General features: G+C 46.8%; 1 protein-coding gene across 1 annotated transcript; it reads left to right on the top strand.

The window, feature by feature from the left end:
• The first annotated feature begins 56,225 nt into the window (after positions 1-56,225).
• LOC146857486 (gap junction beta-5 protein-like) lies at positions 56,226-97,591 on the top strand. Its single transcript, XM_085648023.1, has 2 exons — positions 56,226-56,385; positions 93,260-97,591. The coding sequence occupies exon 2, from the start codon at positions 93,292-93,294 to the stop codon at positions 94,090-94,092; it is 801 nt and encodes a 266-aa protein (XP_085504149.1). The 5' UTR covers positions 56,226-56,385; positions 93,260-93,291; the 3' UTR covers positions 94,093-97,591.
• The last annotated feature ends 46,588 nt before the right edge of the window (positions 97,592-144,179 follow it).

Below are 144,179 nucleotides of genomic sequence, written 5' to 3'. Positions count from 1 at the left end.
TTGGACGGCATATTTGAGTCAATGCCGTATTTCGAACACAGATTCAATCATAATCACAATATTTACAATTCGGAATGATGCCATATAGAAACAATCACAGTGCAAAATGTACTGTTGACGATATTGGCCAGAGATGTTGAGTCGACGTTTCGACCCCTTGAGTGTTGTAGGTATTGGATGAAACCTTACGAAGTGGGGTCTTCATCAGGACTGGGATAGACAACGAGGGAGGGTGGGCACCTAAAGAAACAAAAGTTTAAATGAGTAGGGACTCATCAATCTTTTAAGTTTAGGGGAGCTAAAATATATTAAATACTCAACAAGAGTTACCATGTCCGTTGGAGGACAGGCCTCTAAGACGTCCGCAGGTCGTCAGAGAGAGAGGGAATCAAAACTCCTCGGCGGTAACTGACAGGCGTGGAGAGTGGTAGACACCTAAAATAATAAGGTGAGTCAAAAAAGGTGAACCAGACTGGTTAGTTCAATGAATGGTCGCTCCCAAAGTTTAGCGGGAAATAATTTACCATCGACCACAGCTCGTGGGGGTTAAGTCTTGAGGTTAATGAAAAAGCATTGCCTGGAGATCAATCCAGGTGTTGTGAATGGTCGAACTGCTGGAGTCAAATCACTGCTAGTTCACCAAAGGAAAGAATCTAAACAGAGAAAAAGACAAATCGGTTGGTGTGAGAGGGGGAGGACCTGCTAATGGAAAAGTGCTGGAGAAATCACTATTATAGGGAGATATACTATAGGACTTGTCGTTCTTGTAAGTGAGTCCCGTAGGATCACGAGGACAGTGGAATTGATATAAGAGCATGGCTGGTGCTCGGAAGTACATAAAATACAAAGGCAGAGGAAGTGTCGGGAGCCGACACGGCATGTCAAATAATACATGCGGAGAAATCTAAACCATAATTGGTAGAGCAGGGTGTCTCAGACAAAGTACAAAAACCAAGGAGCCAGCATTAAAGTTGGAGATACCTTACCCTAAGTCTCAGCGTCTACTGCATCAATGATTGGGAAGTGCTTGCCCAGGGCGCATCATTAAATAGGGAGACGCGCGGTGAACGCGTGGTCTCCGTTAACGTGCTGGCGCTAGATGCCGGTTTTGCAACCGTAATGAAGAAAAGACTATGATCGGTAGCGTCACGGGGTAGAAAGCGTATTGGAAAGTTGCAGACACGGAAGAAATGTAACGCGTGAGTTTGAACAGAACAACTAAAAGGTGTTGATTACCCAACCTGCAACATTGTGATTTGTATAAACAATGTATAACAATACGGTTAGACAATTTTCAGTACAAAATCAGAGAACGACAAAACACGATGATAATCCTGTTGGGAAGAAAACACGTATCCATATGCAAAATGTCCACATAATCAAAGTGTTTAGCAGCACTTAAGCATGATAAATAAGTAAGCATTATAGTGTATAATAATGTGTCTAATGAATGGTGGCCAGCAGCTCCTGGCACAACCAACCCAACTCATAGAACAAAATATGTTGTCATATGTAAACCTGTGGTTAGAGAGAGAAGTAACAGATGGGCTCCTCATATTAGTGGTAGACATAATGACTCATATCCCTCGGGAGAGGAGAGAAACAGATATATCGAAACCAGATATAGATCACATTGATTAAACACGGAGGACTGCTAATTGGGCATTACTGCCATCAAGTTCATTAAGCCCATTAGCCACCGTGTCCATCATAGACATCCATTTGGATTCTCTCACATTGAGGATGGCTGTTAGATTACCGCCTCTGGGGCCCAGCTTGACCTTCTCGAGAACCAGCCATTTGAGATCATCTGGTTTATGATTTTTTGAGGTACAGTGTTCAACGAGGGGGGCTCCCGCCACGTTGCACCGGATTCTGCTATGGTGCTGCAGAATTCTAGCTTTCACCTTTTGTTGTGTCTGCCCAATGTAGAGTAAATCGCAGGGGCAACTGATGCAATAAATCACATTGGAGGAGTTGCAGTTCGTAAAAGAACTGAGAGTTATCGTGTGTCCTCTATAGGTAAAGTTCTTCGTCGAGTCAGTGGAATCACAGGCCTTACAGTGGCCACACTTAAAGTGTCCGATCACTGGTGGTAGACTCCAAAGTTCTTGGATGGTCTGTGTTGTCGCTGTTTCAAGAGACGAGTAGACTACATAGTCCTTCACATTCCTCGCTTTCTTGAAGGAGTGCATCGGCGGGTTCGGTTGGTTGATGTCATCAGCTACTAATTTCCAATGTTTGTTGATCACTTTCTTAATTTCATTACTCCGTGTTGAGAACGTAGTGACACAAATCAGTCTCTGCAATGCTGTATCTTGTTTAGCCTTAGGTGTTAGGAGGGTCTCACGGGGATTGAACCATGCCCTCTTACGAGCCTTCTTAACCAATCTCCTGGGGTATCCCCTTGATAGTAGACGGTTGCTCAGGTCCTCAGATTCCACAAGGTAATCTTCCTTTTTGGTACAATTTCTGCGGATCCTTAAAAACTGTCCAAAAGGTAAGTTATCCCTAAGACCACGTGGGTGGTGGCTACTGTATCTAAGTAGGGAGTTACGTTCTGTGGGTTTCCGATACAACGTTGTGTGCAATTTATTGTCCTCACAATAAATTTTGATGTCAAGGAAGGCAAGTTCTTTGGCATCCGAGTGTATCGTGAACTGGATGTTGTCATTGCGTAAATTGAGCCATTCATGGAAAACTGCCAATTCATTGGCATCACCATTCCAAATCAGGAGAATATCGTCGATGTAGCGTCTCCATAAATTGATCTTGCCAGAAAAAGGATTGTTGCTGAAGATAAATTGACGTTCAAAGTGATCCATGAAGATTATTGCTAGATCTGGAGCAAAGGCAGCTCCCATGGCAACACCTTTAGTTTGAAAGTAGAATTCTCCTTGGAAGATAAAAAAATTTTTTTGCATAGCAATAGTCAAGAGTTGAATTATAAACTCTGTTGGAACTCTCATAGGTGCTGGTCTAGTATTAAGGACTTCGGTCATCACCTCCAGTGCCGGTATCTGGGGAATGCTGGTATACAGGGACACGATGTCGCAGGTCACCAGTAGCTGGGTATTAGGATCGAAGGGTAGTTGGTCGACCAGGTTGATCGTCTGCATCGTATCCCTAAGGTAGGCCTCAGTTTCCTCTGCCAGTGGTTTCAGGAAGAAATCGACATATTTACATAATGGTTCCAGTAAGGAGCCGCATCCCGAAACAATCGGGCGTCCAGGCGGTTGCTGGAGATCCTTATGAATTTTGGGTAGGGTGTATATAGTAGGTAAACGAGGGTATTTCTGATTGAGATACTCAAACTCAAGTTTACTAAGTATACCTTGTCCATATGCCTCGGAGGTAATTTGTACAATTTCTTCTGCCAGTTCTTTAGTTGGATCGGATCGTAGTTTGGAATAGCTCACGCCATCCTGAAGTTGCCTCAGGATCTCATCCTTATATGCCGTTGTGTCTTGAATGACGATCGCACCACCCTTGTCAGCAGCCTTTATTACAATGTCTCTATTGTTCTTCAATTTTGTTAGCGCTGTTCGTTCCAATTTCCTGGTGTTGGGGATGGTATGTTTGTAGTTGCTCAATAGCTTGTTTACGTCAGTTAATACCATGTTCTCATAAGCCAAGATCTTGTTGGACATCGCACTCGTGGGTGGGACAAAAGTGGAGGGGGGCCTCAGCCCAGTGGCCGACTGTATCGCATCAGAAGTAGAGTGTTTAAAAAAATATCTTAGACAAATCTTTCTAAAGAAGGCATGTAATTCGACCCTAGTATCAAAGCTGTTAGGATGAGATGTCGGTATGAAGGAGAGCCCCTTAGAAAGAATACGTTCTTCATCTTCAGTTAATGTGTATGATGAAATATTCACCAATGGGTTATCCTTTTCTACCATCTGTAGACCTTGCGTCTGGTTGATATCTCTCCATGGTTCTCCGTCTGAAACCGCACCTGCTTGCCCGCAGATGCCCTGCCTCTCTCCCAGTTGGTTGTGTTGGATTGTGGACCTCTCTGAGGGCCCCTTTGCCAAGGGCCCCGTCCTCTGGGGGGTCTCCATTGGCCCTCGTCTAAAAAAGAGGGAGGGTAATAGCCTTGCGGTGGATACCAATTATCACGGTAACTTTGATCAGAGCTGGTAGATGGTTGCTCGTTGTCACTTCCAGAGCTACCTGAAGATTCAGAGAAGTTGGTAAAATTCCTTCTGCCTCTGTAAGGGCCTCTACCCCTAACGGTGAATCTGCCTTGATTGTCCTGCTTGTAATAATCCTCTGATAGGTAAGGATAAGTGTTCTTTTTCTCATAAAAGCGAATGTCTTTCGCAAGTTTGTCCAATTTCTTGTTCTGAGTTGTGAGCTCAAAGTCTTTCAAAGATTTAGCCAAATTTGCCAAGGCCTCCTTGGCGTTAGCTAGGGTAGAATCACCGGCAATTTCCTGTTTGAGGGAGGAAATTTCTCTGGACAATGATTGTACTTGCTCCGCTGCCGTCTCAACTCCCAACACCATCCAGTGTCGTGAGGCGTTGTTAGCCACAAAGCTAAAGCCTTCTTTAAATTTTGGTATATCAACAAAAATCGCTGGTTCGTTCTTAATTTGTAGACCGACTGGTATTACATTTGCCTGTAAATATTTCGTGAGTAAGTGGCCATGAAGGCGAGTACGTATTAACTTCTTCTCAAGGCGTTCTAGACGTGCCACTTTATCGTTCAGTGTAAAGTCAATATTGGGGGTATCTGACGATAAAAATTGATTAGCAGGGTCCTGTAACAACCGATTAATATAATCCTCTGTGTAAGAAAGAGTCTCACTCTCTGCCATCTTCTAGAGAGTGATTAATCACTGAAGGACCTCGCAGGTGTGCACCTGCTCTGAAGTAGAGAACATAAAGGGTCGACCCATATGAAGTCGCTGGGACCTGGGTAGGGAACAGTATAAAGAAGGGTGGTCCCAGCATACAGTTCATTGAAAACAAAACATTCACATTAATGGGACATAATATAGACGGATGACTCAAAAAAGTTCGAATGTTATTTAATCACATCGAACATGTTACATTATTTCAAATAGAATCAAGAGGATTTTTTTAAGCAACAATTTGAAAAAGTAAAACATGTGCCCAAGGGAAGGATGGGGGGTGAGTGAAATAGTGCAGAATTTGGAAGGAAGTGAACACAGTGATAAACGTTACTGAATTACACTCAAATTGGACGGCATATTTGAGTCAATGCCGTATTTCGAACACAGATTCAATCATAATCACAATATTTACAATTCGGAATGATGCCATATAGAAACAATCACAGTGCAAAATGTACTGTTGACGATATTGGCCAGAGATGTTGAGTCGACGTTTCGACCCCTTGAGTGTTGTAGGTATTGGATGAAACCTTACGAAGTGGGGTCTTCATCAGGACTGGGATAGACAACGAGGGAGGGTGGGCACCTAAAGAAACAAAAGTTTAAATGAGTAGGGACTCATCAATCTTTTAAGTTTAGGGGAGCTAAAATATATTAAATACTCAACAATACTCAACAAGAGTTACCATGTCCGTTGGAGGACAGGCCTCTAAGACGTCCGCAGGTCCTCCCCCTCTCACACCAACCGATTTGTCTTTTTCTCTGTTTAGATTCTTTCCTTTGGTGAACTAGCAGTGATTTGACTCCAGCAGTTCGACCATTCACAACACCTGGATTGATCTCCAGGCAATGCTTTTTCATTAACCTCAAGACTTAACCCCCACGAGCTGTGGTCGATGGTAAATTATTTCCCGCTAAACTTTGGGAGCGACCATTCATTGAACTAACCAGTCTGGTTCACCTTTTTTGACTCACCTTATTATTTTAGGTGTCTACCACTCTCCACGCCTGTCAGTTACCGCCGAGGAGTTTTGATTCCCTCTCTCTCTGACGACCTGCGGACGTCTTAGAGGCCTGTCCTCCAACGGACATGGTAACTCTTGTTGAGTATTTAATATATTTTAGCTCCACTAAACTTAAAAGATTGATGAGTCCCTACTCATTTAAACTTTTGTTTCTTTAGGTGCCCACCCTCCCTCGTTGTCTATCCCAGTCCTGATGAAGACCCCACTTCGTAAGGTTTCATCCAATACCTACAACACTCAAGGGGTCGAAACGTCGACTCAACATCTCTGGCCAATATCGTCAACAGTACATTTTGCACTGTGATTGTTTCTATATGGCATCATTCCGAATTGTAAATATTGTGATTATGATTGAATCTGTGTTCGAAATACGGCATTGACTCAAATATGCCGTCCAATTTGAGTGTAATTCAGTAACGTTTATCACTGTGTTCACTTCCTTCCAAATTCTGCACTATTTCACTCACCCCCCATCCTTCCCTTGGGCACATGTTTTACTTTTTCAAATTGTTGCTTAAAAAAATCCTCTTGATTCTATTTGAAATAATGTAACATGTTCGATGTGATTAAATAACATTCGAACTTTTTTGAGTCATCCGTCTATATTATGTCCCATTAATGTGAATGTTTTGTTTTCAATGAACTGTATGCTGGGACCACCCTTCTTTATACTGTAGCACAGATTCTGGCTTTCTTTAATTTACTGATTAAAAGCCTACGTTGCTTGTCTATTCAACCCGCTTTTGTTTCTTACTGGCCCACCCATTTTTAGGCAGACCCTCAGAGCTGGTTTTAACGGTCTCAGGAGTATTTGCTGAAGAAGCCCTGCCTAATTCCTCGGCTTCAGCCTTTACTTACATACAGTTTTTGTGTTCGGTGTATTCATCACTCTCAGCTTTGCCCCGTGAACGCTTAAAACACCTACGGCACTCTCTTAAATTTGTGTTTGGGGGTCTAATACGTGCTATTTTAGGATGCGCTGTCATGGTATTTAGAACTTTTAGGCCCTGTCTGAGGGGTTCTAACTTCTATTTGGGCATGCGGACTCATAAGAACCATTGCACTTTAGTAATGATGTCTTGTACTTTCTTTTCATATTTGGAACTTTGAAGTGACTTATTAATAAAGCTGATCCCTCGCACTTTATGGAGGGCAGCATACCTCGTCAAGATATAATAACCTCTACGTCTGCAATGGCTGAATCGCAAGATTGTAACACCTCTCTTCTACACCTTTGTCCCTCTGTATTATTGTTATAAAAGCCTGTGTCGTAGTTAAGTGAAAAGAAAGAAACAGCAAACAGAATACAGGACATTGGCTTTATTGGTAGTCTCCACTGCTCCACAGCCGTTACAGCCTGCTAGCCTCCAAGGATCTCCTGAACATTCTAAGGCAAGCTTCAGATCCAACTGTGGGAACATACTAAAGGGACAGGGATGGCGGAAAGTACCAAGTTGAAAGGATCTAAATTACAACACATCTTTCCCCGCAAAAATGAAAAAGAAGGAGGAACAAAAGAGACTCCAAGTACAGAAGAGGGGTGGAGGAAGGAGGGAGAAAGAGAAGGGGCAAAAACTGGGGCAGAGATCGAAACACGAAGAATAGCACCGGATACTGTAAATTCAAATGTGCATAGCGTAGTCTTAGTGCCAAACAGGAGCATTGCTTAGCCTTCCAGTAGTTACGGTTCTCCCATATTGACAGGACACCGTTCCACCTGAAGAACGCCCACTGGAAGGCAAAGAATGAGAGTTGAGGTGAATCAGTCTGTCCATACTCCAACATTGTCCATTGTCTATTATGGCAATGTTAAGTTTTGTAGAAGGATGCGCATGGGTTGAAAGAACCTAGGCTCGGAACCCTCGCCTCCCCCCCCGGTTTTTTAACACTCACCCAGTCCCTAACATTCCACTGTGGACATTTGGTGCCCTGTTTGACGTTGTATTGGCTCTTATACTTAGCTTGGTGAAGTGCAATTTTGTCTTTAACAATGACTGAATCATGTTCAATTTTGTCGCCCCCACCCAACCAAGCTGGAAAGGGATTGGTACTAGGTTACCTACCCTTAAGGGCAGAGAAAGGAGAGATACCCATTACTAAACTGGGAGTGGTATGGTATGCCCACAACATTTCTTGCATTCTCCACTTCCAAGTGACTTACACAGGCCAGCTGGATGCATTCCATAACCAATACGATTCATTCTCTCCAATAACCCATTGGCACAGGGACAGTACAGAGCAGTTTTGAGGTGAGTAATGTTGAAATGGGATAGAAAATCCACCATAGATATTGACGTAAATTGCACTCCATTATCAGTTACAATTGTTGCAGGGATGCCTTCACCACAAAAAAATCCCTAAAAAATGTTATGATGTGCTAGGTGGTGATTTGATTAACCATCCTGGTACCATCCAATGCGAATGGTAATCTACCATTACTAGAACAAAACATTTGGTCACCCAGATGGATTGATAGGGCCAATGATGTCCAAAGCAACTTTCTCCCATGGTTTTTCGGGAACAAGGGGCTTCATGGACAATCTTGGATTCCTCATTGTTGGCACAAACCAGACAATCCTTTACCTTGGCCTCAACCATGGCATCCACAAGAGGAAACCAAAAACTTTCCCTAACTCAAGACTTGGTGCGGCTCCTACCCAAATGACCCTCATGGGCAAGGTCAATAACAAGGTCCCTCAACTTCATGAGGGGGTATGATCTTCTCATTCCAGAAGACAAAGATATTATTTTCATTAATTTCGTGCCTCACCATCCAATACGCTTTTACCTTATCGTCCACCTCATTCCTACTGGACGGCCACCCATGAAGAGCGTAAGACCTGATTTCAGTAAGTATATCATCCTCAAAACTAGCTGCACCCCAATTGTCACTGGTGAGAGCAGGAAGATTGATCAATAAGACAGGATGTTCACATGTGTCATATTCTTCCTTTACATCTAATGGAGCCCTGGACAAAAAATCTGCTGCAGTGTTCTGGTTACTCTAACGTGTAGGAAAAACTTTCCACGTCCAACACCCATCTGGCTATTCCGGGGCCACTGTTGTAAGATCCCTTAGTAGAAAACATGAAGACAAGAGGTTTGTGGTACGTACGAATGTCAAACTGGATGTCCCACAGGTAAAACTTGAAATGTTTGACTGCCCAATAGCAGAAGTCTGAAAAAAAGGAAGCCAAAAGAACAGGACTGTACATCCAAACTGCTGACGCTGAAGACAACGGCGTCTGTTGAACTGCGTAGCTGGCAAAAGAGCAAACTAGCAAACTTCCTACCAGTTAACTTTCTTCTCACTGGGCAGGGTTAAATGGTGAGGAGACGTGGAGGCACCCAATCCGCTGTCTGCATGTGGGGAAAGCTGGAGTAAGAGTGCGGCACCTTCGCTCAGCAGCACCAGAGCTCAGCTGACTTCCAGAAGCTGAGTGCATCGACCAGAGAGGCAGGCAGAGGAGCTGACCAGCGGCTCTCCTCCCAACTCATGAGGAGGTAGGTTGTGAGAATGACCTGGAACACCAGGGGTAACCACTGAACAGCAAAGAATAGCAGGACTCTCACAGCAAAGGGTGGAAACAAAATGAGAATAAATATTCGGCAGATGGGAGATCTCCCAGCGGGAGGTTCAAGGTGAGGTGATTCACAAATTAAATGTGAAGTGATATATAGAAAAAGTACCTTAAAGCTTAGTCATTTGTACCAGGTGACCAGTGGAGAACAGAAAAGGGAAGAAGACTGCAAATGCCCCCTTTCACAAGACAAATCATCGCCAGTGTTATAAAAAATGGTGTCATAGGTGGGTGAAAAGAAAGAAACACCAAACAGGATACAGGAGATTAGCATTATTGGTCATCTCCACTGCTCCACAGCTGTCACAGCCTGCTCGCCTTCAAAGATCTCCTGAACATTCTAAAGCAAGCTTCAGATCCAACTGTGGGGACATTCTAAAGTACTAAAGGGAGAGGGGTGGGGGAAAGTACCAAGTGGAAAGAATCTAAATTGCAACAATTATCTCCCTCTGTACATCCCGCAATGGTCGGTTCTCAGTTTCTGTCTCCGGCAGTTTTATGGCCTTAAAGTTCAGATTGGAGTTTAGTTTTCTGACAATTTAGTGCATGTCTTTCATATATGACCCTAAAAACCCATATTCCGGGGCATATCTGTGATAGTATGGGTGGGGTGATATTACCCTGAATCTCCCGCGAGCACAGCTCTCTGGCTACCCCCTTTAACACCGTTCTGAAGGTCTGGAATTGGGAGGATCAATAAAAGCTGTTCCCATTCTGAACACCCAGCGGTGTATGGGTGATTATCTCACACCGTGTCACTACGGATCCAGTTTTCAGGCATGCACCTTTGTTTGCCAGCCTAATGCAGTCTGGGAACTGTAATTTAGCTTCCATTTAACTAATTAGACTGATACAGCTGATAACAATAATTTGCAGGTGAAAAGTTCAAGTCTAGAAACAGTGTTAGTGATGTCCGGGAGTGAGGTGGGTACCCTAGCCATCAACCACTCTGTCCCTTGCCGCTTGCCTTTTATTACAGACACGCGGTAGACGGGAGATTTCACTCCATGGTGGATGTGGTCCTGTTATAGCCAGGGCCTGCCTGGCACCTTCATGTTAATTGTCTTATTGCCAGTGCCGTGCCAACACACCAAAGGGAGGGACAGGTAAGGCCCAGAGGTAGGTGAGGGACGTGGATGGATGCCAGGAATGTTAAGTATTTATGGGAAGTGAAAACACTGAAGAGAAAAAGGAGGAAGGTTAGACGTCAGGTTTTTCAATTTTTAAAAAAGTGTTAAAGAAAGGAATGAGTGATGAGCACAGGAAGATGAGAGAGGCATATTTAATATAATAAAGCCCTTTTGCTCTACTCTAATAAACAAAGAAACATAAATTCTACTAAAAGAAAAATACATTACAAAACTTGTGAACACTTTGGGGCATATGTATCAAGCCCTTTTCCTGTTCGCAAACGGGCCGATTCTCAGAATCGGCCCGTTTGCGAATGGGAAAAGGCCTTTTGGGATGTATCATCCCGAAAGGGCATCGGAAATTAGAGAATCGCAAATTTGCGATTCTCTATTTTGCAATTGCATTTAAGGAATTGCAAATTGCGATTCCTTAAATGCGATGTAACAAGCACCCAAGTTGTGCGATTTCTCCTTAAGAAATCGCAAATTACCACCAACTTCGAGTTGGTGGTAATTTGCGATTTCTTTAAAAGATGCACTTTTTGGCATTTTTCAAATTGCCATGTGGTGCACATACATGTCCTTAGGGCATGTATGTGCGCCACATGCACACACATGCTCATTTCAGGGGTGCAATAGGGTGTCCTTATGACACCCTTGCACCTTTGAAATTATTCTCAATTTGCGATTCTCTAATTGCGAATCGCTAATTGAGAATGCCTTCCCATTCATTCCTATGAGCCTCCTGGCCCATAGGAATGAATGGGAAGGTATTCCTTAATTGCGATTCGCAATTTGCTAATCGCAATTAAGGAATGCCAAGGAATCGCTAGCAATTTGCGAACTTTTACTTACATCTCGTTTGCGATTCCCAAATAGCGATTCTCAAAAAATCACTATTTGAGAATCGCAAATAGAGAATTTGATACATATGCCCCTTAGCAACTAAAAGGCTGCTTCTCACATCAATTAAAACAAACATGTAATACTCCATTTACAAACATTGCCCTATGTTTTTATCCTCGAAAGCAAAATGCATGTTATTGATAACTGCTAGACAGCTCTTTTGTTTTTTACCTATGCAGTCATTGAGGCTTGTTGACCAGGACTCAGGCACTCGTGTTCTGTTTGAAATGGTAGATTTTGTGCTTTAGTCCTATTACCTGAAACTCTGGTAAGTTCAATATGGAGGTGTAAACGTCTTAGAAAATGCAGATTTAGAGTGTCAGAGTAAACAATAACATTTCCCACTGGCACCTAAAATGTAACATAGGCTTTAAGAAGTGCAAGGTTTCTGCTGCAAAGCTTAACAGCATTTCCAATTCAAAACCTATATTGAGTTTCATTCTAGAATATTTGATTGGAAACTCCCAGGGCCTCATTTACAAGGCGATTGTGCCGCCGGTGCATCACTTCTTTAGACGCACCAGCGGCACAGTATGCCTGCCCATATTTCGAAGGCCACATAAAGTAACCCTATGTGACTTTTCATGGCATTGTAAATATGGGCCATTTTCACACATTACTCTTCGTGAAAGGGGTGTTTCATGGGTGTTGCTGTGGGGTGTTCCCACGCAATATCAATGGAACCTGACACATTCTCACATTTACAAAGTTTTGTAAAGTTGTGAATGTGTCAGAACACTAAGCCTCCTCAGCGGGGGGCATAGGAGTGCCACAACGAGTACAAATACTTTTATTTCTCCTCATTTTCTCCTCTTTTCGCGTGTGCTGCATTCTGCAGCACACATAGAAAAAGGAAAATGCCATCAATTGTTTTTGTGCATGAAGGTGTCCCTTTCTGCACAAAAACAATCATACCCGCAACACAGGCACCCTTGCAACATTACGCAAGGGTGCCTGCTTTGGCGTATGGTAGCCAATTGTGCGCCAGCATGGGGAAAGCACACGGATGCATCATATTGTTGCTAATACAACATATCCCTGTGCTTTTAAAATAACACACCTCAGTTCAGCAAAATGGCTTGCAGCGCCACACTGCATCATTTGTTTTGTAAATGAGGCCTCTAGTTTCCAGTGCATATACAATCAAGTACGAAAAGAAAATTGCACCAATCAGTTTTGAATTACCTATAGTCCTGATACCAATTTAGAAATATCTATAGCCAGAAAACCTTAGTTGCTGTGCTGGTCTCCTTTCATTCACACTCGTGTTTTACACATGGTCTGCAGGAGCCAGCATCTGCTTGTTAAAAGGAATCGCATACAATGGCCAAGGTGGGGAGAGAAAATAAATTCAGTCTTCCAAGTCACATCATCTTGGGTGACTAGTCAATATCAGACTCTTCTTTTCACATGGGAGACCAGCTCCAGACTTTTGAAACCAAAAGGAGACGTGGGAACTTTAAAGAGATGGGACCTTTGAGCTGAATAATTAATTTACTGCCTAATGAGAGTAGCTCAGGCCATTACAACGCAGCTGTTACTACGTGGTACATTTACAAGGCACTTACAACTCAACTACTGTTACCACGCATAGCCTTTACCACGCATGATTCTACAATGACTATGACTTTATCACGCATGCCTTTGCAACAAATTACATTGTAAAAGAATGAATTGTAATGGCATGTGTGCGGTACGGGTGGCAAAGGCATATATTTGGTAAAGATATTCAGTGTCCTTACCTCATTCAGCTGCAACCTGGAAGAAACCGACGAATGGATACATTTCAGTCTTCTGCTTCTGCTTAAAACAAAAAAAAGGAATTGTGCGTCAGTATGACCTCGTCCCTTAACACCTGCACGTCAGTATGGCTTAGTCCCTCCTTTTCCTGCCATAGGTATGGGGTAATGCACACGACTGTCTTTTAGGGTCCAGGGCCATGATTGGGATCGAGAGTAGCTTTAAAGTCTCTTTAAAAGCTTTTTTAGGGCCGGTGCCACACAGGTTCCAGCTTTAAGGCTCTGGGCTGGGAGTGGGTTTTTTAAGGGCTGCGGGCCACGGGGAAGGTGGAGTTGGGCCAGGGGCCAGTTTTAGGTCTCAGGGCCGGGATTGGGATCAGGAGCAGGTTTGTGGATGCTGACTAGGTGTAGGACTGGGTTTAGGCACTGCAACCTGAAGCTGGGCAGTGCCAGGGTCTGGGTTTAGGCAGGGCTCAGGGCAGGTTTTTTTAAGGGCTGGGGGTTGAGAGGTTGCACCAGGAGCTGGTTTTAGGGCACAGGGCTGGGAGAGAGGTTTTTCAGTATTGGGAAGGAATCCTTTACCATGCATTTGCCTTTACCATGTATGCCCTTACACCAAAATTTGTTGTAAAGGTATGCGTGGTGAAGGCATAATCGTTGTATCATCCTGAGTGGTAAAGGTAACACATGGTAATGGTACCCGCATTGTAACCACATCATTGTAAAGGCTTGCATCCTAACTGCGGGCCCGATTCACAAAACTAACTTACGACAAAATCCTAAACTTACTACCATTTTGGTATTCACAGAAGGCACTTACTCATTAATGAGTAAGTGCCTTCTATGAATACCAAAATGAGTAAATGCACTTACTCATTTTGGTATTCACAGAAGGCACTTACTCATCAATGAGTAAGTGCCTTCTGTGAATACCAAAATGAGTAAATGGTGGTAAATTTAGGATTTTGTCTTAAGTTAGTTCTGTGAATCGGGCCCACCATGCGTGGGTCTCCCACCTGGTGGCCTCAGAATATGGGACCCTTGCCTACTCCAGTCCATAAAGGAAGAAACTTGGGAGTCATTTTTGATGATAAGCTCTTTTTTGCTCATCAAGTAAAAGCTTTATCTTCCTCAGTATTTTACACACTGAAACTGATAAGGAAAATCAGACCTTTTATCCCAAATTAACTTCAAAGATTGGTTGTCACCGCTCTTGTCCTGACCAAGCTGGATTATAGAAATTCGCTATTTATTGGTATCCGCAAGAAATCTCTACAGAAACTACAAACATGACAAAATGCAGTAGCAAGACTTCTCACTGGAATTCCCAAACATAAGTCTGCGTCTCAAACTTTGATCAACCTTCACTGGCTACCCATAGCAAAACGTCTAGATTTTAAAACACTATGCATAACTTTTAAGGCACTGCATAATTCTGGACCTAGCTAATTATGTAGTAAATTAGTCTGGTACTCACCAAGCAGAAAGCTTAGATCTTCAGAAGCGAGACTACTATCTATCCCAAGATCAAAGCTCATGGCCTGGGGTGGCCGGAGTTTCTTGTTGAATGCAGCCACACTGTGGAATGCTCTACCTTTATCCATCAAACGGTGTCCTGACTTCCTGACTTTTCGGAAGCAAGTTAAAACCTGGCTGTTCTCTCACTGATAATTAAGAATTACCTCCGTACAGTCAAAACATCTCCTGTCTGCTTCAGCACCAAGATGCCCCTGGGTATTCGAGCGCTATATGAACCCTAAAACCAAATCAAATCATACAACCCTTGATTGCACCTCTTGCCTCTTTCATGCAGCACCACACCAGACACTCCCTGGACTGTTAACGCACTCTTTCGGGTTCTTTTTCATTCCAGCTTTCTTTTTTTGACATTGTATTTCCATTTTCTCTTCTCTTTAATTACCTCTTTTATGTTTTTCTCTCTCTGGCCCTGGGTCACTTTAACTTTTAAGTGAATTTCTGAGTCATTTAAAACAATTTAATGTCTTATGAGCAGAAAAAAGACAACTCACACTTAACAAAAAGATTTTTGTGAATTCTTTGGGTTTTTAACTGACCACAGAAATTCACCAGTTATAGTTTTCTCAAATAACTATCACTTGTGACATAAGGTAACTATAACTCATGCCTTCGCCATTTACTGCAAATAACCCCACATATTACATCACTCATGACATCTTCTGTGACATCATTGATAATATCATTGCAACATCTGAAATTACATTATTGATAAGAAAACTGTATGGTTGGGCCCAAGCTATATTTACCTTAGGTCATGAGTTATAGTTCCTTGAGATAACTATAACTGGTGAATTTCTGTGTTTCTGAGTTTAAACATTATGGGGCTGATTAGGATGCAGGCGCACTTTAGTCCACCAGCCACCCTAGCGGTGCTGGGACCGGCCGCCAGTGGTGTGGCGGTCCCGCACCTGCAATTAGGATGCCACCGTGGCAGTGGCATCCTCCATTCCCAGCATTGTGGCGGGCGGTGCTCACAGCACCGCCCGCCACAATGCTGGAAATGCACTGTGTGCATTGTCATGCACAAGGTGACAGGCACCACGCGGTGCCTGCCATCTTGTCCATGACAATGCCCCCATGTGCCCCCCCACCCCCCCAATACCCTGGGAGCCCGCTACGGGCCCCCGTATGCAAAATCTGCATGCCTTTCCGTGGTGGCAACGCCGCCACGGAAAGGCTGCTTCACGCTGCCTTTCTAATATGGATGGCGGTGTCTAGCAGACACCGCCACCATATCAGGCCCCTTTTCCACCCGGTCACCTGTGTGACTGGTGGAAAACCGGCGGACTTTCCGTCTGCCAGGCCCCCCCGCCATACTAATATGGCGGGGGAAATGGGTGGCAGGCGGGGTGTGTTGTAGGGCGGATCACCACCGCCATGCGGGCTGTGGGGATCCGCCCTACATCCTAATAGACCCCTATGTTCTCACTGAAAATTTCCCCTATCAGTAACGTTACTTTAACTATTGTTTCAATTAATTATAAATGTAAACAATGGCAAAAGGCTTTAACACTCTCTCCAGAGTTTCCTGCTTCTTTTTTTCATAATTTATGCTGCACTCAAAGCCTGAAAGGGTATTTTATTGACTTAAACTGGGTGCTCCCTTGTTTCTGGACAAAGCTCTACCTCTCTGAAGAGCTCTGTCTAGAGTGAAGCACATGTGTCAGGGGTTGCTTTTATTCATTCCAGATTGGCTTAGATGGTTCTTTACCAGTTCAAAGCAGTATTACTGTGCCGAGAGTCCAAAAAGGGTTTTGTCATGTTTCAGCTCTGCATGGAAGGCACTTGTTAATCCATTGCTTAAAGACTTTGCTGTAAACATGGAAAAGGCTTTGTCACGTTTGTCACTGTCTAGCTCAGAGTGGAGGGCACTGTGCTACTCATGCGCTTAAAGAAATATATATATATTCTCTGAAAAAAAGAAAGGTTACCAGGGGCATTATAGTTAGAAATTAGAATTTAAAAAAGCCTTAGAAATTCACCAAAAAAACAAAGGTTACAGGGGCGTTATAGTGAGGTTCAGATTTTACACACATAAAACCATTGAAATTCATCAGTTATAGTTACCTCAGGAAACTATAACTCGTGCTGAAAGGTAACTATATTTCGTGCCCCCACCATGTACAGTTTTCTCATAAATAATTGTATTGCAAATGTCCTTTAAAACAACAACTGTCGGACAAAGTGGAGAAAGGCGGTATAAAAGAACAGGCAAAATTGTTGGAAGCTGTTTCACTTGAGAAATATCTGGACATTGAGCGGATCCCAAGAGGGCTGAGAATTTTCACAGTGCCAACTTATCAGGAACCAGTCCAAGCAATGATGGAAGCCACCATTGAGGAATTTAATGCACAAATATATATGTATATATATGTATGGTGCTCCCTACATACATCTTTGGGCAAGGACATCATAAAACATACACCACATGGTCACTTCTACAGTTCTATGCAATATATATTTTAAGCGGAGCTTTTAGTAATGGCAACATGACTTCCGTGTGTTCAAACCTTGCTTGCATACCTTACATTTATGGCACTTTCAGAACCCAGGGTTGACCCTAAGCCAGGTATCTGATTGCTGTACCTCCGGGCTGCTCACTACCAATACCTGGCTCATAGATTTTGCATGCCTGAATGTTAATAGGGGCTTTTTAGAAACTATCTGGCCAATCACAGGGTCACTCTTGATAAGCTACCAATGCCTAGTTAAAATGTTTCTCACTTTCTGATGGTAAATATGGTACCCTGTGATCATCCTGAGTTCATTGTTACCAGCTTTTTTCTTCCTTTTTACCTCACCTTGCACAAACAATAGAGACTCTCTTGGTACTTTCTCTGCTTTATTATTTGCTTGACTCAAAACCTGTTGACTGTAGCCTCTTTCAAAGAATCTGTTTTGGAGTTCCGCCTGCGCCTCCCTCCGAGGTGCATCTGCACTGTAGTTTCCCTTCATCCGAAGAAGTTCTGCATATGGGATGCTGTGTTTTAATTTGTTAGGGTGAAAACATTTTTAATGCAATATTGAGTTTACAGCCGTAGGCTTTCTGTGGGTTCTGGTGTGTATTTTTTTATCTTTTACAAACACCACCAGATCCAGAAAACATACCTCGGTGGTGCTTATACTAGAAGTAAAATGCTAATTTACATTATTGTCATTCAGTTTCAATACAAATGCGTGCTGAATCAAAGGTGCCGTTCCACAGGACAAATAGGCTGTTTATGAAACAGGTCCGTAGGACCACGTTCTCACCCCACTAATTGGCCCATTGCATCATGAGCACCTGCTCCTCTCACTATGCCATATGTAAATTGCCATAACTGAGGGTGAAGCAGGTGCCATAGCTGTACCATTGATTTGTTTGTATGTGTCTTTAAGAAACATACAAAAGTTATTCTCTAAGCACCACTTTGTCATTTCCAAGAACATGGCTGTTTTCTGATGTAACTGTATTGGCCTAAAGCACAAAAAGCGTGACATGGTTCGGAGCCCATTCTGGTGGGAGATACTCTTATAAAGGGAAGTGACATAGCATGTCAATTAGACATAGGTGTCTTCCCATGTAATGTCATAGATCCTTTTAAGGAAATCTCCTGTGTCTTGCAAATAAGAGGGCACGTTTCGGACATGCTCTTGCAAAAAGTAATCTATATGCTGAGACGTGGTCTTAAATAAACCTCCTACAGCAGAGATTATTGACATGCGAGGGGAATCTGCTGGAGTCTCGGAATTAGACATTAGATTTGCGTTACTGGTGTGTCAACCTTCAGGTATGAATATTCTTCTTGCATAATTAAACCTGCCCCTCTCCATCGAGATAACTCAGAGAAATATTTTTCTTGTAAATTTAACATGTTTGTGTGTGACACTTTACAATAACAGTTATTATCTCTCAACTGGTGTTTGGCTTCCGCCACATAGATATCAAAGGGCCGCAAAACAATATTTCCTCCTTTGTCTGATTTTCGGATGACAAGATCCCTTCTTGTCTTAACCTTGTTTATTACTTGCTAGTATTTGGCCATTTGAATATCACTGGCAGAAAAAACTTCCTCACTGGACACCACAGACAGAACCATTAAATTAGAAATTACCAGCTCTGGAAAGATATCCAATGTGTCCCTGATTTTGGCTTAAATGGGGTGTGTGTACACTTCCATAAATGTCTATTCCACGGGCATCTGCAGTCTCCCTGGTGGAGGATAATACATTTCAGCCTTCATTGGCTCTCTCTAGTTCTTCTAGATCAAATATAAGTTCCATATCAGTGACAGCCAGATGTGTTTCCGATGTTACTCCACTTAGTCCACGACCCACTTTTTTGTTTCCTTTAATTGCGAAAATATTTGCAATATTAATCTCATTAAAAATTGAAAGAAATCTATACGGGTCTGTCCATAATTAAAATGTGTTTGAATACAATAAGACAGTCCTAAAGAAAGGATATTTTCTTCTTCCTCTGACAGTTCCATATGTAAGAGATTCACTATAGGTCTGAGTATTTTCCATCTCCATCATTTGCGCTGTCGTGACTGCTTGAATTTGGCTCCTGACCTTAGCTGCATATGTTCGCTCTCTTCTTTGATGCCTCCATAGGTTGTCTTTCCTCTTCTTTGGGGATGAGGTCTTGTATTTAACGTGCAGTCTAATCTTTAAAAAAAAAAGAAGCTCGTCGGTGATTGTAGGAGGTTCTCTCACATTTTGCACACTTCCTGAGGCCCCCTCCTCTGGGTCCATTTCCACCTCAGAGCTTAACTCAGAGCTAGTTTCTGTTGTCATCAATCTGGTTTGGTTTGCTTGATTTGGTGTTGTATCTGAAAGTGACTGTCTTTGTAGGCTATCAAACCTACACAGAATTGTATAAATCTGCCCTCTTTGGTAATCAATCTTATCTCTCAAAAATGTCACTGCCTTGCGATACTTTATTGCTCGTTCATGCTTTTTCAGCCTGATCTCCATATCTTTTATATCCTTTAGAATCTCTTACTGATTAGTTTGCTGACTCAGTTCTTGTTGCAATTTTTTTATTTCCTCTAATATTTTTTCACAATCTGTTTTGCGTATTTCACCAAAATGTTCTTCATTGTTTTAGATGATTATGCACTATTGTCTGCCCACTCCTGTAACATCTTCGGGGCTGGGTTTTTATACGTGGGAGCTATTAGCACAAGCAGGCCCCTTGGACCTCTGCTTACTTCCAGATATTTTTGGAGTGACTTGCACTTCCACCATTTTTTTATCTCATTCCTACTCAATTTTTACAACCTCCGTAAGTTTGGGCACAAGTCCATTTCTGGATTTACTGTGTTCAAGTTCTTCAACAGTGCATCATTTGTTGTAATTCTGTTCTCATCAAACGTTAGCTCTGCACCCTCTTCACGTTCCTTTAACCAGTTTGAAGCCATATTTACCCTGGATCCTTTCCGTACTTATTTACTCGTGAGATTCCAGCTCCACTGTATTTCTCTTATGACTTCCTCCCCCAAATGCCCCTCTAATATCTGCAAAGTACCAGGGGGTCGCCTACCTGCCTTCTGGGTGCCTTTTGACACTCCGGTAGCTGATCACTGCATTCCTCTGCACATCTGAAATTTGTACCACTTCCAAGAAGGGTGGCTCCACGTTATTGAGTTATAACAATTCTACTGACTGCTGGAATCCACGTCGCACCAGATCGAGGTTGTGTCAGTTCAACCAAGACCAGCACACTCTGCATTACATTCTTCCACCTCCTACTTACACGAAAAAAAATATATATATATATATTCACTGAAAAAACCATAGGTTTTACACATGTTATAGTTAGCTGGACATTTTACTGATAAAAAACCATTGAAATTCCCCCCGTTATAGTTAGTGCAGGCAACTATAACTCACGCGACCGCAATCCTCTGCTGATGACATATGTGTCTTTATGAAAAAAAAATATTTGTAATATATGTATAGCTAAAATTTAATGGAAGAAGACATGGGCAAATAAGTGTCTAAATACAGTATTAGCATCAGCAGAGGATTGCGGTCGCGTGAGTTATAGTTGCCTGCACTAACTATAACGGGGGAATTTCAATGGTTTTTTATCAGTAAAATGTCCAGCTAACTATAACATGTGTAAAACCTATGGTTTTTTCAGTGAATTTGCAAGGTTTTTTAAATGCTAATTCCTAACTATAACGTGTGTGAAACCTATGGTTTTTTCAGTGAATTTGTACGTTTTTTTAAATGCTAAGTTACTTTACGCCGTTCGTGGCGTGCGCGCCCACTTAACGCAGTTCGTTCGCACCGCGCACCCACTTTACGCAGTTAGTGCCGTGCACGCACGGTGGGCACCCGGTGCACTACGCGCGCCGCATGCCCACGTTACGCTGGATGGGCCATGTACGCACGATGCGCTACGAGCACCGTCCGCACACGGAGGACATATTATGCGCTTCGTTGTGAAAGGTAATCTATTAATTGTTCCTTGTATGTTATATGCCATGCAAAAAAGGAGCCCTGCGGGCACCTTTTGCACACGGGGGTGGGAAAGTGTGGATAGATTTTATATTATATTAATTATTCCTTGCTTGTAATATTCCATGCACAAAAGGTTCCCTGAGGGCAACATTTGCACATGGGGGAGGGAAAGTGTGGATAGATTTTTTTTTATATTAAATTTTTACCGTACGCGTACGGTAAGCGTAATCGGCGTTTTTTCCAAAAAAATTAAAATTGCATTTTTTGCCTTGGGGGTTCTATTAGGACACCTTGATCAAGGCTAAGTGGTTTGGAGCTGTCAAACATGCCCCTTTACATGTTTTCAACCTTTGTTTTTCCTCCCCCCCTCAGAGTGCGAGAGAGAAAATGGCGGCCGCCGCTTCCTGGTTTCGACCGATTCGAATGTTTACTAAGCTGTAACAGCCAATCAGAATCGCGCTCGCGCACGGCACCGTACGCGTACGGTAAGCTTACCGTAAGCGCACGGAGCGCTCTTACAGATATATATATTGATTTAAATGCTATTTTCTCAGGAACTACTGAACAGATTTACACCAGACCTACAAAAGGCACTTCCTTGACCTGTAGACTACCTCTCTGCCAAATTTCAAGTAACTCTGTTCAGCCGTTCGGGCTGTAGCTGTGTCTAAAGGTCCTATGGAAAAATGCATGGGAAAAACGCGTTTTGGGACCCCCCTTTTTTCTCAGCCCCTGCTTGACAAATCCCCCCGAGACTTTCAGGGTAGGAGCGGAGCGTAGCGCCCCATTAGTTTTGAAAATTTCGCGAGGATTCGTCGACCGGCGCCAAAGTTATTCCAAATAGAATGTTGCGGTTTTCCTATGGAAACAGGGTCCTAACTATAACTACCTACTGGCGACCGCCAGTAGGTAATATATATTTATACATCAAATTTCATATGGGTATTCTACCAATCCACTCCTTTACTGCTTCATGGAAACACGATGACCCTGACTCCAAAAGGTTCTGCCCATTCTGCCCCAAGCTGGTGCAAACGGCTGAGCATGTTGTATTTTTGGATCACTGATAGAATATTGATGCCCAAAATATCCACATACACAAATATCAAGTCATAAATATTGATGTCAAATATATGGACATCCTATATTTATAATGGTAAGGATAAAAATATGAAAAAACAAATATCGATGTAAAAAATATTGATGTACAAAATATCGATTTTTTTATATATGTAAACATAATGTTAAATAATAATAAAATGAACTTTAAAAAAATTATTTGGATTTAGTATACATTTTAACAAATATAAGAAATACATTTAAATTTAAAAAAATTAACATACATATATAAAATGTACTATATATATATTTACTTTAAAACAAATAAACTATTTTAATTTAGTTTTAAATTCTATAAATATATAAAAATTTACAAATAAATATATATTGATATATATATTTCCTCCCAGACAGTTCAAAGTTGTCGGGTTATGGGAGCGCTCCTCATGGATGCCGGACCCCGCGGCAAAACCACGCCACTTTTTTCTTTTTTAATTCCTCATTCTCATAAGCAGGGAAACAGGCGACAGACCACCGCGTTTTGGTATTCCACAATAACTTGATCACGATCCTAACATAACGCTTGTGAATGCAAATGAAATTAATTCAAAGTTCATTACATCATTTCCTGTCTGATGTTACAAGCGCCCCCGAGGATTCTGTAAGATGTAGTGTCCTTCAAATTTGTTACATTTTTATATATATATATATAGTGAGATAAAGTGACTTTATTTAATTTTACAAATATATAGAAGAATTATAAAGTGACCTACAGTGAATATAATTCCCACCCAACTTTTTAAATAAATCCAAGCCTATGGGTCCATTCAAATTTCTCTCTGTTTCATTTTGTATTTTCTTTATAGACACCTGTATTGTACCCTCCAGTGGGTCAAGTATATTTTATTTCATTGTCCTTTGTTCTCGATCCCTCCAGTGGCGTGGTCTTTTCACAACTTTTTCTGGACCCATTCCAACCTTATTAAGTAATCCTTATTAATTTTTTTAGATTTTTCTCTTAATTACTTTTTTCTGTTTTTCATAATGGAAGTTGATTCATGAGTTTGAGATGAATGTCCAATGTCTCTGATTGGTTTCTGTTCATTCAATTTATAAAGGAAGTTGGCTCATAAGTTAGAGATGAATATATAATTCTTCTGATTGGTTAAGACCATGAGGTGTCAATGGTCGCAAATTATGTCGTGATTCTTTTTGATGCAGAGTTTTCTCTCTGTTTCCATCACGTTCATTGTTTGGCATTGTTTGGATCCCATAAAATTTGAGCACCTTCCAATCACTTTGATGATACTGCTCATCTTGAATGTATTACATTAGTGTTCACAAGCGATATGTTAGGATTGTGATGAAGGTATTGTGGAATACCGAAACGCGTTGGTCTGTCGACTGTTTCCCCTGCTTATGAGAATGAGGAATTAAAAAAGAAAAATTGCAAAATCTATGGCAGTGCGACCCATTTGTCTTTTGTCGGTGAAGGTTTGTGTGCTAAATAAATAAATAAATATATATATATATATATATATATATATATATGCACCTATAACATAAAATCTAATAACAAAACATTATGTTATAAATTAAAACATTAAGATATTTAATAGTCTTTAAACTTAAATTTTGCACTCCATTGAGTGCAACAGTAGGGAAAGTGTTGGATAGTGGAGGGGTAAAAATAACTATTCCTACTCCAGTGAGTGCAACAGTAGGGAAAATGTTGGATAGCGAAGGGGTAAAAATTACTATTCGCAATCCAGTGAGTGCAACAGTAGGGAAAGTGTTGGATATCGGAGGGGTAAAAATTAATATTACCATTAGAGTCAGTTCAAAAATAATTTACAAATGCCTATTTTTAATACAAAATCATTTATAATCAAAAACATTAATTATTATTAGATAAATGTATTTTTTTTTATTTCCTACCCTATAACACCACACAATTCACAACACAAATCTAAATTTTAAAAAATGTACATCCATAATTAACATCATTAATCGTCAATTAAAGAAATATAATTAATTAAAAAACAAATTAAAACAGAAAAAATGTATTTACTCCCCAAACGTTGCCCCGATAAAACCGAAACCCACACACAAAATAAAAATAAACAATTACCATATATATTTATGAATTGATGAAGTAATATTAATGATCAACTAATTAATACTTGCTGGGCCGTAAAACGCTGCTTACATACGTACAGACGTCGTGTACAGGCTGTTCCGGATCAGATTTGTAGGGTTTTTTACCCATACGGTCTTTTGTACGATTCGTACGAAAATAAGCTTTCTGTACGAATCGTACTTCCTAGGTTGTACGGACAGTTTACCGGGTACGAGTTGTACGGAGAAAACGCTCCGTACGACGATTCGTAGGGCCTTTTTACAGGATCGGAATCTGCACCTATATAATGTAAATTAAATAAATATTAATAAATAGAAAATATTAATAAATGTATTATAATTAAATTACTTCACACCCTATTCCCCTATAAACCAACAACCCGTTCCTAAAACAATGTCACAATTAAAATAATTACCAATTAATCATTTAATAATAATTAACAAGCAATTAATAAATAATGAATAATAAATTAGTTCCCACAATTACCACTATATAATGTAGATTCAATAAATATTAATAAATAAATAATGTGAATAAATGTATTATATTTGAATGACTTCCTACCCTCTCCCCCTATAAACCCACAACCCGCTCCTAAACAAATTACACAATTAACATAATTACCAATTGATAATTAATTTATAATAAATTAATTACCACAACTGACACTATAAAATCTAAATTTAATAAAGACTAATTAATAATAATTAATTTATTCTAATTAAATTTCTTCCCACCCTATCCCCCTATAAACCCACATCCCGCTACAGAACTAAAAAACGCAAAATGTTATTAATATATGTTGGACCCGGCCTCGTGGCGTGGCCCATTCAGACCCGTAGCGACACCAGGCTACCCCCTACACCCCACACTACACTGACTAGAGTAGCCTCCCCGACCCGGAACACGGGGTTACCCCTGTCCTCCCTCCATCTTCCCGACACCAGGCACCCTTCCCATTCCCTCGGCCTCGCGGCCTCCAGTACCCGGACCAGCCCACCGATGGCCGCCTCGACCCCAGCGCAACCCCGGCCTAGTCGCGCCATGCCGGCTGGGGGGGAGAGAGAGCTCCTGGTGAGCAGGAGAGGGAGGAGTAGTTTTCATTCACACCTGGCCTCCTCCCAAGAGATGGTTTCGATCGCCTTCCGGCCACCCTGAGGGCTGGCTCCACGCCTGCTGCGTGTCTGGGATCCCTCCCGACCCCGCTTTGAAAGGATCAAAGGGCCGCGTGGCAGGAACCCCCAACAAACGATCCCCAGGCGCTAAGACCCCTGCCCGTGAGGACTCCGGACATCAAAGAGGAGTCGACCTATAACAAGGGGCGCCCTGGGACCCTCGGCAGTTGAATCCTGGAACGAACGAGCCCTGCTGACGTGGTCGTGGCTGAAGAACATCCCCACATCATCCTACGGAATTCTTGGAACCTTGGTGAGCCCTGCAGACAGCGTCGCGGCTCTACCTGGCAGAGACGGACTTCTGCCTTACGACATCCGAGCCCTGCTGACGTGGTCGCGGCTCACCTTGCACCCTGGAGAACTCTGAGCCCTGCTGAGTGACTCGCGGCTCCTGGAAGATTGTCCGACCTCCGACACCCGGACTCGAGTCCTGCAGAGCGGACACACTCAAGAGACATTCTGGTCCGGCTGGACCCCAAAGATCATCTCGTATCCCCCGGCTCGAGGATTGAGAGCTGTGCGCCGGATACGCTTCTGCATTGACTCAGATCCTAAGACTGTCCCGCTACCCCTACCCCAACCGAGACTTTGTGAGCCCTTGCTCTACTTGTACATACTCCTGTGGATCAAAAAGATCCTGATATTGCTAGATAAAGCATACGCATTCCAGAATCTACTGTGTGGTGTCTCTGTGTTACCTGGTGCTGAAGCAGCGTGTACGATCCTAGGTGTGAGACCCAGTCCTGAAGAGGGTCTCCGACCGGTGCTCGGCTATTTCTCCCGGAAGGGTGGGCGCAGGGTGGTCAGGCACATATTCTGTCCTTCCCTGGGGCTAGCCCTTCTAACACTGGTGGCAAGCGACGGGATCCGAGCCTGCAATCTAGAGATCGTATAACAAACGGCTGACGCACTACCGAACAAAGACGACAGAAGAAGCCACCATGAGCACCACGGAAACCGACGCGAGCGCTATGTTTTGTGTACAGCAGCTAGAAAAATATACACACAAGGAGCTGAAACAATTTTGCAAACAACGGAAGATCGCTACCACTGGTCTAAACACCAAGGAAGACATGCAACAAGCCCTGAAAGCCTGGGTGGAGTCCGGGGCCTCCCTTCCCCGAGTGGACGAACTCGGTGAGGAGACAGAGCGGCCGGACGAGCGCAGGAGCTTCCTGAGAACAAGCAATAACCCCCAAACGCAAGGCAATGCAGCGGGTGGGGGCTGGTCCCCGGAAGACGCCACAGACAGAGAAAGGGACCGAAGTCATGAACTAGAAATGGCCAAACTGAAAATAGAGGGCGAGATAAGGCTAGCCGAAAAAAAGCTAGCGGTAGAACAACTCCGAGTACAAGGAGAGCTAGAGGAAAAGAAGTTACAACGAGAACACGAGGAAAAGAAACTTCGGCTGGAGCACGAGCGCAGTTTGAAGGAAATAGAGTTCAGAGCACGGAGCGAGGGATCTCGACCCTCGGGGGGCCAAGAACCCACACCCCTGGGGGAACCGAAAGTCCACATCCCTAAGGACGTGGTCAAAGAGTACTATCGGAATGATGACATTCAGCAATGGTTCAAAGCCTACGAGGTAGCCATGACCTCCCACCCCGTTCCGCAGAAAGACTGGGGGGCGGGGTTGTGGGGGCGATTCCTGAGCGAAGGACGAGACACCCTCCTCGACCTACCGGCCTCCATGCAAACATCCTACAGCCACATGAAGGAGGCCCTCCTCACGAAATACGGCCTCACCCCCGAAATGTATCGGCAGCGGTTCCGAGGCTGCCGAAAGATCCCAGGCACCACCTGGGTGGAATACGTAAACTTTTACAGCCGAGCGCTGGAAGGGTGGATCAAGGGCAGCAAGGTAACCACCTTTGAAGAATTGACCAACCTCATTGCCTGGGAACACTTGTCCACCAACTGTTTTGTAGAACTACGCCAGCACCTGCTCGACAGCAAACTCACAGACCCGAGGAAGCTGGCCGTCGAAGCAGATCGCTGGGTAAACCCCCGGTAGGAGACTACACCCGCAGCCAGCAAGGACCTCCCCGTCAGAGAGGGGGGCGAATCAAGGGAAACCGAGGGAGTTCCCATCCGGGCCCCCGCGTAGTCCCCCGAGGAACCCACCCCTGAGGTTCCCAGCTTTCCGCCAGGCAGTGCTGCCACTCCCGGCAGACAAGGGCCCAGGATGAATATCACATGTTTCCGCTGTCAACGGCTAGGGCATTACGCCAGCGACCCTCAGTGCCCCATGGCCCCGAAACCCCCCACGACAACTCTCCCAGCCCGACACATGGCCACCGTGACCCTAGGGGAGGAGTTTGAGGACCCCGAGGGATGGGAACCTGCCGCCATGGCCCTAGTCTCTCTAGGAGATCGAGATATGATTCCCGGAGCCCCCCTACCCGCAAACACCAAGAAGTACCGCCAGATTGTAAAGGTCATCCCCACATCATCCTACGGAATTCTTGGAACCTTGGTGAGCCCTGCAGACAGCGTCGCGGCTCTACCTGGCAGAGACGGACTTCTGCCTTACGACATCCGAGCCCTGCTGACGTGGTCGTGGCTCACCTTGCACCCTGGAGAACTCTGAGCCCTGCTGAGTGACTCGCAGCTCCTGGAAGATTTTCCGACCTCCGACACCCGGACTCGAGTCCTGCAGAGCGGACACACTCAAGAGACATTCCGGTCCGGCTGGACCCCAAAGATCATCTCGTATCCCCCGGCTCGAGGATTGAGAGCTGTGCGCCGGATACGCTTCCGCATTAACTCAGATCCTAAGACTGTCCTGCTACCCTTACCCCAACCGAGACTTTGTGAGCCCTTGCTCTACTTGTACATACTCCTGAGGATCATAAAGATCCTGATATTGCTAGATAAAGCATACGTATTCCAGAATCTACGGTGTGGTGTCTCTGTGTTACCTGGTGCTGAAGCAGCGTGTACGATCCTAGGTGTGAGACCCAGTCCTGAAGAGGGTCTCCGACCGGTGCTCGGCTATTTCTCCCGGAAGGGTGGGCGCAGGGTGGTCAGGCACATATTCTGTCCTTCCCTGGGGCTAGCCCTTCTAACAATATAAAATTAATAACTACTAAAAATGTAACACATATATTAAAAAAACAAAAGCAATACAATAGTTCACATTCTTTTAAAATACATACTAAAATACATAACACTAATTAAAAAATCGATATTTTAAACAGCTATATTTTTGCAAACGATATTAATGATTTTGATATTTTTGACCAAAATATTCTTGCAGTCGATATTTCTGCATGACGATATTTTCAACTCGATATTTGTGTATGTCGACATTTAAAACTTGATATTCTGTCTGTGCACCTGTATTTTTTTCCGCCCAACATATCAAGGTGTTAGAAAGATGAGAATTGTAACTGCTTGCCGCACCATGGCTTTCAGGGATTGCAGGACTGCGTATTCAATTTTAAGAAGCAATACTAGTCAATGTATTGTATTTGCTGTCTCTCAGTTCCTGATATACATGTGGAGAGTTAGGGAGAAAAGGTTGCTTGGCTGATGGCTTGGTTTTATTTCTCTTGCTATTTGAAATTCAAATCAGTGATTTTATCTTGTTAATGTTTTAATTGTACAGTCTGGATTTTTATGTGATGCATTAGTCCAGAATTGTTGGTTTATATGAATTGAAATTCATCTTGAAGTTGTTTTAAATGATCTTATTGTTCTATTTCTTCATTTCAATGTGTATTGTGTTTTTATATGCACTTTTATGGCCACTGAGCCCAAATAAAGTTTTTGATGATGATAATATATACACACACATATATCCTTCTGAAATAGTGGCGTACTGCCTGCGGGTTCCTCCCTGTAGTGCAGCGCTATGCCAAGCTCTGTAATTATTCTTAGAACAGCTCTCAAGACTTTCTCATACCAGGAGAGAGCTTTCCTAAGCCATATATATAAATTATGGGCCCTATTTATGAGAAACTAACGCAGTGTGGTGCCGCAAGTAATTTTGCTGCACCGAGCTGCGTTAGTTTCAAAGTTTAGGGATGCAGCATATTTACAACAATGGGGCTGATTTCGATCCGGGTCGGAAGGGCACCGAACGCGATCCGTCCAGAAAAAGTTCGAGCCGTATGCTTGTTTTCCGCCCCACTCGTACAGCTGTACGAGCGAGCCAGTACGATGCGAGCTACATGAAAATCACCGACCGAGTCATTTCCGGGTCCGAACCGCCCCGTACGTCTCGATCGTAAGCTAACCGTGGCAGGCAATGGATGCGATTCACGACCGAGCCAGTACGATGCACGTGTCGGACAGCCTGTGTGAGCCGGAGTGTCCGGCTCGCAAAAGCTCCTGGAGTCGGACTTCAGGGCTGCGTCGGACCCCCCGACACCTGCAGCTGTACGACTCGCACACAGGGGGAGACCCATGGGTCTCCCCCACACAGGCATGTACGGCGTGGATGGCACCGACCCGTACCCACTGTAGGGGGCGCACTTGTTCGAGACGTACCCATTCAGTCAATGGGAGCACATGTACACGTCGTACAACTGGCTCCCATTGACTTCTATGGGAGTCCGACCGAACCGAGTCCGGCAGAATACGTGCGCATCGTACTCGCTCTGTCAGACTGTAGGGGTCCGGTTCGGTCAGTAAACAGTGAAACACTCCAGATCCGACTCAGTCGGAGTGCTTTCCGACCCAGATCGGAATCGGCCCCAATATGTTGAATCTCTGTGCTTTTCCCTGCGTTGGCGCACTAACTGCTGCCATGCGCCAGCGCAGGCACCCTTGCACCATGGTGCCAGGATGCCTGTGTCGCAGGGAGATTGTTTTTGTGCAGGAAGAGGCACCTTCCTGCACAACAACAAACAATTGAGGTGATTTCCTCTTCCAATGCATGCTGTAGAATGCAGCACGCATTGAAAGAGGAAAAAATTAGGAGAAATTAAAACAGTGCTCCTCATTGCGTCTTGCTACGCCACTCCTAGGGTGGCATAGCATGCTCACGCATTTCCAGGTTTACCATTGCTCATAAATCTGAAAATGCATGTGGAAATGGGTGTTGCTTGGGAACACCCACAGCAACACCCATGTCACGCCCTTAACACGCAAAGTGTTGCATGATATGGTGCGCAATTTACAAGCACAGATTAGGCCACGCAGGGTGGATTTACATGTGCTTATAAATATCACGCAGCAGGTTGCACCCCAGAGCAATTCCTTTGCGCGCGCTGCATCGTAAAATGCGATGCAGCGCGCTCAACGAAATGCGTTTTATTTATTTAAATGTGTACTTACCTCCGTTCATCCATATTCCGGTGTTTACATTTCCCCACCCTGCCCCTCCCCCTCCCCGCCTCACTGCCCCACCAAACTCGTCACTGACTGCAGCAGTGGATCTCCAGCAGCGCTCCGTCCCCCCCCTACCCCTGCACCATCCACACTTCCCACTCCCATGCCTGTCCCACGCACACACAGACGCCCCCATGCACGCACCCCACCAGACACAGGCAGCACACCGCCAGGGAAGGCCAAGCGCACACCTCCTGTCACGCACACACAGGGGGAAGTAGGCACAGCCACTGGGTCGGGGGGCAAACCGCTGCCACGCAGCCACAGTGGGAGTGCGCAGTCCTCACAACCCACTTCCTCCAAAACCACTCCCCTTAGCTCTCCTGGCCAACTGTCAGATAAGGAGTCCTTCGTGGCCAGTGTGTCCCTCAGCCCCAGTGTGGCACCACCCCGCAAGCGGTGGAGGCAGTGCCCGGCAAGGGTAGTTGAGTCCCCCCCCTGTCCACACCCTCCCCCAGTAGCGCTGCAACCCATCCCTCCGACCCCGCCCCTTCCTTGGGGCCTGTATTTCATTTGGGTGCAGGGGAGACACTGGAAGACCTTGCGACCGTGTGCAGCGCCATCCTAAACACCACCTTCGGCGCTGCCCCACCCCCTGTGGTGGAGTCGTCCGTCCCTGCACCCACAACACCTACCCTTGCCCCTCCTGTCCCTGCGGTGCCTGGTCCTTCCCCCCCACATGATGCCCCCCCTTCTGTGGATGATATGGAAGTGTGAACTGTGCAGGCAAGCTAGGGGAGACGCGTCCCCAAGTGTCCCCCACCAGGACTTCAAACATGGCCTGGCCTATGGGCCCTGTATATAGTTGACATTTCTTTAGCTATGATTTTTCATGCTGAATAAAGCATTTTGTTTTTCATTTGCACACAAATGCTTTACTGGTCTTGCTGTTGGTGGTGCTGCTCCATAATTTGGGGTGGTGATAATGTGTTAGGTGTCTGGGAAATGTTGTAGTGTGCTGCTCATGGGGTGTACCCTGGTATCTGTGTGCCATCACAAGGTATCTGCAAAAAATCTTTGGTCATGTAAGCTCTTACTGTATGGTGACATTGTCCCAATGTGTGTTCCTTCCTGTGTGGACCCTGACATCTTCCCTGCAGGGTGTTTCCCAATTGTTGTTCTGAGCTCTGTCTACATTGCCTGGGTGTGTGACGGATCCCTTCAACTTTGGACATGCATGCTCGGCAATGTCTCCACCTGCATCATTTGTGGCATCCTTGGTGGTCACTGTACTTGTGTATGGAGTATATTGACATGACTTCATGTGGACATGTTCCCTTTACGCACTATGCATGTGTGTACTCCCAGCCTCGCACACATGTGTTACGTGTTCTGCAGGGTCTTTGGGCACCTGTCTGACAATTGTGGGCTTTGTATCTGTGGGTACCCCGCCCTTTTCCTTCCATGGGAGGCACCAACTTGTTGGCTGCCCCAGAACCTGTACATTCCCATCAGTCCTGGAATGTGCGTGACAGTGTGTGTTCCCTTTGGGTCTCTTAGTTTAGTAGGGTGGCACATGAATATACAGTCTTGTTGCATGCTCTCAGTGTGTGTATTGTGCTGCCAGTGCCAGGGGTGGGCAAGCATGTGTCATATGTCATCACATCCACATGTGGTGTGTCATGCAGTGGGGGATGGACATCCACCCTCATGGGAGTAGGACACTGCTGTCAGTGATGTGTTGGCATGCCACTCTCAATATAGTCGCACTTTGTGTATGCCTTCATGCACCCATGGAGTCTTGTTACTTGTAGGATGGTGTACACACCACCATGTCTCTGTCCACTCCTGGGAGGACTCTGCACCCACCCCTCCTGTGTCTGGGCACTGCTGGGAGTGATAGGCACCCACCCCTCATATGTCTGGGCACTGCTGGGAGGACTCTGCACCCACCCCTCCTGTGTCTGGGCACTGCTGGGAGTGATAGGCACCCACCCCTCATATGTCTGGACACTGCTGGGAGGACTCTGCACCCACCCCTCCTGTGTCTGGGCACTGCTGGGAGGACTCTGCACCCACCCCTCGTGTGTCTGGGCACTGCTGGGAGGACTCTGCATCCACCCCTCCTGTGTCTGGGCACTGCTGGGAGTGATAGGCACCCACCCCTCATATGTCTGGGCACTACTGGGAGGACTGTGCACCCACCTCTCCTGTGTCTGGGCACTGCTGGGAGGACTCTGCACCCACCCCTCCTGTGTCTGGGCACTGCTGGAGGACTCTGCACCCACCCCTCCAGTGTCTGGGCACATATGGGAGTGATAGGCACCCACCCCTCATATGTCTGGGCACTGCTGGGAGGACTCTGCACCCACCCCTCCTGTGTCTGGGCACTGCTGGGAGTGATAGGCACCCACCCCTCATATGTCTGGGCACTGCTGGGAGGACTCTGCACCCACCCCTCCTGTGTCTGGGCACTGCTGGGAGGACTCTGCACCCGCCCCTCCTGTGTCTGGGAACTGCTGGGAGGACTCTGCACCCACCCCTCCTGTGTCTGGGCACTGCTGGGAGTGATAGGCACCCACCCCTCATATGTCTGGGCACTGCTGGGAGGACTGTGCACCCACCTCTCCTGTGTCTGGGCACTGCTGGGAGGACTCTGCACCCACCCCTCCTGTGTCTGGGCACTGCTGGGAGGACTCTGCACCCACCCCTCCTGTGTCTTGGCACTGCTGGGAGGACTCTGCACCCCCCCTCCTGTGTCTGGGCACTGCTGGGAGTGACAGGGACATAACTCTGCCCTGCAAGTACTAAGCGCCTCATAAAGCTACCTACTTCTCTTCCTAAATTACGCTGCTATTTTATTGCTATTGCTATTTTGCACATCACTAGGTTCCTCGCACCTTCGTTAGAAGCTGGGAACTTGGGGGACGGTTTTGATTGGGGTCACGCACAGCATCTTTTATTGTAATTTATGGCATTTTTATTACGTTTTAAACTGTGTTTTTAACCAGTATTGTACTCACTGTTTACTGATTCTGTTGCTGGTGTTGGGGCCACCCCGTTCCGTCACGGCTGCTGTGCCGATTGAGCGGAGGGCGGACCCTGCAACACTCAGCCATACCGCCTCCCTCTTTCCGCTTCCGGTGGCTCGCGATTTGGCGCTCACCGGAAGGGTTCATAAACACCTATGGGGCGGACGCGCAGCGGACATAACTCTGCCCTGCAAGTACTAAGCGCCTCATAAAGCTACCTACTTCTCTTCCTAAATTACGCTGCTATTTTATTGCTATTGCTATTTTGCACATCACTAGGTTCCTCGCACCTTCGTTAGAAGCTGGGAACTTGGGGGACGGTTTTGATTGGGGTCACGCACAGCATCTTTTATTGTAATTTATGGCATTTTTATTACGTTTTAAACTGTGTTTTTAACCAGTATTGTACTCACTGTTTACTGATTCTGTTGCTGGTGTTGGGGCCACCCCGTTCCGTCACGGCTGCTGTGCCGATTGAGCGGAGGGCGGACCCTGCAACACTCAGCCATACCGCCTCCCTCTTTCCGCTTCCGGTGGCTCGCGATTTGGCGCTCACCGGAAGGGTTCATAAACACCTATGGGGCGGACGCGCAGCGGACATAACTCTGCCCTGCAAGTACTAAGCGCCTCATAAAGCTACCTACTTCTCTTCCTAAATTACGCTGCTATTTTATTGCTATTGCTATTTTGCACATCACTAGGTTCCTCGCACCTTCGTTAGAAGCTGGGAACTTGGGGGACGGTTTTGATTGGGGTCACGCACAGCATCTTTTATTGTAATTTGTGGCATTTTTATTACGTTTTAAACTGTGTTTTTAACCAGTATTGTACTCACTGTTTACTGCTTCTGTTGCTGGTGTTGGGGCCGCCCCGTTCCGTCACGGCTGCTGTGCTGATTGAGCGGAGGGCGGACCCTGCAACACTCAGCCATACCGCCTCCCTCTTTACGCTTCCGTTGGCTCGCGATTTGGCGCTCACCGGAAGGGTTCATAAACACCTATGGGGCGGACGCGCGCAGCGGGCGCGCCGCTGGCGCGCCAAAGGCGCGCCTAAGGCAAGCCCGTCTGCGCCCGTCCACGCCAAGTCCGTGCCCAGGGCCCCGTATAGTTCATCCTCACCAGCGAAATATACGAGCAGTGCTTTACACGCCCTGCGACTTCCTAGGTAGTCGACTTGCTGTATCTTACATCCCGGGGAAATGGTAACTAAATGCGCCTGTGGATTCGCTCTCCCCCCCCCCTTACCAGTGAGGGCATTTCGTGCCTATGAGCAGTCAGAGGAGACCCTGCCACAGGTCCAGCCTGTTTTCCAAAGCGGACTCATCAATGCTAGGTCCTTGGGCAAACACAAGTACGAAATTGCTCATATGATAGAACACCTGGCTCTAGACATATTATTCATAACAGAGACTTGGGCAGATGCAGCATCTGACCCCGATTTTATCACGGCCATACCCACGGGATATAAAGTGATCAGGGAAGATAGGCCTGTTAAGCGTGGGGGTGGAGTCGCTATTATCTTTAGGGACCAGTTTCCGTCAGCTCATTATTCCATCTCCTCCTCCCTCTATGAAGGCCTCCACTTCTCGCTTACACTTCATCCCAAATTAACGCTTAAGGGAATTCTTCTCTACCGCCCACCTGGCCTCGCACTATGTTTTTAACCAACTTGGGTAGTCTATTTGAATCAACTATTTTAAATTCCGATTTTATTATCCTTGGGGATTTTAACTTTTATTTGGAGGATGCAGGGAACAAAGATACGGCAGAGCTATTGGATAGTTTTGGTACCTTTGGACTCTCACAATTGGTGCAATCCCCCACACATACTGCTGGGCACACACTAGATGGTGTGTTCTCCTCAGTTCCGGGTCTTATGATCAAGGATACACTTCCTTTAATTTGGTCAGACCACTCCCTAATTAAATTCACGCTTCCCATGCCCAGTGAACCCAAGGAGGTTGCCAGTAAACACTCTGCCTCTGTTGGGCCAGCATGGAACAAAGCAGAATTACCATCCTTTAAGGCTCTGCTAGAATCCTCCTATCCTTCCATACAGGACCAGGTAGACCCGGCTGTGGACAGCTACACTAATTGGTTACAGGATGCAGCGAATGCTTCAGTCCCCCGAAGAAAGCTCTCAGCTAACAGGTCTACACCTTCCGCCCCCTGGTTCACCGACTGTCTTCGTCTTGAAAAACAGCACTGTCGTTGCTTAGAAAGACGATGGCGGATAAACTATGATGAGTTACAGAAATTAGCATATAAGACTGCATTATCCAACTACAAAAAACTCCTCATATCTGAAAAAAAAGATATTTTACCTCCCAGATCGAGTCTGCTACCAACTCCTCTAAAGAATTGTTTGCAGTGATCAATAAGCTCTCGACACCTATTAATTCAGGCAGGAGAGTCAACCAGGAATTCTGCAACGAGGTGGCCGAGGTTTTTAAATCTAAGGTTTTAGATATTTTTAATGCTTTTAGGGAAGTTTCTGACCCCAGCCCAGTTTTATTCCCAAACAGCCCAAGCACCAACAAGCATCCACCATTTGTGTTCTCCGCTGTCTCGATAGACATAGTGAGAGACTTTGTCCTTCAAGCCAAGTCGGGCTCACCTTTAGACCCCTGCCCCCCAAGGGTCTATCAAGAACTGGCACATTCAGTGAGTCCTCCACTCACCGATATTTACAACCTGATGTTCTCCTCTGGTGCTTTCCCGACTAGCTGGAAGCAGACTTCCATTTTACCTTTATTAAAAAAAAACACTCTTGATGCGACTAACCCCACCAACTATCGGCCCATTGCCAGACTGCCGCTGCCAGCAAAGATAGTGGACAAAATAATGAACAACCAATTGTCCCTATTTATCAATGCCAATGGCCTCTTGGATCATACCCAATTTGGCTTCCGTAAGGATCATAGTACAGAGTTGGCATTGATTAAAGCCTCCGAGGAGATCAGGGCAGTTATGGATGGCGGAGGTGCAGCAGCTCTGGTGCTCCTCGACCTCTCTGCGGCATTTGATACGGTGGATCATCGCCTTCTGCAGAGATGTTTGGAGAAGCTAGGATTAGGAGATTCAGCACGAGCACTTATAGACTCCTTTCTTGCCGATCGAACCTCCACTGTATCCATGGATGGTTTTAATTCAGATTTCTACACACTTCCCTGCGGTGTCCCACAAGGGAGCTCTTTAAGCCCTACACTATTCAACATATATGTTTCTGAGCTAGCACCCCTTATTCGGGACTTTGGTTTCAGTCTGACCACCTATGCCGATGACACTCAGATTGTGGTGGCAGCTTCCAAATACCAACAGTCTCCGGCCCCGCAGTTCAGGAGTTGCATGAGCGCAATTAATAAGTGGATGGCAGCACATTGCCTGAGACTCAACTCCAGTAAAACAGAAGTCCTAATTTTCGGCAGCATTCAGCCCCCTTGGAATGATCTGTGGTGGCCCGTCGAGTTGGGTTCCCCGCCCAACCCGGTGGTTAAGGCAAAGAACCTGGGCGTGCTTATGGATGCCAAACTCACTTTCCATCACCACATAAATGCGGTAGTATCGGCATCGCACTTTCTTATCAAAAAAATCAGGAAAATCTTTCCTTACATTCCTAATCACACCAAGAGAACAGTAGTCTCCTGCCTTATCTCTTCTAGGCTTGACTACTGCAACGTTCTTTTCCTGAACGCCCAGAAGCAACATCTGCATAAACTGCAGATGATCCAGAACTCAGCAGCTCGTCTCATACTGGATGTTCCTAAATATCACTCTGTCTCCAAGGAAATCCGCTATCTTCACTGGCTTCCTATTAAGGGTGGGCGTAGTTCGCGAAGTAGCACTTCGTGAAGCTACGCAAAGTGAAGTTCGCACTACGCGAGCTACGCGTAGCACTTCGCGAACTGCAAAGTAACATGTTCGCACTGTGCAAGATGTTGTTTTCAATGATTGCACAGTGCGGACAAGCAACCGGCACTGTGCAATCATTGAAAATGGCATCTTGCACAGTGCGAGCTGTAGTTTTCTGCTGCTCGAGTAGATTTTTACTCGAGCTGCAGCTTTCTCAATGCGAACTGGCAGTTTCTCATCGCGAGCGGTCGCGAGCATACGCGACCCCTCGCAATGAGAAACCTGACCTTCTCGCGTTGGGAATCTCGCCGGGAGGTTTATTTTCCATGCTCGCGATCGCGAACAAGGAAAAAGTCTCGCCAGGATGTCATTTTGCTTGCTCGCGGTCGCCAACTTGACGTTGAGGACCGCGAGCAAGCAAAAAATGACCGCAGCACTACGCAACACTACGCTACGCGTGTTCGCACTGTGCTACGTGCAGTTCGCGTAGTGCGAAGTAGCGCGAACTTCGCAAACTACGCGAGCGTAGCGTAGTGCTTCGCCCAGGCCTACTTCCTATACCTCAGCGTATTGATTTCAAAGCCCTGTGTATTGTCTTTAAGGCTTTGCATGGTATCGGTCCTTCTTTCTTGCAGGATCATTTTTCTTGGTATTGTCCCACCAGACAGCTGCGGTCCACTGGAGCTCGATTACTTGTTGTTCCAAGAACTTTCAAAGCCCACTGGGGTGGACGCAGTTTCTTTTACGGAGCGTCTAAATTGTGGAACACTCTTTCCTTTTACCTCAGAAATGCTAGCTCCCTGACTACTTTCAGGAAACAATTGAAAACTTGGCTCTTCCAGCATTAGGGGCAAAGTAGTCTTGTATCTCTGTTATGTCTAGCGCCAAGACACCCCCGGGTATACGTGCGCTCTATAAGTTCCTGTAACATAACATAACATAACATAGGCACCCACCCCTCATATGTCTGGGCACTGCTGGGAGGACTCTGCACCCACCCCTCCTGTGTCTGGGCACTGCTGGGAGGACTCTGCACCCACCCCTCCTGTGTCTGGGCACTGCTGGGAGTGATAGGCACCCACCCCTCATATGTCTGGGCACTGCTGGGAGGACTCTGCACCCACCCCTCCTGTGTCTGGGCACTGCTGGGAGTGATAGGCACCTACCCCTCATATGTCTGGGCACTGCTGGGAGGACTCTGCACCCACCCCTCTTGTGTCTGGGCACTGCTGGGAGGACTCTGCACCCACCCCTCCTGTGTCTGGGCACTGCTGGGAGGACTCTGCACCCACCCCTCCTGTGTCTGGGCACTGCTGGGAGTGATAGGCACCCACCCCTCATATGTCTGGGCACTGCTGGGAGGACTCTGCACCCATCCCTCCTGTGTCTGGGCACTGCTGGGAGGACTCTGCACCCACCCCTCCGGTGTCTGGGCACTGCTGGGAGGACTCTGCACCCACCCCTCCTGTGTCTGGGCACTGCTGGGAGTGATAGGCACCCACCCCTCATATGTCTGGGCACTGCTGGGAGGACTCTGCACCCACCCCTCCTGTGTCTGGGCACTGCTGGGAGTGATAGGCACCCACCCCTCAAATGTCTGGGCACTGCTGGGAGAACTCTGCACCCACCCCTCCTGTGTCTGGGCACTACTGAGAGGACTCTGCACCCGACCCTCCTGTGTTTGGGAACTGCTGGGAGGACTCTGCACCCACCCCTCCTGTGTCTGGGCACTGCTGGGAGTGATAGGCACCCACCCCTAATATGTCTGGGCACTACTGGGAGGACTGTGCACCCACCTCTCCTGTGTCTGGGCACTGCTGGGAGGACTCTGCACCCACCCCTCCTGTGTCTGGGCACTGCTGGGAGGACTCTGCACCCACCCCTCCTGTGTCTGGGCACTGCTGGGAGTGATAGGCACCCACCCCTCATATGTCTGGGCACTGCTGGGAGGACTCTGCACCCACCCCTCCTGTGTCTGGGCACTGCTGGGAGTGATAGGCACCTACCCCTCATATGTCTGGGCACTGCTGGGAGGACTCTGCACCCACCCCTCCTGTGTCTGGGCACTGCTGGGAGTGATAGGCACCCACCCCTCATATGTCTGGGCACAGCTGTGAGGACTCTGCACCCACCCCTCCTGTGTCTGGGCACTGCTGGGAGGACTTTGCACCCACCCCTCCTGTGTCTGGGCACTGCTGGGAGGACTCTGCATCTACCCCTCCTGTGTCAGGGCACTGCTGGGAGGACTCTGCCCCCTCCTGTGTCTGGGCACTGCTGGGAGGACTCTGCACACACCCCTCCTGTGTCTGGGCACTGCTGGGAGGACTATGCACCCACCTCTCCTGTGTCTGGGCACTGCTGGGAGTGATAGGCACCCACCCCTCAGATGTCTGGGCACTTCTGGGAGGACTCTGCACCCACCCCTCCTGTGTCTGGGCACTGCTGGGAGGACTCTGCACCCACCCCTCCTGTGTCTGGGCACTGCTGGGAGTGATAGGCACCCACCCCTCATATGTATGGGCACTGCTGAGAGGACTCTGCACCCACCCCTCCTGTGTCTGGGCGCTGCTGGGAGGACTCTGCACCCACCCCTCCTGTGTCTGGGCACTGCTGGGAGTGATAGGCACCCACCCCTCATATGTCTGGGCACTGCTGGGAGGACTCTGCACCCACCACTCCTGTGTCTGGGCACTGCTGGGAGGACTCTGCACCCACCCCTCCTGTGTCTGGGCACTGCTGGGAGTGATAGGCACCCACCCCTCATATGTCTGGGCACTGCTGGGAGGACTCTGCACCCACCCCTCCTGTGTCTGGGCACTGCTGGGAGAGATAGGCACCCACCCCTCATATGTCTGGGCACTGCTGGGAGGACTCTGCACCCACCCCTCCTGTGTCTGGGCACTGCTGGGAGGACTCTGCACCCACCCCTCCTGTGTCTGGACACTGCTGGGAGTGATAGGCACCCACCCCTCATATGTCTGGGCACTGCTGGGAGGACTCTGCTCCCACCCATCCTGTGTCTGGGCACTGCTGGGAGGACACTGCACCCACCCCCCCAGTGTCTGGGCACATATGGGAGTGATAGGCACCCAACCCTCATATGTCTGGGCACTGCTGGATGGACTCTGCTCCCACCCCTCCTGTGTCTGGGCACTGCTGGGAGTGATAGGCACCCACCCCTTATATGTCTGGGCACTGCTGGGAGGACTCTGCACCCACCCCTCCTGTGTCTGGGCACTGCTGGGAGGACTCTGCACCCGCCCCTCCTGTGTCTGGGAACTGCTGGGAGGACTCTGCACCCACCCCTCCTGTGTCTGGGCACTGCTGGGAGTGATAGGCACCCACCCCTCATATGTCTGGGCACTGCTGGGAGGACTGTGCACCCACCTCTCCTGTGTCTGGGCACTGCTGGGTGGACTCTGCACCCACCCCTCCTGTGTCTTGGCACTGCTGGGAGGACTCTGCACCCACCCCTCCTGTGTCTGGGCACTGCTGGGAGTGATAGGCACCCACCCCTCATATGTCTGGGCACTGCTGGGAGGACTCTGCACCCACTCCTCCTGTGTCTGGGCACTGCTGGGAGGACTCTGCACCCACCCCTCCTGTGTCTGGGCGCTGCTGGGAGGACTCTGCACCCACCCCTCCTGTGTCTGGGCACTGCTGGGAGTGATAGGCACCCACCCCTCATATGTCTGGGCACTGCTGGGAGGACTCTGCACCCACCCCTCCTGTGTCTGGGCACTGCTGGGAATGATAGGCACCCACCCCTCATATGTCTGGGCACTGCTGAGAGGACTCTGCACCCACCCCTCCTGTGTCTGGGCGCTGCTGGGAGGACTCTGCACCCACCCCTCCTGTGTCTGGGCACTGCTGGGAGGACTCTGCACCCACCCCTCCTGTGTCTGGGCACTGCTGGGAGTGATAGGCACCCACCCCTCATATGTCTGGGCACTGCTGGGAGGATTCTGCACCCACCCCTCCTGTGTCTGGGCACTGCTGGGAGAGATAGGCACCCACCCCTCATATGTCTGGGCACTGCTGGGAGGACTCTGCACCCACCCCTCCTGTGTCTGGGCACTGCTGGGAGGACTCTGCACCCACCCTCCCTGTGTCTGGACACTGCTGGGAGTGATAGGCACCCACCCCTCATATGTCTGGGCACTGCTGGGAGGACTGTGCACCCACCTCTCCTGTGTCTGGGCACTACTGGAAGGACTCTGCACCCACCCCTCCTGTGTCTGGGCACTGCTGGGTGGACTATGCACCCACCCCTCCTGTGTCTGGGCACTGCTGGGAGTGATAGGCACCCACCCCTCATATGTCTGGGCACTGCTGGGAGGACTCTGCACCCACCCCTCCTGTTTCTGGGCACTGCTGCGAGTGATAGGCACCTACCCCTCATATGTCTGGGCACTGCTGGGAGGACTCTGCACCCACCCCTCCTGTGTCTGGGCACTGCTGGGAGGACTCTGCACCCACCCCTCCTGTGTCTGGGCACTGCTGGGAGGACTCTGCACTAGGCCTGGGCGAAGCACTACGCTACGCTCGCGTAGTTTGCGAAGTTCGCGCTACTTCGCACTACGCGAACTGCACGTAGCACAGTGCGAACACGCGTAGCGTAGTGTTGCGTAGTGCTGCGGTCATTTTTTGCTTGCTCGCGGTCCTCAACGTCAAGTTGGCGACCGCGAGCAAGCAAAATGACATCCTGGCGAGACTTTTTCCTTGTTCGTGATCGCGAGCATGGAAAATAAACCTCCCGGCGAGATTCCCAACGCGAGAAGGTCAGGTTTCTCATTGCGAGGGGTCGCGTATGCTCGCGACCGCTCGCGATGAGAAACTACCAGTTCGCGTTGAGAAAGCTGCAGCTCGAGTAAAAATCTACTCGAGCAGCAGAAAACTACAGCTCGCACTGTGCAAGATGCCATTTTCAATGATTGCACAGTGCCGGTTGCTTGTCCGCACTGTGCAATCATTGAAAACAACATCTGGCACAGTGCGAACATGTTACTTCGCAGTTCGCGAAGTGCTACGCGTAGCTCGCGTAGTGCGAACTTCACTTTGCGTAACTTCGCGAAGTGCTACTTCGCGAACTACGCCCACCCTTACTTTGCACCCACCCCTCCTGTGGCTGGGCACTGCTGGGAGTGATAGGCACCCGCCCCTCATATGTCTGGGCACTGCTGGGAGGACTCTGCACCCACCCCTCCTGTGTCTGGGCACTGCTGGGAGGACTCCGCACCCACCCCTCCTGTGTCTGGGCACTGCTGGGAGGACTCTGCATCCACCCCTCCTGTGTCTGGGCACTGCTGGGAGGACTCTGCACCCTCCTGTGTCTGGGCACTGCTGGGAGGACTCTGCACCCACCCCTCCTGTGTCTGGGCACTGCTGGGAGGACTCTGCATCCACCCCTCCTGTGTCTGGGCACTACTGGGAGGACTCTGCACCCACCCCTCCTGTGTCTGGGCACTGCTGGGAGCACTCTGCACCCACCCCTCCTGAGTCTGGGCACTGCTGGAAGGACTCTGCACCCACCCCTCCTGTGTCTGGGCACTGCTGGGAGTGATAGGCACCCACCCCTCATATGTCTGGGCACTGCTGGGAGGACTCTGCACCCACCCCTCCTGTGTCTGGGCACTGCTGGGAGGACTCTGCACCCACCCCTCCTATGTCTGGGCACTGCTGGGAGTGATAGGCACCCACCCCTCATATGTCTGGGCACTGCTGGGAGGACTCTGCACTCACCCCTCCTTGTCTGGGCACTGCTGGGAGGACTATGCACCCACCCCTCCTGTGTCTGGGCACTGCTGGGAGTGATAGGCACCCACCCCTCCTGTGTCTGGGCACTACTGAGAGGACTCTGCACCCACCCCTCCTGTGTCTGGGCACTGCTGGGAGTGATAGGCACCCACCCCTCATATGTCTGGGCACTGCTGGGAGGACTCTGCACCCACCTCTCCTGTGTCTGGGCACTGCTGGGAGGACTCTGCACCCACCCCTCCTGTGTCTGGGCACTGCTGGGGCTGATGGCCACACACCCCTATGTGTCTGTCCACTGGCGTGGTGCGACCCATACCCACTCTCTTAAGGCGTGGGTACGTGCCGTACCACCATTGTTGGGGTGACGTAGGGGTACGGCCCATACCCACGCCTTAAGAGCGGGGGTATGGGTCATACCACGCACACCCCTACGTCACCCAAACAATGGCGGTACGGCCCGTACCCACGTCCCAAAGGCATGGGTACGAGCCGTACCGCCATTGTTGGGGTGCCGTAGGGGTACGGCCCGTACCCACGCCTTAAGAGCGTGGGTGCGGGTCGTACCACGCCCACCCCTACGTCACCCCAACAATGGTGGTACGGCTGGTACCCACATCCCAAAGGCATCGGTACGAGCCGTACCGCCATTGTTGGGGTGCCGTAGGGGTACGGCCCGTACCCACGCCTTAAGAGCGTGGGTACGGGTCGTACCAAGCCCACCCCTACGTCACCCCAACAATGGCGGTACGGCCCATACCCATGTCCCAAAGGCATGGGTACGGGTCGTACCACGCCCACCCCTACGTCACCCCAACAATGGCAGTACGGCCCGTACCCACGTCCCAAAGGCATGGGTACGGGTCGTACCACGCCCACCCCTACGTCACCCCAACAATGGCGGTACAGCCCATACCCACGTCCCCAAGGCATGGGTACGGGCCGTACCGCCATTGTTGGGGTGACGTAGTGGTGGGCGTGGTACGACCCGTACCCACGCTCTTAAGGCGTGGGTACGGTGCGTACCACAATTGTTGTGTTGCCGGTTCGCATCCATGTCGACTTCTGTTGTGTGGGACGCAGGCCTTGGTGGAGACGCCCCCACCCCCCGAAGTGACCATGCCCTGGGGGTCAGGTATGTACAGGGCATATATGAATTTTGACTTGGGTGGGGGTTATGTTTCCTGCCCCTGCCCCCCCCCTTTGCCCCTGGGTGTTGTTCTGACCTTCTGCGGCATCTTCGTCCGTTCCTGTACACCAGGTGGACTGCTATGAGGGCCGGGATGACACGTAGGTTGGGGTCCATGGCTGTCCGACGCGTACAGGTGCTCCTTCTGCGCGTCGTCCTGATTTCCCGGCAGTTTTTGGCTGCCGTAAAATATTATCCGTGCGGAGTGACGTGGGCACAAATCGTACTTGCTGGTTCGTGAAACGCTGCCTGACTCCGTCCGGACGTCACGCCCGCGGTGTCCCGGATCCGATTTGTATGTTACTTTTTTGCCGGTTGGTGTTTTGTACGAATCGTACGGAAACGGTGTTTCTGTACGAATCGTACTTGCGGGTTTGTAAGGTTTTTTTCCCGGGTACGGGTCGGACGGAGAAAACGCTCCGTCCGACGATTCGTACCCGGTTTTTCCAGGATCGGGATCGACACCAAAATGTGCCATTTCTGTGCCTGAAAAATTACGGAGTCTATTCGTTTTCAAACTGGTATTTGAACCAAATGCTTTGGTTTTCACTAACGAGGTGAAATTAGCTTTTGAATTCTGCACCCTACACCTTATCTGTGACAAGGCCAGAATTTTATTTCTTTCAGAATTCTCGAGAAATGTGTGAAGTTCTCGCTTCCGAGATTTCTGCATTACAAGAATTTCAAGAAATTCCACACGATTTGTGAAACATTGCATGCTCTTCAATCACAGATGAAAGATTGACATATGTCCCGCAGCAGTAAAACCATGACCAGAGAGAAATATTCTCTTGGAACCAGTCTTCTGCAGACATGTCATGTGAACTTTGAACAAAAGGTTTGTCCTCACACTCTGGTTTCACTCTAGATACCAGAAAGTGCAATTAACAAAATCTCACATTATTCCAAGCATTTTTCTCAGGGCCGGACTGACCGTAGCGGCCCCGGGCAATATCCCGGTGCGCCGTACGGGTGGGGCCGGTTTTGGGCCCCGGGGGGCCGTATTTGGTATTTGCAAAATCGGCCCTGTAACAAAATCGGCAGAAAACCGGCCCTGGCAAAGAGGGGTGGGGGGGGCGGCCGAGCACTTTGTCAGGGCCGGTTTTGGTTTCCAGTCCAGCCCTGATTTTTCTATAAATTTTCACTCGATTTTGAAAAAAATCGAATTTCGCAATCTTGCCCACCCCTACGAGTTTGATGCATAACCCCACATCTCACTGAGGCATATGACAAGTTGCACTCAAAGATTTTGGGGGCTTCTTTTACACTATTGTTTGTAATGGTGTTTATGAATACGTTATTTCTATGAGCCATTTTCTGAGATAACTTACTTTCCTGTGGCCTTCTGACACAATGCTGCCCAACAGGTGACCAAAACGCTTTCTGGTATTGCATAATGAGGGACCCCCTCTGGAGAATTATACTTTCAGGCCATGGAGAAGAGGGGGAAAAAGACAAAAAGTACTAGCTGCACTCCCTCATGGCCTATCTAATGATTCCACTAAGGATTTAATCACCAATGGGCTCAATGACACATTAAATCATATCCTTAACACTCAGGTAAAATTCAATTCTCATTTCTTTTATTATTTCATTTCTTTATATACTTCATAACTTTTTATATTTTTTCTTCTCTTTTTTTCAATTTTTTTAAAAATTTCATTTTCCAAAAACAGACACATAACAGACAGAAACATCAATCCTGTTAGTACATCAAATATATATAATACACATTTTCATGTATAAAATTACTTAACAAAACAAAGCCCTGGAAAACACATAAGTACATCAATTTCACACAAACCAATCAAACACATTCAGACTCACACAGACTCCATACAAATTGCATCTGAATAAGGGGGAGATTGCAGATGGTGAAAGGATCTCCACCACCAGATTGGATCTTATACTCAAAAAAGGGGGGAAGGCTAATCTGAACAAACGGTCGACGCGCGTTTCGGTGGTGTAGGGAGAATAATTAAAGCACCTTCATCAGGACCTTTCCAGATACCCACATAACTCTCATAACACCCAGGGAACAACACACAAAAAGGGAAAAGTGTATAAGGCCAGTGGCCGTAAATCAGTTTTTGCGCTTACAAGTATGAATACTTGTCTGTTTATTTTCCCTAAAAAAACTCTTGACTTCACTGTATATCTGAATTAGAACTAGTGCTACAGGCATTTGCTTCTGGTAGACTGGTATTGTTGGGATAGAGTTTGTCAAATTTCGTGGGTAAGGTGTGGCTGTGGGCAGGGTTAGTCACATCTGCACTTGCATGTATCTGCACTAGTGTGTTCTTCAAGCTGCACACTAGTCACGCTACCATACCCATCTTCACTCTATGCCACTGTGGTGCAGAATAGAGTGGTGTAGAGTGAAATGGGTTACAGTAATGTAGGGTGGTAAATAAGAGTTCACTCCAGACATCTCCTCTGTAAGGCGAGTGACATACCATGAGTAGCAATGAAAGAATGAAGACCAGAAGGAGACTGTAGGCAAACCGGTGGGCTTTTGTGATGAAAACAGGCCATATTCACTTCACAAACACAGGCAGGTTAAGTAAATTATTTGTAAGTGGATAAGAACTAGCCAACACAGGATAAAAGAGGGTAAATAGAGCTAGAATAGTGCCAACTTAATTGAAAATCACCTTTTTGGGACTGTGTGGTGACCCATTGACGTGTCTGCATGCCATATGAGGCCCAAATATTTAAGGATCTGTGGGTTCTGGTTAGACTTGAGAGCAAATTGGATGTCTGAAGGAATGATGCTGTTAGTGGGAGGTGGGATCTGATGGTTTTGCAGAGACTGCCACTGTACTATGCCACCCACAGTCTTTCAGGGCCCGCAGAGCCCAAAAAAGGCACCTGATGGATAGATGAGGGTGTCTAGATGTGGATCAATTGCTGAATGAGGTACCTGATAATCACTTGGGGGAAGTCTGAGGTCAACTGTGCTCTACGATCTCTGAGGTTATGCATAGGATCTCTGATGGATGGTCTGGGATGTCAATAAATTTAGGAGTGGGCATCCCAAGAGTCTCTGTGGCTTGGCCAAGGCTCTCTGAGGGCCAAAGGGAGACATTTAAGGGCATTCCAATGGTATCTGAGAGACATTAGGGTTTTGAATGATGAGGCAAGATGTCTGATAGACAGCTAAAGCGGGTGAGATGATCATTGTTGAAGGCAAGATGTAAGTGGTTTATGCCAGGTGATTCTCTGAAGAAAGCCATGGAGGTATTTAAAAATCATGTCTAATTGATAAGGGCCGGCTGAGTGTCATTGAGAGCTATCTGACTGTATCTGAAGGCAAGACACAATCCTTTATAAGTTGGCCTTCGCATTTACCATGTTTTGTTCAATCAACTGTGCTTAAACGTCTATAACTTGTCATTACATTTGTCACCAGTTCCTCCTGATCATTTCCACAAGGCATCAGGACCAGCCACATGAATAAAGGCGCCATGGCATTTTAAACAATCCCCTCATACCAGTAATATTGGCTACATCTCTACAATACAATTGGGAATGCCTCCTGTGTGCTGCTGTAGAAACAGCTCCCCTGTGCCCGGATAGTTCAGAAGATCATGTCGGCAAATATAGCTGGTGCTGCTGCAAAAAAATCCCTGGTACCAGTTGGAAATTTAGAAATGTTTTTTTTTGTTGAGGGCCTGAACTGAAGTTGCTGGGAGCCCTCCTACAACTTGAATGTGTGGGTTGATGTATGAGGAGCCAGTGTGGAGGATCTGGAGTCTTCGAGCTTCATGAAATGGACGAAATTGACCTCCTAAAACAGGATCCCATGAGGTAGTAGATGTCAATTATACTTAAAACAGATGGGACCTTAGTGGCTTAATAGAAGTGTTTTTCCCTCTGTGAGCTTTTTAGCATGAATGTCAAGGCTGCAACAAGAAGGCATAATTGGCAGATCTGACTTCCTAGGGCCATTAAGTCTTACCCTCCTCGTGAGTGGTGCACATCACTGCTACCATTTAGACTTGTTTCTTTTATTTATTATATAGTCATTTATTTGGATGTTTTTCATGGCACAAATTAAATCCAATATGTCTCAACTTATGTTGTCATGCCAGCGTTCCTAAAGAAGGTCTCTCATTGGCCAATGTTACCTGAAAACAAGAGCTTGGAGCCATGTTGGTGGGTGTTTCTCAAGAACTTACCAACTAACTCCTTGTGTCATTTCTGAGCGAGGTTTCTCGGCTCCTGAGCCTCTGCCCTGTATTGGATGGCATTTCTCATGCCCGCCAAGAGCACAGGTGCCAATGATCCCAGATGGTTAGTGCAGACAAAGGTTACCAAAGAGGTGTCAAATAAAAGAAATGGCCCAAACGTGGTTGATCAGTGCCTTGGTGAGTATATCTAGTAATGTTTGCTTCTGTACGAGGACAGGGCCGACAAACTGCATTCCAGGCGCCATTGCTAAGTGATGACATGAGAAGCGTGACACTTCCAAAAAAGGCTGGCATCTCCGCAGGCAGGAAGGGCGGCTCTTCTCTTTCGAGCTGTGATTTGCCTCCCTGACAAATCCTGACTCACAATGCAATGTAAAAATAATATTTAACCATTACGTGACATTTATGTTTTGCGGTAAGAAACAAGGTTATGTATTTTGAATATGTTTTGCTTGAAAGCCCAGTTTAACTTTGCCTCCTGCATGCTTTCTCATTCTTTCTGATGCACTATTGGTCAGAGAAGACCTCGTTTCAAAAATGACAACCATAATTAACAAAATCGTGGCATCGGAATGTAATAATATTTGTTTTTATTTGCAGGAACAGAGCATGTTGGGGCATATTAGCAAGGTTTTTTTTATCGCCGGCTATCGCTGGATTTTATCGCAGAGATAACGCGTTATCATCAACGTTTATCTCAAAGGCGATATTAAATCCAGCGACAGCGGCGAGTCCCAACAATAACATGAGATATCCAGCGATAAAAATCCCATCGCTAATGGAAATCTTGCTAATAGGCAGGTGAGGACTTAACCGTAGAATCCACCTCCCATTGACTATAACGCGTAAGTCAGGTTTCTACCAGGTGTAAAATCTAAGCGATAAACGTGGTTAGCGTGCGGTTTTTTATCGCTTCGCGGGCCTTGGTATTAGGCGGAAGGTGTGTTTGCGACTGCTTTCAGGCTCTTTCAAGTTGGGAACGCCTCCATTGCATGTCATTAGCGATAAATATCGCTGACATGCAAAGCGGCACCCAAAACGGTTGCTTTCGCCATAAAGCTGTCACTAACAGTTGTTAGAGACAGCTTGCTGATAGGGCGATAAAAATATTGCTGCTTTAGCGGGAAACAGTGCCACTAAAGCGGCGATACTGTCCTTGCTAATATGCCCCGCTGTTCTTTAGCACATCTCACAGACTTTGAAACGTTTCCTAGACAGCAGTAGATACACAGGACCAGACTCGATACCAAAAGCAGCCCGTGCAAAATGTGTCCTCCCAGATTCTTAATTGTGTGGAGAGAGGATTTGGGAGTGGGGTTATTTCTTCTCAAGAAACCTTTGAAAAAAGTGTGAAAATAATGCATTCTACAACATATTTTTCTTCATATGCAACGTTTTCCCATCTCTCCTATTTTCTCCCCACTCCTCATTTCTTCTCTCATGATTCTCATGCTTTTTTCCCAATCCCTCCTCTTCCGTCTTTAACCTGCATGACTGTCAGGGGTTTACAGGAATGCATGATTAGTGACATACATGGAGAGGACCATTGTCCCTGCATAAAGCGTATTCACGCATCCTTTAGGTCAAGAGAAGTCAGGAGTGAAGCTTATGGACGGTAATTAAACGTCAGTGCACAAGAAAGAGATAAAAAAGGAAATCACTTCATAAGTCTTGAGGGGAACTTCTGGGGCAATGTTGGAAGTGGCAATATAACATCTTCTGCACTAGTTTAGATGCCTGGCAACATTCCTAGTTGTTCTGGCTTCGTTTGTTGCCCCGTAGTTTATCACAGACTGTGTCCCTGTGTGTTTGGCGTGTTTCCCCTGGTTGGTTCCCTCTACCTTTCCTCTGACCCCACCATGAATCTCTGTCATATGGGCTTATGCTAAACCTTATAATTTACCTAATTGAGACTACTTTGAGCTCGGTTACCCTCTCTCGGTGTTCCAGGACTTCTGCACAGGTTCCTGGTCAGATGGAGCTCAATAGCGCTCGTCTGCACGAAGAAGGGGGTAAGTTTACTATTGAACTTCACAAAATATTTGTATGGCATTTACCGTGAGAGAGTACTGGTTACATTGGCTGCATTTCCTTGTAGAGTTTCAAGCAATGGTTTTGTGAAAGGCTTGAGCTGGTATCCGGTACCTGTCCTTAACCAGGGTCTCTGATATCTCCCCCTTCCCTCTTTTTTTCTCTAATTCATAATTGGGAGATGTTTTTCTCATACCATACTCCAGTTGTAACAGATGGATGAGTGGGATTTTTAGGCTACATTTTGGCAAGCTAGATATTTTCCTCACATCATGACAAGGACTTCCACCTCAGCCCCTTTTCTCTGCCCCCTTCCTTCATTCTCTTACTCTCACTCTCTCCTTCTCCCCTCATTTTAGTTGTTTTCTTCCTTCCTCCTATTTTGTCTGTTCTCATCTCCTCTCTCATCCTGCTCCTCCCTTTTCTTCCACCTTTTTTCTTTGCATCCTCCTTCTCTCTTTCATATTTCCCTTTCCTCCTTCCAGTGACCCCTTTTTAAATTGTCAACTCTTTGTCTCGCTTCCCCTTTCTGTCCGCGTCTCTTTTCTCGCCTTTCATCTTTGTCTCACCCATTTATATGTTGAAAGGCGCAGGCAGATACAAGCCATTGAACAACAAGCAGACAAATGAGATGACTCTCAAGCCAACAAATGGGCGGGCTGCAAGACCCTCTATGTTCTTTATGAGCTCACAATATGTCTTTTGCAACCAGACATCTGTGCAGTCTGGTATGTTTGGCCTAAAAATGTGCAATGACCCACACTCACTTTAAGAAATATCCTAGATTGTGTAGAACATTTGTTTTACTTTTCCAAAGAAAGACCACCGATTTGCAGAGCTCTCTTCTGCAAGGTAGCTGCTGACATGAAGATGGGAGCTACCTCTGCACAAACAAACTTGATGACCTGGAGAGTAGCCCTAGATGCTGTGGCTCAGCCAAGGCTGCGTTGACAGATGTTTTGTGAATATGGGCACAGGCTGGCCATATGCTAATTGAGGTCTTTAGTTGGGTATAAAGGTAGCACTGTGAACCTAATGTAGAAGACCCTAGAATAATGCTAATAAGATAACCGGTGGAGCAATGTTTTTATATGAGTCCTCACTAGCACACTTTGCAACCTCTATCCACTCTGTATCACCCATGAGTATTAAAATGATGAAGGTGTTCAACTGGCTCTGCTGACACAAATTCCAAAAAGAACAATCATGACTGAGTGGCACGTTTCTACGGTGCAATGCATACTCATTCCTTAAGCGGGTGTGATGTAGAATTAGTCACAAGGCAAACCCCAAATCTGATTCCATATTTCTGCTGTGTCCACATGACACAGGAGACCAGGAGATGATCAAACATAAAACACCCTTTGTCTTTTTCTATATATTTCCCTACTTCATTATTTGTCCTTTTCACGTTGAAAAGCAATATACAAAAGGGAGTGCTTAGAAAGTCCAATGTTTCACTGAAAGTTCACTTAATCACACTCCTGCGTTATATTGGATCTATAGGAATTCCTACGTTTGAATAATCTGGATTAATATATGATTACGTGAACTTTCAGTTAAAACATTGGACTTCCTAAGCACTCTCTTTTGTATATTGTTTTTTACTTTGATTTATGGTTTCAGAGCTGTAGGGCCATTAGAAGGTTTAGTGCCTGTGCATATTTATTACCAATACAGAACGCCCGTGCGGCCATTGAGAGCCAATGCTGCTATTTTCTGGAATGACCTTCTCACGCTGATTCTGTCATTTCTTGCCCTTGTTTTTACCAAAACTGATTTTTCCCTTATGTATACATTTACTTCATTAATTAGTCACATTGTTTGCTCACTTATGTGTCCTAGATTCCTTCATTAATAATCCTGGTCACATTGTTTGTTCGCTTATGTGTCCTCGATTCCTCCATTCCATTAACTGTCCTTCTCACATCCTTTCATCACTTTCTTGACCTTATTTTCTTAATTATTCATTCTAGTCACATTGATCTCGTCACCATTTCTCCTTCTTACTTTGTTATCTTTATTACTCTTTATTTAAACGAAGGAAAAGGAGAACAAAAAGTGAAAGAAAAATATACATATATATGACAGGCTGGAAACAGGAAGGTACAACTGTTACTCTTCTAGATTCTTTAATTGTCCGAATCTAACAACTGTTCATCTCATCTTCTTGCAACGTTGTTACAATTGTTACAGGCCATTTTTGCTTGGTTTCCTCATTTCCTTTTTCACCTCACATTTTTGCTTTCAGTACATTGCTTCACAGGTGATAAAAGATTGTTGACATTTAGTTCCCTTGTGACATTGTTCCCAACCCTACTTATTGTTGAGTTCATTATTTTTCTTCATCAAACAGTTGTTGTTTTTCCTTATCCTTATCTCACTCTTTATCTTTGTAATTATCCGTCTTTTGGGAGACATAACCCACATCTAGGGATTTAAGTGGGGGTGGGAGGGTCTCTAAAAGCGGCATGGCCTACGTAGTTATAGGTTTGGCTTAACCGTGTAAACTACATTTTTGATTTTCATAGTGTGCCAACTGAATGGTATTTTGGTGTCTCTTTGAGCTTTCTGTTATTGCATCCAGATATAATAACGCAGCAACTGACGTAAACCTAAAAGCACCCAGGACTATTAGCTTCGTCAATGGTTGTCTATGTGAGCTCCAGGGAAAAGGCAAGGATTGGATGACCTGTATACTGAACACCTTTTTAACCCTCTGACATGCACTGTGAAAAACTTGCACTGCCTTCAGCCTCAGCTCTAGATCTCTTAATCGTGACCGTTGTAAAGACCTGGAGACGGCTCATTTCAAAGCATGCACCCTACAAGAGTAATACGCTCAAAGAACAAAACAACAAAAAAAATACAAAAACACAAAGTCTTGGCGATAGCTAACACTTTAAGAGATTGCAAGATCCAGTCACACATGTGAAGTATAAACGGAAACTAAATCACTGCCATGGTTTACCTCAACATTTATTACATTAGTCGTCCAGAAATCGTCAAAGTTTTTCCCATTAAAGTTAAGAACATGAATATAAAGCCCAATAGGGACCCGTTTCAATGTCTGTTTTAAAATACTACTGGGCCTGAGACCCGGAGGGCCCAGGTCCACTTTAAGCCCTGTGCACATCACAAAGTATCAAGGATTTGATTAATATAATACAATGATACAAGGATAAATCAGCCCAAAGAACTGTTGAATGCAGTGATAGTCCAGTCTAAAATTCCCACTACCGGGATGGACTGCCAGCAGCCACTGCTTACCTTGTTTTTGATATCTCCTTGTTCATTTTCCATTCCCTTCTCCAAGAAGTCCCAGGGCCTGTGGTAGCGAGGACACAGCATGCAGCTGCTCAGCTGGGTCACCTCTTGGCCTGGGTCCATAGAGTCCCAATCTTGGAATACTGGGATCAGGGTATGGAATATTACCCTGACACTGCTAAATTAAATCACTGCAGCCTGGTTTCCAATCCATGATGATAATATATGCAGCTGCAGGCACCGAATATATTTTAATTGCACAGGCGGTGCATATACTGAAGTATGAAATTTCATGAATCCCTAGACTATGTGGGCATAATTATAAATCTACACGAGCTATTTTCATAAGTCTCAGGCACTCTGCAAGCTAATACATATGCACCCTCAGTACATTTTATTTTAAATCAGTCCAATACAGTGGCGTAACAAAATTTGAGGGGGCCCAGTCAAGAGCTCTCGGGCCATGGGCCCGACACCTGTGCCCAGTGCCCAGGGTCGTTCCCCTGGAGCTCGGGGGGCCCCCGCACCACAGAGCCACGGGGGCTAATGTTACGCCACTGATCCAGCACAAATTACAGGAACCTGGTTTGTGGATGGACATGTGAGTAAGACACCAATGCAATGAGTTCAAATTCAAATACATGGTCTTGGATCCATCAAAGATATCCTACATGTAATATTTCCAAGGCTTGGACTTCACCAGGAAAGTGGCATAGGTGAATCTGGGTATGTGACTTGGCATGAAATGTTTGTCAAGGCAGTTTGAGCTGGTCTGCACTGTTGCCTTCCGGGTTGAAGAAATGCAATTAAAGCTAAATACATTATTAATTGGAAAGGCAAGTAGTATATTCCTCATTGGAATTCGTCGGTTACTGACAGCCCAACTAACAGCACTAAATACTGTGTAATGAGTGGATGACTGAGCATACAGGGGAAACCTTCAATTAACTAGCCAAACGTCTATTGGGGATGGTTTAGTATGCTTTATCCCTTGATTTGGTTTTATGACCCGCTTAGAATTTGTGGGGGATATGTAAAAGCATCATAATTGGCCATTTTTTGTACTAATGGCTATTTCTTTAATGGTGGAGTTATTTTAGTAAGGAGTTATTGAAATCTAGTTGTCTAATCACGTGACCTCCTGTAGCCATCATTGATCATGAGACCTGTTAATGCATTAACCAGAATCCCTTGCCTCGCTGCAAAACGGTAGTTGTTCTTGGCACCATAGCCATGATTTTCAATAATTGCTGTGTATGTAAAATAGTGGAAGCACTGACCTTACTGCTTCTCATGATCTCCTTCCTGAACCTGCCACTTAGAGTAAAAGAACATTAAAAGAGTGCCCAGATTCTATAAGCTTTTGAGAAACGTGTGTGCTACTTTTCCTGGGTAGCTCCCTTCACTGGAAACCGTCTGGGAAGCCCCATATCAATTTTTGTGATGTCATATTTTAATAGATACATTTTACAGGAGTCACTCTAAATGCAGAAATGTGGAGGTTTCTTCTACATAAGTTACAAAAAAAGCTACAATCAGCTTCACAACGCTTTTCTAATCAAATTTTACATTTATTTAAACCCCGATATTACTTTAATGAGTCCACAAACTATTGGTTTTGTTTATATGAAACTTCTTAATAAGTTAACGGTTGTACATTTTGAAAAAGTTGAAATTCATATATTTTCACTGTTTGTAACTTTTTCCTCTTCTGGAAAACATGATCACACATTCCATTCTGGCGGAAGACGAAGATGCAAAGTTCAGTGTGAATACCATAAAAAAAAAGCGGCAAGGCAGTGGAGAACAAAAAGTTGAGACTGCTGCATTTGCAGAGTTTGCAAGAATGCAGAATTTGCAGAACTATGAGTACCTTATGCGTATACTCTTCACAGAAATGCCCGTTTCAGGTCAGTAAAGGGCGCAGACCAGATTGGGGACCGTCGACGAGCAGTGTGTGCTGTTCAGCTTCCACCTTAAGTTTCAGCACACGCCCAGGAATGTGTTTTGCTGCCAGAGTTAGTCAGTCTCGGAGCCGGAGCGCCAAAGAGCAGCAATGCGCGAGCTTGCCCAGTCCATCTTCGATCGCGCGCACATGGAGTCATGTGGCCGGAGCCGCGGTGGCATGTCCAGGTGACCTGTCCACACAAGGACGCGACAGGAGGAGCGGGCAACTGAACAGGTAAGGCGCTTTTACAAGAGTCAATGGGCGATGTCGCTCTTCTTCAGCCTCGAACTCTGCAGATCGCATTTCAAGCAGAGCGCTGCACCCTATGGACCCACTTTTCTACATTGCCTGGCACCCATGAGAGCAGTGTCAGTGTCTTATAGATCACATGCTATGCTGCGTTCCACTATGGCACGTTCTTTTTCATTGTTAAAACTCAAGCGGACCAGCAAAGTGCTTTGTTTTTGGTTGAGAGCTTGTGGGCACTTTATAAAACAATTAATCTTTTCAAAGGAGGCAAATCTCATTGAGTGTTATCAATATTCATCAGAGTTCAAGACGGGTCTGACTCTGAAGCCAGAAGAAGGTGGTCTGCTAGCCGTCCATCAGGCTGGGCACAGCATGTAACTTTACCGGACAGAGTTTACTTGTCAAGTGTGGGAATTACTTTTAATTTGAGTGCTACTGAGATAGCTGAGTGGGTTAATCCACCCGCTCCTGAAGTCCCTGAGTAACTCGTCAGAAGTTTAATTCTCAATGGAGTGGACTCGGTCTTTAATCATTGGATAGTCAGATTAGACATTAATGATATTAGCAGATACCTGGGCAAGCCTCACTTTACATGTGATTGACTCAGCCCAGCCCTTCCAGCATTTCAGAGTTAGTGACCTGTCCGGTTGTACAACAGAAACTTTCGAATCTTCTGCAAAGTCAATAAAAAGAGTACCAGTCACTGGGCCACAACCAGCACATCTCATCATGGCCAGGAGACTTTTCAGTTTGTAACTTATGTTCTGTGCACAGTAAAGATGGCACCATGAGAGACTGCGGGTGTAAAAGGAATGTCAACTAATTCTTGCTTTAGTGTGTGTTAATGGCTGCCTCCGCCATCTATTGCTGTCTGGCATTTCAAGTTAAGCCGAGGGAACCGAAGGCCAGTCCTGCCGATAACCTCCCACGAGGATTATTAGAGAAGGTATTGCTCAGCTCATGTCAGAAAGAATGGCCCCAGGTCCAACTAGAGTGCGAGGGTTTATCACTAGCTCGGGTGCGGCTGGCTTCTGCCTCAATGGGGAGAAGAATTCTGTGGTCACTGCAGAGCACTGGACTTCCAGCAGTGTGGCACTGGGCAGCCAGAGAGGCAGCACTTGGCAGACAGCAGTGCGGTACAGAACTGCCAACATCAGTGCAACAGCCATACAGCAATGTGTAACTGGGCCGCCAGCAGCCAGACGTGTAGCACCTGGAAGCCAGCAGTATAGCACTGGAGATTCCGAGAGGTTGCCATGGACAGATTGCAGTGCAACATTTAGCAGCCCAGAGTGTGGCACCGGCAGCCAGCAGTATGTATCTGGTGTTTGTAAAGCATGAACCTAGCTAAAAGCCAGCGGATCGCTGCACAGGGTCAAAGGCAAGAATACCGCCAGAAAGTGATAGGGAGGTGGCTCGTTTCTGGATCCAGAAGTGGACTGGTATTGCATTGTGACGGAGTGTTCCTTGAACTGGTGCCTTTTCAACAATTTCCTAAACGGGAGCAGCACTGGGTGGCCACAGTGGTGGCACTACAGATCCTGGCCTCATAGATCGATAAGGGCCGCTGCCTTGTGTGGCACTACCCAGCCAGCACTACCACCCTGGCCAGCCAGAAGCATGGCACCTTGTAGCCATGAGACTTGCTTTGAGCAGCCCTCCATGCATTGGGGAGGACCAGCGGTGAGCCACTGGGCGACGGCACCTTGAACGTTTGCAATGTCAGATATTTCTAACTAATATTAATGAGTTATATAGCACACATCATGCGCCGTATCCCCTTGAGGTGTTTATTGTATATAACAGGTGTTTCTATAAATATTGAATGGTACAAACTGTGTCCCCTGTAAGTGGTTTATTGAAAGCATGGCTAATCGCGGAGTGTTGTCAGCACATGGCAATTGTGCAACAGAGGAGGAATTTGAGATGTCATGGTAGGCATCACAACTTCACCAAGAAGATGAATCATAAACAACATTTCCTTGTTCACTGCCAATATTACAATGGAGAAAGAACATCACAATGGGCACTTACAGCACCACTTGGCACTTACAACATAACTGTGGATGATAACACAACCCACAGTGGATTTTAAAGTCATCAAAATGGGATTTACAACATTGTAGCAGCGACTTACATCATTCAAAATTAACAACATTGTAGTGGTTAGTTGCAGCCTCACAATGTACCTCCAGATCAACACAGAGGGCTCTAATAACCCTATAAGGGCTCCAAAGTGCAAAATTATTTCTTTCGGCACTCAGAACACCACCACAATAGGGACTGACAACATCAGAAAGGACAGGAACATTGTCATAAATAACCCTAACAAGATTATAATGTGCACTATTGGACAAGAGCACTTTGGATATCTCCAGCGTTACCAAAGCAGTGACAAAGCAAGAAGACATTACAAAGTCACATACTGCGACTACACAATAATAAACACAAAATGCATCACAGTTGGCACATACAGCATTAAAATGAACACCAACAGCATTACGAGGGACATTTGAAACATCTACACTTGGACTAGGCATTACCATTACTACAACAGGCAATGGCAAAATCACAGAGCGCACATACCTAAATCAATATAGTGGGCACCAGCAGCATCACAATGGGCCCTATCAGCAATATATCAAGCACTATGAATGCCATGTTGGGCAAAATGAGCTGTAATCGCCTAGGCAATAAAGACACCACAACAAGCAATGTTTTCCCAACCGACACCAAGCCTCACAACCGTTACCTACAAAATAACAGGCACTTACAACTTGACAATATGCACAGCCAACACAAATGATTTTTCGTAATTCATGGAAAGAGGTAAATCTGCATTTTCTAGGATTCATGACTGGGCACACGAAAGAGCATCCTACAGCAATCGACACACTGCTATTAGAGAGATGCAGGCAATCTGTACAAGGGCTATTCTGCGGTGCCACCAGCAGCCAATCCAAATGATGCTTGAAAAGCACCCTGTTACATATAAAACTGAAAAATAAGTAAATACTGAGACAGAAGTCTCCCCTGGCCTGAGTGCACAAGCTGCATCGACTCTGCATTTCTGGTACTGAATTTTTGTCATTGGCGAGCACGGATCATGCGTGTGCGCCATGATCTAGGACTATCTATGTAAAGTTCTGTTGCTATGTACTTAACTCACCCTTGGCATGAATGGAGTGTGTGGCACTTATGTATGCATGCTGAGTAGTGCATGTGTGCCTGTGGATGATATTTAGAATGGAGGCCTGTGGGTTCCATTTCAGAAGACCTGGGTCGCGATAGTCTGTGAGGACTGCAACCCCAGACAGGAGATGCGAATTGCTGACGTTCCTGAGGGCTGTAGTGGGATACACTAAAAGAAGCAGAGCATCCTCTGTGCACATCAAAGTGCTCTTCGAATCCAGGAAGAGTTAATGGTCAATGGGGCCTGGGCTCATTGTCAATGAGATGGTGGGACTGATGAAATTGGCACTACCAGGGAATCTGATAGAGAGGAAGGCTTAGTCCCTTGAACCTCTACATGAGATATGTCAGCCAGTTGTGATCCCTGATTACTCCCTTGGCTCGTGTTGTGGATCATTCAGAATTGGAGTCTGAATTGGCAGTTTGTCTCTTTGACAAAGGGCACTATAGAAGAGAACACATTTTTTAAAAGTCGGCACTCTGAACACAAATTTTAAAGCAGATACAAGGAGATGATGGATGGAGTACTGAAACTTTTCAGACATTCATCCCCAGTCACAGATCTGGGTTGAATCCATCATCATTCTTTAGCTCACTTCACCACCCCAGTTCAGACCACCTATATGCAAATCAGTCTTGACCCTGTGTCTCAGGGGAACAGTCGAGCCCGAACTGCCAAGCCAGGTCTTCATTGGACTGGAAACAAGCATCCTGGTACCGGTTTCCGTCCAGGGAAGACCTGGCTTGGCAGTTCTTGATGGACTGTTCCCATAAGGAACAGGGTGAAGACTGATTTGCATATGGCTGTGTTTGAACTGACGTGACGGAGTGAGCTAAAGAACTATGATGGATTCAACCCAGATCTATGACTGGGGGTGAGTGTCTGAAAAGTTTCAGTGCTCCTTCTATCACCACCTTGTGTTTGCTATCTTCACCCTAAAATGGCAGGGTATGGCCAGACATGGGCCCTTAGCTCACTTTGCCACTGGATTCAAGCTAGCCTGACTGATGAGGGGTGTTACCCCAAAACCAGTCCCAGGAGGCTTGTTTCCAGTCCAGGGAAGGCCTGGCTTGGTAGTTCGAGCTGGACTGGTCCCATTGGGTGCAGGGTCAAGACTGATTTGCATATGGCGGGCTCATACTGGAATGGCATGGGAAGCAAAAAATGATGGATTGCCGCCCAGATCTCAGCACTGGGGTCAATGTATGACATTGTTCTGCATTCTGTCCATCAATTGTTCTTTTTGGAAAACAAACTAACAGGATCACAACGAACACTTAAACCATCAAAATGGGTATTTGCAACAATTCACTGGAACACCATAAGGGCACCAACAGCGTGGCAGTGAGAATAAGAACATTACCCATTAATGCTTCAGTATTAGTTTACCTGTTGACTCCAGTCTGTCTTGGCATAGTCTGGCAGCCACCAGGTATTTGTCAAGGTTAGCAGTTTGTTGTGCCTCTTTTTATGAATATATCTTCAGACTGGGGGTACTTATTCTTACCCAAGAGGTGTTCCTGTCCAGTGTGGTTAGGGGTGGGGTGTAGGGAGTGCAGAGTGGAATGATGTGCCTGCTCTCGTCACTCTTCCAATTTCTGTATCAGGCTTTGCAGGAGCACTAGGCACAAATGCCTGTTGGCGTATGAAGCAGTGTAAACCCCCACTACAAGGAAGAGTGCTCTAAGGGATCATAGTTGTAATGAGTGCAAGGGCACCGGGATCCTTGGGTGTGGAAGCCCAGGCAGATACTTATTTTTAATATCCCTGACATTTGCAAGTTGTTTTTCAGAAACAGCCCACATTTTGGGGGTTTATTTCTGAAAAACAAAAAAATTGCTGACTAGGATGCAATGATATGGTTGCCTGGGTGACATTATATTTTTAGGTCTTGGCTAGACAGCGCATGCCCCTTCTTGACATATTATGTTCTGTCTGTGGGCTTACAGGCTGCCCATCTCCGACCATTGGCAAACAATAGCGTCGGTCTCATTTTCTTTGATGCTGATCGTGGCATGCAGACATCATACCCTCTTCTTGTATTTGGCCCTCCCATAGTGCATGGACTAAGTACATGTCACCTTACACTTAGAGCAATATTTTGCTTTGTTTTCAAGCACTTTATAGGAGTACTTGTGTTTTCAGGCAATTTCCCTTACACAAATACCACTAAAACACATGTGCATGTACATAAACAAATGCATTGCTTAAAAGGTTGGTAAAACATGAACAGCACTTGTTCCTTTTTTTTCTTTGCACGATCTGATGGTATTGGAGCGCTTGCTCCATCGTCCATCTTGCCATAGTGCAAACACAAACCAACAGTTACATTACACAATGGCACATTAATGTTTTTCTTACGATCCTGTTTCAATGAAGGTTTTTTTTCTGTTGTTGTATGCACATCTCCCCATTCCCTCCTGCTTCCCTGTTTGACCCGTCCCCCACTACGTCCCACGTCACTGCTTTTTTTTTTTTTGCACAATCCAATGGTGTTGGAGCGCTTGTTCCATCCTTCATCTTTCCATAGTGCTAACACCAACCAATGATTTTAGGGTGCCTTCCTTGCTCAGCATTACACAATGACACATTCATTGTCGTAGCAGGCAAGGGGAAGCATAAGTGATTTTCCCCAAATCACAAATTGTTTAGCTGACCCCGAGATTCTAACCTGGTTACCCAGTTCCTCTGTCAGCAGCTCTGGTCATTACACCACTTCCTCGCTTCACTTCAAAGCTCCCCAACTGTTTCTTACAATCACTTCCACATTTGTTCAGCAAGACCCAGACAGCATCAATAAGCAATTGGCAAAGCCAATAGATCTTGGCAATAACCAAGCTATTGTCTTTGTCAATGTGAATGTCTTTTACAGCCATGTTGTCTAGCAGCACATTTTCTGTTCAGCATGGCTGAAAGTCACATAAAAAAGCACTGTGATGCAGTATGAGCAGGCCAGACCATAGTGCTTTTTTGTGCTAGGCGGGGAAGGGCACTAAACTCCGCATGGGGTGTGAAGAGACTCGGGAGGCTCAACATCCCATGATTCTGGCCTTTAAGTAATTTTCAGCCATGCAGAGCAGCAGATTCGCTGCTCGACAACATGGCTAAAAGGCATTCACATTGACAAGGCCCATAGCTCAGGCATTGCCAAGACCTATTGGCTTTGCCAATGCTTGTTCTTACTTGCTTTAGGATCCATGATATCTGTACTTTGCTGCTGCAGCATCTGTTGTATGACTTGACGAATCACGGGGAGCAAAGGGAAACTCCTGGTAAAGGGAGAACGAGTGACTGCTTTTAAAGGGTGGGAGGTCGGATGAATCACTGGCTTTAAGGCCTGGCAAACAGTTCTCAGTGCATACGCACACTTTTCATGTAGATACCAGGGTTGTGCCGAGACATAAAATAGGCCCGAGCAGCAAAAAACAGTGGCCCCCTTAGCAAATCAGATAGCTAAATAAGTGGCCAACATTTGCAAATCAGTTCAGTTTTGAACTTGCAATAACACGCTATATAGGTGTTTTGCAACTCATAGGAGAATGCCTGCATGTTTATGGCAAGATCAGGTAAATCAATAGTAAAATCCCACCCAGCAGATTTTAAAATCGGCCCACAAACTGACCCACACACTGACCCACACACTGATCTGTCAGACCAACCCTTCTGGCACTGCTTGACTGGCCAGTCTGACCCTGGGAGGTACAATTATGATTTGTTCGCTTCCCACACAATCCTCCAGAAGAGAGCTGGACCCACTCATTACACTCACTCTGTGCACTATCGAATAGGTCATAATACTTTTTCCTGGACTCCTTTTGGCACCCAGTGAGCCGCTGCTCTCTTGCTTCTTTGAGGGCGATGAGATCCTAGACTACACACTTGGTGGTGGGTCTTGTGGAGATCTGGTGCTTGCAGTGTCCTGCCAGACACGTTCTAGTGTTCAGGCATGTACCAGTTCACCAGCCACTCTTTTAAGGGCTGGCCTTTTCACCCACCCCACCAGGGCACAAGTCGTAAAAAACAGAAGTGAGGGGGACGCTGACATCACAACAGGAAGTGACATCACAAAAGGTTGCTTGCACCATCAGACTCATTGCCTCCCCTCGCCCACCCCTTAGATGCGATTGCATCAGAGAAGCCAGCGTGTGAGCAGCGTTCTGAATGAGCTCTGATCTCGCCCCAGAGAGGCCAAAGAGTGAATGTGTGGCTCCATTTGCTCCAGTTATTGAGCTCCCGGTAAAATGAGTGGGGGGATGCCGTCCACCCGCGTGGTACCCCGACTCGAGCCCTGCACCCCACACCCATCCATTACAGGTGTCACAGGTCAGGTGATCCTGTCAGTAAAGGAGCCCGAGTACATGTGCTTGAGGTCAGCTCTGAACAGTTACACAAGGTGTCTGTGTCGTTACTTCATCCATCATGTGGGCCAAGGGTCCACGATATTACATTGGTGACGAGGGTGTCTGACCCCATGCAGGGCCGCCTCACAGTTGTCTGTGATTGAGAGGGACATCAGGATCTGCATTGTCACTTTAGCCTGCCCGGAGACGTGGGCCTGTCGCCCCTAGATGGGGGTGAAACCGTTCCTCGCGGGGAAGGATGAAAGAGAACAGACTGGTCATTATCAATGCCTCACCACACCTGCTGCCGCCTGCCTGCACTGAGAAACTATGAATCAGCAGGCAGTGTAGTATTGTAGAGCAGCTAGGTGGACAGGACGCTGATGTCCGTGGTGCCCTGCTCCAGGATAGAGTGATGGGGCTTACACCAGGTCATAACCTTACCCCGAGAGGCACCAGCAAGCTGCCCCCGCCTGCCTCCACCTGCTATAGCGAGAAAAGAAGGGAGAAGCACCCTCCCACTGAAAGGCACTGCATGCAGTGTGCAGCGACAGCACACCATGCCGGAGCAACCACAATAACTTACCGGCAGCTGTAGCAGAGAATGCCTGCCGTCTTAGTCCCGGTGAACGAAAACAGAGGGAAGAGGGTGCTGCAACCAGCACCGTGCGCCCTCAATACTATAGGTGCCTACACGTTACTACCTGCACCGTGAGATGCAAAGCCGCGGCCACAACTGCAGTACTCTGCCAGCAGGGGAGAAGATTGAGGTGGCACCTCAGTGGTGCAACGCCGCACACCGGCAGGTGAGCAGAGACCTAGCGAGTGGCAGCCACTCCGCATGCTGACTGATCATGGCACCCTGCCAGCACAAGTCAAAGAGCCCACAGTTCCCTTCTCACCTCGCTGTTGCCCGCAGTACGGGGGCAGCATCCCTCTTCATGCCCCAGGTTTGAAACCCAGAAGCACGGATGTCATGACACTAGAAAGAAAGATGGACACGCTTGACGTGCCCCATGGCCCTCACACGGAGCGGGGGAAGCGCCAGCGGCCCTGCCACCCCTTCTGCACGCATCTCATCAGTGTGGTCAGGGACTGTAGAAGAGCTGCCACACCCTCCCAATGTGGCCATAGCATCCCTTAGCGATGCCCCGCTGAGTGCAGGCCTCGACAAGCTGGCTGAGACACAAAGAGGGACCCCCTGCAAAGCACAATAAATCCGAGGGCAGGGAAAATATAGGTTTGAGACAAAAACCTAGGCAATTACCTGGTCATGAAGCGACCTACAACAAGCTCAGTGATATGTTTATAGACTACAGTGCACTGAACATTTAATAAAATATTTCCATTTTTATTTGTATTAATTCATGTTAAAAAATGTATAGATCAAAATGTGTGGGATGTACATAATAACAAAAGATCAGAATACAGACAATAGTTTTTGTCTCAGGCCTCGACAAGCTAACATGTATGGAAGTAGCAGGCCGCCCTGCCACCCGGCCTAAATGCAAAGCTAACACTTACCCCAGCACCTGAACCTCCAGTACAGTTGAGGCCAACAAAGAGGGGCTGCGGCACCACCCAGCTGTGGCTCGTTGCAGTGCACATCAGCCCTGGCCCTGTGAATAAAGAGACTGGCCAACAGAGCACCACAAAAAGCCCCCATGAGGACCCAAAGCTGCCCATCCCAGAAAGCAGCCAAGACTCCTGCTACATCCAAAGGTGTGAAACCACAAGGGACCAAGAAAAGTCTAGCTGATGCAGTAAAGCCAAAGGCAGTTAAGCCCAACATAGCTGACTATGTAGTATGCCTGGCAGCAGCAGAATCGGGCACAAACCCAAGTGGACAGCCACTTTGCCCCCCATGAACTGTACTGCTCTCCGTGAACCTGAAAGAGAGATGCGTGTGCCCCTGGTGGTAAGGGGCCATCACTGCACGTAAGAATAGCAAACACATAGGGAGGCAGCTGGTGTCACCATATAGAGACATTGCCAGTCATAGAAAGAGCCTGGTTGCCTGCGAAGGTCACACTGCTGTTGATGCAATGAGGAGGAAGACTGGCACTTCTCCCCTCAACAAGACAAGGAAAGAGCTGCCTTCTATCTACCCCACACACATACACAGCACCATCAGCCCTCCCCAGAGACAAGAGGGGAGGAATAGCTGAGCGCGGCCTGAGTGCATGAAGGATAGCATCTACACCCTAACTGCACTAGCACTGCCCTGCAGCAGGCCAGAGTCTTTTCAGGGAGAGTCCTCCCCTTCACTACCTTAAGACTGAGCTGCTCACCGACCCATTACAGGCATGAGGAGAGTCGCACGTCCCTTAGTGGCTAGCTGCCACCACCACAAAGGAAAGGAGACCCTCGTCTCACACGGAGATCCTGAGTTGCACCCAGAATACCTTGTCCGGAAGAGAGAAAAGGTTGTGACTAGATCTATCACACTGAAGGACCAGACAGTCACAGATGAGCAAGAGCAAAAGTTCAGAGGGTGAAAAGTACAAGGACTCGTACCAGTATTGAAGAGTGCACCTGCATACACATGCCAGCCACCGAGGTGGAGCGATATCCCTGATGACAGCTCAGCAGGAGAACTAAATGTAAGCTGCCAGCAAGAGCAAACCACGTCTCTACCCCATGCTTCCCAGGGTGACTGTCAGTTCCCAGGTGTTGGATGCTTGTGAGAGATGGCATCCCTGCTTGCAACTGCACATGCCAAGGGAGAAGAATGGCACAAGCAATATTAACAAGCTACGTGGCTGCAAAGTCCCTCAGTCACCCTCACCCCATGCAAATCATTTCCAACTGTTAACGAGGCTGTCAAATGGTAACAATGTCATCATTACCACGTTCATCACCATTACCACGAAGGAGCATCTCCTCACCAGAGTGGAGCCTTACACCAGGGAGACCCTCAGAGACCAATGAGGCACGCCTGACATTGCGACGGCCCAATGACCATCTGCTAGCCCACCCGCACCTTAGTCCAGTTGGTAAGCACACTTACCATGTATCATCCACCCTTGCGGTTTGCACAAATAACACTGTGTCACTGTCAATGATCATGCAGCAGCCCGAGGTGGCCCACACGCATCCCTGCACAGTCCACGTGGTCTTGAGGCAACGCGCAAAAGGGCCTTAAGGACATTCTTGCACAAAGGTATCCTGGTACAAGAGATGGTCTGGAAGCTGCTCCAATAACATGATACTGGGAGGCACTGGGGCTTCAGAGGAAGGAGTGCCAAGTTTCATCAATGCCATCCTAGTCCTGACAAGGCTTGCCTTCAGAGTCAGGACACCTAAACGAGAAAGCTCCACAGCAGAATCCACAGATGCACTTGATGCACCAAGTTTGAACTTTTAACACCAACTGCATCACAGCATGAGCACCCCAAACTGATCAACATCACATAGGTGGGCTGCCATCCAACTGATATGCTGTCCGGACCACATCTACACAGTGTTTGTTCCCAGTGGCGGCTGGTTAAACTATGGATGTGTGCTGAGATGTCTGAATGCTCCCAGCTGCAACCGTCCACTGCTGTCCTGTGAAATGCCTCTCGAGGCTAAGACACTATGTTGGTGTCTTGAACAGTGGCAGCCACCACAAAGAAAAAGCGGTGGGGTAGGAGGTGCAGGCAGGGAGCACTGGGGGCAAGCAGGGGGGAGTTAAATAATAATTTTAAAAAAAGGAAAACATACCTGCAGCCACCTCCCACGTTGCGCCTCAGTCTTCCTGGTCCCAGAAGACTCAGGGGACTGAAATACGCTCCGCTCAGGGCAGTGAGTCTGTGGGGTTTCTCCAACCCGACTGTTCAATGCAGCCAGGTCGCAGAAATGTAAGTTCACATGTGTGCTTGGCCGGCCTGAGACAGCCGACAAACACACATATGCACTTAAAAGTGCTCATAGAACTCCTCATCCCCCCTCCTAGTCCCCAGCCCTACCCCTCTATACTGCACGCTGGCTCAGCCACTAACTGAAAAATAAAAAAATGAAAATATGCTGCTGGACACGTTCTAGTGTTCACGCATGTACCAGCTCACTAGCCACTCCTTTGAGGGCTGGCCTTTACACCCACCCAACTCAGGCATCAGGTGACCCTGCCAATAAAAGAGCCCATGTGCATGTGCTTGTGGCCAGTTCTTTACAGTTATGCACCGTGTCTGTGTTGTTACTTTATCCATCATGTGGGCCAAGGGCTCATAACATACCAGCGCAGACCTACACACCCAAGAGTTTGGCCTAAGGTTGAGATGTATGAAGCAGAGATTAAATATAAAATTGGCGTTAATTGGGGTCACATCGACATATGTGTCCTTGCAAAGTATACAGCAAAAGGGTATGCACAAGGTCAGTGGCTCATCCTGGAACACCACCACGGGCTCTGCTCCTCCTCTCCCATGGCAATATGCTTCCGGAAAATATTGTTTTTATATTTTCACTGCACACGAGCACATGAGTCTATACGTGCTTTTACAGATTCTGAAAAAAGTGATTGCAAAATATGGAAAAAAATGCCTGTTGATCTCTCGTGCCCAATTGTTAATGCAGTACATAGTCCAAAACTGGCACTAGTCAGCACGAAAAGCTGTGGAAAGTGCCTGAAGATGCCTCGATGGCTGAAGTCTGGTGCAGGTAAAGGGCAGATTGCTGTGCAAGCAGACCAGCAACATTCCAGTCCTCAGATCAAACAACATCTTCTTGGCTCAGTTTGCTGCTCAAGCAAAACCTGTGCATCTTAGAATATGTCCACATTGATTGCACAGTCCAAAAGTTTTAATTCTGGCTTAGAGCCCCCATCGAAGTTACTTCTGTCTTCAGCCTACCCTGCCATACCTTCTAGGGATGTTGCAAGTCACCAAGGAGTTCCTTAACCATATATTAAAAATGGGGCCAAGGCTGAGTTCCTTTATAAGGTCATGGAACTACTTGCAATATCATTCTAATATACTTCTGCAGGTACTGTATTCCTTATAATACATGGAAATACATGATTACCCTTCATACAACCCAAAGGAAGAGGATTTTTGCAGACATTAACAATAAGAGAAAACTCTCATAGTGTAAAATTAGCACACCACAAAGGATTTTATTTTAAAAAGATAGAATCAGTTTAATGTAAGTTTGATTAAAAAATGTTGTAGCTCAGTAAGTTTAGAAACATGCATGTACCAATCAGGTGTAGGCCTATTTTACCACGATGTCAAGGGAGAGACATGGATGTCATTTAGGGGTCACCAGGGGTGCCAGCTGCGACCCTTGCATGCCCCATGGGACCCCTGGCACTGCCTTTACAGCCACTGGCCTTAGTGGTAGCAAAGGCAATGTCAAGAGCAAAGCAGAAGGTAAGCAGTGCTGTGTTCACTGTTTTCTTTCTGCAGCTCCAGCTGTGAATCACAAATAAGTATACAGCAGTCCAAAGGATACTCTGTTGAATTCAAATTTAAAATGAAATAAAAAATACACATACTGAAACTAGATGTTGGAGATATTTATCATTGTAAACATATAGAAAATAATTTGTTCGAATACATCCTCACATGTGTGCTGTAGTGAGTGACAATGCCTTTTAAGTGATGCTAATCAAAATGCACTTACAGTACTTAGGAACAATTTATGTCAATACCATTATTCATATTGTTCTACTTAAAGAAATAATGGTGGACATATTGTTCTACTAAAAGAAATAAAGGTGGACATATTGTTCTACTAAGGTGGACAAAACCAATAATGTTTTTTTACATTTTTTTGTCTCTTTATATTTTTATCACTACATTTTACGGTTGAGGTATATACTGGGGAAACTATTAGATTGCAAGTTAGCGGTATAAATATTTTGCCTTTGCAGTGTCATTTTGTGTTTTAGTGCCACTATATTTTCTTCCTCCAAAAAACATACTTTTTCGTACAATTAAAAAAAATAGAACTGTATAATGTTCTTATCTTATTAGTACCCTATTGCCATGTAGATGGTATATAAATTGGACATTTAACTCTGTTAGTGACTTGTGTCATTATATAATTGCACATTTAGGAGTCTCTTGATATCAGCATCGTCAGTTATTGTGATGTCATCAGGGTTAAGGTATTGTGACATCACTTCCTGAGATGATTCTGTGTCAGAGCATATGGTGTCACTTCCTGTGATGTAATTGAGACAAAGGGAAGTTTTGTGATATCACTTCTGCTACCCCTAGCATTTTAATGAATTGATCCCCATGGAGAGAGCACAAGCACTTCACCACTGTTTAGCAGGGAAAGAACGCACAGTCAAAAAGTCAACAAAAAGGGGTTCAGTCAAGGAAAGCAAAAATCTGGGGGTGACACTGCAGAGATGTTAGTTCACTGTTTGATATAAGCAGCAGTCCAAGGCTCCTTAGTTACAGGCTGGGCACTCTGCTGTTTCGCTGTAGATAAGCCACATGGCCAATGGCAGTTAACATTTGCTAATGGTTATTGATGTTTAGGACTACACTGCCAGACTAAGGGCTCACCAGAACTTGATAATTTGTTTCAATGTCATGAAGATGTACTGAGTATCAGTCAGTCACCTACCTCGCCCACTTACTCTTGCCTGTGAAAGCAATACAGAAGGTACAATTAACTTAGTGTTCTTCACCTTGTCACCTTCCAGCATCACTGCAGCCACACCTCTATTGTTAAAAATGAAGTAGAGTGACCACCTTCCTCCGGGTCACTATGGACACATTTTCCAGTCCAATGCATTGTGGGTGTTACTGTCTTGTTTTATTCTCATTGAACTGATCGCCAGTGGTGGCTCTACTGCTCTGCAAGCAGTAGTTAAAGGAAAACTAAAATGATAATAACCAGTGTAATCATTGTTTTAGTTTTCCATTTCCTGGTGTTTGGCGGGGCTGGAATGCCAGAGCAGGAAGCAGGAGAAGAAGTGGTTGCTCCACTCTAAAGTGTGCATAACTGTTTGGCCGTCTCTCATGGGCCAGCCAAACAGTCATGCGCATTTTTCATATCCTGCACCCAGGCTGCATTACAGCCTGTGTGCAGAACATGCTCAGGCCCCCATTCCCCGTCTGTTAGCCGAACCATGGTGCTCAGACTAAACACAACGGTGCATGAAGCGTTGTGATTGGCTAGGGGAGTCAGGAGCCTGGGTGGTTCCTGCTTCCGAGTAGCAAGAGATGGCCACGGTAGGGTGGCCTGCCTGAAGGTAAGTATTTTTTGTTATTATTTATTTTAGTTGACAACTCTCTCTCCCACCTATTCCCCCCGCCACCCCTGGAAAATAGCAGCCACCACTACTGTTCACATTCATACACCTGAAACCAATGACTTCTAGGTAAATCTTTCAGGAGACAGTGTCCACAACCATTTTAACTAAGGTGGTATCTCTATTCTGAATGTTTTGCCCACTCCACTCCAAATCTTGTGGTTTAAGTATAGCGCTATTTTTTCTCCCTGTTAATTCTACAACCTTCATTTGCAAAAATGTGGTTTAGTACTGCTCACCTGAAACTCATATGAACATGAGAAAAGGAGTGAAATTGTGGTTGGGGGGCGCAGAATGTGGGCAAGGACATGTATTTTGCAGCTGAGGGTGTTCAGGGTATCAACGAGATGATCTTGCAGAACGTCAGGGGCAAAGTGTCATTTCTGTCACACCTACAGCAGTGAGATGGAGGAGCATAAATCTATGTGAGAACAAGTAAAACAATAATTGGACCTGATTTTAGGATGAGAACACTGAAGATGGAGATGCATAGGAAAGGTCTTCCAAACTTGAGCTAATGGGGGTGTAAATTTGTGAAGTTATACAACTAGCAATTTAGCATTCTTTTCAAATGAGCCTCTTCAGTGACCCTTTTTGGAAGTGGGAAAGATTTTCATTGTAGGGAGGGGTCGCTCAGACCAATGGGTGGACTGACTACACTTGGCAGGTGGTCCGTTTTCCAACGTGTAACAACGTCCTGAGTCACAGACTCTCGCCCTCCTCCCTCCCCTGCAAGCCATTTGGGCCTGGCCCAGGAGTGCTCCTGGCCCCATGAAGTTCTTATCCCTGTGCTCTTGCTGCCATCTTGTACCATCCTCTTCAGCACTTCTTTCTTGATGACCAAAGAATAACAGACCATGTGCATCTCCTACCTCAGGATATCCCACTCTTGGGTCATCCTAGAGCAGGAAACAAACAGCAGGGAAACAGAATGGGAGATTTAAAAAGGCCACAGCAGATCAGGCACAGTCCCTAACTTTGTTCAACTTCCCAAAAGCAACAAAAACTTTACCCACTTCTGCTTTGGACAAACATAGTAAGTCATCAGGGCCCGACCTATGCTACAGGCACACTTTTTCATCTTTTTCTTTTGCAGACGAGATACGTGGTCTATGTACACTGAAAAACGTGCTGTCCTCAGGGCAGGAACGAACTCTGACTCTTTGGGCCTGTGCAGAGGAGGGCACTTTAGTGAAAGACAGAGCAGCCGTTTGAAACCATGGCTCTGTCCTTCATTGCAGATGGACCTTTCTCTATATGAAGAGGGGGAAGGCCAGTACTCCTCTACAATCATTCAGTCAGTGTGTCTCCTGACAGCTTCCTTGGCTCTGCACCCACGTGTGTAATAAGGCTTGGGCACCACAGCAAAATGTTCCTTGTCTGCATTGGTACGCGTCCCAGTGCACATTAGCTAGCATCTATTGTGGTAGCACTGGTAAATGTGCGTCAACATGATATTTATTATGGAGGGGTTCTTCAAGCAGATGCACACCCTTCAACAATACCAAAGCAGTGGCGTAGCCAGGCCTTTTGCCGCCCGTGGCCGTCTCTGCCTTTACCGCCTCGTTGCTGCCGCAAGAGGGGGGGTGCTGGCAATCAATTCCTGCTTTTGCTACCTGTGTGGCTACAGGTAACAGCAGGGGGAGGCCGCTGGCCTTATAACTCATGCCACCGGGGATGGACTGCCCCGCCACCCACCCTTTGCTATGCCACTGTACCAAAGTGCCCTGGGGAAGCAGAAGCAGGCATAAACACCTGTTATGCCAACAGGGCACTTTCTGTAAAAAGGAACATGTTGTCAAAACTTCATAGCTAACTGCATGCCATAATCAAAAATGCCTGGGTCTAAAAAACGGGGGAGGAGGGCGGGGTATGTTCAAGGAAGTGGCAGAGCGCAGACATCCGCCACTTCTGAAACGCAAGGCTACCTCATATTTACAAGAATGTAGTGCAGCCTTGCGTTTCCCCTGCAATGGAGCTAAGTTTACCAACTTAGCGCCAACGCTGTCACCCTTACACCAGACTGCAAGGGTGTCTGCATGCAGGGAAGGATTGTTTATCTGTAGGAAGGTGTCTCTTCCTGCACATAAACAATCCTAAAATGCCATTCTGTCACTTTCATGTGTGCTGCTTCACGCAGCACACATGAAAGTGAGAAAATGGCAATTTTAAAGGTTTTGTAAAGGTTTGGTTATGTACAGGAAGGGACACCTTCCTGTACATAAACAAACCATTTTTCCATGTGTGCTGCACAAGGCAGCCCAATGGAAAAAGCAAAAACGAGGAGAAATAATGAATTTCTACTTGTTTCGCCCACTTAAGACCAGGACTTACCTCCTATGTACACCACCCTTGTACATAGCGGGCAGCATCAAAATAATTAGGTGTTGCGTTGGAACGCCCACCTCAACACCCACCCCATAGCATGTAAATGGGCCTTGTTTACAGAGCAGTGTTAAGCCACGTTAAGTGGCTTAATGCTGCTTGTACATAAGGCAAGGCCCCTATCACCACCCCAATATCGGTAAAAGTGACGTTGTGGTGACGATAGGGGCTTGTACATATGCCCCTGGGACTTATAATAGGTTGTCATTTTATAATTTTATGTCGAAGGTAGGAATGTATGGGTTTGGAGAGTCTAGAGCAGCGCTGTGTGAAAACCAAGGCTATGACCCAATTTATCACACTGGAACCCGGGCTCATATCTTTGTATTACCAGTTCTAGAAAGATCTTTCACGTAAGTCATGAAGCAGGATTCTTCACTAAAGGCATCTTCTCCCATTAACCAACCCGGGACGTGCTCCATCAGCCTCACCTCTCAGTTTGCCTGATCAGTTCACTTTTCACTATGGTGTATCAATTTTTCTAGCTTTTATCTCATGGTCCATCCAGAGTTGCTTTGTGTCCTGAATGCCCTGCTTCTGTGTTTCTGTGGCATGGGTATGCAGCATGCGTCCAAGTGGGCTGAATCCACGTCACATTTGCTGTACATGCACGCAAGTTACATATTTATACAGTTAGTCTAAAAGGAACTCTTTTACGTAGGTTGTGGGTATCTTAAAAATCTGGTACAGATCGGGCACTCCTGAGTGGAACATGGGACACCCCTGGTCTAAGGGGCTGTAGTGAGGTCACGGTGTAGTGGTGGGTGAGGCAGCTCATGAATTTTTAGGCTCACGGAAATCTGTGGAGGCCTGATAGTCCTTTTTCTGGGTGTTCACAGGGACAGAGGACTCTGTTTGAAGTGGTTTGAACATCATATGATAAATGCCAAAGGACATGTAGCATGTATAAATCCTCAAAGCAAGAAGTAGCCTAAAATACATATTTGTATACAGCGCCCACCTTCAATTTCCTTTGCTCCCAATGGTGAAAATCACAGGTACTATCCTCCTATTCAATGGCCCTCCTTGATGACCTTGGACGGTTGACCTTCCGGGATACAGCCCTATGGCTTGCTGTTTACGCTCAAATCTCTTTGCAAGTGAGTTAGGCCAGTATATGCTACCTTATCCGCTTACCATCACAACGAGCATGAGCGTTTTGTAAGCCAAGGCCGCCGCATGGCCTCTGTGAAGAAGGAGCCAGGCCTCTCTTCATTGCTTGACTCCACTTCAGCTCCACTTGTACTCCTTTGATCACCATAGCTGACCTCCCTCTCTCCACGTGCAAAACTGCCTTTGAAGCACAGGCCTGCAAACTAGTCGTGCCAACTTTACTTTATACCTTAACATGCCTCCCAATGCCCAGTGTTAGAAAAAAAAATCATATTTTTCGCGACAGCAATTGAATGCATAGAAGTCTTCTGAATTATGTATATGTAGATGAAGAGGCCCATCTCTAGTTATTAACTGGTAAACAGCTTAGTCATCACAGAAAATGACGGGGGCCCTCATTTGCCACCCCCGGATCCCTCGGGTCGTTATGTGACTGTAACATGAACTCGTAGCCCACCTTTTCCGCCTTTAAGCGCGTGCGTCTCAGGGAAGCCTCCCCTAGAAGGGAACTTCCAAGCTCCTCTGAACTGCAGTGCCTGCTCTTAATTAAGCCTCCTGGACTTTTTCTAATTTTACCACAGCTCGGGAGTCTTACACGTTTTCGTTTGATTTTATGACGCTGATTCAGTGAGCTGGATTTGATGTCTGGACGCCTTTTTCTGTTTCTATTCTTGGGGGAGTAAAAGGAAAGTTCACTCGCTGGGGGAATCCAGAGCTTGAGCAGGGATCTTTTATGTTGTACTTAGGAGTTTTGGCAAATAATACCGTTATAAGTGCAACTTTGTTTTTTTTTTCCGATTAAGTAAGCACATTAGCAAAGGGGATGTTATTATGGGTCTTGTGGCTTGCGGAGTAATGCACCCACTGCAGGGGTCTGTGTTTGATCTCATGCTGACAGTTTTGAATCCCTGTGGGTTCACTCTGCCTTTCATCCTTCCGATGTCGGTTAAATAACAATGAGTTGCGTAACAATAAACATCTGTTATTTGAGTACCAAGATACCCTTCTGGATCAATTTATTTTTTCACAAATACACATTGGGTCTCATTTATGAGGCCCTACCGGCCCTTTTGCGTGGCGGAAAAACAGTTTTTTGATGTTCCAGTGGCGCAATGTGACACTGGCATATTTAGAAAGCCACATAAAGCCACGTCACGTGGCTTTTCATGGCCTTATAAATATGTGCCTCTTTCACTCAGAAATCTGCGTGCAAGGGGCGATCCATGGGTGTCGCTGGGGGCGTTCCCAGCAACATCCATGGCTTTTTGACACTGCCCCAGAATTACGAGAAATCGTAGGTCTAAGGCAGCGCCAAAAACGTATGCCTCCCCAGTGGAGACATAAGGGAGACACAATGAGGAGAAATATCTTTATTTCTCCTCATTTTTCCTCTTTCTATGTGTGCTGCATTCTTCAGCACACAGAGAAAGAGGAAAAAGCCTCTTGTGATTGTTTTTGTGCAGGAAGGTTCCCTTCCTGCACAAAAATAATCATCCCCGCAAAGCAGGCACCCTTGCACCATGGTGCAAAGTTGCCTGCATTGGCGCACAGCAGCCCATTGTGTGCCGGCACAGGGGAAAAGGACAGGAATGCGCCGTACCTAATAGATACAGGGCATTCCTGCACATTTCTTTTGCCGTAAGGCATTGTTGCCCTACAGCAAAAAACACATAAATGTGACCTTTTGTGATTAGACCGGTGGGATAGACATGGTCTGGGGATAAGGCCAGCTCGTTGTACAGTAGACACTTTGGCTTTGATTGTGGATACCCCAACTGGGGCATGTAATATTTATTACACCCATAAAAAATTCGATCACTCTAGGGATTGGAATCTAAGGGTGAAAAAAATATAAATTCTACAAGTTTAGCTTTAAAAGATGGACCATAACAGGCAGAGTTTGATGCTTCCTACGCAAAGATCCACCTATCTTAGTATTTACCGTTTTGCCCCGGGAAATATTAGCAGATTTGACCTGCTGAAATATTGTATGTAGACTTTATCACACTTGGTAATTACCCAGGTGCTATAGCTCCATACCTCTTGTAATTGTGATCTTTGCACAAAGGGATACATGCCACACTGAGTCCCCTCCAAAGCATGGGAGTGGTGGCGGGCAAAGGTTGAGGGTAGAGGAGGATGATGGAAGGCGGGAACATCAGTAGCGGCTGGTGTCAAGTCAAAGTAGAGGGGTGAGGGGTGGACGGCAAACAGGAAAAACAACTTACCTGCTGCCTGCCACATCGCCACTCTTCTGCTCCTCTCTGACTCCACTGCAGCACAAGCTACCAGACTCCCCTATGGCCAATATAGACGCTGCTTTCATGCTGCTGGCAGCATTAGACAAGTGCCGTGATTGGCCTGAGTGCTCTGGATTTTTGCTCCCAGAGAAACTGGGAGCCTGTGCCTGCGGTCTCCAACCCGGCAACACAGCTCGGGTTAGAGACATCTCAGTAAGCATGTCGGTCTGGTCATCCTAAGATGTGCACTGACAGCAGTGCCCACCACTTCCCTTCCGTGACTGTCATCGTGATGGCCCTGCCCCCAAGACTTGGCCCTTAGAAGAACAATAAAATGATAAAACTTTTTTATTATTGCTTTATTTTTCAAGTTTTGAGGCTGTTGTCGGGTTGGGGGGAGCAACACTCCTCCACCATAATGGATGAGCCACCATTGGGGAAGATGCTATTTCACACTGGTTGCTTGAACAGCTCTTATGCTGCTCAGATTACTTTTTTTATATATAATTACGTTTTCTTTAAGTGTAATGTACACAATTGGTATGATGTCATGCAGGACATTATTCCACAGCACAAAGGCATAGTTCGGAAATGTAGGTCCTCTTTTTCAAGACACAGCTTCCACCTAACATATACAACAGACGACACTCACAGCAATACTTCCTTTAATATGACATGCTAATTCTGTATTCTTTTCTAGAATGTTCACTGTGTTTTCTGTGCTCCACAGCTCAAACCATATCGTCCCAGGAAGAGAGCTCATCTACACTACCACTTTCCAGGACCAATTTTTCAATCAGTCAGCAAGAGTTAAAATGTACTTTGCCAGTCTGCTCAAATTCTGAAACCTTCTATCTTCTATCACAACATGAAATTCTTTGCCAAGGATATATTATTTCCTGTTTCCATTTCCTCTAACACAAGAGACAGACCCCACATTATCTCTATCAATGTGCCCTAATCCAGCCAGGCCTGCGTTGGGTATGGTTTTTGGCCAAGCCTTGACCCGCCTACTACTCTGGCAATGCCGGTTTTCATGAACCATGGCAGTATCCAAAAGGTAACAGAGCTGCCCATTGGCCACACCCCACACCATTTACCATCTCCCATTTCTACTAGGCACAGTGTGAGAACATACTGAGTTAGTAAATGGTATGCTCTCCGTAGCTAACATCAGAATGAATCACACCCAACAGTTAAGAGACACAGTCCATTGCCTTCACTCTTGCCCTGTGTCCGGTTGCCATGCCCCTCTAGCTGCTGAGTTTGCCTGGTAACCATACCTAATGGGCCCTAGGCCTGGTTTTCAACCAATGCTTTTTGTTCTCACATCAAGAATTCTTTATAGCAGTTACAATAGGACATTCCATTTTTTGGACTCCCCCTAAAATGTCCTCCCTTTTAACCACTAATACCATCTGCTACTGGGACAAATAATGGCTGGGGCGCCCATGCCTCACTGCCAGTAGCAGTTGATCAGGGCCCGGCAAATGATGATACCACTGCAGAGCGCAATCAGAGTCAAAGGCACAATTACAGGGAAGAGGGATGTTCATAGCATTTTACCCCAGGGGTGCCTTCCCTCCCAGGGATAGTCAGCCACTGATCAACTCCCTCTCAGATCCCAGGATTTTCGTTTCCAAAACTAGATCTGTCACCATCATTTGGGTCATGGTACCTCCAAATTTTTCCAACAGACTTAAATGTAACGGCATTTACGGTCATTCAAATATCGCGTTCAAAACCAAAACGTTTATTCCGTGATTGTGAACGTCAAGAATGGTGTGCTCTAAATATCTCTGAATGTTTTGACTCAAATGTTTGTCAAATGTCTCAGCAGCATCAAACAGATACATCAAACAGACATGCAACAGAGATTCTTTGGAATCAGTTATTAAGCTCTGATGAAGTTCCTTCTTCACAAGGATTGAAACGTGTTGGCTGTGTGCCGGTTTTAACAAATGTTTTGAATAAAGAAGCCTGATGGACTCAATTTGTTCTCTCGAATATTTTCTTGGTGCACCTTCCATTCCAAAGAATCTTTTCGTAACAGTGCACTCAATGACGGCGAGTGCTGAAAGTAGATGCACAGGACACTTATTCCAAAAGCAACAGGGATTGAAGTGCTGAACCATGGTCAGCTGTTGTGTGTCTTTTTCGTAACCGAACATGCAACAGAGCCCTGTGTTTTTGGGTGCACGTTAAATGCGGTGTCATAATTGTGTCCAGTGTTTTTCAGTAAATTCGATAAAGATTTGCCCCGTTACCCCCAACATAAAGTTTCACCTCCTTGGAGAAGCTGTATAAAACGTTCTGGGATCATCAAAAATTTCTCTTTTTTGAATGCTTCAAGCTGATTTATCAAACTATGCTACAGACAACAGGAGGATCCTCCCCAGAGCAGACACCAGCTGACAAAAAAAGAAGTGCATCCCGATAAACACAAGTGCCCCTCGTTATGTTCTTCACCGGAGGAAGAGTGAAAGAAGGCAGTGACGTTAAGGGAAAGTCTGATGGCTAAGAAAAGAACACTGTGACATATTTCACAACAGAATGACACCGGTCCAGGATTTACTGTTGGAATGCAGTAGCACAGCCATGCAAGCATGCTCTGCTTGAACAAAGAAAACAAAGTACGAAACGGAATACCTCAAGTACTGCTACACAGAACCACTTAATCACCTTTGCACAAAGGAAGAGTAACCAGATGTGTACAATAACTATCCCCCTGAGATAAAAATGTTTATGCTACCTGCTGAAAGATGGGGAATTTGGCCTACTTATGAATCGAGTACATAAGATAGGTGCATCTTGTGTGTTGAGCAAACGAGGGCTGACACACAAAAACTCCTTCCTAAGGAAGGACAGTGCAAAGATCTAGTGTTGAAAATTGAAAGCCATTAGTATCGTACCTATGATCACAGTCCTCTAGGATCTTAGTCCTGATGAAGACTCACCTGAGTCCTACATAGAGAGCGAAACGGGTCCTAATGGCGCTGAGATTCCTGAATGGTAGGGTTGAGATTAACTTAAATAAGTTGAGTATTGTTTTGATTGAATCTTTGTGGCTTTGATTTGGCCCTACATGTGTATTCTGTAAATAAAGTGATCATATTTTTAATGTGACATAAGGATAGTTGGGTTGGGTTTTTGTCTGAACAGAATTAGGATTTTTTTAATGGAATGTAACCAACACAAAAATATAGTCAATGCACTGGCACATACTTATAAAAAGATATTATTAATCAGTGGATGAATGAGGGATTTTTACCTTTAAAAAAAGGACTGAATAGGGTAACAACAGTCCACACACCATATTCCTCAGCCAACAATTGGGAGCAAATCTCTGAAAGTCTTCATTGAAGCAAAGAGGTCCAAGATTGGATTTCTGTTCCTCCGCGGATACTCCAAAAACACCTCCACGTTTGCCAGATGAACTGAGACAGAGGGAAAATCCTACTGAACCCATCTTCCATGACATCTTTCGCACCTCATAAGTGAACAATTGGCATGGAGAACAAATGCTTCTCTATAGTCCCATCAAGAAAGCTACTGAGACAAGCTCTATGGAACAAGTTCACGTTTGGTGCCTTGATGTCTGAAATGTGCCCTTGTCATCATGATGTATGACAGCCACTTGCACTGGCTTGACAAAGCTGGTTATTAGTAGTTCTCAATTCCACCAAACATGAGGTCCTCTGATCAGTCTGTAACTTAGCCTCTATGATTTGAAGGGCTGAAAAGGAGAGCAATTTCTGATGGCTGAAACTGAACCAGGGTTGTGCCAAGCCTCCGTGTACGAAGCAAGTGTGCAGGTAAGAGAGATCATGCTCGATACTCACATCCAGGGATATCATCGTCAAATGCACCCATCAAGAAAGGCAGGACCTTGAATCCGAAAGGGTAGGGAAGAACGGTGAAAGGCAAGAGCCTTCAGTGTTACCCCGGAATGGATATATTGAAGTGGTCTAAGGAGTCTGAATATTCTCCTACTCCAGCATCTCAGTAATGTGTCAATCCTGAAATGAATATTCAAAACATAGGGCATCCCGATACCCCTGGAGAATCTGAGTACATCAATAGCAAACACTCATAGAGAATCAGAAGTGTAATCAGTTGAAATATGCTTCAACCGACCTCAGGACTAAGTCGTAGTAAGGGATAGATTAATTTAGAGGCGGCTCAGGTTTTAGCTGTGATAAACACCTGCGAATGTATGATCTAAAAACAAATAAAACAATCAATAGAGTTAAAAGATACATTAAACATGATGCATTACAGAAGCGAGTATGGTATATTGTTAATTACATATACACGTGTCATCTTATTAGATATTTTTAAACAAGTTGGAGAAAACTATTTTACACAGTTAAAAGCCACAAGAAGTGCCTTTTAGATTTATGTTGCATAAAATGGAGGAGACCGCCAGCAGGAAGATTATTTACAGAAAACACACAGATACCTATTCCTGGAAGTTAAAATGAATGAGCTGATCACTCAAGGGATCAAGGGGCATATTATCAAGACAGGTGATAAAATTATCGCCGCTTTGGCGGCAGAAAACTGCCGCTAAAACGGCGATAATGGGCTTGATAATATGCTCTATGGAATTCCAATTGAAGCCCATGTTAGATGTGAAGGACATCTAACCTATCGCCGTTTTAGTGGCAGTTTTCTGTCGCTAAAGCGGCGATAATTTTATCGCCTGTCTTGATAATATGCCCCCAAGATGGTTGCCAAACAGTGGGTTTTTTGGTCTGTGAGGAACGAGGAGTTTCTTCTAAACAGGCGATATGAAGATAGACTTGCTAACGGAGGATCCGAGTCAACTTACAAAGGCGAAGGTCGAGAGCAGAGAGCCACAATAATTCATAAAACAAGAACTGCACTGAACAAAGCATTGCTGTGGCCACATTGGTTATAAAAACCCATAACAAAATATTTAGCAAGCTGAAAAACTATGAGGCTTATTTACATACCCCTTGCGCCACTGGTGCGTCACTTTTTCTGATTAACCAGTCGCGCAGTGTGCTTGCCCATATTAACAAGGTCACGTGGAGTTCCCCTGCGTGACTTTCAATGGCCTTGTAAATATGGATCCCTTTCGAGCATTACTCGACATGAGAGGGGATTTCCATGGGTGTTGCTGTGGGTGTTCCCACACAACATCTATGGAACTTGACGCATTGCCAGATTTACATTTTTTAAAACTGGAAATGCTGCAGTTCCTATTTCTCCCCAGGGGAGGCGAGGAATGGTGCAACAAGGAGAAATACTTTTATTTCTTCTCATTGTTTGCTTTTTCTATGTGTGCTGCACTCTGCACTCTGCAGCAGGCATAGAAAGAGGAAACGCCATTAATGATTGTTTATGTGCAGGAAGTTGTCCCTTGCTTCACAAAATCAATCAACTCGCAGCGCAGGCACCCTTGCAAAATGGCACTAGGAAGCTTACAATGGTGCATGGTAGCCAATAGTGCGCCAGCACAGGAGAAAGTTCAGGGCTGTGTCGTACTGTTGTTAATACGACACATCCCTCCGCTTCGAAAATGATGCAGCACAACACAGCTTAAATGGCTTGCAGCACTACGCGGTGCCATTTTCTTGTAGATGAGGCCCTCTGTTCTTTCTATAAGAAAATTACTGATCATAACTCCTGGCAGGTGAGAGGCAATTGGGGCTTGCAGTTTTTAGAAGGATTCCTCATCCGTATTAGTAGATACTTGAGGTGAGTGAAAGGAAGACAGACAGCATTACATAGTGGGTTCAATAGATTCCTAGGAGTAGGTGGTCAGTTAATGGATGCCTCGAGTTGAACTAGCTAGCCCTTCTCACCTCATGAAACTAGAGCATTAACCTTGTTTTCTAGAACTACTACATGCCATCCGAAGGAGCGTACATTATTTGTCCAAACAAACTACCAAAAACATCAGGTGTATATCTGGAAGGGTTGATGCAAAGTCATAACACCTTTGAGCAGCATTTAACTGTCTGCCAAAGACCTCTCTCATTGCGGCAGGAAGCACGTAGGTCTTCTTCCTCCCGAGCAGACCAGCAGACCAGCAGGAGCCTTGACTTAGCCATGGGCACTGCACAGCATTCTCTAGATGATCTTCAGAAGAGAACTGGCTCTGAACCAGATGCTAGTGAGACAACCACAGAAACGGGCCAAGTCATACTTTTTGGGAAACGAAGGGCCACCTGACATGGACATCTGAATTGTCAGAACTGAAGGTGCATTGCTGAAGTGATTCTCAGCTCAGGATTGACTCAAAGGGAGTCAGGGAGTTCTGACTTACAGACAGAAGATGGAGGGCAGCAGCCTTTTGAACCCAGACCATCTTCTGGCCACTGGTTGTCACCAGTCTTTGGCCTTAAGTGGAGCCCATTGCTAGCAAAGAAATCCCGCAGCCATGCCATGGGACCACCGAAACATACATATATGTAATTAAGCTGTAACTTTATGTCAGCCATTATTTCTGTGTGCAGCAACGCATACAGAGAGGTACTTGAATCCCTTTTTAAGGGATTGTGATGCATATTTATCCTAACTGTAAGAATGCAAGGCCCAACGCAGCACACATTTAACACAAGGCTTTGTTCACCCTCATATCCATGAAGTCACATATGGAGACAACACACTGTGACCTACAAAGTTCAAAAACATTGGGACAACCAAAATAGTTTTTGGTTCCTGCTTGTCCTCAACGAGGTACATCATGACCAGGAGCAGGGTCATGAAGACCTTTCATTGCCTTTCCATCCCCAAGAGAAGCCTATGAGATACTGCATGACAGAACTGAAGGAACAGATTCCCTCTAGCAATGAGAGCTTCTTCCTTCACTGGGAGGCCTAGGTTGTCCCTTAGATGATCCTATTCCACTGCCATCCCTTCTTGGACCAGGCAGACGTTCGATTGGCCCTGAAGGGTTCATTTCCTCTGTGGTGTACTTAGGTAGGCCAATGTAGAAGGAGAAGCGCTAGGGGTGTGCAAAATCATGTAATGTTTCCTCATGGAATTTCACGAAATTCCAAGTAAAAGTTAGCAAAATTGTGCTGTTGTAGTGAAATGTAGTTTGATGGAATCTCCAGTCAGTATATCAATATCAGAAAACTTTATTTCAGACACCGATGTGACCATAAAAGCATACATTATAAAGATTACCGTTTCAGCGCTTACAGTGAAATAAACATTTTTTTAAAGTAGCATTGATGAAACAGGCAAATCTCCACAATTAAAATTACAGACATACAATTCCGATCCTGGACAGCGCGTACGCGACGTCCGCACGGAGTCAGGCAGCGTTTTACGGACCAGCAAGTACGATTCGTACCTACATCACTCCGCCCGGCTATATTTTTACGGGAGCCAAAAAGTGCCGGAAAAGCTAAGTACGCTGCGATGCATGAGGAAAAGGGGGCCCGCTACGCGACGTACTCGCCATCACCCACATCGTACGTGTCATCATGTACGGTACGTATCCCAACATTGAATATGTACGGACCGTACCCCCCACCCCCCGTATGTACGGTGCGTACCCCCCACCCCCCGTATGTACGGTGCGTACCCCCCACCCCCGTATGTACGGACCGTACCCCCACCCCCGTATGTACGGCACGTACCCCCCACCCGCGTATGTTCGCACCATACCCCAGGCGTACCCCCATCCACGTATGTACGGAGTGTACCCCCCCACCCATGTATGTTCGAACCGTACCCCAGGTGTACCCCCCACCCGCATATGTTCGCACCGTACCCCAGGCATACCCCCCACAAGGCACTGCCACCATATTATGGGCGTTTTCCGCCTGGCAGGCAATTGTGACGATTGCCTGCCGGCGGAAAAGCGGCTGACAGTCTTTCCATCCACTGCGGTAACCCCCGCCATGCGGTCAGGCGGTAACCCCCACCATGCGGTCAGGCGATGGCGATCCGCCCACCATGATAATAGGCCCCTAAGCTCTCTGGAAGACAGAGCCTGACATTGATCTCTGTCTTTGACTGCACAGCAAATGTGACAAGATAAGAACAAGAATTAAAGCCCTTTTACAGAAATCCAGTACTGGTGGAAGAATACAGTAAATCAGATTTAGGAAAGAGAAGGGAGGAACGTAAGCTGCACAGCCTAAAACAAATAAAGCCAGGAAATAGAAAGCAACCAAATGTGAATTACAAACCACAAAGTCAATGGTACACAACGGTGGAATGCATTCCCTGGAAGGCTTTCTGAATGTCCCCAAGATGTTAGCAAACCAGAAAACTGCTCTGTCTGATAGGCTTCCAACTAAAAATTAGGCAATATAAATGTGAAAGGTAATTACGAGAACTTCGTATCAAAATTATCAAGATTCCTTTCAAACAATTCCAGAATTGGGAAAATGCTGGACAACAGCCTAGTTATGATACAAAGAATTAGCACTGCACTATAATACAGACTTTAAATGTAAACGTGACCTTAACCTCAACTCTTAACCTAAACCTAATGCTTAAACTATTGAACCAGTAAAATCCCACAATGGAGATTAGTAACTGGAAGACACATTTTGTGTGCATTGTATACAATCAGCAGAAAATAATTATTTACATTCATGTCAAAGACAATTTTCTGCTTATCACTCCTCTCCCTTATTTCCATTTTGGTCCTCCAGACACATGGCACCTGCTTTCCCAAGTACAATTAGTAACAAGCATTTGCAATGCAATAGGTCTCGCATGTACGCGAGTTTAAGTTATTGGCATTGTAAATGACAATGCCTTTTATTTATGTCTTAAAAACAAGAATCAAAATAAAAGGCATTGTCATTTACAATGTCAATAGCTCAACCTCGCATACATGGGAGACCTATTGCATTGTAAATTCTTGTTATTTTAGAATGTTCTCCTCTCAGTGGGTGAAATGTTCTAATCGCATTAAAGTCCTCTGTCTTGGGCTATGTCTGGTGTTAAAGGTCCTCAGTCTTGTTGATTGAGGACTCAGGTCTATAACTCTGGTTTGTTGCCTTTACCAGTGGGTCTAGCCCTCTCCAGAAGGTTATAATGCAAAAGTATATGTACAAAATGTGTGATTCCCTAATAGCAATTCCTGCAGATTAGGAATTGCTATTAGGGAGTCACAAGTAGGAAATGCCATTGCATACCAGCCTATGGGCGAAATAGGAAATGGTTCGCATTTCCTAAATTGTTATTTCCTAATAAGAAATCGCATTTTAAGAAATGCAAAGCCAAGGGTGTCTCTGGGCTTTAGGACCTCCTGGATACACCCAGAATTTCCTAGTGCACATATGCCCTAGGAGCATATGGGTGCTTCATGTCCCAATTAAAAAAATGCATTTTTAATTAATTTTCTTGTTATTCACATGGTTACCATCGACCTGAAGTCGATGGTAATTGCATTTCCTAAATGCTCAATTTGCATTTAGGAAATGCACTGTACATGTGCTTTAGGAATCACAAATAGGTAATCCCTATTTGCGATTCCTAAATCACAGTTGCAATTTGTGATGTCTACAGTGTAGAAAACACAAATTTCAACCAGTTTTGACCCTTTATGCATATAAAAAGGCAATTTAGCATTTCTTAACAGGCCAAAATAGTGGTTTGGCCCGTTAAGAAATGGTAAATGGCTTCGTACATCTGGGCCATAGTCACAACCCTTAACCCTGATGCAGGTGCAAACTGCTGAATCTGCCCAATGGAGATGAACATGTGCTGGCCCTTTAATTCCTGTGACATCAGAAGGAAAGCTGAGAGAGTTAGCAACAGGGGTTGAATCTGGTTTTTGGTCCAGCGACTGCTGCTCAGTTCTTCTGTGCTGTCCATGGGTGGATGGAAATAACAAAACTTGGAAATAAAGTTTGTGATCCTGAATTAGCCAATCTTACAATTAGCGACAAGCTGCCTGCACCGACTAAGATCACCCAGTGTGAGTTTTTGGGGGACTTGCTGAAGGTAAAGAATATTAGAACTAAAATTATTAATGATAAGGAGACTAGAGAGACAGTTTCTCTAATATCACTCCAAGTGTAAAACAGACAAACAGCTGTGTATCACAAACGGAGGTTTACAAGAAGCAGCAGACAGAACAGGACATTCGTTGTATGCATGCCACCGAAATAGAGAGACTGCATTAAAAATGGACTTTAAAATAGCCCAGAAGTTGCAACAACCACTATTGAAGAGACAGTAATATTTGACGTTTTTCATGTTTCCACTGGTAACAATTGTCTGAATTGTCAGCTAATAAGTATTCTGTGTTGTATTATTGCCTCGCCTCTTCACTTCACCCTCCTCTCACTTGTTCTTCTCACGCACCCAGCATCCCCTTTCTTCGTCCTTCCCACTTCTATGTCACTTTGGTGCACTCCCTCTACTCTCAGAGGGTCTGTCCTATCCATCTTGATGTCCTGCATGCACTCAGTGCTCAGTGACTTTAGTCTTCACTAACCAGTACATTTGTGATGTGGGGCAACGATACATCTTCAGTTGAAATGCAATGACCTTTATGCAATTGGCAGAAGGTCGCAGCAACACAATGGTAAATTTGAGGATATATAATACGGGTAGAAGGAGAGCCAGGAAATCTCATTGATGGGAGTCAAGCATTCTCCCGATTAAGGAGGCCTTCATCTACTAGGCATGTCACTCCCTTCAGAAACCCTGGAAAGTGTACCTTAGGACTAGGACCTGCCACAGCTTACTCTTTTTCCTGCACCCATAGGGAGCTATTTCAAAGAGCAGTAGTTTTACCACACTTTCTCTCGGTTCAATCACTTGCGCTGCCCCACAATCATCATATGGTCAAATCACTAAGTCTACACCCTGTCAGCCCTTAATCCCAGCAGTCTTCTAACCCGATCTTACCCTTTGGAGGTCACTGCTGGTCCCGATCTTCTAGGGTCACTGGTTGCCCATGATAATGCTAGGGATCTGAAAACGTTGGGTGAGCAGCCAGTGAGTGGCCTTGGAAACCAAGGGTGGGTAGCCAGGATCCATTCATGTTTTTATGAGCTGCCAGTTCCTTGCCTGCAATACCTTCTACATGCCACAGGCTGCTCACACTACCATCCTATAATCACGGCTCATCGCGCGGTTGCCTATTCTGTTTAGGGCTGCAAGGTGACTGCTTGTCACTCAAACACAGGACTGCCAAGTGACCTCATGTCATGTATTATAACATTCGGTCATTTCCATTTTTTTTTTTTTTTAACTACCAAGACTTTGCACACAAAAATCTTGAAACCTATATTTGTACTGGAAAAACTGACCCTAAGGTCCAGCAATGCAAAGCGCCACCAGTAAATAAAATATATACCACACACAACCTGGACTCTCTGAAGGTATAACAAGTGGCCACAGCTGTGATGATACTAGGGGGCATATGTATCAACATCTCCATTTGCGATTCTCAAATAGCGATTTTTTGAGAATCGCTATTTGAGAATTGCAAAATGGGATGTATGTAAAAATTCGCACAAATTTTGCGAATTCTTAAAATTCCTTAATTGCAATTAGCAAATTGCGAAATCGCAATTAAGGAATACCTTCCCACTCATTCCTATGGGCCAGGAGGCCCATAGCAATGAATGGGAAGTCTTTCTCAATTTGCGAATCGCTATTTGCTAATCGCAAATTGAGAATATTTTCAAAGGTGCAAGGGTGTCATGATGACACCCTGATGCGCCCCTGAAATCAGCATGTGTGCACATATGGCGCACATACATGCCCTTAGGGCATGTATGTGCGCCACATGGCACTTTGAAAAATGCCAAAAAGAGCATTTTTGAAAGAAATCGCAAATTACCACCAACTTGAAGTTGGTGGTAATTTGCGATTTCTTAAGGAGAAATCGCACAACTTGGGTGCGTGTTGCATAGCATTTAAGGAATCGCAATTTGCGATTTTTTAAATGCTTACGCAAACTTAAGAAATCGCAAAATTAGCGATTCCTTAAGAATGCGCTGCTGAAATGCCTCATACATCTCATTTTACGATTTTGTATTCGCAAACGCTGTTTTTTTGCGATATGCAGCCTTTGCGAATACAAAATCGTTTGATACATATGCCCCTAGGTTTCCTATCCAAGCTTTAGTTTAAGAACCAGCGCATTCTGGTGTTTGTTGTGTTGGTTGGCTTCAATCAAACAAATGTAAAGTGTAGCATTCATTTGTTAGATAAAAGCCCATGAATAAATACAGTGTATTCCCATTACTTCTTCCCCTTCCCTCCATGTTCTGAGAGAATAATAACGGTGCTAACAATTATGCAATACCTGGAACTATTCCTAGGGCTTGAAAAATGACAAGATGTGCAGTGATGTTGCTCTCAAACTGAAATTGTGGAGCAAACGAGATGAAAGTTTTGCTCAGTTAAATTGTCCTCTACCGCGTTTCCACTGCAGCTTATTTGAAGGGATGCTGAGGCATTTTGAATGGGAACTCCTCAAACTGAAAATTCTCGACAGGAAGCACTATTTATCTGGAAGAACAGTACACAGATAACCCTCCCACTCGTCCTGGATCACAACCACCCTTTGGCTTAACAGAATCCAGAATTCAACTAGCAGAGCTCGCTTTGCCTTCTGGGGCTTGTAGTTCTCTTTCTCTTGTTATAACATCCGCAATTTCAGGCCTAGAAATGCAAAGAAAAAAAATCTGAGGTGGGTTTGTTAGTCAAGCACCTATGGACCAATCATGGACGGAGAAAAGAGGGGGCATCTGGTTATAATGACATCTAACACATGAGTGGGAGATTCTTACTGAAAACAATAAAGGGGCCTCCCAGGGTAGAGGAAAAAAATATTTGCCCACCCTGCTCTTGCGCAGTCTCAAGCTACTACTTTTTTTCCTCTTTCCGGGGTCACAAACACCCTGTTTTCCTTCCAGAATTGGGTCTGCCCTTTCACATCAAGAATTACCACAAATCCACCCCCACCCCACCTCCACGGTAGGGCCAGATCAAACCCAGATTACCAGCATAATCCCAAAACAGTTTTCCACAAACATTATGCAAATTTGCATTATAATTTGCATAATTATCCTAGGAATCTTACTTGGACCTAGCCACACATCGGATTGACCGGACAGCGCCCTCTGGTGTTTGTTGTGAGGGCGCGGGTCATTGGGGTGTAAGGAAGATGGGGGGGAGATAGGGGGCAGATGGGGTGCTAGCGATTACGCTGCGGTACATCAAGGGCTGATTACAAAGTCTATATATGGACCCGATTGACAACAACTCAGATACCTGGTCCCTCGGTAAGAAGAGCCGCAGCCCCCCCTTTACTTGTCCTTCATAGCGTCCCTCAGGGATGCAGATCCATACCCCCACCTCCTTGTCTTTAACGGGTCCTTAAGCTGGTAAAACCCATAGCCCTCTTAACTGTCCACTAGTATGCTCCTTAATGACTGTAGCTGCTGCCCCTTTACATGTTCTTTACCCTTTTCCCATGGAGAACAGAGTACAGCCCCTTAAGCAGCCGTCCTACCTGCCGTTTGGACCAGCTACCCCATGCATGTCGCCCCTTACCATTACCTGGTACTTCAGTGAGCGGAGCAGTACCCCCATGCAGTACCCCAATGCTCTTCACCTGGCCCATCGGTGAGAGGAGAAGCAGCCCCCATACCTGTTGCCCTGTACCTGTCATACACCCGGTCCTTCGGTGAGCGAAACAGCAGCCCCCATACTTGCCCTTCATTCGGTCGATAAAAGGAATAGCTACCATACTTGTCGCCCCTTACCTGCCCTTCACCCGTCATTCCAGTGATCGGGCAGTACCCCATGATTGGCCTTCACCAGGCCAGCGCAGAAGCAGCCCACATACCTGTCACCCCCTTACCTGCCCTTCAACCCGACTGTCGGTGAGCAGAACAGCAGCACCCATACATGTTGCCCCCTTACCTGTCTCTTACCCCATGCTTGTTCTTCATCAGGTCCATCGGTGAGCAGAACAGCAGCCCCAATACATGCCTGCCCTTTACCCGGTCCTTCTGTGAACCCGGAGCCCCTTGGCTGCCCGCCCATCATGAGCAGGCAGCGGCCGGACACAGCGCTTGAAGGGTGGATTATTCTAAATTACGCCTGGCGCTGTAAACATGTTGCGCCCTTAGCTGTCTTTTACCCCATGCTTGTTCTTCATCAGGTCCATCGGTGAGTGGAACAGCAGCCCCCATACATGCCTGCCCTTTACCCGGTCCTTCCGTGAACCCAAAGCCCCTTGGCTGCCCGCCCATCATGAGCAGGCAACGGCCAGACACAGCGTTTGAAGGCCGGGTTATCCACGATTACGCCTGGTGCTGTAAACATGTCGCCCCTTACCTGTCTTTTACCTTATGCTTGTTCTTCATCAGGTCCATCCGTGAGCGGAACAGCAGCCCCCATACATGCCTGCTCTTTACCCGGTCCTTCCGTGAACCTGGAGCCCCTTGGCTGACCGCCCATCATGAGCAGGCAGCGGCCGGACACAGCGCTTGAAGGGCGGATTATCCCGATTACGCTTGGCACTGTAAAGGAGCACAGCTGGAGGCAGGAGCGTGACACGTGGGCTGCGTGGACGTGAGCGCAGCCCGGTCCATAGGAGACCCCTCTCTCTCCAGTGAGGGATCCCCTTGTCCTCCGTTAGGGAGTCCCAGAAGCTGCAGCCCGTGAACTGAGGCTAACAAGCAGCAGCGCTGTCGCTCCACTCGGGATCCTGCTTGACAGCGGCCCGGCCCTGCGGTGCCACGTCGCAGCTCATCAGCAGAGAGCGCGCAGGTGCCGCGCCGCAGCTCATCAGCAGAGAGCGTGCTCATGTACGAGTCCGGATGGGTGGGCCCTAAAGGAGACAATAGAAAGCGAGTCTTTAGCATAATGTATGACGCGCGCCAATGGAAAGCATGGGCGGAGATTCCACCCCACTTCTGAAGTCGACTTGACGACAATAGATCTCGCAGAGCGAGCAAAGCATGCTCTGTGACGCTAGGCGAGACCTAAAAAGGCTCATTTTCTGCATCTGGAAGCTTTCACCTATTAGGTCATGAGAGGAGAAGCCAACTTTAACAAATCTGCCTTGCTGTCTTACACTAAAATATCATGCCCTTTAAAGAGAGTCTCAAAAATGCCTGAGCACACAGAGTTGATCTTATTAACATTAAGTCTGTCGATGCTGAGCATTTCTCGGGAATACCCTGCCACACACTTCGGTTTGTAAAAGGACAAGCAAAGTTTGGACATTTGAATATTGTATAATATATGGGGTAAAGTACCCCCTGCAGTACAATACCATGATACAACAAGTCACCAAGAAGTTCCATGACCATATAGAAGAATAAGGCCGAGTTCATTTATATGTAATTCTGAGCTGACTTGCAATATCCTTTTAATGTACAGCAGAAGGTATTATATTTCTTATAGCACATGGTCACACCATCACCTTTCTCACAAACTTCTTAAATCCTTGGGCACGGATTTACTAAGCCTTTGGGGTGTCCTTGCGTGGTACAGGTGAGAGAAGGGCAATGCAAAGGCTTCAGTAAGATTTACAAAGCCACACAAGGGGTGAGTTGCACCACCTTGTGTGATTTTTCTAAGAAATACAGCAGCTTGTGCTGCATTACATTATATTTTATATAGTAGGCATTCAATGTGTGTAGCAAGGACACTGCACCAAAATCCTTCACCTATCACAGAGAGACATAATTAGGAGAAACATCTATATTTCTCCTTGTTACTTCCTTTTACTCGGCGTAACGCATTCTGCTTCACAACCCAAATAGAGGAAAATGCCTCTTTCAAAAGTTTATGTGGAGGAAGATATCCCGTCCTGAACAAAAACAATCTTACCTGTAACTCAGGCACCCTTGTACCTTGGTGAATGGGTGCCTGCGTTGGTGCTAGGCAGAACGCAGTGCACTAGGAGAGAGCAGAAGTGCACCATATCTTATTAGATACCTCTAATTTCTTCTCTCTCTGTTTCACACAATGCAGCTCCCATGCTCTACCCATGGAAAGCCTACCACTTTGAAATGTAACGCAATGCATCACAAGCCACTGCGCTGCGTTACGTTTCTTTACAAAGTCACACAAGACAGTGCAATTCACCTCTTGATGGCTTTGTAAATCTCTACTGTCGCCTTTGCATTGTCCTTGCGTCATGCAAGGACTGGGCCCGCATATCAACTGTAATAACTTATTACATTAGAACAGCTACATCCTTTCATTAATACATGTGACTAGAGATGTCACAACTCGATTGTACTATGGAAATTAAAGACAGGCTTTTACACATGTATTGCAAGCTTTCATTTATTATAAAACACAGCAAAATGTGGTTTATTTTCAATGTATTCTCAATTTTTTCTTTCAGATTCATTTTAGAAGTCTAAGCCTGAAGCTACCATGAACTGGGTAGTGTACGAGGCCCTTTTGAGTGGAGCCAACAAGTACTCAACATCATTTGGGCGCATCTGGCTTTCTGTGGTCTTCATCTTTCGCGTACTGGTCTACCTTCTAACAGTTACCCGCGTTTGGGGCGAAGACCAGCGTGACTTCGACTGCGACACCCGCCAGCCCGGCTGCAGAAATGTCTGCTATGACCACTATTTTCCTGTGTCCCATGTCCGCCTCTGGGCCCTGCAGCTCATTTTCGTCACTTGTCCCTCTCTGCTGGTGATCATGCATGTGGCGTACAGGGAGGACAAGGAGCGGAAGGCCAGAGAGAAGATGGGAAAGGACTACAGAAAGTTATATGCCGACACTAGTAAGAAGCGAGGGGGCCTCTGGTGGACCTACCTCCTGAGCCTCCTTTTTAAAGCCTCTGTGGACAGTGTCTTCCTCTATGTCTTTCACATGCTCTATGAAAACTACACCCTTCCAAGACTGGTGAAATGCACTCTCCAACCATGCCCCAATACGGTGGACTGCTACATACCCCGCTCCACCGAGAAAAATCTCTTCACCTTCTTCATGATTGGCACCTCCGTCCTATGCATCATTCTCAACTTATGCGAAGTGACCTACCTAGTGGTCAAGAGGTGCCGGGAATGTGTGAGCAAAAAGTACAATACAGACGTCATCGTCTCTGGTGAGGACTCAAAAATGAAGGTCAAACAAGAAGACACAGTCCCTGTATCAGGGCAGACAATTTTCAATGGGATGGACTGCAGGCCGCACACAATTGAAATTGAGAACTCCAAATAGTATTGCACAAATCTCTAGAATGTAGGGAGGAAGACAGAAAGGGAGGGTTACACTGCACATTGCACTAAAAGAATGACTTTGTGACCACGTCAACCTTCATGGTGTGTTGGGATCTTGTTGGTTATCCACAGACGGCTTTGGTGAATGATACTATGTGCAGATGCAAGCCATCTTGCCAGACATTTGGTAACATCCCAAACCTTTGAAAAGATGCAATATCCATCATGTAGTTTGGTAAATGTGAAGTCAAAAACGTACCATGCTCCAAAGGCCAACTACTGGAAGTAAATCAAGTAGCTCAAAAATGAACTGTGCCTAGTGCGACAGATGCTAAATGGAGACATTATCATAAATGTTTTTGCAGGGAAGTGATTATATCACAGAGGGTTCAAGAACATTTCACAACTCTGCTTCCAGCTCAGTTATGTTTGGCCATAAAGTCAACGTATTTTGACAGCAATCTAGAGACCTCTTAGAAAAAGTTGATGGTGTTGTTCCCGTTGTCAGAAAATGTGCCCATTGCACAACAATGATTGTAGACTGCCACACACTGATTTGGCTCTCTCTCAGCAGAGGTGCCAGGGACTCTAGGGGCATTGAAGCTGAGCTACTCTGCACTGGTGGGTGGATACACCTTGACGCATCAAACGCATCTCGTTCAGTGGATACGCCTGTGATGTTAGTGACCTCTGAATATATGGGAAATTCAGTTGTGTATATTTTCAGACCATGACCGCTTGCAAGAACAAGTACTGAATTTTAAAAAATTGTACAATTTATGGCGACACATTGAAACCTAAAGTCTATATTGTGGTCAGAGGACTTTCCATGGGGACACACAAAGGCTGTTAATATTGAGATATAAATACAGAAGATGGTACAATATCTATGTCCCGCAGTGGGCCGTAGAAAACATATTTCATAACAAGACAGTTCCTCCCACACACGGGCCGCTGGACCCATATCTACTTTGATCACAGTTTCTCCGTTTTTTCTTTTAACTGTTACTTTCCGCCCTATTGAGCCTTACTCGCCCCAAATCGCAGGAGTGGTCTCATCCTCCCCCGAACCTCGTATGTCTGTCACACACAACCCGCCCCCCGGGACAATGCAGTTCGTTCCAGGAGAACCCGTGTTCAGACGCTTGTGGTTCCGAAAGGCTAACAGGCGGCAGTCTTTCTTTTTCTCCAAACTGCCTACTCTGAGCCGCTGTCCACCCTCTACCCGCATGAGCTGGCACCTCTTACTGCTGTGCCCACAGAGCCTCTGCAGGGGCAGACTCGGCAGCCCGCTCAAGCTCTGTGTGCTCAAATGCATTTCCTTCGAAAGAGAGAGAGCGAGAAAGAGAGAGGGAGTGAGATGGGAAGAGAAGGAGATTAAGAGAGGGGGAGATGCTGAGCGGAAATATTGTCTTTTTTCTGTTCTGAGTGACTCTCATAATAATATCACCCCAGGAGTGTCATTGGTCTACACATTAGCCTGTTACAGATTTAAATCAAATGTTTTTCAGTAAGGGTTACATCAAACTAAACCAACTGCAGTTCTTCCCTTTCGGCAGTGTCTTCGGTCCCCCAATTTTTAACATGGCTTTTTAAGAATTTTCACCCAACACTGTCATTTGTAGGCCAATTATTTTGGAGGTACAAATTATAAACCTGCAGTCCACACAACAGTCTTACCTTTCTTGGTTCATCTCCCTCTTTGTCTGTCTGCTTGCCTCACCTAGGGCTTCTGCCTGACCAACCCCCACCCCCCTTGGTAATTCTACTCATATAATTCAGCAGTGAAACCCTCTCTGACCCCAAATCTTGCTGCCGCTCTCTGCTGAGAGTATGACTGCCACTGTGCCCTAGTTTACTGTTCCCTGCATTTTCCTCTCCCATGGCTTTATGCACTGCCTTTTTACTCCCTCTGTGGGGTGCTGGAAGTTCAGACCTTCCCTGCCTTCATTACACCTGTAATCTTTAAACATCGTCAATGTGACTACTCCGGGCAACTGAGGGGCTCAATGTCTGTGACCAGGTCTTTGTTACCATCTAGTCAACTTTGAGAGGGAGCCTCTGCTGAGCCATAAAAAACGACTACATTAGCCATCATGGCTGTAAAAGAGTGCTAAGTGGCAAGGGCATTTTCCAAGGCAGCCCAGTGCCAAACCCAGTCCAAATGCTTATCCAGAGCTCCTGTCATATTAATGTACTAAATGAGCATGATGAGCTGGTTGAGCCACTAGGCATGCACAGCTTGCTCACATTATACACCTCATTCGGGTATCCTCAATGCATATTTCCAGCCAGTAGGAGGAAGGGAAGCAGGGCCCACTAGTTTTGTTCTGCACATAACTTATTGAGAGGTAGAGGAATTCACAAGCCAACTCCCATCCTGGTTTTACATGGCCTCCTAGCAGCATCCCCCCTCTAAAACAAGCATTATAAACTGTGATGGCCCAAAGTCAAGTCAAGTCAAGGAAAGCTTTATTAGATTGTTATTGTACAAATGATGGCCCCACAACTAGGAAGGGTGATACACAGGCCACCTCTTTTTAATGGTCCCTCCAACCAGCTATCAAATTATGTAAGAGAATGACAGCACACAGCATCGAGTCCAAAACTTCCAGAAAATATTAAAAGCAGTTTATAAAAATGATCAACTGGGCCTAACAGAATGGAATTGAGGAATAGTCTTGTGTGTTTTTGCTTTTTTAACATAAGAAAAATGTTTGACGGAGGCTGTCTTTGCATGTCACACAAATACTCGTGCGTCCATTCTTTGAATTCAGTAATTTGTCCAGATCCATGGACTATCAACCAGTCCCTAAGCACACAGCTCGTTCGTTTACAGTAATTCTGCAGTATTTCTTTTGGGTTTTGTGATCAGTCTATGTGTAACAGTGTCAATATTTTAGTGAGGTTTCTTTTTTACAACTTATTCAGAGGTATTTCTACATGTAGGTTTACATTGTCACACTTTTATATGCTCATTCATAGAGGACCCATTTTAGGGAGCTCATACTGCTTGTGACAAAATGAACAGACTATCAAGTGTTTAATTGTGTTGTATTGTATGAAGAATAACAATTGTAAAACCAAAGGAAATAAATGCACGCAAGCACAATGTGTAACACAATGCAACAGTAAATGCCATCCTTCCTTACATATAAGAAATCATTCTTGGAGCTGCATTCTATATTTGCATCAATTAAATTGACTTGATCAACCTCAAGTTTGCGGCTGCTTGCAAAGTGAAACAGTGGGTTGAATTAGGTGTCCGAGTTGACATGGAGGCATCAAGAAACCTTGTTCTTCAGTAGGTTGTGTGGGCTGCGGCATGTGAACTTATTAAAACAGGGCCTCAAGGCCAGAACCCCTAGGCCATACCAAGAATTATTCAGACTTTCCTGAACGGAGCCTTGTTCTTTTCAGCAGTCTTCTTCTTTTTAATTTCACTTATTCATCAATTGAGATGATAATTCACAATAAAGTATTTGATGATAAACGGTTAACAGTCTGCTTTCTTTTCCTGAAGTTTCATCAGTCACGCAATGGGACAAGCTTCATTTTAGGTCGAGTCTACCTGACAGGGCAAGCTGTCTGGTTGAGAAAGACATCTTACAGGCGTATAAAGAACATGCAGACTATTGAAGCCTGCCCACTGCTTACCATTGGTTGGCTTTACTGTCACTCTTAGTTCCTTGTGTCTAATGGAATTTGGAAATGTTCATATTGTGTTTGTCCCTCCCAGGAAACCTAGGTTCTTTACCATCTCTTTTATTATCAGGCTTCTATGCTTGCTTTGCTTATTTTTAGGCAACTACTTTTTTCTTTAATTTTTAAGCACTCTGTGAGAGTGCATGTGTTTTCCAGCTATCTCCTTTATGTGCAATTCTCCCCCTTATTGCTCTCTCTTGCCCATATGCTTCTCTGCCTCACTTGCATTCATGCTGCTCTCTCTCGCTCGTGTGCTTCCATATTGCTCTGTTTTGTCTCTTTTTCTCACTTTAACCAGAGTACCCTCACTGGTGTTGCTTTCACCCCCAGCCCGCCCTGTTGCCTCACCCCCACAACTTCCCCATCCAAGCCACACATCTAATGTATTTTGTTTTATAACCTCAATGCCGTAGGAGAATGCTCCCAAGGTGAAAGGCCATTTTTTAAAATTATTATTTTCAAAAGTAAATTCCAAAAGGATTTTCTTTTTGAAAATAAAAAAAAGCTGTAAGTTTGATGTATTGCTTTATTGTGTTGACGGAGTCGTTCTTCAAGCTTACAATACATTTCCAGGTACCGCCATGTCAACAGTTCCTGAAAATGCAAGAGATGTCCGCAGGTACAGCAGACATTCCTAAGCAGGGGGGGGAGAGGAGAGGGGGGAGCGGGTGGAGTACCTTCACCATGGCAGGGGTAAAGAATTCCGTCATGGAGATAGACATTACTCCACCTCCCTAAATTTAAATCAGCCCATAAGTCATTGGCTAACTAGGAGGAATTCATGGCAGCTGGTTTATTTAACACACCCCTGGAGTTTACTACCGAATGGCAAGAATGTATCTGCAAATTACCAGACACTCCAATCCACAACTTTGTTTTTAAAAGTGACTGAAATCATGTTTGCAACAAACTGTAATCTGCATATCAGGATGTATATTTTTACAGTACAGATTCATCAGCAGGTAAATGCTTTAATAGAGGATGAGCGGAGAGTGAACGTGGACACGTGTATTATCAGAAATTAAATAGACCCTGCTGCACGTTATAGGAGTTCTATGACATTACAAAGGAACTCAGCCGAGTTCCCTTATATGGACACAGAACTCTATGGTGAATTGCACTGCTCTTCTAATGTAATGTAGCGGGTACTTTAGCCTTTATATTATAATATAATACGTTCCATAAAAGTTTATGTGACCATTATATGTCAGTGTTTTGAGGACTGCAGCAAGAACCTGGTTGGTGGAGCACCAGACAACTCTCATGTGTGAAGATCAGGGAAGGAACAAACAATGTGTCTTCTCCTGGAAGGAAGCATGACCCAGGAACGAGTGAGATGATGTGTTCCTGTGTTCCTGGGGCACGTGTTGTTCTCTGATTGGTTGAATGGGATAGACTGGAACATTTGAGGAGAAAGAGTCAGGACGAGAGACGGACTCTAGGACAGTAAAGAGAAGCTCATGGGTGCTGTCCATTGGGCAGTCATGGGGGGCTCTACTCTCTAATGCCAGGCATGGGTGGCAGAGGTGAACCCTGGCTCCTCCTGGGCTTCCTGTCTGACACTGAGAACCAGCCAGTCACAAGGCTTCGTTTAGGCACCTGCGTGCAGATTCCCTGAGGTCATCTGTGTCTTACAACTAGTCACCACCTGGCATGGAACCCCGCACTATGGAAAGAAGTTGTTAGACCCACTGTTCCTTGATGGGAAAAAGTTAGTTATGTATGCCAGGTCACCACTAAGGCATTACAACCATATTAGTGAGCTATTAAGTACCAGGAGAGAGCACACCTCCAAGTAGGGGGGCACAGTTTTAGTCCCGCGGCCACAGTTTCACCCCTTTGCTTTTAAAAGTTAGAGTTCATAGATATTAGCAATGGTTAACTCCTAGGTTGACCAGGGAGAGACCCTAGGCACAACTATTTCCATATCTACTTGCACGACAGGTCGTTTTCCACTGCTTATTGCTCACTCGTTAGAATAGGTGTGGGACACTGCAGGGAGGGACCGCCATCAAGAGAAGTTTGATGAGTCCTTACCTGACAGTGGAGTGGAAGAAGAGTTGTCATCTCACTAGTACATGTGTATCTCTTGGGCACGTGAGAATTAGCACACTATGGTTGATTTTATGTGCCCTGTGAAAATGTACTTAAATATTTAAGCCTGCTGTCAAAGGGGGTCTTGTAAATAAATATCTAAGTATAGGATAGAGTGAACTATAAATGTATTAAATGACAGATACAGGGCTGGGTTCCCTGGGGCAATATATCACAAATCTGACATTTGCATTTATACAAAATAAGTAACATCCCTATAGTATGCAAACAGTCCAGACCATATAATGCACTTCGGCTTCACAGCTAGCACTAACATAAAGTATGATTAGAACGTCACAGTGAAGGGTGCATAGGGCACTTAAAGCCTCAAGTGAAGTTGTGCCTGGTAGAAATGCTGCATCTTTTATGTCATTACTACATTACTCAATTTCCAAACATGCAGTCATCGGACTGGGAATTCCCGGTCCTCCATGTTATTTTCCATTCCATGCCCTATTTTTTTTTTTGCCGTTTTATATAGGAACTCAACTCAAAGGTATTGGTGCGCTTTACATTAGAACCAGTTATGTAACACAAGGACATATTCATTTTTGGTAGGCACGGGAGATTAAGTGATTTGCCCAGGTTCCCAGGATGTTGAGCCGACGCCAAGACTATCGAACCTGGTTCTCCAGCTCCAAAACCTGCAGGTCTGGCAATTAAGCCACTTCCTCTCACAATCATGCACATAATGGCTGTTTATGGGGTGGTAATACGCTCCTAAATCTGTAATACTACCTCGGTATAACCACTTGGTAGTAGGGCCTTATTTGGGGAGAGGATGTCCTATCATTGTAACTGGGCTTCAATTATGGCGAATTGAGCCTATTACCTCCAGAGTTCTGGGACCACATTACCATTGTACACAAAACTGAGCATCAAGTACACCCCTTTAGCACGTAACCCTCAAGATTGCAAGGTGGAGCGATCAAAGGCATGGTCAGGGAGGTGGTGTGAGCCAGAAGTACAGAATTTAGCAGAGACAATTATACAACTGAACAAAGCAAGCACTCCAGCCAGTGCTTTTACTTTAAAAAGATAAATGCATTAGTTCTGCAATACCCAATACAACATGGACATAAAATATTAAGAAATTCAAAATAGGGGTTTCGCAATAATCAGACCCTGCCTACTAGGTCTCTCACAAGACAGGGTCGCCACAATAATCACCCTCCATGTGAAGATTTTGACATGGTGTTGTTATAATTAACTGTCCTCTACCTCTCTCTTGGGGATTATCACTATTCCCCAGCTCCCTACCCACGGGGCTTTGCATCAAAATGAGGCAAGAGGAAATAATCTGGGGACCCAGTCTCAGGCCGTTTACAAACTTCTCAATGTCAAACCAAGGTTCCCTCATAATCTGAGATTATTCACAGTGCACATTTGCACACACAGACAAGCAGGGCCTTGAGTGGACGGGATGACGCGGCAGTGGCTGTAGTTGCGTCATATACGTGACTGCTTCACGCTAGGGAGTACCTGTGGGAGAAACACTGAGGAAGGAAGGATGAACACAAGCTGAGCTCCATCCAGACAGCTGATTGCGTCCACCCTTGCAATCCCGAGGACGGCCAGTAGGCAGGGGCGTAACACAGGCCCTCGCAGCCCCCGCGGTGCAGGGGGGTCCCAAGCTCCAAGGGGCCCACTCGGCCCTGCACTCTACCCGGAGAGCTCCTGATTGAGCCCAGAGGGGGCCCTTCTACGTACCGTGCAGGGAGGCCCCCTCACTTTTCGTTACGCCAGTGCCAGTAGGATCGAAGGAGTCGATACATGCAGATACAAAGGGACTGCTGGCATGCATGCAGCTCGCCTTTGAGGGAGAGGAGTGGAACTTCAATGATGCACGGAGCATGGACACCCCCATTATCACAAGTAAGGCAAGGCAGCAAGGTGCCCACTGGTAAGGGCCAGGCGTCCCCGCAAGAGCCCACCAGAGGATTGGAACAGTAGAACACCTCTCTCAAGACCTCTGTGCAGAAGAAGGTCTAGCAGGAGAGAACCTCTCCAGGACGTAAGATCTCTGGTGGTGATGGTACACAGTCCGAGGAGTAGGAAGGACAAAGGCAGGGGGAGAAGAGGAGGGAGACCACAATAGAAGGTGCTGGGATGTGTAGCGTGGAAGGAAGTTCAATAAATAGAAAGGGAGCCAGAGGAGGCAGAAGGTGGAGGATCAAAGGAGGAGAGTGAGGGGTGCATAGGGAGCTGACATCAGCTTCTGAGAGAAAAGCGAGACACAAGAGGATAGGTGAGGGAAAGGGGAAAGAATAGGAAGGTGGAGGTGGTCACACGAGGAAAAAAAAGCAAGTGAGGGTACCGCCCTGGAAGAAGCATCATATCTCGGGGGAGGCGCAATGGGGAGGCTGTCATGAGATAGAAAAATGCCATGGATGACACTGTAGATGAGAAGTAGAGTGCCCAGAGAGTGCACATGAGAATGAATGGTGAGGAGGGGAAGGAACCATCATGGGAGCATCAGGAACACAGGAAGGCGTAAGGAAGGATGAGGGCGTGTGGGCAGGTCAGTAGGGTATGTCCAATTTCAAAAGGTATTGTTTGAATTATGGGAAAGTTAGATATGGAAAAAGAATGTTGTGCACTGTGAAAAGAGGATTGAATGAGAGAATGAAGGCCCAGAGAAGTAGATGGCGAATAGTGGGGGGAAAATGGGGCGAGATGGACAAGGATGATCAAGGTGAAGGAACTTGTGGTGCACGGAAGTGGACAAGGGGCAGGACTAAGGCAGGACACAGCAGAAGTGGGTAAGGTATACAAATGGATAGCTGCAGATGGTGATGTAGAGAAAAAATGTCATACATGGGACTGTGGATGTACTGGGCAGTCACTTGCTGACCACCATGAAAGCAAAAATATGGAAAAACAAATACACAGACATCCTTAAGTTGCTATAGAGAAGCGAGATGCAAAAAAGGATCAAAGGTGAAAGAAAGGAAACTTGCAAAAGACTGAGTGTTAGAACCGGCGGTCTCTAGTTGGCAGAGGTATACACTTCTGACAAATAGGGACCAACCAACTCTAGTCAGGGCAAGGGGATTACACACTCAGATAACCCCTGCTACCCCCTTGGTAGCTTGGCAGAGCAGACAGGCTTATCTCAGAGGCAGTGTGTTAAGCATTTATGACCACATACAGTAATAAAGTGAATACACTACAAATGGACACAACACAGGAGTTATTATAAAAATAGTATTTTTATATAAGGCTTAGCACAAGACCAAATAATGACAAAAATATACCACAGTCTTAATAAATACTCTTTGGAAGGAAAAATAATAGTTCAAGTAAAGTTTCTTCTTAGGAAATAAGTCTTTAGCAACAAAAGTAAGTATTCTTCTGAAACACAGTTCTTGGCAACAATGTAACCCCCACAGGAGTCACACGACGTCGAGTTTACGATATTCCCAAGGTTCGGCGTCGACCGCGAGGAGCGCTACGTCGAGCCTGGAGTTGCAACAGAACCCCCAAACACAGTACCTTTGGAAATGAAGAAAACGATGATCCACGGCGTCGAGGTCGGCGTCGAGGTCGGCGTCGGTCGTGCCTCGGATTCGGATCGATCTGCAGCGGCGTCGAGAGGTGTCGGGCCGGAGCAGCGCTCACGGCGTCGAGAAGGGCGTCGAGTCGATGCGATCAGCAGCGGCGTCGAGACGGGGTCGCTTAGAGCTGGAGCCAATACTCACTACTCAGCGGCGTCGATACCGGCGTCAAGACGGGGTCACTTGGAGCTGGAGCCGATACTCACTACTCCTGGCGTTGCGGCTGGCATCGATCGGGCCCGGCGTCCGGCGTCGAAGGCTCGGAACACTGGAGCCGTTACTCACGATGTCGAGCTGGATTCGGCGGCGTCGGCGGCGTCGAGACTGCAGATTTTCCCCTGTGCACTGGAAATAACACTTTCCAGCAACCAGCAATTCAGCAGATGGTGAAGTCCTTTGGCCCTGTGACTTCAACAGGAGGCTGGCACTCTTCCAGCCCTTGGAGATTTTCTAGCAAGCTTTTTGAGAGTACACACCAAGTTCCTCTCTCCTTGTTCCTTGGCAAAAATAAAGAAGCAGCTTCAGGTTCCTCCCAGCAAACAGCACACTGGCAGAAGGGGGAGGCAAGTCCTTAGATCAGCAGGCTTCTTGTCCTTGGTAGAGGTTTCCTTGTCAGAAGTGATCTGAGTTCTTGGTTCAGGGGTCCTTCTCTTATACCCCTTTTCTGCTTTGTTCCCATTGTCCAAGCCGGGAAATTCCCCCCATCCTGGGTTTGTTGTGGGTGTTGCCAGGCAGAGGCACCTGGTTTATTCACTGAGCAGGGCAGGGTCCTCAGCCGCCCAGTAGGAGGCGGAGCCAGTATTGTCACTGGCAGGAGCAGGGCTATCAGTCGCCCGGCAGGAGGGGGAGCCAGCATTGTGTCAGGCAGGGCAGGCTACTCTTCCCTCACTCTAAGTGTAAATGCCTCATTCACCCCACACTGACTCATTCAGACCTCTGGAGCCACCCAGCCCCTGACACACACACCAAACCAGCAGAGACCGGTGGATAGTTGGACAAGAAAATAGCCACTTTCTAAAAGGGCTATTTTCAAACACAGAATTTAAAAACCATCCATCCTAAAGGGTGTGTTATTAAATTCTGAGTTCAGGAATACTAAACTCGAGCTGCCACCATACTCCCTGAGTCAGTTAGATTATAATGGAGTTAAGAATCAGTCTGCCCAGTCTGGCCTATTGGAGGCAGGTAGCCCTTCAATAGTGAAAAACGAAAATGGCTGTAATTCACTATTAGGTCATGCCACACACATCAGGGCATGACCTACCTTTTACCCACAATGCACCCAGCCCTAGGGCCTACCATAGAGGTGTCTGAAATGTGGCAAAGTGAAGGTTTTAGAGACTGGCAAGTAGGTTTCCTTGCCAAGTCGACATGGCAGTCAGGGACTGCACACAGGCTCCGCGATGGCAGGCCTGAGACCCATTTTACACGCTGCTTCTGTGGGTGGCACAACCAGTGCTGCAAGCCCACCAGCAGCAGTTAACTTACACGCCCTTGGCACACGCAGTGCACTAGACTAGGGTCTGAACAGTAAGTCAACCAAGCCAATCATGGTAACACCAATCAATGTAACAATTTAACATAGGGAGCACTTGCACTGTGGCACTGATCAGCAGTGGCACAGTGCCCAAAGCAATAATCCAGCAAAAACATTGTAAACAGAGGAGGCAAACAGAAAAAAAATGGAGGAGAGACTCATGCCAATGATGCCAGGTCTAACACGTGTCCCCTCCAGCTGAAATGTGGGGAGAACTACCCTTCACCCAGGGAGTCCTCATCACTAAGGCGGAAAAATCTGGACAGACCATCAGCATTGGCGTGATCTGTACCAGGGCGGTGTTCCACTGTAAAGTCCATCCCCTGTAGGGAAATGGACCACCTCAACAACTTTGGGTTCTCACCCCTCATCTGCATTAACCATCTGAGGGGCCTGTGGTCTGTCTGAACCCGGAAGTGAGTCCCAAACAGGTAGGGTCTTACCTTCTTCAGCGCCCAGACCACAGCAAATGCCTCACGCTCTATCGCACTCCACCTTTGTTCCCTGGGAAGTAACCTCCGGCTGATGAAGGCTACAGGTAAGTCTCGGCCCTCCTCATTCATCTGTGCTAGAACAGCCCCCACACCATGCTCTGAAGCGTCTGTCTGGACAATGAACTCTTTTGAAAAGTCGGGTGCCTGGAGGACCGGTGCTGTACACATTGCAGTTTTCAGGGTGTCAAAGGCTTTCTGACAGGCGTCAGTCCAGATCACAAGTCTTGGCTGCTTCCTGGAAGTCAGCGAGGTCAAGGGGTGCACAATGTTGCCATACCCCTTGACAAACCTCCTGTAGTAACCCGTGAGACCCAAGAAGGCTCTCACCTGAGTCTGGGTTTTGGGCGGTTCCCAAGCCAGGATGGTATCTATCTTGGGTTGCAGGGGGGCCACCTTGCCGCTCCACACTTGGGGCCCCAAGTACACCACTGAACCCTGCCCAATCTGGCACTTACTGGCCTTGATTGTGAGGCCTGCTCTGCGCAGGGCCAACAACACTTCCTGGAGGTGGCGCAAGTGTTCCTCCCAGCTGGCGCTGAACACTGCTATATCGTCCAGGTAGGCGGTTCTGAAATCTTCCAGCCCGGCCAATACCTGGTTAACCAACCTCTGGAATGTGGCAGGGGCATTCTTCATACCAAAGGGCATCACCCGGAACTGGTAGTGCCCATCTGGTGTGGAGAATGCAGACCTCTCTTTTGCCCCATGAGTCAAGGCGATCTGCCAGTACCCAGACGTTAGATCAAACATACTAAGGTACCGGGCAGCCCCCAACCGATCGATGAGCTCATCAGCTCTGGGGATGGGGTGCGCGTCAGTCTTGGTGACCGAATTGAGTCCTCGGTAATCCACACAGAACCGAAGTTCTGGTGAAGTACCAGGCGCTGCAGCCTTTGGGACCAAGACCACTGGGCTGGCCCAAGGACTGCTAGAGGACTCAACCACCCCTAAGGCAAACATCTTGGAGACCTCCTCCTTGATATATGCTCTGACTTTTTCAGTCACCCTGTAGGCCTTGTGCCTCACAGGAGTGCTGTCCCCAGTGTCCACATCATGGACACACCACTGAGTGACACCAGGGATTAAGGAAAACAGATCAGGGAATTGTACCAACAGATGGCGACAATCTTGCTGCTGCTCAGGGGTCAGTGTGTCAGAGAGGACAACACCATCCACCGACCCATCTTTCTCTTTGGCACACAGGAGGTCAGGAAGAGGCTCACTCTCCTCCTCCATCCCAGCATCTGTGGCCAGGAGCATGCCCACTTCGGACCTTTCTAAGTGGGGCTTTAACCGGTTGACATGCAGGACCCTTAAGGGGTTCCTGGGAGACTTCAAGTCAACCAAGTAGGTGACATCGCTCTTTTTCTCCACAACCTCAAATGGTCCAGTCCACCTGTCCTTGAGCGCACAAGGTTCCACAGGGGCCATGACCCAAACTTTCTGACCAGGTTGAAGCTCAACCAGAGTGGCATTCTGATCGTACCACCGCTTCATCTCTTCCTGGCTGGCCTCCAGATTTGCCAGAGCAAGATCTCTGAAGCGCCGAGTCTGGTTCCTAAAGGCCAGCATGTAACTATATACATCCTGGGGAGGTTTCCTGGGAGATTGCTCCCAGCCTTCTTTGACCAGACTCAAAGGTCCTCTTACCGGGTGACCATACAAAAGCTCAAAGGGGCTGAACCCTAGAGACTTCTGTGGCACCTCACGGTAAGCAAACAGCATGCATGGTAAGAGGACGTCCCATTTACGCCTCATTGGTTCTTCAAGACCCATAATCATGCCTTTTAGGGTCCGGTTGAATCTCTCAACCAGCCCATTACCTTGAGGGTGGTAAGGAGTGGTAAACTTGTAGGTTACCCCACACTCCTTCCACAGAGACTTCATATAATTAGAAATGAAGTTGGTGCCCCGGTCTGACACCACCTCTCTGGGGAACCCCATGCGGGAGAAAACACCCATCAGTGCCCGTCCCACCACGGGGGCCGTCACTGTGCGGAGAGGGATGGCTTCCGGGTACCGGGTGGCATGGTCCACCAAGACCAGGATAAACCTGTTGCCCATGGCTGTCTTGGGGTCCAGTGGCCCCACAATGTCAATTCCCACTCGCTCAAAGGGGGTACTGATGACGGGAAAAGGTTGGAGGGGAGCCTTCTGCTTCCGCCCACTTTTCCCACTTGCCTGGCAAGTTTGACAGGTCCTACAATGGATATCTGAATCCCTTCTCATCTGGGGCCAATAAAAATGGGTGACAAGCCTGTCATAGGTCTTGTCCTGCCCCAGATGTCCAGCTAACGGAACGTCATGAGCCAACCCCAGTAGGAAGGCTCTGAAGCGCTGGGGTACCACCAGCACACGGGCTGACCCAGGCTCAGCAGCATTAGGCTCGCTATACAGGAGGTCGTTCTCCCAGTAGATCCAATGTGATCCTGACTGATCACCTGTCGTTTGGGCTGAGGCCTGCTGCCTCATACCCACAAGAGAAGGGCACACTCTCTGCTCAGCACAAAATTCCTCCCTGGAGGGACCACCATCCTGCTGCCAATGGGTCAGCTCGGGCAGGTCTCCCAGTTTGGCCACTTGTTCTCCTGTCGGTTCCAGGGAATCCCCCTCAGGGTCTGCTCCCTCCTGGACCGCGGGAACGATGGGGGATGGTTTCCCGCGCCCCCTGCCTCTTCTCTTCACGGTTGGGACCTGGGCCATACTTTCAGGCTCCAGGGCCCCATCAACACCCTTACTAACTGACATGGACCGGGTGGTCACACACACCCACTCAGGCAGACCCAACATTTCCGGATGCGATTTTCTCTCCACCTTAGCCCAAGGGGAGTCCTCCAAATCATTGCACAGGAGACAATCAACAGGCATGGCGGGCCTCACAGCAACCTGAAGAGTCCCTGAGACCCCCCCCCACTCAAAAGGAACTTGAGCTACCTCACACTGACTCTGTGAGTTGTCAGCAGCTACAACGGGGTAGAATGCATGAGGGACCACCTGCTCTCTGGACACCAAGTGACACTTGACAGCTGTCACACTTGTCTCTGAGAGCTTCCACCCTATGGCCATTAATGGTCACCCACTGCCTATATTTTTTAGTGTTATTAGGCAGAGGGGTTGGAGGGACCATTTCCACGTCTCCTAAAGAGACCAGGGACATTTCTGCGGTACCCCACCCACCGGGGGCACCCATCTCATTCCCTCCCAGGGCTACACTCGCTACCTGACGAGTGGGTGCAAGTGGTGGTGCATTGGAATCCTTCATGGGACACTGGGGATCATAATAACGGTGTTCCACCTGCTTACAAACATAGCAGGTCATGGGGCCCCTTGGAACAGGTTTACCTGTCGGGCCTCTGGCTTCTTTACAGGGGGAGGCTGGGAACCTTTCCCTTGGTTCCCTTGGGGATTACTTTGGGGCCCTTTCTGAAACTCCCTCTGTTTACCCCTGTCCCCCCCACTCTTCTGCTGGGGACCCTGCCCACCTTTGGCTGAGTCTCCCACTGGACCCTTGTGGACCCTGGTACTGACCCAGCGGTCTGCCTCCTCAGCAAGTTTTCTAGGGTTAGATATCTTGCTATCAACAAGGTGCTGGCGTAGCTCTGGAAAACCGTTATTAGACAAGTGCTCCCAAGCAAACAAATCATAAAGAGCATCATAACTATCAACCTTGCTACCCTTTATCCAACCATCCATGGCTCTGCAAAAAAAAGACACATATTCAACCCACGTAGTAGCAGGCAACTTCTTACATTCTCTAAAGGTTTGTCGGTACTTTTCTGGGGTTAAGCCATATCTCAACATTAAAGCATCTTTCATATGAGTATAAGACATCCTATCCTCAGCAGGCATGCTCAACAAGGTATCTCTCCCTTCATTTGTAAAGCGGCTCCACAACCCCGTTCCCCAATCTTTCTCAGGGACCCGGTGGGCCAACAATGCTAACTCATATGCTTTAAACCATTGACTAATATCCTCATTTTTACTGTAATCCTTGATCACATCTTTGGGAAAATAAAACCTACTTCTGCAGGCACAGATGGAGTGCTGCCACCAGAGGGATTCAACTCTAAACTCTTAGTTTTAAGCTCCATCTCCCTCACCATCTTCTCACGTTCAAACGCTAATTTCTCTCTCTCAAAATCTAATCTTTTGCTCTCCATTTCAGCTTCTCTCTTGCTTCTTGCATTCTCTAATTCCAACTGCCCTCCTAATTTAAGTTTTGCCATTTCTAACTGGTGTCTCCTCTCCCTCTTCCTGTCTTCCAACTCTTCAGGAGAAAAGCCCTTAGAGGAAACACTACTGCCGGGAGATGACACTGGCCCACCTGTGGGCTCTTCCACTTCCTCTTCCTCCTCTTCTTCCTCCTCCGGTACCACCACCGGATCAGAGGGATTTCTGGCCTCTAGCCAGGCTTTCAGTGCTTTGAGGAAGTCGTCTCTCACTCTGAGACCTGTGGTAGGAACTTTAAACTGCTTGCAAAATTGCTCTAGCTCCTTTTTCTTGTACTTATTGATCAATTTTTTATCAAATTCCCCCACAACACTCTCAGCAGGTGCAGCAGCTCCGGCATCCTCCATGGTCAAAACTAGCAGTGTTTAAAGAATAAGCTCCAGGAAAGCGGAGAACAAAAATAGAATATCCTACCAAAAACAGATTGTGGCTGCGTTATGGTCTGCTTTCACTATGTAGCGTACACTAATCACTGCACATGAGTCATAAATGCAAAGTTCAAATCCCATCGCTGCCACCAATGTTAGAACCGGCGGTCTCTAGTTGGCAGAGGTATACACTTCTGACAAATAGGGACCAACCAACTCTAGTCAGGGCAAGGGGATTACACACTCAGATAACCCCTGCTACCCCCTTGGTAGCTTGGCAGAGCAGACAGGCTTATCTCAGAGGCAGTGTGTTAAGCATTTATGACCACATACAGTAATAAAGTGAATACACTACAAATGGACACAACACAGGAGTTATTATAAAAATAGTATTTTTATATAAGGCTTAGCACAAGACCAAATAACGACAAAAATATACCACAGTCTTAATAAATACTCTTTGGAAGGAAAGATAATAGTTCAAGTAAAGTTTCTTCTTAGGAAATAAGTCTTTAGCAACAAAAGTAAGTATTCTTCTGAAACACAGTTCTTGGCAACAATGTAACCCCCACAGGAGTCACACAACGTCGAGTTTACGATATTCCCAAGGTTCGGCGTCGACCGCGAGGAGCGCTACGTCGAGCCTGGAGTTGCAACAGAACCCCCAAACACAGTACCTTTGGAAATGAAGAAAACGATGATCCACGGCGTCGAGATGTCGGCGTCGAGGTCGGCGTCGAGGTCGGCATCGGTCGTGCCTCGGATTCGGGTCGATCTGCAGCGGTGTGGAGAGGTGTCGGGCCGGAGCAGCGCTCATGGCGTCGAGAAGAGCGTCGATGCGATCAGCAGCGGCGTCGAGACGGGGTCGCTTAGAGCTGGAGCCGATACTCACTACTCAGCGGCGTCGATACCGGCGTCAAGACGGGGTCACTTGGAGCTGGAGCCGATACTCACTACTCCTGGCGTTGCGGCTGGCGTCGATCGGGCCTGGCGTCGAAGGCTCGGAACACAGGAGCCGTTACTCACGATGTCGAGCTGGATTCGGCGGCGTCGGCGGAGTCGAGACTGCAGATTTTCCCCTGTGCACTGGAAATAACCCTTTCCAGCAACCAGCAATTCAGCAGATGGTGAAGTCCTTTGGCCCTGTGACTTCAACAGGAGGCTGGCACTCTTCCAGCCCTTGGAGATTTTCTAGCAACCTTTTTGAGAGTACACACCAAGTTCCTCTCTCCTTGTTCCTTGGCAAAAATAAAGAAGCAGCTTCAGGTTCCTCCCAGCAAACAGCACACTGGCAGAAGGGGGAGGCAAGTCCTTAGATCAGCAGGCTTCTTGTCCTTGGTAGAGGTTTCCTTGTCAGAAGTGATCTGAGTTCTTGGTTCAGGGGTCCTTCTCTTATACCCCTTTTCTGCTTTGTTCCCATTGTCCAAGAAGGGAAATTCCCCCCATCCTGGGTTTGTTGTGGGTGTTGCCAGGCAGAGGCACCTGGTTTATTCACTGAGCAGGGCAGGGTCCTCAGCCGCCCAGCAGGAGGCGGAGCCAGTATTGTCACTGGCAGGAGCAGGGCTATCAGTCGCCCGGCAGGAGGGGGAGCCAGCATTGTGTCAGGCAGGGCAGGCTACTCTTCCCTCACTCTAAGTGTAAATGCCTCATTCACCCCACACTGACTCATTCAGACCTCTGGAGCCACCCAGCCCCTGACACACACACCAAACCAGCAGAGACCGGTGGATAGTTGGACAAGAAAATAGCCACTTTCTAAAAGGGCTATTTTCAAACACAGAATTTAAAAACCATCCATCCTAAAGGGTGTGTTATTAAATTCTGAGTTCAGGGATACTAAACTCGAGCTGCCACCATGCTCCCTGAGTCAGTTAGATTATAATGGAGTTAAGAATCAGTCTGCCCAGTCTGGCCTACTGGAGGCAGGTAGCCCTTCAATAGTGAAAAACGAAAATGGCTGTAATTCACTATTAGGTCATGCCACACACATCAGGGCATGACCTACCTTTTACCCACAATGCACCCAGCCCTAGGGCCTACCATAGAGGTGTCTGAAATGTGGCAAAGTGAAGGTTTTAGAGACTGGCAAGTAGGTTTCCTTGCCAAGTCGACATGGCAGTCAGGGACTGCACACAGGCTCCGCGATGGCAGGCCTGAGACCCATTTTACACGCTGCTTCTGTGGGTGGCACAACCAGTGCTGCAAGCCCACCAGCAGCAGTTAACTTACACGCCCTTGGCACACGCAGTGCACTAGACTAGGGTCTGAACAGTAAGTCAACCAAGCCAATCATGGTAACACCAATCACTGTAACAATTTAACATAGGGAGCACTTGCACTGTGGCACTGATCAGCAGTGGCACAGTGCCCAAAGCAATAATCCAGCAAAAACATCGTAAACAGAGGAGGCAAACAGAAAAAAAATGGAGGAGAGACTCATGCCAATGATGCCAGGTCTAACACTGAGGGTGCCAGCAAACATAGATAAGTGGAGAGCAGGTTTCACCACCAAAGCGAGTATTATGTGTGAAAAGACACAAGATGCCAGTGTGGGATTTCTGTAATGTATGGAGATGGTAAGGTTTTCCAGTATAGGATTTTTTGGGGGAGGGCAGCCCAGTTCAGTTCAGGTCTTCCATGAGCCGGAACCTGGCCGAAGCATAGAGAGAACTGGACAATGAGTTGTGGTTGCAATTCATAATTCTGACCAGGCCTTTGATGACTCTATACAAAGCGAGTGCACTGCTACTCCCTGTGCACAAGTTTAGAGGGCATCCCGCTCCAGAGGGGGTTGACAGAGTTGGGGTAGAGCGCAAGCAGGAAGAACAGTCACCTTTGGCACATATTGGAACTACAAGAAGGGAGCTTGATAGGTGTACCTTTGCAATTTCCTACATGAGTGCCAGAATCCAAAAGCAGAAACCCAATATTGCATTTTGATACCAGCAAATTAGGTAACCGAGGAGAAAAGGTGGGGATCAAGGAAAAGGTATATATGGAAAAGGCACTTACACAAATTAAAATAGAGGTGCTGAAAAATGGCTGCAATTTTACCCAGATCAGGCAACAGCAAAATACCTGGAGAAGGGTTTACCAAGTTTTCACAATGCATTACACTGGCCCGAGGAAGGGGAGGTGGGTGAAAAATCTGAAATGCATGTAAAGGTAGAGAACATTTCTACCTTATAAGATGACTTAAAATTTTCACCAATAGAATTGGTGCCCAAAAAGAGAAAAGGAGACTTCCGAATGATAGCCTCCTGTTGTGGCCGTAAGGGTTATATTATGTTATGTGTTATGTAGATTTTTACAGTGCAGCTTATCATACTTTAGGGTACCAAGGCGGTAAAACAGGAGCATGGGCCTGAATGTTCTCCTAGTTGAACATCCATGTCTTCAGATTTCTTGCAGAATTTAAGAAGTTGGAGTGGCAGTCCTGATGTGTTGGTAACAATGAAGTAGAAAGCGTGCCCTCCTGTCATGCTTCTTCGGATGTTGGGGATTTGTGTGAGTGAGAGAGAGGTAGAGCATAGCTGTCTGGAGGATTAGTAGAGTTGGAGTAGGTTGCTGAGCGACACTAGCCCTATGTTGCTGAGGGCTTTTCAGAGGAGGATGAGCAGCTTGAATTTGCAACATTTCTGGATGGGTAGCCAGTGTAGCTCAGTGAAGCAGGGAGAGAGTGCCTCTGGGGATGTCTAGGATGATAGCAGCAGGGTTTTGGATGGTATGGAGTATTTGCATAATTTGGTTGGAAATTCCGACTTAGAATGTGTTGCCGTAGTCTAGTGTGCTAGTGATTAGTGCCTGGGTGACTGTCATCTTGTGTGTGTGGGGAGCCATATGAAGATCCTACAAAGCATTCTGAGGATGTAGCAGCATGATGTGATCATTGTGTAGACCTGATTGTTCATCATGAGTTTGTCATCTAGAATGATGCAAAGGTTTCTGGTGTGCTTTTTGGAGGTAGGAATAGACCACGGTCAGGTGGCCTCCTGGAGGAGTCCCAGGGAGAGTTCTTACTGCCAACGATCATGATCTCTGTTATGTCCATGTTGAGTTTGAGGCAGTTCTCCTGCATCAAGTTGGCCAAATTGGACATGCAGGTGGTGAAGATGGTCTAGGTGGTGTTGTTCAAGTCTGTGAGGGAGAGGATGAGCTGAATGTTGTTGCCGTAGGAGACAATGTTGATGCTGTGGGTTCCTACAATATGGGCAAGAGGTGCCATGTACATGTTGAACCGCGTTGGGCTCATAGAGGAGTCCTAGGGGACTCTGCCGATAAGTTTCTTGTGTTCGGAGGTGAAAGTGGAGAGTCTGACTCAGTGTGTCCTGTTGGAGAGAAAGGAGGTAATTCAGCTCAAGGCGGGCCCTTCAATTCCTGAGTCCTGGAGTCCGGCAATGAGGGTGCTATGGAAGACAGTGTCAAATGCTGCAGAGAGGTCAAGTAGGATGAGAGCGGCTGTTTCTCCTATGTCCATGATGAACTGGATCTCGTCTGTTGCAACCAAGAGTGTGGTTTCCCTGCTGTGGTTGCTTCTGAACCCTAACTGGGTGGAGTTCAGGAGGTGGTGCTGTTCAAGATGGGGCTGTTCGTCTCTTTCTCCTGGACTTTGTCTGGGAAGGGTAGAAGTAAGATGGGCCTGTCATTACTGAGGTCTTTTGGATTGGCCGAGGGTTTCTTCAAGAGGGCTGTAACCTCTGTGTCTTTCCAACTGTCTGGGAAGCTTCCACTGAGGAAGGAAGAGTTGGAGATGGTGGTGAGATTGGTGTTGATCAGTGAGCTTCCAAGGTTGTACATATGGTGAGGGAAGGGGTCCTGTGAGGTACCCTGAGTGGATGGTCTACATTATTCGGGTGGTGTCATCTGTTGTGAGCGGCTCAAGTTTGTTGGGAACTGGGTGCTCCTGGTGGTGTGGTGGGTTGTGTGATGATGTTCCCTTTCTTCGGTTGGTGTGGAAATTTGTTGTAGATCTTGAGTATTTTGTTGTATAAAAAGTCAGAAAGATCATTGCGCAGGGTCTGTGAGGGAATGATCGTGTTGGAGGCTGCTGTTGGTTTGGTAAATTCTTTGACAATATCGAAGAGTTATTTGCCAGTGTTGGAGCAGGATTCGCGTCTGAGTATGAAGTCTACTTTTCTGCCTTCTTTGGTCTGTGCGTGGTACCTTCTGAGTGTAGGTGTTTCTAGAGGTGTTATCTTGCTAGTTATCCATCTTTTTTTCTAGTTGTTTGCAATTGCACTTGGAGTCTCTTAGGTCTTCTGTGTATCAGCATGCCTGGACATTAGTTCTTATATTTCTGATCTTCTTCATGGGGGCCAGGGTCTTTGTGTAGTCTGAGATCCATGTGTTGAAGGTGGATAGATCATTCTGTAGGTCACCTGTGAGGATAATCTGATTCGATCTGAGTTTGTGGGTCCAGTCTGCAGATGCTATGTTGTTCCAGTTCCAGCTGCGTGCTGGAGTGGTAGTAGAGGGTTCTGTTTTTCCACTTTTGTGTCACTGCACCGTTCACCTTCACGAGCACTAATGTGCACGCCCACCATTGGGTTACTTGTGCATACACTGTATTGTAGTGCTGATATAACTACTTGCATCCTGCAATAAGAATTTACCATTTCGTTACATTTCCTTGTGGTCTCCCTTTTTACAGTCTCTCTCTGATTGATTGTTTCTTTTCCAACTTTCTTAAAGTGGCATTTTCAGAATTGTGACTTAAAGTCTGGTTTTACCATTAAATAAGTTTTAAAACAATTCCTCAGACACCAAGCAAGGCATTCTGCCCTGGCCCCACATAAACATTATTACTCATTTAATGTAATAAGATAGCCCAATGTTACCCTATCAGAGAGGTAGTCCTTGTAGTAGGAGTTTTTCACTTACAGGGCATATACAAATAAAAAGTACAAGTATAACATTTTAAATAAAATGTACCCTGCCCTTTAGGCTGTTTAGGGCCAAGCCTAGATGTCGCATATGTATTAAAAGGGAAGGTTTAGCATGGGCAAAAGGTTTATTTTGTCAGGACGAAATGGCAGTTTAAAACTGCCCACACAGGCTGCAATGGCAAGCCTTGGACCTGTTTAAAAAGGCTATATAGTGGATTGCACACTGCGTGCTCCAGGCCCACTAGTAGCATTTAATTTACAGGCCCGAGTACAAGAAGTACCATTTTAGTAGGGACTTACAAGCAAATTAAATTTGCCAATTGTGCGCAAGCCAGCTTTACCATGTCTAAAGGAGAGAGAGCACAAGCACTTTAGCACTTGTTAGCAGTGGTGAAGTGCACAAAGTCCTAGAAGACAACATAAATGGGTTCAGAAAACATGAGTATTAAGGCAAAAAGCGTGGGGTTGACCCTGTAGAGTAGGCCAAGTCCAACACCTGCAAATGGCGTTTTGATCTTTTAGGTGCAATTTTCACTAAAACGTTTCAAATTCATTACTCTAGTTCTAAAGGCTAGATTGAATTCATTTTGATGTCATTTTATTTATTAACCTTTTCTCTATTTTCTAAATTGGTTTGAGACTTTTCTTGTGTTGTGTTTTCACTTTATTACACTTCTGTGCTATATAAATGCACTACACATGTCCTCAACCAATAGCCCAATATCTTACAGTGTCTAATGTAAGCATAGATGAGTCAGTCAGGATTGTTCGGAAGTGCAGGTTGGGAGCCAAGAAGAATGAATTTCACAATGTATTGAACACACAGCTATTCCACTGAGTGTCCTGATGCTGCATCCATGAAGGCAAGCTTAAACGCCCACCAGAAGTTAAGTAGGAAAAGAGGAGTTTCAAGCTCTTTCCTAAATAGCGATTATTGGGAGAATGAACGAAGAGATACCGCTATTCCATTATTTGCTGGCAAGAACCAAGAAGGACCAGCCACCGGCCCTACCAAGGCGAAATCTAAATGTCTTTACCAGCAGCACTGTTGCAGAGTGGAAAGTTCAGGGAGGGTTATAATGCAACATCCTAAAAATTAGATACATAGGGCCAAGCTTATAGAATAACTGTCAGCGCCTTGAACAGGATTTTGTTCTTGACAGAAAGTATGAGAAATTGGGTTATTGGTTGACTGGGAGAGAGCCCTGGTCAAGCAATAGCCATGATCCCTTGAAGGGTGAAGCACAAAAATTCACTATATTAACCTGTGCTTAACTCTAGGTAGCTTGGCACAAAAAGCAGTCAGGCTTATCTTAGAGGCAATGTGTAACATATTTATGCAGCACATAAACTGTGATAAAGTGAAGACACAACACAAGGAAAACACTATTTGACAACAAAATGACAAAAATCAAATTAGTAGAACCGGACTTATGAATTTTTTAAGTTTTTTGTGAAATCTAGCTCAAAGCACCAACCATGGACATCTGGCCCCCAAGACTGGGTGAAAGTCAAAAGTTGAGGATGACCACAATGAAGCATGGTTCGGATACTATAAGTGGATTGGGCACGGTCTGCCCTAACCTTCGGACTTAAAGAAATTCTTGAAGCAAAATGTTTGTGAAGGTAGAAATTTAGCAGGGCCAGGCTGTACGGTTTTCCCACTAGGGAGAATCGTCGTCGTATATCAATGGAGCAAAGCTGCAGTGAAAATGTTTCACCTCAGATTTAGTTGCCAAATTGAAGTTGAAAATCTCCAGCAGGACAAAGCAGAGGGATGTTGCAGGAAACAGGTCCACAAGATTGGATCCCTTTTGGCAAAGGACCACTGAAACTGATTTGCTGCTGCAGAGAAGAAAATAGTGAGGGAAGCTGCAAAGTCAATCTGAACGGCGGTGCACCCCGGCCTGATAGGTGAGCAGGTTAGGCCCAGTCTTCACCTGGTTCTCAGAGCACATTTTGGCCAAATGTTGTCCTCAGTTTTGGAAACTGACCATCTGGGCACCTTTCGCACCACAACCAAGGATCCAGAACTGACTCAGTCTGGGTTCAGGTGAAATTTCAAGATGATGGGAGCCTTTTATGTCCCCGTTGTTCTGAACAGGAGGCCAGAAAATTTCCCCTTGGAGTCACTTCTGGCAATCCTGAGTGCAGGTGAAGATGCAGGGCTCACCAGCAGGGCTTGGCTCTGAGGGTTCAAGGCAGTCTCCAGGCTGAATAATAACCCTTCCAGGTACAGCAGCAGTCTGGCAGAATGCACAGCAGGTTACAGCAGCAGGCAGTCTTCTCAATGTTCTTCCGCAGGTCCAGTAGCGAACTGAAGAGTGGGTCTTAAGGTCCTATTTTTATACAGTGTTTTGACCTTTACAGTTTCAGGTCATCATCAGGACCGAGTTACGTGAATCAGATGAGTGCTGGAGTGGTAGTAGATGGTTCTCTTGCGCACAGCATAGTGCCATTCACGTTGATTTTTCAGCGCTGCTCATGCTACTGGTGCTAAATTGCAGTGCGAGCAGTGCAACATGCTTATTTTCCACCCGATGCCTGAACTCCATGGAATTCCACTTAGTGTAACTCCACAAATTCCGTCTGCTCCAAGGGGGATATTCTCGAGGACTTATCTCCTAGTTTGCTGCACTTTATCGCAGCCAAAGTGGTGATAAATTAATCGCACTATTCATAAGCTGGTGCTAACAGCTGATATCACCAATTTACCTGCGATAGTAGCCGCAAAAAACAACGCCACGGATGACACTGGCAACTAACACTAATGAGATGCAGAGTAGGCGTTCCCGGGCAAAAAGCAGCGACAACACCACTTAGCAACATTCTCAACAACCAGCCATATCTGCGATAAGATCCCAAAACATGAGATAAGGCACGTAAGCAGAGATTTTACACCTGCTCTTACCTGGTGCTAAGCCAGACGACAACCTGCACCATGAAAGGGAGCCCAGCACACAGCCACACCTGAAGAACAACAGATGTCATGGAGCCACTGATCAGGCTGCCCGGACACCCAAGAGGGCCACAACACCCACCGCCACCACCCCCAGAACACCCCCTCCCTGGGCCTTACCCTGACCCCCCTGCCTCCGGACGAAGATAGTTCACATCAACTTTACAAATACATGAACCAAACAATTCACCTGAAGCCGCACAATAACAACAATCAACATACATGTGTGGTCAGACAAAGGTAAATCATACATTCACCTTTGAAATTCCCAAAAAGAATAATTCATTCAAATGTAACTCAACACTACTATTTGGAAGAGTCATGGAGGGTCACCCATGGACATTCTGTAAGTCACAGCCTGCAAGACAAAATTCAAGACAAGAAGGTGTGTCATGCGCTCATCAAAGGACAGAGAGAGAGAGAAAGAGAGTGAAAGGGGGAGAGAGGGAGAAGGAGAGAGAAACAGAGGAAGAGAGAGACATTGAAAGGAAGAGAGGGAGAGAGAGAAAGAGAGAGAATCATCCCTGGGCCCTGTGCGTGGTTCATATCTGGGCTGGTCAGAAAAACAACTGATGCGTGTGTCTCTGTTGCAGTGTCGACGCCACACAGACCTCAACCGACAATGTCGCCCTGTTGCATGCACACGGAGGCCGTGCGCGCAGGAAGGGATTGTACAAGGAGCGCAAGGCCACTCGGGGTCTTGGCTGATACATGCCAACTTTTGTGTGTGTATCGCTCTTGGTGCACCATAAGCCTAAGGCCGAGCCACAAGTGCAAAGCGAAAGCCACATCACATTTCAAGAATGCAAGCAGTAGTCATACTGACATTGTGGATGAGAGCTCCTTTGTCCCAATACAGAAGGCAGAAGGACATCTGCACCTACGACCTTGGCAATGTATGCAGCGGGCACCCCCTGAAAGATACACCATGGCAGATGACGACTCTCACACTCCACACAGCGCTAATGAAAGAACAACGTATCCACAACCCACACAAAGAAGTCCTTGCCCGAGATACTCCTGCATGGAATGCCCTTGTCACTTAAGCACAGCAAAACCCATACGTCCAAACTTTGCACTCCCATATGATTCATTGCTCTGAGCTGTGGCATATTATCCACACAACAGCCCCAGGTCAGAAGAGTGCCGGTTCTGCGAGACCCAACAACGCAATGGTAGAACATCCTGGGCACCTGCGCAACCCGTGTCACGTAGAACTGTACCGTGACCAAATGCTGCATCTGTTGGGGGCACTGCGATTAACAGTGCTGCGGATCAATTACTGTTTGAGCTTCCAACTTGCGTACGTCACCTGCGTCCAGCCCTGGTTCCACTGTGTCGATCATGCATATTGGAGTGGCCATGGATGTCTGCCTATCCAACACAATGGTAGCTGAACTGGATTATGACATATGTGTGCGCCCCCTGTTGGCCCACAACCAGGAGTGTAACTGTGATACCCGTTCATGTGATGCCTTGATATTTGGTGTATGTGTTGGCAGTTGGGCATGGGAGATTTCACAATTCCTCGGGCTGTGTTGCGGATTGGTGAAACTACGTGGACGGAGCCCATCTGTCCGGACCAGCTAATGGATTGGCTCGCCCTCGTGTTCGTTGAAGTCGACAATGACGTACTGTTGGAACTGATTGCCTATAAAGCTGCGCTCGCTCTCATAGACGAGTAACTACGTTCCTGCATGCACAACTGATTGTAACCCATAGCACAGGTCCCTACACCCTTCTGCATCTTGGAGAAATGGTCACATATCCCACCATTACAGTGAACATGGCTACATTCGCCTGGACACAGAATGCATGTGCGTGCAACACTATGGGTTGACACACAGCTGTTCAAGGAGAGTGGACAGCGGCGCATGGCAATGTTCCTCAATCTGACACCCTGCTGGAGGGAGTGTACAGACATTGCAATGTAGTTCTACATGTGACCCTTTTGGACTCTGTCACCTGCTCACTGTCAGCAGAGCAGACAGTCAGCGCAGTCCGGTGGTACAGGACTATGCAGATCCCATGGGCTGTGAGTGGTGTCCCTGACACGGTGCAATGAGCATACGCAAAACATCACATGACTCGTCCAGCAAGGCAAGGTGGGCTGAGACCGTTGCTATCCGTGATGATTCCTGTCCATGTTTGCATCCCCATGTCTTGCACCTCTACATATTCCTATGCTGCCTGTTAGTATATGTTGCATTGGTCTACATGTTGTGGCCCTTGTCTTGGCCGTACTGACACGCACATGCTAATAAAGTGTACGCAACTTCACTAGTGTACAACTGTAATGAGTGTTGATTAGAATGCCAAATCCTGTGCCTCAATGAGCATTGTCCGTACATAGGGAGGGACTGACTGATGCATTTCACTCAGGGGTGAGTCCCTATTGCCAACTCCACCCCTGTGAGCCAGACATTGTGATTGGGATAGTTGCTGGTAGACCTGTGCTCTTACGTGTCTTCAGCAATGTGAGTATGGTGTCCAACTTCTTGCCATGTGGATCAATGTTATTCTTCAAAACAGGCTGTGTCCACACAGTTGAGTGTGTGTAGGTATGCAATGGGGACACTACTTTGGTCCTGCTACCGACTTGTACATTTTCACACACAGCTACATGGACGTGGGGCTACGTTGGGGGATTGCGAGATTGTTGTTAATGAGCAATGAGGCCACATGTAGTCCACACCTTCACAGACATATGATTGGCCATGTGTGTCACGGTCAAACTTGCGCATTGATGTAATTTCCCAGGGTGTACCTTATTGTGCAATCGATGTCCCTACATTCATCCATACTTTTTCTCTTGACTGAACATAGACATGACACATCTGTGTGATTTGGAAAGTTTTATTCACATTCTGTGGAGTGTCAGAACTGGAGCAGTACATGGGCATGCACACCCCACATTACATGGTTGCACAGTGGAGTGCCAACCAGAGTCCTTTGGGGAATGACAATTTAGTCGGAAGAGGAAGAGTCCAGTCCGCAGCATGATTGCTGTGTCATTGGTAACCAGTGCAGATATGGTAGTCCATGTCGGTGTCCAGGTGAATGTCGCACAGTGTTTGGGGGGACAGTGGAAGGTGTTGTTCCATGGCATGCTGCAGAGGGCTGGACCAAGCTGGAACAGGCCATATGGCGGGGAAGAATGCTACAACTTCCTTTTCGACACAGAGTCATTACCATCCACATCTTCGTCCACTGATATGTCTTCTGTGTCACGTATTCCAGGTGTGTGTGGTGGTGTTATGGCTGCATCACTGTGTGACACAGACACATCAGGGGCGGAGGTGGTATGGCTGCATCACTGTGTGCCACAGACACATCAGGGGGTGGAGATGTGTGTGTTGAGGTTCCTGCATTAGTCATCTGGGACAGGCTCTGTGGCTGCAATGGCAAGATGAGGATCTGCAGGGCATGGTAGATCCCAGCTACATCTTGCTCGTGTGCAGCCATGGCAGCCATCCTTCCTGCGTGCATCCGCTGCATGTTCTCCATTGTCCTTTGCATCTGTGCCAACTCTGTGCTGTCATCGCTGGAGCCTGTCTGACTAGACAGTTCTTGTATCCAATTAATGGCTCCAGCTAGGTCAGCCAAGGATTGTTGTAGGGCATGGAACGGACTGTGGATGTCCATTAGGGACTGTAAGTGGTCCCTGATGGGACTTATACACCCATGTATGGCATCGAGTTTGGCTGCCATGAGGTCGAAACCCACCCGCACCTGTTAAGCCACCTCCTTCTTGCAGTCTAACACATGGAGTTGGAATGCCATGTGTTCTTTGGTGAGGTGCTGGGAGCCAGCCGTGGTGGTGGGTGTTTCCTGCTGTGTGGTCTGTGCAGGGGGTGGGATCACCTTGATGCAGCTGGGCTACCCTGCTCCTGGTGGTGGGGTGCGGAGGGTATCCATGAGCCATTGGAGGGTGTCGGAGCAGATGTCCAGGGGTCCTCTTCATCGTCACTGGAGAGATGTCTGGTCTGCTCTGCAGGAGGGGTTGTTTGTCCCTCTGCAATGTAAAGGGGAGATGCAGTTCAACTGTGTGTTCCATGTATGTTGACGCATTGTACATGTTTACGTACAGCCTGCATGACAATGCACATTGTGACTGTCCTGGAGGAGCTGGGTATTTGTTATGTTATGTTACATAGTTTATAAAGCGTGTGACTCACCCCGAAAGGGTCTCTCAGCGCTCGCCGCCCTATGCAGATGTGCTGGGGTAGTATCATTCCGTTTTGCTGGGTTCAGCACATGTGCATGGGTAGGTTGTGAGATTGGTGATGGGGGCTTTTGTGCACATAGTGGACATGGTCTTACTCAGTGTTTCTATGTGTGCTGCAGTGTGCCAAGGATATCAGGGAAATGTACCACAGTCATTGTGGGTGTGCAGTGTGCTACACATGATTGTGCATGTGTGCCATTGTGCCCATCTTCCCCCTGTCCCCCAGTCCCTGGTAGTTACTCACCCTGTTGCTGTTGACTCAGGTCATATCGTGCAGTGTCCATGCCCCCGACTCCTTGCATCATCTCCGCACTGATGACTGTGGCCACCATTTCCTTCCGCTCATGCAGCTCCTCCTGTGGCGCAGGACTCCCACCTCCAGTCGCCGTTGCTGCCTTCCGGTTAGAAGCGAGTTGCTGCTTGGTTTGGCTTGTCACATCATGCCAGCGCCTCTTGACCTTCTCCATTGACCTCCTCACCACTCTGACTGCATTGACATTGTTCACGATGGACTGCCATATTTCCATTTGTGTTGCCAATGACACAGTGGAGGTGACGAACATTTGTTTGTAATGTTCTATCACCTCCGTGACGATGATCCGGTTTTCATGCGGACTGAACCGCGTCTTCCTCTTCCCCTTCTCCTTGCCCTTCCCCTATCCCGGGGTTCCCGGCTGGTCATCCAGGGGGCTTGTGGGGTTCGGGTTGTCCTCTGCACTCGGTCCGGGTGCATCCATGGTGCAACGCAGTTTATTTGGCTTTGGGGTATTGTTTGGGTTGCTTTTATAGTGCATTTTCCCGCTAGACGTGTGGGAATACAGGCCTGTCACTGCTTATCGCTGATTTTTGTATCGCAGTTGGCCACATCGCCACTTTTTTTGCATTCGTGTTTCGCGTTTCTCCTGCGTTGTGTTAGTTTTAACGCAGTCATTTGGCGCAATTTCGTGAGACTATCGCATGGTGCCGCCAGGTTGAGAATACAACGTTAACACAGTGTTATTTTCCCGCGATAGACTGCAATGTGCAAAGTTGCGTTAAGCAAATTTTGCGATAGTTATCACACGTTCTTGAGAAAATCCCCCCAAGTTTTAAAGTCAAATATTTTCACAACCGGTGAACTGATTTTTTTCTGCTTTGTATGGATTCACACAGCATAACCTGAAATGGCACACCCTACTGACAACTTTAAAGCCAGGAACAATGATATTGCAAAACTACAGGGTGAGGTGCTTTGCTTTAAATTAGAAAGGACCATGAATATCATTTGTCGATCATTCCTTGAGGTAATTGGGAGACTGGAAATTCCTTTAAAATGCAATGATTAACCTGACATGTTTTTTCACTCAAAGAACAAATGAACCATTTCTAAAGACTCGTAGGACATGTGGCAAGTAATCTTTAAAAATAATGTCACCTATTCGGATTAAGTGAAGATTTATATATTTCATTACAGTGACCTGTAAATGCTAAATGGTTTGTGAAAAATAACCTGTTCTATTGATCGTCCACTGCATTAAATGTCTGGATTAATGAAACTTCCATTTTAAGGGTTGGTGTGCTTTGTAATTTTAATATGTGGATTATATTGCTTCCCTTTCCTCACTTCCTTTTACTTATGACTATATTTCTCATGTACAAATTAATCTTTTGATAAACATTTAAGACTTACAATACTTTGTCATTTGTATTCCTTTTTTCTTTGCCCTATTTTATCAACTCTATATATGCTAAAAAGGTTCTCTGTCTCACTTCTATGTGTGTTTTTTCACTGGGACACATTGCACTTGTGCCTTTTTTGTTTGTTCATTTGAACTTGTGTATGAATTTTGGCAGCTGTTGTTGCTTTTTGTAAATTTATTCTTTGTGCATAATAAAACTATTTTTGGGGCTACACTGTGAAAATGGTCATTACATTAACTGTATACATTGAATATTTTCTTTGCTAAAACTACATTTTAAATTAATTAGTACTAGATGAAGCAGTTCTTTTGTGTAGGTCATTCAGATAAGGCAGCTCGGACCCGCAAACAGACATAGCAAAAAAGTTGCGTGCAGCATCGAAGAGTTGCATCATCATTTAAATGAAAGTCGGGCTAAGCTGGTGACATAGAAACACTAGACGGAAGGGCTCAGCTTAGCCCTTTGTGCAAGAATGCCTCAGATTAACCAGAGTGGCAAGGGTAGGTGTCACGTCACTTGTGGCCACATTCGGAACATACTTAAGCTAGTTTGCTTTTCAGGGTACAGATAAAGGATTCTACTTTCTTTGAGGACTAAGGGCAATATACACAGTAGAAGTGTTGCTGGATTCCTAATGTGTTACAAAGTTATTGAACTACAGAGGACACAAAGGGGGAGCCCTTGTCACTTCAATCGAAAGGGGACTCAACATAGGAAACAATTCTCTGATTAACCTTTTTTGCAGCTGTAATAGCGTCTGCAAGAGAACAGGGAAAGGTTTCTATCCAGCCTGAGATCAAATACAGAATATTACTGAAACACAGGACAATGAAGAACATTTAGGCATTTTGATAAAGCTCATCTATAGATGGACAAAGTGGCCCCTTGGAGGGAGGTGTGCAAGCAGGAGTGGTTTTGATCCGTATGGTGAAAAATGTAAACCTAATGGCTCTCACACAATTATTCCCATGGTGTGGGGGCCATTTTTTATTTTTACTGTCCTCACTGGGTTTTACCTGGCTTTGACAGACAGCAAAAAAAACAATCCAACTGCAAACTCTAACCTCCAATGGACTGTGGCGGACAGGTTATTACATTGGAATGGTGATGGATATCCCGTCCAACGAAATATAATTCCCATAGGATATAATGGGATTTATATTTCGGCAGACGGTATATCCATCACCGTTGTGACGGAGTAACCCGTCTGCCAATATCTAAATCAGGCCCATAGTTTCTTCACAGGATTAAACTTAATCATTATTGATTTCACAGACAAAACACAATCTATATTGTGTGCATCTTCAGACCGAATATGGAAGTGACTTAATCGTGTATATAAAAAATGGACGTAAGTACATCAGCTTTACATTTCATATCATAAGCACAGTCAATAGCTTCTCATACGACAGCCAAAGTTAATTGTTTATTATTTTTTGGGGCATTAAAATTGCCACAATGATTGTTGCAGTATATGATATTGTACAATTTGCATAGGAAATATCTTCCCAGTGCATTTGCGGGAGAACTGGTGGTCAATGGAAAGGCATGTTGACTGGTAATTGGACATAGGGTTATGGAGACGGGGTTAGTAATATGGTTTGGGACCCGAGTTTGAAAAGACAGCTGCATATATAGACAAACCCAAAAGAGGTAATGAGGGCAATTTAAAGATGTTAAGGCTGCTGCCCACACCAACAGAGCACCATGTCGGTTTTCCATCACTTATGCATTTCCCATATGGATGATTTTGGTCTTCTGGGATTCGGGTATATTAAAATGTATTTTTGTATTGCTTTATTGCTGATGTTCCCCTGAACCTGTATATCATTACATCATTGTGTTTCGATTTAGATACCCGTATATAGGTTTCCCTTAATCATGTCCTTATATAGGCACAATTTGTATTGCCCTTATTTAGGCATAGGAATCCCAGTCCTTATTTAGGCATTAGCCATGCTATCCAAATACAGGCATGGTCACCTACATCCATCCATCCCACGTCACGACGAGTTCTTAGAAACCAGACCCTTAAGCTGACGGGACTTTCCCCAGCTACGATTATTGATTCCTCCAAGAACTCATCTATTATGCATGAACTACTATTCCTTAGGGGTTCATCCATGACGTCTTCCTCTGCCCGACTTTACGTCAATGCTAGCATTCCTAAACACCTTCCAGGTATAAATATACCTTCCCTTACCATGGTAAACCACGGCACGACTCAGTACGACTTGACTGCAAGGTTCGCCACGGCAAGTTTGGAAGAGACCATATGCCGGCCTGACTCACTGACCAGACGCTGTCATCCCCACTCGCGGAGAATCCAGCATCCAGTGTTCTGACTCCCTTCGCGGGGTGTTAGAGTTTGAGACCCGGAAAGAGATACCCACCTCTCTCATTCTAAAGGTATGGAGCTGACTAGAACCTAGAGGGACTATTGGCATACTAAACGTAGCATATAACATACTATAAGAAAGCAGCACCTACTTCTCACCTCGTACTACACTTAGGTTAGGTACACTCCGGTAGAACTATTTAGAAGCATCACTTTTTAGCCTGTGTTATTTATGTATGTATATATGAATATATGTCATAGCTAAAAGACAATGCTATTGCAGTATTATTTCTTCTTACTGCTTACGCTGTGCATAGTATATCTTGCTTACTGTCTAATGATTGTAATAGCTCATATCTCTTACACGAGAAACAAGACTGTTCAATAAACCTCTTTTATTGAAACGCCCGTCTATCTATTTCTGTGTAACTCTGGAGAAACTAAGCATGCATGATTGACTGAGTGAAACTGTTATCTATTGTTTCCACGATTCAGAGACGCGTTCCGATTCTAAGGCAAACAAAGTTGTCATTTTTATTAGGGGTGGGCGGAATTTGCGGAATTAACCTTCGCAAATTATCGCGAAAATGTTTACAATTATCGCAAACAAGCAGAAATATCGCGAAGATGCGGAAGTTTTTTTCCGGCATGTTCGCGAGATTTTCTGCATGGTTGCGGGTCGCCAACTTACCCATGTGGTTGCTTGCGGGCGTGGCCATCTTGTTTTGAGTTGTTCTCGCGGTGCATGATCGCGAGAAGAAAGACGTGATCGCGCGACGCATGACGTCACTGCGGGCGCGAACTGTCGCGAGACAGCGCAAATGGCTAAAAACAATACAACATCTCATGGAGAACGCGACCGGATCAAGAAAACTTGTCGGCGAACGCAGGGATTCAGGTAAGGCGATCGCGCGCGCGCGAGAATGTATTATTTTACAGCGCGAGCAAGAAACAAATTATCGCCAAGCTGCGGAAACCGGAATTTTTGACATTTTCGCGCTCTCCGCGGAACGCAAAAATGTCAAATTATCGCAATTTCCGCGAACGGAACGAAATTTTTGCCCAGGCCTAATTTTTATGCGGTTGTCAGAAACTAATCCTGAAACTAATCCATTCTTGTTCATTCGAGAAGTTTCTAGTGACCACTGAGTTAGCTGGCACACACAAGTAATTAAGTTTAATGTACTCGATAGGAGCATACTGACCTTAGTCCTATGCAAAAACTATAGTGTATATTATTCCAATGCGCAGAGCCTATAAGGGCAATAGGAACTACACTACAACATGCACTGATATATTTTAAAATCTAATGTGGATGTCTATTTCTAATTAATTTGAAGCACCATCAGACTCAATATGCTTGCCAAATTGTATTACTAGAGTAGGCCCTGAAGCCTTTTGATATTGGCAACCAGAGGCGTGAGTTTAAGACATGTATTAATTCAGCAGTGTGTTCATGTATTGTATCTTGGTTTCGAGGATGTCATATCTTTCTCAATAAGAAGATTCTGCCACCTGCTCACTGTATTGCTGGAAAAATTCATATCAAAGTTCAAATGGGCATGTATTTCGAATTATATGCTCCAACTGGCAATTTTGGGTGAGATCTCTAGGGAGTTACAATGGCAATCGTTTGTGAATATCTGTTGTGCTACTGATGGAGCAGGTAGAGCAAAATTTTGTATACCTCCTCTATTTTGCATGAGAAAACGAATGATATAACCTATTAATTATAATTTACTAACGGAATGCAGTGTGAGATTAATTCAACCTAATGCAAACACCAATTACACGTGGGAAGCCGCTATTTGCACGGCAAAATATTTCAAATAACTAAAATATGTACGCATATTAATAATAGTACATATGATAATAGCAATCACATGATTTATGTTGCGTTTCTGACGTTTTGCATTCCTGATTGGACCGTAAAGGTAAATATTATTGCTTTAAATGTCGCTATAAGCTAGGGAAATACTAATACATAAAGGGATTAGTGAAGGTATAAAATTAGAATCAACATTTCTTTGTATTAATTGTTTCTTTATGTTTGTTTTGCTTAAGTTAGCATTTGGGCCTACCACAAAATGGCGGCGGACATGGAGTGACCACCGTCTCGTGAGCGCGATCTCTACTGAGCAGACTCGGATGGCTCCGCGAACCTCCACAAAACCTATTCCACACTGTTCCCGGTCAAGGATAGGATCTTGGTGGACTGCCAAAGCCCAGACAGTGAAAAACTGGTTTAAATGAACAATTGGATCATACAAGTAAAAACCAAAATGTTGTAACATAAGGAATGTGACATCACCGGAGATGAACCAGCAAAATTCATGTGAAACCTGGTTTACAAAAATCGGACGTTTCCAACCAGCCAATCACAGACTTATGCCGCCTAAAAATGTTTCATGTTATCCTGAAATTTATTATAAAAAGAGTAATAGAATAAGGAGGGGCAGACATTCGCCGGTTACTATGACTGAGCACCCTCTTTGACCCCACAGGCGATGACTGATGCTATTTGCTATTTGCTGCTGCTATTTGGACAATTTAATGGCAAATTCGATTATGCAGAGCCTAAAGAATTAGAGAAAATCCAGATAGCCAGAATAGGTCAATATAATGTCCTGCGATTTGAATTGATTGATCTAGAAATTCTAAACTTTTGAAGTAACAAATGCTAATATTAATTACAACCCAAAATTTAGATAAAAAATTATTGATTGACATAATTACGCGTTTGTAGTTATTCAATGAAAAAGGTAAAGGATTCTGAGTCTTAAATGTGTTTTAGCGGGTTCTAAATCACCATCAACCAATCCAAGTAATTGGTCTGTCGACCAAGTGGTGGAGTGCCTTGATGTTTAGGATTAGGAATCTATAGGAGGCGGATGCTAATGTATATTTGTAACATAACTTTTCCTCCCTGTAGGTATTAAGGTACCCCCACATGTCCAGCACTTGAATCATTCATCCCTCCTGTGTGCAGTCTTGTGAATGGTGATGTGTGAGTGTTGGTGTTATGGGCCCCACCAATGATTGCATGTATAAATGAGTCAGTGTAACGTCAGGTCTACGACACAAGGAGAACATTTGTAGATTTTACTCATTTTCCCCGGTCTCACGCTGGATCACTACTCACTACTTTTGCATTAAGCATGTGTTTGACTATTAGCTTCAAGATGTATTATGTTTTATTTTAATGGATATTTGCAGAGTTGTCAGCTCCTCCCAAGCTACCCTAAAATGTGAGGTATCTACTCTGCAGTTAGTGTGTAAACTAAAGTTGTCCCTTTCATTCGATCTTTTGATACCTCCACAAGCCCACACCACATTTTATGGTTTGTTAAAAATTACTGCATTCGTAATGACAAACTCACTTTATTCCTTTTTTCTTGCTTTCACTACCAAGCAGTGATTTGAGACCAATGCAGATTTTGCTAGCCCCTTGGTTTGCCACGCAACACCATTAGTCCTGAGGAACGCCCGGGCCTTCGGCAACAAACCTTGAACAAAAGCAGAACCCACAACTCCCTAAGCACTTTCAGATGGTTGGGCAATAACAGAAAATTATTTGATAACATCCTCTAAACAATTTAGAATATCAATGGGATATTCACTTTTATTTTGTTTACAATAGGATATTTTAGTCCGGTGTTTCCTAACTAGACATGACTAGGTTATAGTGTTTAGCAGTGTTTCCTCTACAGCTACGAGGAGACCAAGGGCCTGTCAGGGCAAAATACTCTTTTCTACCAATCAATCCCTTAGCTCAATTGGCATGACAACACAACAAGAGATTCACATCAGCCCAATTCAAAAGAAATTCTAAAACTCTGCACAGAATTTAATGGGATTTTCTCATATATTGAAAAAGTGTTTGTTAATATTGACTTGAACTGTGGTAGACCAAGGAATATAAAATGGTAACTCGGCATCCTGTTCGGCCTGGTATTCTCTTCAAGGAAAATGGCCTGGTGGAGGGGTAGGGGTGTCAATCAGCGTGTTTGGGGATTATCACTGCCTATGTAACCGGACTAGGTACTGTGTTGGGCGTTCCAAGGATTCCTCTCCAGTTCTCTCATACTCCTCACAGCAGTGCACCCCAGACTACTGTGACTTAAAGTTGGGCTGCGTGACCAACTAAGCCGACGTCTGGCATCGGTTCGGTAAGGTGCCAATCATGAATGGGCCTCTAACACTGTTCCTTAAATGGGTAATTTGATCTTGGTGGTCCTCACGGGGGCCCTTCATACCTCACAGCTGAAACTCATGTTTGCATCTATTAGCTTTCTGTTGCTTGCAACAAAGCACAGGGAATGAAGGTTAAGGAAACAGCCTTTATTATTCCTTGCAGCCAGCAGGTAATCACATAGAGGTGCCGATCACGATCCGTTAAAAAAATTCCCCGTACGACTCGTATCCGGTCTTTTTACCGTACGAATCGTACAAGTGCCGTACAAACTGGCAATCACGATTCGCATGGTGAAAAGTCCATACGAACCGCCTTTGGAATTATTCCCCACACGTCCTCGGGTCGGAAAATGTGTCCGACACGTCCTCGGACGATTTACCGTACAAATGTGAAAAGTGAAGTCCGACCGAGGAATCACGATCCAACCCGTGCGTCCGATCTTACAACCGTATGGTAAAAACACCGTCCGCACCGAACTCCCATTGCAACCATGGAGACATGTGGCCGCATACACGCACAACACTCCCCCCAGCACCCATACGTACGAGTCGTACTCCCCGTGAATGTACACCCCCCCTGTATGTACACCCGTGTACGTGTCGAACCCCCACCCGTGTATGCACACCCGTGTACGTTCGAGTCGTACCCCCACCCCTGTACGTGTCGTACCACCGTGTATGTACACCCCTGTACGTTCGAGTCCTACCCCCACCCGTGTACATGTCGTACCACCGTGTATGTACACCCCTGTACGTTCGAGTCCTACCCCCACCCGTGTACGTGTCGTACCACCGTGTATGTACACCCCTGTACGTTCGAGTCGTACCCCCACCCGTGTACGTGTCGTACCACCGTGTATGTACACCCCTGTACGTTCAAGTCCTACCCCCACCCGTGTACGTGTCGTACCACCGTGTATGTACACCCCTGTACGTTCGAGTCGTACCCCCACCCGTGTACGTGTCGTACCACCATGTATGTACACCCCTGTACGTTCGAGTCGTACCCCCACCCCTGTACGTGTCGTACCACCGTGTATGTACACCCCTGTATGTTCGAGTTGTACCCCCACCCCTGTACGTGTCATACCACCGTGTATGTACACCCCTGTACGTGTCGTACCACCGTGCATGTACACCCCTGTACGTTCGAGTCGTACCCCCACCCCTGTACGTGTCGTACCACCGTCTATGTACACCCCTGTACGTTCGAGTCATACCCCCACCCCTGTACATGTCGTACCACCGTGTATGTACACCCCTGCACGTGTCGTACCACCGTGTATGTACACCCCTGTACGTTCGAGTCGTACCTCCACCCCTGTACGTGTTGTACCACCGTGTATGTACACCCCTGTACGTGTCGTACCACCGTGTATGTACACCCCTGTATGTTCGAGTCATACCCCCACCCCTGTACGTGTCGTACCACCGTGTATGTACAGCCCTGTACGTTCGAGTCGTACCCCCACCCCTGTACGTGTCGTACCACCATGTATGTACACCCCTGTACGTTCGAGTCTTACTCCCACCCGTGTACGTGTCGTACCACCGTGTATGTACACCCCTGTACGTTCGAGTCGTACCCCCACCCTTGTACGTGTCGTACCACCCTGTATGTACACCCCTGTACGTTCGAGTCGTACCCCCACCCCTGTACGTGTCATACCACCGTGTATGTACACCCCTGTACGTGTCGTACCACCGTGTATGTACACCCCTGTACGTTCGAGTCGTACCCCCACCCCTGTACGTGTCGTACCACCGTGTATGTACACCCCTGTACGTGTCGTACCACAGGGTATGTACACCCGTGTATGTGTCGAAGCCCCACCCGTGTATGTACACCCCTGTACATGTCGTACCCCCGTGTACCTACACCCGTGTACGTCAGAGTCGTACCCCCACCCGCGTATGCATGGAGCGTACCCCCACCACAACATCCTAAGGACGGAGCGCACCCCAGGCCCCAACATCACAACCGAATGTACGACTCGTACCAATCCACACACAAGGACAGCACTGTACAATAAAATGGGCCATGTACACACCGTATACATGCCAAAAAACGCACGTACACAACCAGGACAAACCAAAACGACACAAGAATACACCATTCGAATGGCACAAAGCCACAAAACATGTCCAACAACTACCAAAACAACACATTCACTGACCTGCAACTGCCAAAAACAAACAGAGGCCCAAAACACCACCACTCCTTATAACACACCCACCCAAACTTCAAACACAGCCACACCCACCAATGGACCAATAAAAAGGGCCCACACACACAAACCATGAGCCTTTGCAACAGACTCACTGCTGCCAGACCCCACAGACAACCTACAGCACCAAACTAGAAGCTTCACCACACCTTACACTTGCACACCTTCACACAACCACCTTCACAAACACCCCCTCATCACATTCACACACACACCTGCACAACCACAACCACACACCCACAACCATCCACACCCCCCCCACCATCCACACCCACACCATGCCCACTAACAAGAATCCAAAGTTCAGTAACCGAGAGTTGGAGGTCCTTGTCGATGAAATCCTCAGAGTCGAGCCACAGCTCTTTGGAACATTGGTCAGACAGACCAGCATTGCAGATAAAACAGCCATGTGGCAGACCATCGTCGATGCTGTGAATGCTGTTGCGGACACCAGAAGGAACAAGCAGGAATGCCAAGCCAGGTGGTACAATCTGCGGAGGAGGGTCCGAGCCAAGATGACGGATGAACACAACCAGGCCAACGTCACTGGAGGAGGGCCGTCCCGCAGACCCGTACACTACCATCCCTGGGAGGAGAGGGTGATGGCCATACTGCCGGTGGAGGCAGTCGCAGGATTAGGAGGACTCCGAGACCCGGGTGAGTACACAAACAACGCACCTCACATGGGGGGAACGTCATCCACAACCAAACTCACAAACAGGCACTCAACCACCCCAAGCTATCGCATGACTCAACCACACTCCATGAACACGCACATGCCACTGGCGCCACCATGCCCCATGCACCCAGCTGGACAATGTCAAGTCACAGGCCACAGAAGACACCAACACATGACACGGTAACCCGGATGGCGGGAGGGTGGGCACAAAAAATCACATAGTGCAACTCAGAAGCAGACAACAATGCCCTCTGCCCATATGGCCTAGGTCACAGCCAGACAAACAGTGTGTCCCCACACAGGAAAGACTCGCCAGCAAATGGCGGACGCCTTGCATTAACACATGGGGGTGAAGGCACTGTTTTGCACATGACAGCAGCTAATGAACAGCCAACATTGTGAAAGAGTGGCAGCACACACCACCACAGCAGCAGCGCAGAGACACACACTACACCCAATGGGTGCCTGGAGATCAGAAACAAACTCACATCAACAAGCCAAGGGCCATTCAAAGATCTGTTAACAATGTGTGCCCAGGAACCTGGGCTGAGGTGACAGAGGGTGACACACAGAGGGAGGGAGAGGGGGATAGAGAGGGAGGGAGAGGGGAACAGAGAGGGAGGGAGACACAGGGAGACGGACAGAGGGAGGAGGCTGACACACAGAGGGAGGGAGAGGGGGACAGAGAGGGAGGGAGACACAGGGACACGGACAGAGGGAGGAGGGAGGAGGCTGACACACGGAGGGAGGGAGAGGGGGACAGAGAGGGAGGGAGACACAGGGACACGGACAGAGGGAGGAGGCTGACACACAGAGGGAGGGAGAGGGGGACAGAGAGGGAGGGAGACACAGGAAGACGGACAGAGGGAGGAGGCTGACACACAGAGGGAGGGCGAGGGGGACAGAGAGGGAGGGAGAGGGGGACAGAGAGGGAGGGAGACACAGGGAGACGGACAGAGGGAGGAGGCTGACACACAGAGGGAGGGAGAGGGGGACAGAGAGGGAGGGAGAGGGGGACAGAGAGGGAGGGAGACACAGGAAGACGGACAGAGGGAGGAGGCTGACCTACAGAGGGAGGGAGAGGGGGACAGAGAGGGAGGGAGAGGGGGACAGAGAGAGAGGGAGACACAGGAAGACGGACAGAGGGAGGAGGCTGACACACAGAGGGAGGGAGAGGGGGACAGAGAGGGAGGGAGACACAGGGACACGGACAGAGGGAGGAGGCTGACACACGGAGGGAGGGAGAGGGGGACAGAGAGGGAGGGAGACACAGGGACACGGACAGAGGGAGGAGGCTGACACACGGAGGGAGGGAGAGGGGGACAGAGAGGGAGGGAGACACAGGGACACGGACAGAGGGAGGAGGCTGACACACGGAGGGAGGGAGAGGGGGACAGAGAGGGAGGGAGACACAGGGACACGGACAGAGGGAGGAGGCTGACACACAGAGGGAGGGAGAGGGGGACAGAGAGGGAGGGAGACACAGGAAGACGGACAGAGGGAGGAGGCTGACACACAGAGGGAGGGAGAGGGGGACAGAGAGGGAGGGAGAGGGGGACAGAGAGGGAGGGAGACACAGGGAGACGGACAGAGGGAGGAGGCTGACACACAGAGGGAGGGAGAGGGGGACAGAGAGGGAGGGAGAGGGGGACAGAGAGTGAGGGAGACACAGGAAGACAGACAGAGGGAGGAGGCTGACACACAGAGGGAGGGAGAGGGGGACAGAGAGGGAGGGAGACACAGGGACACGGACAGAGGGAGGAGGCTGACACACGGAGGGAGGGAGAGGGGGACAGAGAGGGAGGGAGACACAGGGACATGGACAGAGGGAGGAGGCTGACACACAGAGGGAGGGAGAGGGGGACAGAGAGGGAGGGAGACACAGGGACACGGACAGAGGGAGGAGGCTGACACACAGAGGGAGGGAGAGGGGGACAGAGAGGGAGGGAGACACAGGAAGACGGACAGAGGGAGGAGGCTGACACACAGAGGGAGGGAGAGGGGGACAGAGAGGGAGGGAGAGGGTTACAGAGAGGGAGGGAGACATAGGAAGACGGACAGAGGGAGGAGGCTGACACACAGAGGGAGGGAGAGGGGGACAGAGAGGGAGGGGGACACAGGGACACGGACAGAGGGAGGAGGCTGACACACGGAGGGAGGGAGAGGGGGACAGAGAGGGAGGGAGACACAGGGACACGGACAGAGGGAGGAGGCTGACACACAGAGGGAGGGAGAGGGGGACAGAGAGGGAGGGAGACACAAGGACACGGATAGAGGGAGGAGGCTGACACACAGAGGGAGGGAGAGGGGGACAGAGAGGGAGGGAGACACAGGGACACGGACAGAGGGAGGAGGCTGACACACGGAGGGAGGGAGAGGGGGACAGAGAGGGAGGGAGACACAGGGACACGGACAGAGGGAGGAGGCTGACACACGGAGGGAGGGAGAGGGGGACAGAGAGGGAGGGAGACACAGGGAGACGGACAGAGGGAGGAGGCTGACACACAGAGGGAGGGAGAGGGGGACAGAGAGGGAGGGAGACACAGGGACACGGACAGAGGGAGGAGGCTGACACACGGAGGGAGGGAGAGGGGGACAGAGAGGGAGGGAGACACAGGGAGAGCAAATCAGCCATGTGGTGTGTGGGAATGTCTGCTCGTCAGCAGGTGGACTGCGTGCATGTAGACAAGGGTGGCCAGTGCCAGCACCCCCCCTCTCCTCCATGGCAAAACACAGGGCCATGTCACAACCTGTGCACGAGCACAACGACAGCTACCTGCATCATATAAGTGTGTGTAACTACTTCATGTGCCCACGTCCAGTGCAACACGGAAGGCGCCAATGCACGGCTTGCCACACCTGCCCACTCCACTGCTGACTGCAGTCACACTTGACGCAGCAAGTAAGACTGTGCCACACATAGTTAAAGGCGCCAAAGCTGTGCCCAAGGGACACACCCATGCACAAGTGCACTGTGAGTGGAATGCAAGACAGATCCAAATTCCCAGAGGAAATGTTCCAACTTTGAAACTGATGAAACATGGATGTTGCATGGACCAAAATTAACATTGTCTCTCTCACACACAGGTCAACCTCGTGGTTCACCCCCCAACACTGGGGGGGAAGACTCACAGGACCCGGCTCTGCGGGAGGCCGATCCCACCGGCAGCGACGACCCTCACCATTCTGTGGACGACCCCGACCAACCTGGCCCTCTGGTGTCCAACCACCTGCAGCACCTGCGTCAGGTACAACGGGGCCAACCACCACCCCCACTCCTGCCACATCCCAGGAGACACCCAGGATCCCTGCCCCACCACCACAAAGCAGCCAGGCTGGCCAGGAGGGACACGGTGTCCCGGGCACCCAGGAGGAGGCAGGCGACAACGCCAATGCCACCCCTCAGGGGTCCCGGAGACCCGATGTGCCCACAAGGGCAGGCCAGGTGCAAGTGGGCAGGGGTGGTGGGAGTGGAGGATGGCGGAGGCGCCAGCCTGACCAGTTGGCTGGGGAACCGGTATATTCCCATGTCCGAAACATCCTGGACACATACCGGCAGGACACCACAGGCATGGCCCAGGTTGTGTCCACCCTCAATGAGATGAAGGGGACCCTCGATGAGATCAAGACCCAGCAGGCCCAGCAACATGCCTGTCTACTGCAACACCAACGGAGGATGGAGGACAGACAGGCTGAGCTCGTGACGGTGTTCACGGGAATTCACGATACACTCCGTCGGATGGCCGACAACATGGCCAACCCTCCCTGTGCCAGAAGGCGTAGAACATCACCACCCACAGGGAGGGATCAGGAGGAGGAGGATACATCCGACGGAGCATCCCAAACATCGTCACGGCCTGCTTCTGAGGGTCCCCGCAGGAGGGCGGGTCGTCCACGGAAAAGACCGTGAGGGTCGGCGCTGCAGCACCATCTCCCAGGACACCTGGCCTGGCACCTGGCCCACTGGAGCAACAGCAGCACAGCATCAAAAGACATTCTGTGCCACATGGCCTTGCTGGTCACTGTCTGACCAATGTTGACAAAGACTGTGGCATGGACTCTGAGGATTTCAAATGGCAAGGACACCAACTCCCCTACTGAACTTTGGATTCCAAACACCCGGAAAGCCCCTCATGTCATACCCCCACCCCCCCACTAAAATAAAAAGTCACACCATGAAGAGAAGATGCCTGCTGGTTGCATTATTACCTTACATGTGTCTTGTAAAGTCTAAACATGCCTGAGTTCTCTTTTGACTTCAACCATCCACACCCTGGGGCATGAGTCTGGCACAGGACACACGGGTCACAGTGTATTAGGCAGGACAGACATGGAGCGCCATACACACCCGTGATGGGCCCAACCAGCTGAGGGGGTGGCCGCACAACCGTGCTGACAGACATATTGAGTACAGCAACAGTCATGCGCAGAGGTCAGGGATCATGTCCAGTGTCCTGGGGGGCACCCAGGTATGTGTAGACAGGTGGCAGAACCATGTCCTGCAAGCTTGAGTCCGGTGGATGCACATAATGGGGGCCTGGCCAACGTTGGATGCATGGGGATGGCACATGTCACAATACCCACACAGTCATGGACATCATGCACAATACACAGTCTCATCCCACACACACAGCTTGCATCTTGCTACTCGACACATAGACACATAGCCACTATCAGGGAAAACCATGCCAGACATGCTGGATGCACCGTGTCAACACACCAGCATTGACTGAGAAGAGGCACCTTGGAGGCATAGGGACACCTTTATTAGTCATGTTTTCGGGATTGCAGAGGCAACTTGAAGTACACATGAACACTTCATGTGGAGTAACATGTGGGTCCAACACTGGCACCCCCCTCCTGCAGCACAAATGCGTGATAGCCATGGAACTGGCACACAAGTGTCGGCTAACAGCTAAACACCCACAGCTGCTCACGGAGAGCCTGCCATACACCATTGATCCGCTGATGTGGAAGTCCCACAGCATGTCAAGCCAATGCAAACCGTATGTGTCCGAGGGCAGTGTTACACACATTGATGCCATCATCACAATCCACTATCCCATCACTGATGACTGTCAACAAGTCTGACCATCTATTCAGGTGTACTCTGCTGCATGTAATGTGTACCATGGTGATGCAACATGTCTGCAGAGGAACCAAACATCGACAGGGGCAGTGTGCATACATCGTGAACAACTGCCACACCCAATACACCCCTGATGCATCCCTTACCCTAAGGAGACTTCCAAACGTGTCCGTGCCTGTAACGCTGAGTCAGCACACGATGACGTGTCCATGAGGAATAGCAGTGCCACAACAATGCAAGCAGCAGACGGCATGTGCAAGTACCTGGGCAAGAGAGACACACAAGAAGTCAGCCACAAAAAACACAGCCACTTGCATGTGCATTTACTCGACACATGTATGGATGACAACATGCTAGGACACAATTATGACTGGGGAAATACAACCATCACTGGCACCATCACTCCAGTGACACACCCACACACACCTCTGACTCACGTGCCATACATGCAGGTGGAGACACACATCACAACACATGCCACACGGGGACCAATGCGTGCACACTCAGACACCGGTACTCACCACTAAGCAAAGAAGTCGCCTATGAGCCGAGTCCGGATGTCCTCTTGCGGCTCCACATCCTCCACATCACTAGCCCCATTGCCAAGCCCTTCATCCTCCACGGGTGGATGGTCCTCGTCATCTTGATCCAGGATGAGGGTACGCTCCTTGCATTCGCGGGTGGGGTTACGTGTCGTACTTACACTGTTGGCATGGGGGGTACGCTCCTTGCATACGCGGGTGGGGGTACGTGTCGTACTTACACTGTTGGCATGGGGGGTACTCTCCTTGCATACGCGGGTGGGGGTACGTGTCGTACTTACACTGTTGGGGTTGGGGGTACGCTCCATGCATACGGGGTGGGGGTACGGTCCGTACATATCCGTCCCCACGCTATGTGATGCTTGTGCGGCCCGTACCCAGGCCTTTGCCACGTGGGTACGAGCCGTCCCGCCATTGTTGGGGTGACGTAGGTGTGGGCGTGGTACGACTCGTACCCACGCTCTTAAGGCGTGGGTACGGGACGTACCTGTCTGCTTGTGTTGCCGGTTCGCGTCGTCAAGAACTTCCGTTGTGGCGGTCGCTGGCTTAGCTGGACACGCCCCCACCCCCTCGTAGTGACCAGGGCCTGAGGGTCAGGTATGTCCAGGGCATGTGTGCTGTGTGACTATGGTGGGGGTTTTGTGGCCTGCCCTGGACCTGCCACCCCCCCCCCCCTTTCCCCCCTCCCTTTGTTGTTCTGACCTTCTGCGGCGTCTGCGTCGTAACCTGTGGAGGAGGTCGACTGCTATGAGGGCCGGGATGACATGTAGGTTCGGGTCCATGTCTGTCCGTCGCGTACGGGTACTCCTTGTTCGCGTCGTCCTGTCTGTCCGTCGCGTACTGATACTCCTTGTTCGCGTCGTCCTGATTTCCCGGCAGTTTTTGGCAGCCGGAAAATATTCACCGTGCGGGATGACGTCGGTGCGAATCGTAATTCCTGGTTCGTGAATGGCAGGCTGCGTGCGTCCCGACGTCAGGTCGGCGCTTTCCCGGATCGCATTTGTATGTTTATTTTCGTCGGTCGGGGTTTTGTACGATTCGTACGGAAATGGTGTTTCTGTGCGAATCGTAATTCCATGTTGGTATATTTTGACGACCGGGTATGCGTCGGACGGAGAATATGCTCCGTCCGACGGTTCATACACGGTTTTTACAGGATCGTGATTGGCACCACAGTGTCGTTAACGGCCGTAATCTGAATCAGTTACCTCCAACATTCGAGGGACGTACCAAAGTATCATGCGGGAAGGGGAAACAACAGGGGAAAGAAGGGAGGGAAGGAAGGGGAAGGAAATGCGATAACGGTATAACTTAACTCATCTTGCAAGGTTTAAACATTTAAAACATGACACGACCTCATCCCAATTTAGGAACACTGACACTGATCAAGTTCTACCTTACTCTAAGGTTTTTATGTCTTTTTAAGGTTATTCTGGCACTCTGGATCAAAGGTCCCCTAGTCCAGAAAGGACTTCTTCCCCTGCTTGACATTGAGTCCAAACCCTCCTTCATAAGCCTGCAGATGCATGGTGGTACATAAAGTGTGCAGGGGTCCCTTTTGCTGGTGCTTTTCGGGGTGCCTGCTCTGTACCATACACTGAATTCATACTTCTAACTTGATACTCTGGGACTCCCCCATCTGTGCATATCCAAAGAGGTTTTCCCTGTCGTCACTATGCAGATGATAATTTCTGATTCAATAAAGGAAATACAATCAATAAACATGATCCGAATCAATACTTCTTATTCTTTTTTAAACACACTAACACTGTCTGTCCTGATTCACACTGGGACGTTCTCAACCCTAGTCCTGCTGGGGACTACCTTCGTGCCTGGGGTAATTGTGTGCACTCCTGCCCCCGTCCCCGACTGTGGAAATCTGCACACACGTCTAAATCAAGTCAGAACATATTTATTAGCAAAAGAAAAAAAAACGATATTTGAATTACGGAAATGGGTGTCCAGAAGAAACCCTCCCCCCAACATTCAGTACCTGGTAAGCTTACTGATAAAATGCACAAGATAAAATGTATAGGTTTTAATACACAGAGATTCTATGGAGGTCGCATGGTCAAAATCCTAAATAAAAATGCCATTAGAAGATTTAGGTGTTTAGCACATGGAATATTACAAGGTCGACCTTCCAAAAGAGAAAATATATACACTTTAGTCACTCAGCAAGCAACTTTAGAATTTCTCGCGTACAATGGCAGATATAAAAGTGAAAACAATGCTGCGTGAGGAACTCGTTTCTAGTCATTAGGTTTGACTCACAAAGCACAAACCTTTTTTATTTGTAAAGGCCCCTACACGTATTACATTCAATGCTTTCCCACTGAAGACAGACAGAGATGGGTTCACTGCTGTTTGCCTCCAATGCAGCAGACCCTCTATTGACATTCATCGGGACGCTCACTGAGTTATTGCAAGTTCTGTATGATTCAGAGCCTCTTCTGCACAAGTATGTGAGGAAGCTTTGTGGTCACTTCTTTATAGTGCAACTTGTTTTGCCTTGACCTGTAACTCTTTTGTACCACGGACTTCTTTGAGTTTACACCTTACTGCTACATTTCTATGCAACACTACAGTGCTCATGATGATCATCGTCAGCCAAGGCACATGGGTGAAAGGTTTTGTGAGACAGCTTGGCATTCCATGACTGGCTCCTCTATTGACAATACAGTCAGGACTGAGCTACCTAACCATCATTAATAGTAATCTTACCCAAGTGATCACCCACTTTACTTTGCACACACAACTTGCAACTTTTGTTACATGTTATCACTGTGTGATCTTACATAGATAGGCTGAATTAACACAGTTGCAATTGAAGCAAGTTTCATATGATGTATAAAACTGAAATTATCAATGTGCTTTAGTTAGGCCACATGTCTGTATAAGTCTCCACTGTGAACAAGGTGGAAGCCATCTCTGATCTCTGTTACTGCCTTCTGTCCCTCCCCCACACTACACATTTTCTCCCCAGAGGTTCTGCAGAGCACAGTCAAGCTGATATGTAGTAGTTTATTTCCACAGTTATGATTGCATTGCTTTTTATTTATATTATTTGATCGTTTTTTATAGCACGAACTTGACCCTTGCGGGTATAAGAACGCTTTACAAAATTTGCAGAAAGCAGCAGTGTGATAACAATAAAGTAATATATGAACAAGAAAATTTCAGGATATAGTTAGAACCCAGAGAGGGAGGGTATGATTTACAAGGTGCAAGAGCATGAGGATAACTCAATAAATGACAAAGAATCATAGACTATAAAACTGTAGAGGCAGGCAGGGTCAAGAAACGGGAGGGTGGAGTTAGGACTGTGAAGTTTAAAACACTGAAATCTCCGGTGAGAGTAGTCATGGATGTGATTGAGGGAAGAAAGGTATCTTAGAATCTAGGGAAGAAATGTGTTCATAAGGAGTGCTCTGACTTCTTTCTTTAAGGAAATAGTTGATGGATTCCTTCTGACTTCAGGGGGCAGGGTGTTCCAGATTCTCGGGCCAATCCAGAGAACGATCAGTTGTAAGTTTTCTTCTTGTAGAATCTTTGTGGTTTCAGAAGAAAGATGATCTGGAGCCACGGGAGAGTTTGAGCTTCTTAGTAAGATACCTGGGGGTTTTAAGTGGAGGGCTTTATGTGTCATGCAGGCAATTGTTAGCTGGATTCTAGCTTCTAATGGGAGCCAGTTGAGGGATTTCAGATCAGGGGTGATGTGGTGATTTGATCAACTTTTTCCTGTTTTCTATGACGTGTAACGTGTATTATGATCCCTTCTGCTGCAATCACTACTCTGTTCATTTACTGTTCAATTTGTCATATTTGTTTGTGAATCTCCAGATGACATTAGCATAGAGGGCGATAAATACATTTTTACCTCACGAGCTCTGAACCACATGATTATTTATGTGATTTTTTACATGCTTATTCTGTGAATAAATGGCTTTACAGATATATAAGTTTGTGATTTGGAGGTCAAAACAATTCTCACAAACCTATTTGGTATAATTAAGTTCTTAGTAACCATTTATTGTTTTCCCTACATAAAATAAACCCCAGGTTTACTTGGCATCCTGGGTTACCCTTGTTCTATGAACATGAGATTGATGCTGTACACGTCATAAATTGCACAGTCTGATACCATGGTTACACTTAGCAAGAATATAGCAGCAGTTACTACAGTTGCATTAAGGCAAATCATTGCAAATTCTGAATATAAGTATCAACAAGGTACACATATGAGGATTTAAATATAGTAAACCAAAACTTAACTGTGTA

This window comes from Triturus cristatus, chromosome 3_2, assembly GCF_964204655.1.
Source record: "Triturus cristatus chromosome 3_2, aTriCri1.1, whole genome shotgun sequence".
NCBI lineage: Eukaryota > Metazoa > Chordata > Amphibia > Caudata > Salamandridae > Triturus > Triturus cristatus.
This window is presented reverse-complemented; position numbering and strand designations above follow the sequence as displayed.

Bases quoted from the DNA above. Each gene is read 5' to 3' on its own strand.
- LOC146857486 (XM_085648023.1), top strand. From the start codon at position 93,292: ATGAACTGGGTAGTGTACGAGGCCCTTTTGAGTGGAGCCAACAAGTAC.